This window comes from Engystomops pustulosus, chromosome 4, assembly GCF_040894005.1.
Source record: "Engystomops pustulosus chromosome 4, aEngPut4.maternal, whole genome shotgun sequence".
Lineage (NCBI taxonomy): Eukaryota > Metazoa > Chordata > Amphibia > Anura > Leptodactylidae > Engystomops > Engystomops pustulosus.
Genome location: NC_092414.1, coordinates 163,525,148 through 163,669,326, shown reverse-complemented (window position 1 = coordinate 163,669,326; position 144,179 = coordinate 163,525,148). Strand labels below are relative to the sequence as shown.

Genomic DNA, 144,179 nt, shown 5'->3' with positions numbered 1-144,179 from the left:
CTTCCCAAAACACCTGGACATCACATAAAGGGTCAACACAATAAAAACAGCAGAACATGTTATGTTGGACCAGCACATTTATGCATTACATGGAGTGGCCAATGCATGAGAAAGTAGTCTAGAAGTGGTTTTCCTGAGATAACAGCACAAGTAGTGGGGGTTTAATTGCCAGGCAGTATGTGAACTTGCTATTGTTTCAGTTACAGGTTGGAAATCACAGGAAATCTGAACCATTAGTGGTGGATGCCAATGCCAATGGTGATAGCATTCAAAAAGATGCAGGGTCTCTTGCTGCAAAAAAACAAAACAAAAAAAACCCTGATGTGCTCTAAGGGTGCATCCACACGTGCAGTTTTTCAGATGCAGTTTTTGGAGCCAAAAGCGTGTATGGATTATAATGGGTTGAGACATATAATTGAAAGGTGCTGCTCCTCCTCCTCCTACTTTTACTCCACTCCTGGTTTGGGCATTAAAAACTGCATATGAATGGTAAATTCTTGAACGGTTTTTAAAACAGACTTTATCAAGCATATTGTATGTTAACCACTCACTGAAAATTAAATAGAAAGTTACTGCCCCAGCCGCAAACTTGGGTAGGAATAGGACCTGCTATGTGCTTTACAGCTAAGGCCAGTAGACACACATTTGGGTATGAGGAAGGCTGTGTGTGAGCCCATAAAAATAAATGAGGATGTGTCGAAGCTGTTGAAACAACGACTATCACGTCTAAAAAAAAAAATATTCAAGTGCATGAACAACTTGAGGGACATTTATCATAAGTGTCTTGGAGCACACTGTTCTAGAGGCCCATGGCAACCAATCAGAGTTCAGTTTACATTTTCTTACAGCCCTTTATAAAATCAAAGCAGAGCTCCCATTGCATAGGCAACTAGCACAGGTTTACCGCAGACTCTTATGATAAATCTTAGAATCCAGACCTGAGGAAATCAGATGATCTCCAGGCAAATTTATGTGTAAAAGAGGACTTCCATAGAGAGGAAACCCAGTCCAAGTACAATACGCTACTAATAAATCTTGATATGTAGTACAAACAAGAAGTATTTACATGGGGCACATCCCCTGTGAGATCTGATTGTCAGATCTCAGGGGACACAGCAGGGGATACTTCTGAACTCAGGACTATCATGTACGAGTTTACACTGCACTTCATGAGTTGGATCTGAGTAAACAAAATCCAGATACAACCCGCCTCCCATACACAATAATTAACCAGAGATAAAACACGCAAACGTTTCTCCATTTTATAACGACAAAAACATTATTGCGAAACTGCAAACAAGTAGCATATTTTTCAGACTACAAGATGCAGTGAGAAATAAGAAACATCTAAAGTTAAAGAAATAATTGCCTGTAAATCTCTCCTCCACCTAAGTTTATCAGTGATATACAACAGTTTGGATGGAGATACATCATATATATGGATATATCCCCCTCCCCCACTCCTTAGGTCAGATATATATATTTTTGAATGCTCAGGCAATCTCTAAGATCACAGATAGATAGAATACATAAAAACCATCAGTACTAAATATTTTTGAACCCACAGGACATTAATGACTACTGCAGACATACTTTGCGGTTTGCCCAGTTATTGCAGAGATATCATGGGTTAAAGGAATCATCCTGTGTGTTCCTGGCTTTGCATGGGCCATTCTGGATACAAGTAGGTTGAATTTTGACACACTGGATTGTTTGATCTCTGAAACCTAAGCCACTATTGGGAAGAGAGGGAAGGCTAAGAGGGGTGGGGTAGTAGAGATAGCGATCACTCAATCAGCTAAACCCTAATTCCCCACATGAAGAGGTCAAACACCTAAGGCCTGGGCTACGCTGCAAATTGTTGCGGAACTGATTAATTCTAACTATTGAGTAACCACCACGGCTCACAAGATTTCACGCAACTAATCCATTTTACTTGCAGTTGCAATCACATTTTCAATAAAAAAAAAAAATTTGCTTAGTCCTTCTTGGGGAATATCAGACTTTGAGTGGAAAATTTCACCCTGTGCTTTGAAATTATTTGCAATAACTACCCCTTGAGAGAGAAGTCAACTGCGTGTGACTGGGTGAAGAGAATTCCTTTAACCCTTTGCTACCCATTGGCATTGTTCCATCTTCCTTTGAACACACAACCATCTCTGGACCCGTCTTCTCTACAGAACTATCGCCTTATCTTACAACTTCCATTTTCTTCAAGACTTGTGGAACAACACGTCCATATGGAACTATCCTCCAACTCACAACTTGACAAACTGCTATCTGGTTTCCGACCCATTCATTCCACTGAGTCTGACCAAAGTCTCAAATGAACTACTGTCTGCCAAGGAAGAACACAGTACGCCGCTCTCCTGCTTCTTGCTAGTAGTGTAGATTTGTACCATGTTGGCCATAGAAAGAAAAATAAGTGTTTTTTCCCCACAAAAGAAAATGCTAACATTTCAATCCCCTAGTGACGTAAACACAATAAAGATCATTTTAACCCCTAACTTTACAATCATACTTAGTTCTGTTGCTGTTTTGGCTTCTATCTCTCCCTAAACTGCTCAGTATAAAATTCCAGGGTGTGGGTGGGGACTAAGTAGAACATTATGATTCATCTAGTTCTGTGGGGTGACAATGTAGTTCCATTATCAAGGTACAGGTGTATATACACTTTCATCTGACTTCTGTACTAATACACTGACACAGAGGGAAAGAGATGAGACAGATCAGAGATGAGATGCATTATGCTTAATACACAGAGGCTGACAGACTTTTACACTATTACACTGTGAGCTCTGCTACATCTCACAAATATGTGCCTGCCTCCCCCTTCCCCCAAATCACTTATATCCTTGTAGTTTGCAGCTCCTTTCGTTCTCCTGGCAGGAAGTGATCAGTGAGTGCCTCTAAGCTCCATGCAGGGGGCGTGGCTACAGGCTCAGATCAGAGAGAGACAGAAATCTCTTCTGCACCATGTCACAAAGAAATCCAAGATGGCGGCCTGACCCCAAGTCAGAATTTACAGGGTCTAGAAGCAACTCAAAATTGTGTACACCAGGACTGATAGAGACAGGTTGGATTTATATCTGCAAAATGCTGTACTTTTGTTAATAACAGTGAATTCGAGAATGTGTTATTTTGTTATCCTGAGCACATATAAGAAACTTGTGTTCGTGGGAATACCCCTTTAAGAAATCAGGCAATACCTTTTTGAGGCCGAGTATATTTGATAGTAAGCTTTTAAGAATACTAGTTCTCGTCACCAGACATGGTGTGATGCATGAAACAGCATTTTATACACACTACGCTATAATCAAAAGATATAAAAAAAGATTAAAACAGATTGATATATATATAGAGACATCTTATTTACGACGGGATGGCCACAAACCGACTTAAAAAAAAAGGTGAGGCATGACAAGAGAGCCCTGGCTCTTATCTGCTTTCAGGTCAGAGATAGGGCTTATGAAGCTGGCTTGCAAATTGAGACCACTTAGTAAAGTGTTAAATCTCTGTATTAATTTATACTCCCATTATTTCCTTTCTGTGCCTTGAAACGCCCCATTAAAAAAATGATCTGCAAATCTTCTATAGTGTTGTCCCCTGGAGAAACGCGTGGGAGATCTTTCCTTTCCTATGTTGGATCAGTGCAAGCTCAAGTGCTGATGGAGTCTCTGGCATGTTTCCCCAACATAAAGGCCTGTAGTTGGACACTGTTCACACAATACTGTATACCATATTGGAAGACCTGCAGGATTGCTGTGATTGTGGAACAGGTCCCCCATGTGAATGTGCCAACATTAGCACCCAATTTGCAGGCAGGGCTAGGTGCCATTTTCCGGTGTGGGTCTCAGGGCACCCCAGACAACAAGTTTAGGTTTGGTGGTTGCAGGAATGAAAGGAGAGGAGGGACTTTTAGCCTTGTGTCTTTATGCAGAATCAATTGGAGTTCCCTGGCAATAAAACATAGGATCTTCAGTTGTGGGCTTAGGCAAGTACTGGGGGTACTAGGGGCTCCTGATGGGTCTCCTTATATGGATGTGTATACAGTGAATGTGTATAAAATGCAATGAATTTTCTGTTTCAGGCATAACAAAACAGACTGACAAAGAACTAGTATTCTCCAAAGCTCACCATCAAATATGCTCTGTTAGCTTAAAAACAAGATTCACCCGATTTCTTCACTCTTCTTCTAATCTAATTTTACCTATTCCTAAAATACTTCCTAAACTAAACTACACTTTTTCTAGCTAATATGCCAATTATCTGCAGAGACTGTTGGAGTGCAGAGTCGCCTTTGCTTGCCCTGCCGTTGAGGCTACTCCTTGCCCCAGTAGCCTTTGCAGATGTAATGTATGTGAATCTCTTATTGATTGAACAAAAAAACATGGAATTAATGGTGCAACTCACCGAAAAGAAATCAGCTCCCTCATTCCCCCCTTGTTCATACTGTAGGTGCAGCTGTGAAGGACACTTATGAATATGCCAGAGGAATATCAGATCGGACTCACATAGGGTGATACACGGTGAGATAAACTTATACATATTGTTCCCAAAGTTATGTGGAAGGGGAGATAAAATTTAGTGATGGTTCCACTGCTTTTTTTAACAGCAGTTTAAAAAAAATGTTTATTTAGGGGCCGGGGTACATTTTACTGACAGATTCTTTTTAAGTTTATACAAAAAATCCATGGGGTTTCATATACTGTCAAAGACAACAACGCCCCATTCTATTTTGTTATAGCTTGATGTAGTTATTTACTATCCCAGATACTACAGCTAGTATGTAATATAAAATCGTAGCAGAACTAGTAGTCAATACTCCTGTGTCCATGGATCACCACTATAAGGGCTTGTGCAAATAACAGCAGCTAGTTGACAATAGAATATACTGAGCCGCAAACATGGGCAACAATAGGATCTGCTTTACAGTTTGTGGCTGGGGCAGATGCTGAGGAAACTATGCTCATGTGTATAAGCCCATAGAAGTATATGGGGACTATGCTGTTAAAACAACAGGAAGGACACGTCCAAAATGTGTGCCCGCAGCCTGAGGCATATTCATACTTAGGGTCCCTGGTGATCCCCCAATGATGTGAGAAAGTACAATCAGATGGAACAGGGACTAATCTATATGGAATATGATGGTCACATGACACAATGCTGGTCACATGATGCATTGTCACATGATACAGAAGCCATAAGCTATATATATATCTGTATATACACAGTACACTGTCTATATATAGGGGCAGTAGAATGTACAATTCTGGATACAGAGTGACACATGCACATATGATGATAGCTGGACTCACCCCTTCCTGTCTGGAAACACTTCATCCGGGACGGCACCAACCCAAACAACAGGGTGAGGAGCAGCAGCCCGAACAGACAGCCCAGCTTCACCTGCAGCAAGTACTCCATGCTGCCGCCCTGTGTCCCTGACCACAGCAGCCCGGGGGTGTACACAGCGCTAGCGCGTAATATCCAGGCTCAGCAGCCCTGTACACAGCACTAGCAGCAGCCCGGTCGTGTACACAGCAACAGTGCTCTATGTGTAGACACATCCCACACAGGAGAGAGCCGCGGCCTTTCACTCCTCGGGAAGGGCTTCCCTAGACGTCCCCCCATGTGACTGACCGGCATCTCGTAGCCACGCCCCTGAGCCGTGGCCTGGGCATGTACAGGAATGTGTGGGCGTAGACTAGAAGGAATGAGGGACGGGGACACACGCTTAGGGGGAGGGGTTTATAACGCGCGGCGGTGCTAGCTCATTGTATGGAGACTATGGATAGCTGTGTCCTGGCGCCAAGTCATGAGAGCTTCCCGCGGCGCTATCAGGCACACAGATAACACTAACCCCTTTATTGTCTGGAAGCTTATGGAGGAGAGCAACTCACACACATGCTCACCCGGACAACCCCTTTAAAGCATACTTGACAACAATAGGAGGCGCCATACAGAATATTTTTGGTCAGGTCTCCCATGAGGTGTTCGTGGACTCATTGAGGATAACTAGAGATGAGCGAACATACTCGTCCGAGCTTGATGCTCGTTCGAGCATTAGCGTACTCGAAACTGCTTGTTGCTCGGACGAATACTTCGCCCGCTCGAGAAAATGGCATCTCCCGCCGTTTTGCTTTTTGGCGGCCAGAAACAGAGCCAATCACAAGCCAGGAGACTCTGCACTCCACCCAGCATGACGTGGTACCCTTACACGTCGATAGCAGTGGTTGGCTGGCCAGATCAGGTGACCTTGGAATAGACTAGCCCCTGCCTGCGCTGCTCGGATCATTCTGTGTCTGGATGCCGCTAGGGAGAGAGCTGCTGCTGGTCAGGGAAAGCGTTAGGCTGTTCTATTAGAATAGTGTTAGGCAGGAGTGATTCTACAAGAACCCAACAGCCCTTCTTAGGGCTACAATAACGTTATACATTTTTTTTTTAATTTGCTTGTGGCTGGGCTTGCTGGCATTAGTAGTGCAGCTAGTACCATATTGTGAGGAATTTGCTGGGAGACCTGCGACCGTTGTGTTTAGCTCTTAGTGACACGCATATCCACCTCAAACACCGAAGTGGGACAATTTATTAGGGGTTTGATTACAATTAGGCAGAGTCTGCTGATTTATTTTTTTTTACCTTTATTTCATTTTATAGCTCAAAGTCATCAGGCACAGCACAAAATCCAGTTGTGTGCTGTCAGTGTTGGTTAGAAACTAGCCATAGCAATAGGATAGCATCGTTTTGATAAAAAAAAATAAACACACACAAAAAAAAATAAAAGTTTACACTTTAATTTGGAAAATGTTTAACCCGAGGGCTAGGGGTAGAGGGCGTGGACGTGGGCGTCCAACTACTGCAGGGGTCAGAGGCCGTGGTCCTGGGCGGGTTGAGACACCACCTGCTGATGGGGGAGCAGGGGAACGCCGCAGAGCTGGGTTCATCATGTCTCAAGTTACTGGGACTCGTGGTAGAGCACTGTTGAGGCCAGAACAGTGTGAAGAGGTGATGTCGTGGATTGCGGACAATGCTTCTAGCCATTTGTCCACCGGTCAATCTTCCACGCAGTCCACCCATGTCACCGAAATCGGCACTCCTCCAGCTCCTCCACCTCAGCCTCCTTCCCCCCAGTCTGCCCCCTCCCACCAAAATTTGGCATTTGAACCGGCATACTCTGAGGAACTGTTTTCTGGACCCTTCCCACAGTCACAAACCACTTGTCCGGCTGCTGCTGAGCTATTTTCCGATGCCCAGGGTTTCCCCCGGTCTGTGGGTGATGAAGACATTATTGACGTAGTGGAAGAAGTGTGTAAAGAGGTGTCGGACGATGAGGAGACACGATTGTCAGACAGTGGTGAAGTTATTGTCAGGGCAGGAAGTTCGAGGGGGGAGCAGACTGAGGGATCGGAGGATGATGAGGTGACAGACCCAAGCTGGGTTGATAGGCCGGGTGAACACAGTGCTTCTGAGACGGAGGCGATTCCTATAGCAGAACAGGTTGGAAGAGGCAGTGGTGGGGCCAGACGGAGAGGCAGGGCCAGAGCTGGTGCATCAGCGCCAAATGTTGCCCGTAGTCAAGCTCCCGTGGCGAGGGCTAGATTTTCAGAAGTCTGGAGGTTCTTTAAAGAAACACCGGATGACCGACGGACTGTGGTGTGCAACCTGTACCAAACCAGGATCAGCAGGGGTTCCACCACTACTAGCTTAACTACCACCAGTATGCGCAGGCATATGAATGCTAAACACCCCACTCAATGGCACCAAGCCCGTTCACCTCCGGCCGGGCACACCACTGCTCCTTCCCCTGTGTCATCTGCTAGTCAGCCCCCTGCCCAGGACCCCGGCCCAAACACCTCCCGTGCGAAAACCCCATCTTCGCCTCCACGATCCTCCACAGCATCCACCAGCGTTCAGCTCTCCATACCCCAGACGCTGGAGCGCAAAAGGAGGTATAGTGCATACCCCAATCTGTCTGATTTGCTCACGAAGGTGCGCCGCATCTGTGCGCATTTCAGGAAGTCCAGCACAGATGCTGCCACTCTCAGGGCAGCGCAGCGCCGCCTCCAACTGCCCTTCACCGACTGTTGTGCGACATGCCCACGAGGTGGAATTCAACATTAACCATGTTATCCAGAGTTTACCAGCAGCGCAGAGCGATTGTAGACTGCCATATGTCAACTTCCACCAGAACTGGTAGTCAGGTCAGTCAGCTTCCTCAAGTCTACAATGAGGAGTGGACGTGGATGTCTGATATCTGTCAGGTGCTGAGTAACTTTGAGGAGTCAACACAGATGGTCAGTGGCGATGCCGCCATCATCAGCCTCACCATCCCGCTGCTTGGCCTGTTGAAAAACTCTCTGGTCAGCATGAAGTCGGAAGCTTTGCGCTCATCACAAGAGACGGGGGAAGAAGATTCCCTTGGTGATAACACTTTAATAAAAATTCTAAAGGTGGACTGGTGAGGGGGTGCTGTTAAAAAATGAAAGCTGTACTTATCTCCTCCGGCACTCCCTGTGTCCTGCGCCGCCACCCTTTGGTGCCATGACAGTCTGTTGTAAGTTGTCAGAATGGAGGGGCCATGTCCCTGTAAAATAACAGATATGGCTCCGACGGACCATGACGCAGGAGACCAGGAGCATTGGAGGCACTGCTGAGATTTCGCGATCAGGATGACCAGGACGCCCCCTCGTTCCAGCACCGTTTGCAGCCTCGGGGTTACCATTTCCCGACTGGGTCTGATCAGCCCACGATCACGGTAAGTTTCAGATAACATATGTTAACCTGTGACTTGCCTGTGACTCGGGGAGTGGTGATACCTGTGGCTGTAGACGGCTGGGATCGGAGGGTAAATATGCATAGCCACCTGGTGTCCTGCATCGGGGTCTGAATTGTTATACAGCACTGTATGAGAAGTGCCTTGGCTGCTGTGTGTATGCGCTTTGCTGAGCCAGAACAGAAAGGGAGGGGGGAGGACGTTCGAAGTTCATATAGAGAGGAGTGTAGCGAAGCCGCAGTGAAGATCAGACATATAGGCCGTTAGAATTAGGAGAAAAAGGACGGATGTCTGCCCGCCAAACATAGGCCGCCAGAATAGGAGAACGGGTAAAGAACGGGTGTCTGGGGATTTTGACAGGAATTAGGAGAAAAAGGGAGATCGTTAAGCGGGGACCTTCTGATAAACCTCTAACCGACACGCAGTGAGCTAAGTCTCTATAACTGGTGATCGGGGAGATTGAAGGTCAGACCTTCTGATAAACCTCTGTAACTGACACGCGGTGAGCTAAGTCTCTATAACTGGTGATCGGGGAGCTTGAAGGTCAGCCCTTAAGCCGTGAGCAGCTGCACGGTAAGGGTCTCGGACAAATTATGCTGCGGTTTCGGAATAGAAAGGACGTCCTCCCAAAGGGAACCACTGGTGCGCTAGTGATAGTTCAGTGCAGGGAAGGGAAAGATGTAGGTAGACAGAAGGTTGTTCAGTTAAGTAGGACTGATGGAAAAGTGCAAGTTGATATGATGGAACAGAAGGGCTGGTAGGTTTGCAGTGAAAAGAAAAGTAATAGTGAAAGTTTGAGAGTTTTGGGATGTGTTAGAGGATCTGATGATTGTACAAGTGGTAAAACTTGATTTGCAAACAGACACTGAGAACCTCTAACTTTGAATGACGGACCAGGACAGAGTGACAGGGATCCTTCAGAGTGCTGTTTAAGAAAGAGACAGGTGATAACGGACATTTCAAAGTTTTTGATGTGGAAAGAATTTGAGAAAAATAGATTCAATTATATTTTCCTTGGAGTGAAAAATGGCCCCTGTAATGCAGACTCCACCCCTGTATCTGGTGGTTAGAGAAGATGACACGCCCTACCATTCTTCAGTGGCGGCCATCTTAAGTCGGTTTATTTTTCAGTGGCGGCCATTTTAAGTTATATTCCTTTCAAGTCCCTGAAAGTTGAGGGGTTAACAAAAGGGTGGGGGCTGTTGGAGCTGCGTTTTGTTTTGTGAAGAACTGACATGTCTAAGGCTTTGCCTGAATGCTGTGTCTGTCTTATCTACGAGAGAGACAGTGACCTTGATGTTCACGGAAAACTGAATTTCTCCATATTGAGTTGCTTGGAATCTGTGTTCTGTTATCTCGTGGTTTACAGGCTAGTGAGAACATTTACATTTGGGAGGGGCAGATCGCTGCATTTAGAGTTCTCCCTGACAATCTAAAAAAGACTTGAAGGAATGTATTTGGTAGTGGAACAAGAATACAGTATGATGTGATGTCCTCCTGTGTACCCCATGAACAGACTAAGCAAGAATGAGCCCCCCAACTGTATTACAGAGCCTATGACTGACTTTTGTTCCTTTTTGATTAAAAACCAACACAAGTGTACCTGGATTTTATTGAGATGTTGGAGTCTGGCCAGAACTTTATAGGTAGCACAGAACACTGGGCTGGAGATGTGGTGGAGGGACTCTGACACATTGACGTTCAGAGGGAATAGAGGAGGTTTCACAGACCACACCAAAGTGACACTGACAACATTTTCAATAGTCTCAACCGACCGACCCAAGTGGGCGTGTTTTCGACTGTGGGGAGGAGACATTACTATAGTGAGTGGCAGAGACGCCCCCAACAGGGCAGGACAAGGGGTGGTGGTAATGGACAGGGATGTCAGCGAGAACAGCCCCCCTTCTTAACGGCCCCCCCAAACAGAGTTAGTGCTTTTCATTGTAGAACTGATGTGTGACTCTCCATTGCTAGCCCGATGATTTTAGCCCATTCCCGGTCAAGGAAAAGACCCAGAAAGAACAGCTGGATACATGTAAGATGGTCTATGACCTCCAAGCTGCCAATGAGTGTACTTAAGCCCAGTGGTCCCTAGCCCAAACTGGCAGCAGTCCCCAGGGTGATATATTATTCACTGTTATTGATTTGGCAAATGTTTTCCTCTCTGTGCCCCTACATGAGGATTGCTAGGACCTATTTGCCTTTACCAGTTCAGTATTCCAGTACCTGGTGTAGATTCCCACAAGGGGGGTAAAACTCACCCAGCCAATACCTCACGGCCCAACAGGGAGTAGACTGCCAGACTAGCCCCTTACTGGATGTTCTCCTTTTCAGTATGTGGATGACCTACTGTTTTTGTTTGCCAGGATGCATTTATTGACCTTATGTGTTTTCTGTTCCAGAAGGGATGCAAAGTTTCCAGATACAAACTCCGGTACTGCCAGGAGAAGGTGGTCTTCCTAGGCCACTGCTTCTCAGCCACATGCAGATACCTGGCAGAGGAAAGAAAGCTGGCAGTCCAGAATGTGCCCCTGCCCAGAGGCCCTAAGCCTCTTCACATGTTTCTAGGACTGGCCAGCTCCTGCAGGCCTGGGATAAGGTCTGCTGCCCCTTTCTGACTGCATTGCCTCTTCCCCATTTACCCTTAGTCAGGAGGCAATTGATGCATTCCAGAGCCTTAAGCTGGCAAATCCTGTCTGCCCCGGCCTTAGGCACATCCCACTGAACCAGACCTTTTATTTTATTTTGGAGACAGGTGTCTTAGCCCAGGAACGTGGTGGCCTCCCCAGTGGCCCACTATTATGCCCGGTTAGACTCAGTCGTGAGGGGAGCCCCTCATGTGTCAGTAGCTGCAGCCAGCAATCTGCTCAGCAAGGCCAGTGAGCTGATCCTAGACCCTAGATCACTCGGTTACAGTGCAATCCCCACATACCTTGCACAGTGTCCTCACCCAAGTACAGCCCAAGCATCTGAGCAAAGGCCAGACAGCTCAGACTCCAGTGTGCACTCCTGATGCCCCAGGATACACTGAGAAAGTGAACAGCTCTGAATCCTTCATTCTGTCGCCAGTCTTCCAGGATTCAGAGGGGGGGAGAAGGGTGATTAACCCAGATGTTGAGTTTTTTCTCATAGATGGCTCCTGGTCTGCAGGAGAAGACAGACGGTTCTATGCTGGATATACAGTGGTCAGTGGCGCACATGAGGTAGTACAAGCAGAACCACTCCCTCCACACAGGTCAGCGCAGGAGGTGCAGTGACGGCACTCAGGGAAGCGCTACAGCTGGTGAAAGGTAAAAGGGCGAACATCTATACTCAAGGTATAGTTCTGGGGTCTAAACACGACTATGAACCCATATGGAAGGCTAGAGATTTCCTCACCTCTGCAGGGACCCCCGTTAAGCATGGCACGCTGGTTAAAGAGCTCATGGATGCTCTCTTACTTCCACAAGAGGTGAGGATAGTAAAAGTTAAAGCACTCACAATTTGGTAACTCCACAAGCCAAGGGCAAGTATGTGGCTGACGGAATGGCGAAGGCAGCTGCACAGATGGAGCCCAGAGACTGTCCTGAAGTTTCAGCAGTGAGTTCTGAGCTAAAAGTTTGATCCACAGGTGTTCCAGTCCCTGGTGGCCCGAGAGTCATCAGAAGTGAAGGAAGTGTGGAGGAGAGCTGGAGCCCAGATGCCGATGGGACCTGGATGCTGGGAGATAGGGTGTGCCTGGCCAGAGCCCTGCACCCGACAGTAAGTCAAGTAGGCCACAGACACACACACACATCCAAAATGGCCATGCTAGTGCACATAAACCACCAGTGGTTTGCCCCGGGCATTACTTCCCCTGTCACTAGACTAGTGAAAGCCTTTATAGTCTGTGCCCGCCACAACCCGGGTAAGGTGGAAAAGACCCCACAGAAGGTGACACCCAAGCTGCTGTATCCCTTCCAGAGACTGCAGATGGATTTTATCCAGCTACCAAAAAGTGGTACGTAGGAGTACGTGCTTGTGTGCTTTGATCTCTTTCCAGGGTGGCCAGAAGCTTCTCCCATGACCAAGGCTACTGCCAGAGCTGCAGCCAAGAAGTTGGTGAGTGAGATTTTTCTGCAGGTTTACTTCCAGAGACCATAGAGTCCGGTCGCAGAACCCACTTCACTGGACAGGTAAAGACCTGAAACCTTGTCCCTCCTGGGTATAGAACAGACCCTGCACACCCCATACCCTTCCCAAGTTGGTGGTGCGTTTGAGATATTTTAAACGGCACTTTTAAGTTAGAGATCTGGGAGGCCATGGAAGAAAAAGGGAAACCATGGCGCGAGTGCTTTCCTGCTGCCCACCATTCAGTTAGGACCACCCCCAAAAGAAAGATGGGATTGTCAACCTTTGAAGTACTTTTTGGCTGTGCACCCAGACTAGGCCCCTACTTCCCACAGACCCTAGAGATGATGGCAGGAAACCAGGTGGAACATGCCGCACAGTTGAGCCAGGCCTTGAAAAAGGTCGGCAAAAGTGTTTCTGATTCCTTTTTCAGATGCAGACAGAGACCTCAGGACGCATAACCTGAAGCCTGGAGACTACGTGGTGGTAAAGAGACACCAGAGAGAGAGTCTGGAGCCTCGCTACGATTGTCCTTTCCAAGTCCTGCTGACCAGTGCCACGTCTGTGAAGCTAGAGGGAAGTCAGCACGCTTCCACGCTTTCTATTGCAAACTTACTTCTTGCTAGCTGGTCTCTTCTGACTGACTGTATGCTCAGGGACACCCCAACCATGACTATCACTGTAACTATAGGACCGACCAGGGTAGGAGACTTTACCTACGGTCGGTGCAACACGACAATGACCTTCTTTAACATTGACAGCACAGGTAACCCTGTATTAGCAGTGTCTGATGTGTACCGGATTTGTGGGGATAGGAGAGTCAGGTCAGGCCTAGAGGCTGGGAAGGTGAGTGTACTGTGATAAAACTTCTGCATTCCTTCCTCGTGATCCCCAGGGATAAGTTTCATCAGACACATAAAGAAAAGGTAGAGAATCCCAAAGGATTCTGAAGGTCTGGGAGAGAAGCACCTAGATGACAACGTTTATATGGATACAGTGGGAGCACCAAGGGGGGTCCCAGATGAGTACAAGGCCCACAATCAGATATGGGCAGGTCTAGAGTCCATTATTCCCCAGATAGTTATGAGCAAAGATGTTGGTTGGGTAACTGTTTTTATTGTAATCAACAGAGATTTATGAATTATATCAGAGATGCTTCCCAGAACTGCATGATTTTGGACATGACCCTTGCTGAGAAGGGAGGAGTCTGTAAGATGGTGGGAGTGGCTTGTTGCATGTACATCCCGGATGACATCGCCCCCTATGGATCGATTACCCATGCACTTGAAAAGATTGAAGGACTGTCCAGGGAACTCAAAAGAAACTCAGAAGTGGACGCTATATCCTTCACTTTGTGGTTGGGAGATTGGAAGGGTTTCCTTTAAGTGCGGATGATATTGGGGATTGTGATTTTGCTCTTGTCACTTATTGTGTGTTATGTGGTCCCCCCCATCAAGTCCACCTAGTATCATGGGTATCAGTAGTTAGACAAGCCAAAGACCCCTTACTCAAGTTACCTAAATTTGCATAATGAAGATCAACCACCCCTGAAACATATCAAGCAGCCCCTGGAGTAGGGAGAGGTAGAGTAGAGATTTGATTCCCATATGTGAAAGTCCACTAAATGGGAGCGCACCCAACAAGGGGTCTGCTGTCATCCAACTTGTGAAGAGGAGAACGAAGCACATATGGGCAGATCTATAGGTCCTTCTAGACTAAGAGTAGCGGAGAGAAATTCCAGGATTTAGGGGGGACTGTTAAGGTAAACCTGCTGATAGATCAAATCCTGTCATTTCTACTATTTTCCTAAAATCATTGTAACAGAGTCTTTATTATAAGATGGCGCCGGCATCGTGATCATAATGAAAACAATTAAGGCTAAAGAATGTCAACAAGACTCCAATCCTGACGTCAATAAGCAACAGCAAGGAAGTTCTCCAATCAAGAGACCACATGAGCTGGGAATTCTCCGCCCCTTCTGCTTCATCCATAATTTCTATATAGTTTTGTGAAACCAAATAAAGTTCTAGCAGTGCAGATTTGCCATGGCCATGATCGCATGAGTGAGATTTAAATCAGCAAATGTGTCTGAATTAATTTCTTATGATGTGCACACATGCTTATTGATTAGAACCACGGAGCCAACGCACACTAAAAGAGGATGTCTCGAATACTACCCTAACACACCCTTAGGTCTGTTTCTCAGCGCATATCGGAGGAGGTGGAGGAGGATGAGGAGGAAGAGGAGGAGAATGTTGGCGAGACAATAGAGGGGACCATTTTTCAGTCCTTCACTGTTCAGCGTGTATGGGCAGAAGAAGAGGAGTTGGAGGAGGAGGAAATGGGCAGTCAGGCCAGTGAGGGGAGTGAATTCTTGCGCGTTGGGACTCTGGCACATATGGCAGATTTCATGCTAGGCTGCCTATCCCGTGAGATTCTGAAGCATACAAGGTGTGTCACCCTGGTGTCATCACAAACAGGGGGTGGTCAGAGAATCTTAGAATCTAGTTAAATGAAAGTCTCTATCTAAAAATTGTCATTCTTTGGGAGTCCCAGGTGGACAGTCTGATCAGGCATTTCTGCCCCCCAGGCACCAGACTTAAAACATCACGTAATGTATAAAGTTCTGTTTTCTTTATCCCTCTTTATTTTACCAAACTGTCATTTTTCACATTGCATTCTGAGAACAGGCTGGTGAGGCATTTTTAAAAAAACAAACCGGTATTCACCAACTCAGTTGCTCCAGATGCCCCGCAATGACGTCTCGCAGTGCCATCTCGCAGTGCCGTGCCCCTGTTTGTTTACAGGGGCATAGAAGATCCTCTGAGTTCGGATTCCGGCCGGCCAAGGTGGCTGACCATGCGCACCCGTCAACATATTTCAGTGCCTGATAGAGCCCTGGAGGATGTGATTCATAAGCTGACAACTATGTTTGAGCTGTGGATTAATGGAATGTCTGTGACCACGTTTGAGGCCCAGAAGGACCTAATGGTAAAAGATCAGTTCTTGCATATTTGTCCTGTGGAAGTGCGACAATATGTCATGGGTCGGGAGCCCAAAGATGCAGCGCAAGTATGAATCTGTGTGGGACATTATGAGGAAAAAGCTAGAAATAAAACCAAGTTTATAGGCTGACCACAAACCAAGAAAGATTCTGAGGCATACAAGATTGGTTTACACCTTCTAGTGATAAAAGGCAATTATCCTATGCCAGGCCTCCTGGTGTTATCACAAGCAGGGGGTGGTCAGAGAATCTTAGGATCTATTTAGGTTCAAGTCTCCATCTAAAAATGGTCATTCTTTGGGGGTCCCAGGGAGACAGTCTGATCAGGCATTTCTGCTTACCCAGGCACCAGACTGTCACGTAATGTATCAAGACCTGTTTTCGTTATCCCTTTTTATTTTACTAAAACGTTATTTTTTGGTTTGTATGTTTATGTCTGCCCTTGTACATTTTTTGTCCATTGACACCCGGCAGGCTCCCTTCCTGAACCCAAGTCAGATCCGGTCAGTGAGCAACCCGGTTCCTTACACACATCAAAAGTGTTCTCAGGACATCACCGTGCTTCTGCTGTCTTCCCCTTTCCCTATAGTGCATCCTAGTGCCATTTCTTCCCCATGTAAGCAATACATACATAACGGGCTGTCTATTTAATTTCGCTGGCCTAAGGATTTGAGATATGTGAAATAAAATGTGATCATATAGTAAACCTCTTGTTTTGCACATGATGACTGATAATAAGGAAAAGTAGAATACAATTAGCAAACTATTTCCCCATTGAAGTAGTATATGCTCCAGCTCATGTGGAGTAGACTATAACTTCCATAAGTTTACATTTGTTTTCATAATAGTCATGGGTTCAGATTCTATCTTTAGACATTTGTTTGGCCAAATGGCATACAATAACAGCATCACTGCTGACTGATCTGGTATGTATGAAACAATGCAGTCTATACATACTGTATGTATCCCTTCCTTGTAGCTATACAGAGAACACATATGGCCTTAGTGACTTTTTGACCCTTTATTTTAGTTTTATATTCAAAGAAAATAACTGAAAATAATAGTTGTTCATTTATTTTAGTTCTGGACTTACTGTTGTGATCTTTAACTTTGTCAAGTTATAATAGACATTCCTGAACAATAAGCATTTCCTCACTAAAACGCATTTTATTCCATCTGGATTTCCAATTTCCAAGATTCTCTGGTCGGAAAGAACCAACATGGAACGCTATTCATCACCTGCCCAATACCAGATCTATAGTGAAGCATGGTTGTGGCAGAAGAATTCTTTGTAGGTAGTTTTCATTTGCTGCAACAGGGTGAAGGGTTAGGGTTAAGGGAAAGCTGAATGGAGAAAAGTATACACTTATTCTTTATAAAACCTGATCCAGAGACTTATGGATATCAGCCAATGATGAAGTCTCGCCTTTCAACACAAGAGCGGCTTAATGGGATGACCACTGTGGGGAATTGCTCAGGTAGATGCCTGGTAGTAGTGCAGGAAGCAGGGACACATGCAGGGTTAAAGTCCAAATAAAGTGTTTATTCACACTTCAAAAACAACATAAATTCAGCCTTGGTTTTGACACATATAAAGCAACACAAAAATAAACCCTGCCCGGCTAGGCACTGCCTAATACAATATCAGATCCTAGCTATACGGGTACCAGACTGCCTGGCACACGCTCTTGGCCAGCAGAATATCAGGAGACACTCAGTTACCTTAGCTCTGTGAACACGGTCCAGCCTTCAGCTCTCCAGGTAGTCCCTCACCTACTGCTTCTGGCCTGCAGATTAAATCAGGCTCTAAGGAAGTCTGTGACCCGCACCTGTGGGCTATACAGAAACCTAGGACTGAAGCCCGGATGGAGTAGGAGTCCCACTACCAGCCTACCCCTACTCCATAATAAGCAGGCCCAGTACTGACATTACAAAGGTGTCTATGCTAGCTAGGCCAACATGGACCAGACAGACTACTCCTGCTTACTATATGCCTGCATTAACCCTTGGGTTACTGCAGACAAATCCAGGGCTTTTACCACCTGCATTTTATCTGCCTGTAAGACAGATAGCGGTTTTCCCACACAACACCTCTTACTTTCATACAACCCCCATTCTAGCAACAGTGTCCATAAATGCGCTTTTGGGGCTCCCAGTCACCTGGATTCAGTGTTCTTTAAGGCTCGTTTTATGTTTATTTGAGCAATCATTCCAGCTGAGGTGGTCATATCCAATGACTCCTATGCTTCCTTTCTAAGGGACCATATGAATACATTTATGGGAAGTTATTGTCATACAGGTATATTTTTTAATAATCTTCAATTGAAGAAATGTATATGACCGATTCATTAAAGGGAATCTATCAGGCAAACTAACCTCATATTATATAAAGTTGGAAAAAGACTTAGGTCCATTGAAGCCATTATATAAGATAACTCAAATACTTTTTCCCATAACCAGTGATATTTTTGTTCTCAAGTATCTAAAGAAAAACAAATGGGGTAATAATGAAAGAAAACTAAACACATCCAATTGGAAACCATAAATTCAATAAAGAAGAGAGCGGATGTGATATGGAAAATATAAATCTTTATTAAGTATACAATCACAAGTTAAAACCAATTAAAACATCCCATTAAAGGGAGAGACAAACAAGAAAATCCCCCTTTACCCATGTAAACAGATGGAATGATGAATACAGGTTAAAGGTAAGGCTGTATAATAATGACCGCAACTCCCAGTGCAATATAAAGTGCAACGTGTTACAGATGGTAAATACTTACAAATAGACTGGCTATTATATATCAACAAAAAATATAATAACTACATTACCACTGGAAGTCGGACCCAGGGGAAGGGGGGATCACAGATGCCCCACGCGTATCGCCCGTCAAGCGGGCTTCCTCAGGGGATACCATGCGAGTCTAGCTCGCGCGCTTAAATGGTGTGTGTCTGCTCTGATGAGGCACGGACGCCGAACAAAAAATACGCCCACTTCTGGTCCGACGGCCGGAAGTGACGCCTGGATGTCACGTGGTGCGTTCCACATGTGTTTCAAATATACTCCAAGACGGAACTGACTTGCGGAGGAGGTGTGTATAAAAGAATTAAAGAAACGCCCCTAATGATGGACAACTGGCTCAGTTCTACAAAAGCCTGTGGAGTAAAGGTGAGTGATAAACAGTGAATAAAAAGAATCGTCAAAGAAATTCTAAAGAAGTAAACAAGCAGTGTAACATCAGAAAGTGGCAGAATATACAACACTGAGTGTGGACCAATATGATATGTGTACCCAAATAATAAATGTTGCCAATCGATTGTAAGCATGGTAAAGTTAAGAAATTAATAAATATAAAACACAAATGAGAAGAAGCAAAATATAATATAGGAGATGTGCCAAACGACGAACAAATAGGAAGGCATTTAGTTAACGGACCACAAAATGAGTATGTGGCCCACAGGCTAGGATGCCGATAAGATGTAGGAACATCCCAAAGGAGATAGTAAGTGACCCTAAAAAGTGAGACGAATAACACATGTGATGATGGAGTGCCACCAGGTCGAACTGGTGTAAGTTATATGATTAAGGCGCAGATAGAGTATTATGCAAGATAATATGCACAAAGACGGCGAGCCTAAGCAATACATATAGACAAACTGTATATCAAACGAACTGCCAGAGAGCCGAGGTGTTATGTAATAAACGAAAACGTTCCTGATAAAAAATGGAAAGACCACAAGATAATATGCACAAAGCCGGCGAGCCTAAGCAATAAATATAGACAAACTGTATATCATACGGACTGCCGGAGAGCCGAGGTATTATGTAATAGACGGAAACGCTCCTGAAAAAAATGGAAGAGCCACAGACGTGTAACGAGTAACGTATAAAAATGGATAGAATGATTTAATGACAAAGACCAAGTCATGTAGGTGTCGTACCTAAATAAATATTGTAGATAGTGTAAAATACACAATAATATACGCAAATTTTGGCTGGCGAGGGATGAACGGCGAAAAAAACGGGACCGTGCCCCGCCAGAGCAGACACACAATGTAAGTACAAGATAAGACGAAGTATAATTAATAAACATGTAGAATACATTTGTCCTATGGACCATATCGCGAAAATATTACAACTAAATAATAACAAAATATTTAGTATAAAACATGTGGAAAAGGCTATGGGACCAAAGAGCAAGGACCACATAAGATGAATGACGCACAAGAGTATAAATCACAAGGACTGTATGAGTCCCAGGGGAGGACGGCAGAGGGGAGGAGACTTGATGGATAGAAGATGATTCAAAGTCTTCAACTGGACAAATCACCCTTTATTTTCCAAAAGAAATAGGCATTATATGAAATAAGTTGACATGGAGCACCACCTTCCTAGTGAAAAAGAAAATGTACAACATTTGTTAGTCATTTGAAATCAAAAATGTAAATAAGGGAAATCCACTTTGTGCCTGGAGAGATGGATATGGGAGGTGTCAAAGTAAGTTGTGTTTTATGTAGTGAAGTGGGAAAAAAGGGGATAGAAGAAGGGAAACAGGGAAAGACCCCAGCAAACCAAAAACGTGAAAGGTGAAATGATGCCACTACATAACAAATTGTGTATGAGGAGGGCCCATGTGAAAACCTAATAGGGGGTCCAAGGTTGTGAAATCAAAAAGTGCGAAAGTGAGAGGAGGCTGAAATGACAAGAGGTGCCTAAAAGAAATTGAAGGGGGTGCAAGTAATTTAAGTTTTATAATGGCCTGTAAAAAGTAATTTTTCGTTTAAGCCCTTGGGGGCCATCGTGTCCAAGGTATAGATCCATATATATATACAAGCATTGGACTAGGTCCTTTAAAATTTAACTTTTACTCAATCACTCTAAAAACAACAACAAACACTAAATGCAATAAACAAATATTAAAAATCGAGCATTCTTACCAGGTGGAGTATGGGGCTGCAGGATGGGTATCCTTGAGAGACCTAAGGGGGGAATAGTTTCTCTCCCTATATACTTAGTTGTCCCTATTGCCCCAATTGCTCCCGTCCTGACAAGGACAGTACCCAAGTCGTCCCTAGACCGGTGTACTATTATGCCCTAAAGGTATAGCCAAACAAGTGTGCTCCCCGTCCCTCCCTACCCTACGCGTTTCATCACCGTTCGCGGTGAATCATCAGGGGGATTACTGAGGACTAACAAAAAAGTCCAGGAGGGGGAGAAGATAACAATCAAATCTGGGATTCCAGGAATTCCAGGAATCCTGGATATAGGTCACACACAGGCCTTCCTGGAAACTTCCCCAGAAGAGGGGTCGGGTCCACCTTCAATAAGTGGTATACCTTGGCTAGTGAGCCTAGATTTGGCTTTTTTGTGTCAAGGTATAGATCCACCTTCATTCGCTCCTGAGAAGCCGCGGAGTTAGGTTTCCACCACGAGAATTTTGTGTGATCTTCTCTAAGAGGATGATACGGAGGTCCTGTGTGCGGCTTCGATGGTGCTGAAGAAAATGAGAGGCCACCGAAGTAATTTTCTTGCCCTTTTGTAGGTCCGAAGCAGCTGTATTGATGGTTGAGAGGTGTTGTTGGCACCTTTTGCGAAGCTCTTGTGTGGTTTGGCCGACATATAATTTTGGGCAGGGGCAGATGAGGACATATATGGTTCCTTTTGTCTTACAATGGATGTACTCTCTGATCTTGAACTTGCCGTGCAAAGTAGGGTCGTCAAATTCCATTGTACGGATCATGTGTGGGCAAACTGAGCAGGTGCCACAGGGAAAAGAGCCACGTAAACGGATGCCTCGGTCCAGGGGAATTCCTGGACGTTGGAAGTGGCTTTTGGTCAGGATATCTTTTAGGTTTCTAGATCGTCGTGCGGTAAGTAGGGGTCTTTCAGTGAGGAACGGGGTGAGTCTCACATCGCTTCTTAGGATTCCCCAATGTCGGTTTAAAACATCATGCAATTCACTCCACTGGTTATTGAATACCGTTACGATCCTGGGTTTTGAATCCATCTGCCGAACTTTAGTTTGAAGGAGATCCCTACTATTCTTGGCACGCATGAAAGCCCCTGAAATGATCTTCTGCGGGTATCCACGATTCTTGAAGCGAGAGGTAAGGTCTCTAGCATGATGTTTGAAGTCCAGGTCGTTACTGCAGTTTCGTTTCAGTCTCAAAAACTGCCCGGTCGGTATTCCATTTTTCAGATGTTGCAGGTGAAAGCTAGAGAAATGTTGTTTTTCGGAATAGTGAGGTGGTCAAAATAGGGTGCACGTAAGAGATGGTAATATCCAGAAAATCAACTGATGAGTTTAATGTGCCAAGGGTTCATATTTAATGTTGAAAGAAATTCCTGACATTCCTCTTTCGACCCAGTCCATAAGAAGAGGATATCATTGATGTATCGATGCCAGCCGACCACTCTCTGTTTGAATGTATCCAAAAGGAAGACCACGTTCTCCTCCCACCATCCTAAAAACAGGTTTGCATATGTTGGTGCGCACTTGGCACCCATGGCTGTACCGGAAATCTGCTTGTAGTATGTACGATCAAATATAAAGTAATTTTGATGAAGGACCAGGTACAAGAGGTCCAGGAGGAAGGAATCATGCCTTCTATCAGTCGACCACTGTTTATCCAAAAAGTAGGTAGTAGCTGTTAAACCTACCTTGTGCTCAATGATAGTATATAAGGCCTCCACGTCTAATGTCACCAGAAGGATGGAAGTGGGTGCTTGAAAATTTTCCAGCTGTTGGATCAAATGTGTGGTGTCCCGGACATAGGAGTCTAACCTATAAACAAAAGGTTGAAGATAAAAATCAAGGTAGGTACATAAGTTTTCATTGAGTCCCCCTATGCCCGACACAATTGGACGTCCGGGAGGTTTTACAATGGATTTGTGAATTTTTGGTAGCATATAAAAAGTCGGAGTTGTAGGTTTGTCGGTGGTCAGGAATTTCGCTTCTCCTTTATTTATGATCCCCGCGTGTAACGCTGCTGACAATAAACAATCGATCTTCTCCTTAAAGATGGATGTTGGGTCTGATGGTAAGGTGGTGTAGAAATTTTAATTTCCCAGTTGTCTCTTGGCCTCTTCCAAATAAAGGGAGGTCGGCCAGATGACGATGTTGCCCCCTTTATCGGCTTCCTTGATTAGGAAATCCTTTTGTTTTTGAAGATTCGATAGCGCCACACGTTCTGCATGGGATAAATTCTCCCTTTTGTTCCTATCAGTTTTGAGGGCTCTGATGTCCCTAGTTGTTTGCTCGTAAAAGATTTGTTGAGCTGGAAAAAGTCTAAAACTAAGAGTACTTTGGAATGGAGTACGGGTTGTAAATTTTCTCCTACCTGAGGTGTCCGATGCTTCATTTAGTAAATCCAAGAGGTCTCGAAAGGTTTGCCTGTCCTCTTCCGGTAGGTTGTCCGCCAGGCCAGGTTGATGGTATAGGAGTTTGAACGCTAGTTGCCTGCAAAATAGATAGACATCCTTAGTTACCTCGAATTTATCGAGCCTGTTCATGGGTGAAAAAGACAAGCCTTTCTGCAGTACCGACAGCTCAAAATCAGAGAGTACATATGTTGATAGGTTAATGATCTGAAGGTTTGATTCATTACCTGATTGAGTGTTTTTTCTGCCACTTGCCTGTTGTTCCCTCTTATGGCTTGGTGACCAATCACAATGTTTGGGGCCTCGTTTTCTTGTGTTGTGATGATTGCCACTGGACTCATCCAGGGAGCTCTGGATGTTCTCAAGTATCTGCCAAAACAATCACATGCAGCAGAGAGTTCCATCGTCTCACTACCTTCTTCCATGGGAATAGTAGAACCTTCTCTCCTCTAGCCATAGAGGATGACTCCTGCCCATTCAGGTATTTGTACACTGTAATGAGGTCTCCCCATATTTTTTCTAAGCTGAATAAACCTGATTTTAGTAAACTATCATTGTATTCAAGTCCACAGATTCCCCCAGCTTGGATGCCCTCCTATGCACCATTTATGTCATCTAGAAATCTCTTCAATGAGTCACACAGCCAACATCTCCCTCATTCCATGAGAGAGGGGGGAAGGAGCTGGAGGCACAGCTGAGCAGGAAGGACATGAATATACCAGACTCAGCTCAGAGGAAAGATGATGATCAGACTCACACAGGATCATTTGCATAGAAGTGAAAGGGGTTTTCCCACGAACAAAAGTTAGGCCCTGAGACCCCCACAGATCATTAAAACAAGGGGTCCAATGCGGTCTCATGTACCTCCGTTGGACTCCTCGTCACTCCGTCATACTTATGGAGCAGACGGCTGTGCATTACCGTTCTGGTCCATTAATCTCTATAGAGCTGATGGAAATTACCAAGCGCTGCGCTCAGCAATCTCCGTCAGCTCCATAGAGACCCCCACTGAACAGCAAGTTAGGCCCTATCCCATGGAAAGGGCCTAACTTTTGTTTATGGAAAACCCCTTTAAGTCAACTATATGAACGGACTATGAAACTTTACAGGCATGGAAAGGATGCATACTGGGGCAGATTTACTTACCCGGTCCATTCGCGATCCAGCGGCGCGTTCTTTGCGCTGGATTCGGGTCCGGCAGGGATTCATTAAGGTAGCTCCTCCGCCGTCCACCAGGTGGCGCTGCTGAAAAGCGCACTGAAAAGCATCGGAACGCACTGGAGTTCACCGAGCCGGGCTGAGTGAAGGTAAGGTAAGCTCCGCGACAGAATATTTTTTTAAAATGCGGCGGTTTTTCCGAATCCGTCGGGTTTTCGTTCGGCCACACCCCCGATTTCCGTCGCGTGCATGCCGGCGCCAATGCGCCACAATCCGATCCTGTGCGCCAAAATCCCGGGGCAATTCAGGGGAAATCGGCGCAAATCGGAAATATTCGGGTAACACGTCAGGAAAAAGCGAATCCGGCCCTTAGTAAATGACCCCCACTGTGTTAATTGTACTGCTGTATAGTAACAGTTTTCAAAGATATGTTTAGTTAGTGTGGTTTAGTTTATCTGACAGGGTCCTTTTAAAGTAAATGTGAATCTGCAGTTGGTACCCACAAAGGATGTGGCTGAAAGATCTGAAAAAGACTGATGATCCCCTTCCAACCTGAAAGAGCCTCAGACTATTTGCAGAGAAGAATGGCAGAAAATCCCCATTTTTGTGTTTTTGCGCCTATTTTGCATTTTTTGGAATTCAACGCATGTTGTTGCAGCCTATTTGTCATTTCACTGTGCCTCTTTACAGATGTTTGCATTGGATCTATTATTCTATTGCGCCTATATGGGTGCAAATAATATCCCAATAACATGCTAGTCCTGACCATGTAACACATTGCGCCTTCTCTGAAAATTTGAGCCTAATAAGGCGGAAAAACAACCCTGCATTTGACAGAGCCAAAACGCCAGACAAATAAGGTGCAAAAAATAGACTCACAAAAAGAGCAGGGAAGGGGGAAATAAGATTAATGACCCCCCCATGTGTGCAAACCTTGTGGAATCCAAAAAAATAAAACTATCCTAATTTATCTTATGTTAATTTTAGTTTTTGCTTTTTAATTTTAAAAGATTTCTAACATTCTGCTCATACATTTTCTTATTTTAGATTTTTAGTACAAGGCTGCAACATAACAACATCTGCCAGTAAAAGGATCTGATAACTTTCCAAATACATGGTTAGTATAATTAACCCCTTAAGGACGGAGGGTTTTTCGCCTCATTTCTCGCTCTCCAACTTCAAAAATCCATAACTTTTTCATTTTTCCGTGTACAGACCTGTGTGAGGGCTTATTTTGTGCGTAACAAATTTTACTTTCCCGTAATGTTATTTATTTTAACATGCCGTGTACTGCGAAGCTGAAAAAAAATTCCAAATGTGGAAAAATTGAAAAAAAACCGCACGTGCGTCCCGTTCTTGTGGGCTCAGTTTTTACGACTTTCACTCTTCGCTCCAAATAACACGCCTACTTTATTCTTTGGTTCGGTGCGATCGCGGTGATACCAAATTTATACAGGTTTTATTGTGTTTTAATACATTTTCAAAAATTAAACGAATGTGTACAAAAAAGAAAAAAAATTTTTTGCCATCTTCTGACGCTAATAACTTTTTCATACTTTGGCGCACGGAGATGTGTGAGGGGTCATTTTTTGCGAAATGAGGCGACGTTTTCATTGCTATCATTTTGAGGTCTGTGCGACATTTTGATCATTTTTTATTTCATTTTTTATGTTATGTAAAAAGGTGTAAAAGTCACATTTCGGACATTTGGGCGCCATTTCCCGCCTCGGAGGTCACCGCCGGCCGTAACCGTTTTTATATTTTGATAGATCGGGCATTTTGGGACGCGGCGATACCTAATATGTCTGTGATTTTTACTGTTTGTTATGTTTTATATCCGTTCTAGGGAAAGGGGGTGATTTGAACTTTTAATATTTTATTAATTTTTTTTATTTTTTAAACTTTTTTTTTTCTTTTTTTTTTCACTATCTTTTAGACCATCTAGGGTACATTAACCCTAGATGGTCAGATCGCTCCTACCATATACTGCAATACTACAGTATTGCAATATATGGCATTTTTGCAGGTTATACATTACAATGAGCCACTGGCTCATTGTAACGAACCTGCATAAACCATGTAGCCTCGTGTCAAAAGAAGACCCGAGGCTACCATGGTAACCGATCGCCGCCCCCCGATGACGTTCGGGGGCGTGGCGATCGAAAAAAAGATGGCGGCGCCCGCGCGCCGCCGTCTTTTAAACGCCGCCGGCGACTTTGCCGGCGGCGTTTAGGGGGTTAATAGCCGCGATCGGTGCTAGCACCGACCGCGGTTATTAGCGGTGGGGGTTTTGTGCAAAATGCAAAAACCCCCACCTCTGTATGAAGAGGACTCAGCCCGTGAGCCCTCTTCATACATCCCTTATACCTCTGCGCCGTAGAGCTACGGCGCAGAGCGTTAAGGAGTTAAAGGGGTTGTCTACTTCCAGCATATAATTGATATTGTTTGTGTAATAAAACGTTTTACAGTTTTCGAATATACTTTCTATAACAATTCCTCACTATTTCTAGATCTCTGCTTGCTTTTATACTCCTACATATCACAGAGAGGAATTAGTGCTATGTGTTATAACAAGCCGTGCGCGACACATTACCATCTTCCAGTTTATTGAAGCTTCCTGTTGAATGTAAGTAAGCAGAGATCTAGAACACATTGAGGAATGGTTATAGAAAGTATATGGCTTGTGTGCCCTGAAAGCTTGCACCAAATATAATTTTTCTGGTTAGCCAATAAAGGTTTCATTCCTTAAGCACTTTTGTAGTTTTTACACAAAACTATTTACATCAGATTTTTTATGTAGACGGTACGTCTAAAATTTTCTCAACATACTAGAAAGTATATTTGAAAATTGTATAACTTTTCATTACACAAACTATGCCATTTATTATTTGAAAGTGGACAACCCCTTTAAGTAAATGTTATAACAGTCCATGTACCAGGAAACCAAATTATGTAAGTACCATTTTATAATGGTCAATGTAATTGTTCAAACCTTTCATATGAGAATTTGTATAAGAAGCAGTCTTTCCTGGTTGCAGGTTGGTAGTAAGTTCCATCCATGCACATCAGTTTTTATTTTACAGGGATGGTGAGTTCATTTTTTGGGGGCCATACAATGTGGTCCCCAGTACAAAACACAACTTGCGAAAAAATATATCTGACTGAAAAGCTGATAAGCAAGAGTGGAGAAACGCTGTAGATTTCCAGAAGGGGGCACTGTTTTACAAGATTTGTGACATTTATTGTACTGATGACTTTCACAGGAATTAATTCATGCTTTAAGAAATCTTATTAAAATATAGTTATTATACACAAAGCAGTTATAAAATAAATCCTTGAAAATGGCTAATGTGCATTATTACGTGGTACAGTCTCCATAGCAGCAGATCCCTAAACCCAGACAGCAATGTTTGTAACAATTTAAAAAAGTCCAATAGGTCTCACATGGTGCCTTGTTATTCAGAAAAGCAAATGGAGCCTAGACACTGAGCAGAACCTGCATCCTGGGTCATCAATAATTCACATCTTCTTTTGTATTCCAGGGATGAAGGACCCGGACACGGCTGCTCATGGCAGGAGGATGGAGGTGCAGAGTTTCAAGTTACCAGCCGAGACAAGGCTGTGACGGGGTTGTGGTGTCGGATGAACGGCTAAAATGATCCCGTTTAACATTAAAAAGGGACATTATTTGTGGTTACCTGAAACCCGTATTGTCATTGATCACATCCCACTTGTTAAGACTCTGTTCATGTATAGCATAGCTAATGAGATTCCTAGTTAGAGGTTTACCATAACTACCACTTACCTGTGCCAGCAGTTACATCATATGCCAACTGTCAGTATAAAGAAGAGCAAAACAAGAACAGTTCTGATGCTATAGCAAAATATTGATAAGGGTTTTCAGGTTAATCCACCGAATAGTTCTTCAGTGCCAGATTGATGTGGGTCTAACCAAGGAGAACCCACAGAACAGCTGTTTTAGCAGTTGCTTAACAGAGTCACTGAACCGAGCCATTGTTACTAAGTTCATCCTTCCGCTCTTCTATTCTTTTTTTTTTATCAGCTATTTAGGATTGCAGATCCTTGCAGATGGGTACTGTAATTTGGATCCTACAAATGTGATATTGAGGGTCTGTAATATGGATTTGTTTCTAAATACTTTTGGCCAGGAAACCTCTTTTTTTAAGGGAAAAAGACAGTTTTACTTTAAAAACTCTTTGGGGACATTGTTAAGGTAGATCCAGTGGCAGGTTTCTCTAATGTAAAGTAGTAAAGCCCTTTTTAGGGCTAATTCTTTCGTGGCCCAGAACTTTTATAAATTTTAATTCCCCAATATGCAAATTTCCTAAAGAGGCTACTGGGCTGTGGAGTAGCCGGAACTGAGGCTACACGGCGCGGCTACTCTACTCCCCAGTAGCCTCTTGCTTTCCGCCTACAAATCCATCTGCAGCGCGCAGCTAAGAGGAGCTGCGAGCACTCATCTGCGAAACTGGGTTCTGCGCAGCCGGCGGCCTGCATTCTGTGCATGTGCAGAACACGGCTTCACAGACGAGTGTGCACAGCTCCTTGTAGCTGCACGCTGAAGATGGATTGGTAGGCAAAACGCAAGAGGCTACTGGGGCGTGGAGAAATTAAAACAAAAATTATAAACAGACGTTTTTATGTAACTTAGTTCATCAACCGGGCCTCCAATGGGTCAGGAAAAATTACAACAGCCAGTAAACTGCAGAACAAGTGTATCACATGTACAATAGTGTTCGTTGTTACAGATAAAGAATACCAAGTGATCAGGCATTGTCTACCGTCACATATCATTACACAGGGTATTTAAGAACTTTGAATTTCTGCCAGTTAGAACAGACAATTGTCTAGTTTTATCAACACCAATCTGTCTGCTAATGCTCAGTGATATCAGAACTAGGAGGCCAATTACCATCCAGAGCACAAAGCCATCTATCAGCCACTCATCAGAACCGTCTCTATCAAGCGTGTAATATGAATGTTGGCTACAGCCTCTCCAAGCATTGAGAGTTTCCAAGATAAGAGATTTCATAGGTTTCAGTTTCTCCCACACATGAGGAATGACCATAAACACAGATTGCTAGTTACAGACACTGTAAAAATGAAAGACAAAGCGGTTGTGTGGTTCTGCTGTTTCTTATCTGATGGGAAACCCTTCTAGTATTTGATGGATTGTATATCCTATTATATTGTATTACTTAATTTGGTCCAAGAGTATGATGTTATCGAACAAGAGATTATTCACATCACATATCGGATCAAATGCCCAGCATTCATGGAAGCTAGATTTTTGGCATTGTATTCTTACGGTACTGAAGGTTCCATTCATATTAGAGCAGAGACCTTAGAAAACAATGACAGCACATGATGAACTTCAATACTTCATTCCCTGCTACCCATTGAGAGCATGTGCATCCTGTGTATGGGATTGTTAGCTGAACACATATTGGGGCACATATTGGGACACTAAGAACAGTGCAGTCTGTACTATGTGCAGTTAACATCCCTGCTAACACTCTTGTTTCTCCACCCGCCTCGCAGCTTATAGCACCAACTACTTCTCTAGGTCTTTCACAACTCTCGAATTCCCACACTCATAATGAGGGAAACATCCTAGACTTGGTTTTCTCCCAACTTTCTTCAATATCTAATTATTCCAACTATTCCTTTCCACTTTCAGACCATAACCTTCTTTCATTTACTTTCAATAATCCTTCACCTTCTTGGAATCCTTCCACCCATAGCTCATACTGGAACCCCATTGATACTCACCAACTCACAGAAACCTTACAGTCTGCACTGTCCCCATCTCCTCTTTCACCTGTCCAAACCTGACTACTATCCACTATAATCATACTGTCAGAAGCGCGCTAGATGAGATGGCACCACTCACTATACGAAATATTCAACACAGACGTAGGCAACCGTGGCACACAGAAAAAACTTGTTTCCTTTTGCAGTGCTCCAGAGGAAATTGTGCACATCTGACTTTCTTCACTTCAAATTTATGGTAAAAACCTGTAACTTTGCACTTCACCATCTAAACAGGTCTATTTTACTAATTTAATAACCTCTGTCTCTTACAACCCCAAAAGGCTCTTTGATACCCTTCACTCCTTACTAACACCAAAGGTGCAGCTACCTGTCACAGACCTTGAGGCTGAAGATCTGGCCACCTACTTTAAGGATAAAATTAATTGCATTTGTCAGGAAATAATTTCTCAATTCACTCACCCGATTAATCCTCTTCCCTCTGGTACCTAACCTTATTCGCTCTCTCCCTTTGAGCCGGTCACAGGGGAAGAAGTGTCCAGTCTCCTTTCCTTTCCTCTGCTAGCCCCACTACCTGTATCAGTGACCCCATCCACTCTCATCTGGTACAGTCTCTCTCCCCAGCTGTCACTTCTCATGTCACTAAAATATTCAACCTCTTTCTCTTTCATCTCCAAACTCCTGGAACACCTGGTCTATTCTCGACTAACCCGCTATCTCTCAGCAAATTGACCCCCTACAATCTGGTTTTCGTACTATGACCTCCACTGAAACTCCTCTTACTAAAGTCTCCAGTGATTTCCTCACTGCTAATTTCAAAGGTGACTATTCGTTCCTCATTCTTCTGGATCTTTCTCTTCTGATCTTCCTCTCAGTGTCAAGTCTCAGGTCCTCTTCTCTTTTTCCTCTATTCTGCCCCCATCAGACAAACCATCAGCAGATTTGGTTTACAGTATCATTTCTATGCTGATGATACCCAGCTCTATACTGCTGCAAATAACATCACCCCTGCCTTACTCCAGAACACTGGTGAATGTCACTCTGCTGTCTCTAATATCATGTCCTCTCTCTTGTTGAAACTTAAAGGGAACCTGTCACCAGGGACCTCATTTTCACTATAGACAGGTTGCAGAAGCTTATTACATCTGCAGTGCAAATCTGCCTTTCTGCCTTTTCTAAGCATTTGCATTATAATATAATTATGTGTTATTACTTTGCATCCTGATAAAATCCTGGTGTAGTCACAGGGGTTGGGCTTTGGTTTGGATGCATTTCAAAAAACAACATGTGACTTGTCTGTGTTACTCCTCAGAGCTTGGCCCCCACCTTTGTGCTTCTCTACAGCTCCTCCCTCTTGTTCCTTCTCAGAGGTCACAGCCTAGTGAGATGACATCAGTGGGGGAGTGACAGAGCTGTACAGGAGCACAAAGATGGTGGCAGCCTGCAGCTCAGACAAGTCACATGTTGTTTTTTTAAATGCATCCAAACCAAAGTCCAGCCCCTGGGACTACCCCAGGATTTTGTCATGGAGCAAGAGTGAGTTATAACACACTATTATATTGTAATGCAAATGCTTAGAAAAGGCAGAGAGGAATTTTTGTCTTTAGTGAAAATGAAGTCCCTGGTGACAGGTTCCCTTCAATTTTTCTAAGACTGAACTCCTTATATTTCCATCTTCTGTAAAGATGAGGTGAGTCTACATTAAAGAGCAAAAAAATAACTTTTTTTATCTTACCACTTGGCTGCAATGAAACAAAGAGTGAAAAATGTTAAGGCTTAATGTTAAGTACTTTCCATACCCACTGTAAATGTGAATGTCCATGTGTATATATCCTTTTAAGGAAAGTGACATAGCTAATACCAATGATTCTTGGCAAAAGATGGTTTGGACAGTATTCAGAGTTTGGAGAGTTACTGTATGAAGATGTTCCAGAAGATGATGATACGATTATATTTAAAGAAATGTAGATGTTTTTTTCTTCGAGAATAAATATGAATTTTTGTTCATGGAAAAAGACAAGATGCACCTGGCATAAACAAACATTATAGCTGCTTACTTTAGCTACTACCATATAAATAATGCAGTAATTACACTCAGAGGGGACAAGAGAAAACAGCACTCTCAGGACTGGTGCGTATATGGGTTACACAGACTGATGTCTGCCCCTCCCTGCCTGACATATTCTTGGACCAATCTCTATGACATGGTCAGTTTGGCTGAAGCTTATGCCATCAGGTGGAACTGAACATAGGTAACCTGAGCAGAAGGAGCTGAGACAGAGAGAGGGAAGTCAGTCAATTTAACATTGTGTTAGAAGAAAACATTCCATATTTCTGCAAGTAAAAATAAGGCTACAACTGGATCCCTGTAGGAATAGGTTTAAAACAGGGGAATCGCAACAGAGGTGAGTAAATAATTTCTCCATGCAAAATAAAAACTGTTCTTTTATCCTCCTTAATTTATCAATATCTGTTAATATCTGCTGTTTATCATTGTCCTTATCTTGTAAAGCGCTGCAGAATATAATGGTGCTATATACATAAAGATTATTATTATTATGTATTTGGTACCTGTCTACTTATCCATCTGTCCGTGTCATATCACTATTACTGTCATGCGTTATTTTGGTGACTTTATATAGAATTACATACACTACCTGAATTCTGTATTTCTGTATTTTTTATTAGTTGTAAATAATGACAAAACATAAAGATTGTTATAAAATTTCATCTTTATTTATAAAACAAATGAAATGCTTTTGAAACACATTATTGATAATTGAAGTAACATTAGAAATTAGATTATTGGATTTTTACAGATTGGATTTTTACAGAAACTGTGCCACTCTGTCTGGAATTGTCAACCATACAGGGGAATATTTACCTTAAATGCAGCCCATGCATTTGCTTGGGGCCCCACATATCAGGGGTGCCCCACAGATCAGTGGCAGAATGCCCTTAATTCTCTCAGACCTGGGGAGAATTAGGAAGGAGACTGGCATACTTTCTGTGTGTTTTAAGCTGTTACTGTTTATTGCTAGGGTAGAGCAATAGATTCCTTGCTCTTGCTATGTCAAGTAGCTGTGCATTAGTGACCTATTAACATCTAACGTTGCAGTGGGTTAGAACATCTTTGAGATCCATGCTTTGGGTCCACAATGAAACATACGTACTATTAGAGGGTACAGCTCTTCTAATTCTTCCATAGTTGAGGATAGTACACTACTTTGTCAGGTGAAATGACGGACACTGTGATGAAACCTGAGGAACCTATTATAAGTACCATTAATGTATCTGTTGGGCATTGATAGGGTGTGACACGATGACTCAGTCTTTTTGTTAGTCCCAGTTTTCTGCTCATATTTTTAACCCCCCCCAGGAAATAAATTCAGAAATGTGAGAAGAGATTCACAAACACAAATGTTTTAGGTTTATTGGGGTGTACAGGTTTTATCGTATGAAATGCATACTTGTCTTGCCTGGTGTTTAATATGTCTAGTTAGTGGAAAGTGTAACCTGAGGACTGAGTGTAAATAATGGTTGTAACTCCAGAAACTGCATAGGTTAGGAAAGTTACTTGTCTTTGATGCTCGGGTGACAGATCCTTCATGTCATGTTACAGATCCTGTTTCCAAATGTGCGTATTACACTGAAGATGCCCCTTGGTTTGTAATAAGCCAAAGCTTAGCGATATGAACCTCTATGTCACATAGGAATCTCTCTACCCTGACAACTGGTATTGAACACTGGATATGGCTAAACTCCTCTCTGTCTGGATGGTGTTGGTATTTTTACCACTTAAAAGCCAAGGTAAAATTCTCTGACCGGTATCATTCATTTTATCATACATTTTAATGAAGAACATGTGACACATTTCATGAATCTGTCACACACTGCACCCTCTGCAGGCACTATTTTTGATAAATGTGGACCAATGACTTTCGGGTGTATGTCATAATCATCAACATTAATAGAAATAAACACTTGACTCTGTAATTGTAATGGCTCTATATAATATGAGTTTCACCTTTTAAATTGAAGTACAAAAAAAAAAAACTTTTTTCTGATATTCTAATTTATTGAGAAGCACTTCTATATATAGTATATATCTGTTGTATATCCTTATAAAACATGGATAAAAGACCACATAGTTCATAAACCCGGAGTTCTGGTGATTTTTTCTGTTTTTGCTATTTTGGAAGGTCCTTCTGCCCTGTCCTATTTGAGAGCACCTCCACCTTTATTATTCTTCATTTTTGGGCTGCTTGGACTTTCTTTTTGTCTTTCTTTCTATGTATGTATCGCTGTATCTATTTATGTAATGTTTTTTAGGTGAAGGATGATCATTTTATAGTTATTTACCGGTAAAGTAATTTCAAATAAAGTTAGAAAATATTAGTTATATCCATTCTCCTAATTATCTGTGTTATAACTCACAACACACTTTTTTAGGTTGGTATAAAAAAACAAGACTATTTTGCTTTTGGTTATAATGGGGACAGGGCAGTAATAACATCCCTCTCTTAAATATGATAAATGTGTGGTACCACAGTAAATCTTGGGTTGAAAAAGAGTCCAGTTCGCTAAAGGCTTAGAATCTTCTAAAATATTAATTGAAAGTGAATAAAACTTATATCACGAATCATGTGTTGTACCAGTGCCATTTCTTTGGTGGCCTGCATGCCACAGATAACACACCTGAATTCACACCTTGGCTGTCTAAATGTTATAATTTTACATTACAGTAATATTCATTGTATACATTACAGTAATATATATATTAGTGAGATCTGTATATATTATTGTTATGAATATACAGTGTATGATATCACCTATATTTGTCTTCTTGACTCCTACAGAGAGCCAAGTATTTGAACCCAGTAACTTTGAAAAGATCCTTTCTATCTGGAAGTTGAAATTGAAGCATCCTCCTTACATTTTTTCCAATGTGCATACAAAACTAAATGCAGTGGATGTACAGACTTTACTGGATAAAATGGCTCTTAAGTTTGAATCATTGTGGACTACATCGGACCGAGTGCCACCCTTCTTTATTTCTCCAAAACACAAAGTAAAGCAAAATCGTCTGTCTGAATTTTTACATAACATTTCAATCTATTTGCAGAATCAGGAACCTCATGAACGAGAGGCTGGAAGATGGGACAATCTAGTCAACCAGTTTCTCCAGGTTCCAGCTGAGAGGTCTTCACCTCTACCGCTTATTAAGCTTCAGGATTTTCTTGTTTCTCTGCGAGGGAGTCAAAACTGGAGCGTTCTACTAAGTTTCATACAAAACATCTTTAAATCAATAAGCAGCAACCAGAATGCTGCTCAGCTTTTAGGGCAGAACTGGGAAATGCTCAGTGGGCTACTGGATACACTATTCCAAGCTTTCCTAAGCGGCACATTAACTCAGACAAGTACAACACTTCAAGCAGTTTTATGTTCCATTACAGGTCACCGTAACTGTGGTTTTCTCCCTCACCAATTTGTAAGGCTACTGATACCATTTGAGGCCAATAATTGGAAGCCTGTAGTGAATGTTCAGTCTGGGAACAATGCTGTGTCCCATGGGAACTATAGACCATTTAGCATGTTGGCTGAATCTTTAAAAGACAAAAACTCCAACTTCAGTGGACTAAGTGCTGGGTCAGCCCAAGAGGAAGTACAAAATGTCTTAGAAATATTATATCGTTCTAGGGAAAAGGAAAAAGAAACAAAAGTTTCAGACTCAGAGAGGAATCCAGAGGATGTTATATGGGAAGTATTAGAAGACCTGCGTTATAGTCTCATGAAGAAGATGGAGAGGTCTGTGTATGACAACTTGAATAGAAAAGTTTCCCGCATGGCAGGGACACTGATGCATAGGGTGTCTTCAGTCATTGGAATACCTCATGCAGATCAGAATGGAAGATGCTCAGTAGGTGAGTCTTCTACAGAAGAACATCTGACCCAGATAATGGCTTGCATTGATGTTTTTCAAAGCTCACATGCAAATTTTTCTTCATTTTGCAGGTAACCTGCAACAGTTGCTCTTGTGGTAAGTATAAAAGGCAACATTTCAGGAAAATAATTTCACTAGTATAGATTCTTCCATACTTACATATCAATTACCTACAGTATTTGTAGGACACTGAGCTTCAGTGTATAGAACTGTGTGCTTTGAGCTGTGTACACTGTGGTCCATGGCTCCTTTTGTCAGCTTGGTGCCGGCCCAGCATAGCATCTGTAATTAATAAGCTATCAACATGGGTGAACCTAAACTTTCTGCTGCCAGAGGCGAGCTATGGAATGGTGGCCCCTCTGGCCCATCCAGTAGCAATATATCAGGTTTTTTTTAGTAAGTGGGTTTGTCATGCAGAGTCTTATGATGCTGACATCAGGTATGCAGAAACACTATTTGGCAGGTCTTGCTTTGTAGCAGATAACTATAGCCCTGATGCTGCTCCCCATCTTGCTGCAGGTAGTGCTGCCTGAGGTAAGAGGCTCAACTCGCCACATGACTGGTGCACCCCTGGCTATCAATATCGAAATCCTGAAGAACTCCTTTATAAAACAAGGGAAATAATGTACTGTTTGTCTTCTTCACACAGGGGCATAAAGCACAATATTACTTGGAATACTAAATCTCTTGGATTTACAGCAACAAGTTTTCCATCAACTCCTCCAATTCTGAAATGCAGTAAAACTTCTGAGAAAATATTGGATGTAGCACATAACATAACAAAGATACAACAGAGGTCACAGATGGAATTTTGGGAGGAGCCGCAAATTTATACTGAAGTATTAGAGGCTGTATGCAATGACACAATCCCAGGACTACCAGGTGTCTCCAACTTTACAGTGTTTCTGTACTGTAATGTGTATAATGCCACTGGATACTCTATAGACACCACATATGATCTGCAGGCTGCCTGCTCAGATGCAGCCTGGTACCTAGCATCCATGGAGGAGGATTCTTTTTGGGTATGGGTGTGCAGGGAGTATTTCCCACTTGAATTCAATGTCACGGTTTGCAAAAACACAACATTTCCAATACACAAAGAGGAATCCACATTCATGGCTGACCTATGCACTAATGTTCACAATAGCTCTGAGGCGATTAAGGAACTGAGGAACAACATCCGATGTTCAGATATGTGGCAAGGAGTAGCCATGAACCCCAAAGCTTTGAAAACATGTTTATTTGAGAATAAAACAATCATGATGGAAAAACTTTGCAGCAACGACTCATTATCTGGCATGTCAGAAGACAGTAGAGCATGGGTGTCCAGACTTTGTAATAGACAACTGGTAAAAACAAATATAAGCAGCTCCTCATGCAATTACCAGACATGGGACAGTCAGATGTTCAGCAATGTTACTTTGGTGGAAGAATGTAAGAGAATTAATATTCAAGACTTCACAGATCTTGTGTGTAGGAACGCCTCTTTGTATTTTGCACTGAAACCGGTTCATCCATGGATTGTGGATCAGTGTTGGAAAAACATCTCATTAGATGGCAGATGTTTCCTTCAGAGACTTGCAGACGTTCTCCCATTGTCCTCAAGCTTTGACTCCTCACAACTATGTAAAAACCCTATCTCCTACATCATAGGCCTGGTTTCTCAGCTCTCGCAGTGTGACAGTGAGTCCTATGGCTGGGCATCAAATGTTCAGTATCTCCTTAAGGTGCTGGATTTTCTCTTCTCTCTCTCAGACTCGGATCAGATAGGTAAGGAAACAAGGGATAGACTTGGAGAAGCCATTCTTCTCTCTAGCCTTCTGGATAATAGCTCTTTCTGGACTTCTTTCAAGATGAACTCCTCAATGAGCATCCTGCAGACTGTCGAGTTGTATCTAGAAAAAGAAAGCAGTGAATCTGACAAGGAGGATCTTCTTAGTTGCTTTAGTGTAAGTTGTTGTTTTTTGATTTAAACATGATTGATTTCTTATTTTATCTTCTGTGATAAGTATAATATATAACATTGGGATGTCACATATTTTCCCACTTATAAAATAATGTTGTGTGACAGTGATGACTGAGGAACGTACGTATGAATCCTAAAAAAGCATATGTAGCCTACTGTATGATCTTCACTCATGCAATATGTCTACTAGAATGTACTGTTTGACCCACTTTCTACAAATGCATACTCATCTTAGCTAAGCATGCATGTGTTCTAAAATAGGAGAGGCATGTTAGGGCATTTTCACACTGCCATGGTCAGTCCATAACCCACAGACCATGTCCTGTTTCACGTACAGACCAGTAATACGGTATGCAAATTTGTTTTCCAGGATGGGAAAAGAAAAACCACACTTCTTTTGCTACCTTGCAAGGCAGCCCCCTTACCATTACGCATGACTCTCAGGAATCCTAATGTGGGATCAAAGCCAAATCAGTATACGTATTGCAGAAGGAACTGTAGACAGCACTGTTTCGATGTGGTTGTGTCTCTTCAGTACAGTGTAGGGACCAGGTTTATTTGAGTGAGAGGCTTTTGCCTAGGTCCAGGGTTGTTAGATTTCTCCTTATGGAGACTTTGCCAACTAAGGCCCCCTTATAGGCTTGTGGAGACTTATAGCCATTGATGCTGGGATTTTTGGAAATATGCAAATATGTTTTCCGGGATGGGGCAAGGAAAACCACGCCTCTTTTGCTACAATCATGATTACAGCAGCTGTTTACCAGGAAAGTAGGGACTCCTTGCATTGCAAATAAGCACATGCAGTGTGGTTGGTCCGTGAAAAACAGGACAATGCAGTTTGTGATTCGAGGACTGACTAAAGCAGTGTGAAACAGTTTGAAGGCAGCTACAAACTGATAACTTATTTAACTTCTGAACTAAAAGATCAGAGATGTTTAAATCCACCCTTGTTTCCCTTGCAGCTTACCAGCAGACTTAAAAAAAAACAATACATATTAGATAGACACACTAGATACTCATCCGGTCTCGCCAAAAATGTATCCAATTTATCCAATTATTCAATTTGTATGATCATACTTCTAGTAATGTTGATAACCATAAAAATATAGTTGATTTGCTATCTATAAAAAAAAGGCCTCGGACAATATATTTTAAGTAACGTGTACATCATAGAACTATTATTAATAGACTTTGGAAGGAAGTATTAAAGGGTACATTGTGTTAATGTATTTGTTTTTGCCTGACAGCCAGTGCTATGGGATCTCATCCAGAGAGAGGAAAATGCTACTGCCTTTGAAATTCTCCTGCAGGTATTGTGCCTATGTAAATTTTCAAATTTAAATTACCTTTTAACTTATTTATACAATGGTATACAATTATATTTTATACATCAGTATGGCCGTGTATTAATTTGAACAAGTGATCAAATGAAAATTGTAAAAAGTTTAATAAAAATAAAATATCATACACAATAAAAGTCCCCTAAATGCCCAATATAGTCTAACATTCCCAAACACAATAAAAAAGTGAAACTCGCCACACAAACAACACATATTGGGTATTGCCACATCCGTAACAACCCATACAATAAAATCAATTACAGAATAGAATTTTTTTGCACTCTCTCAAAAAAAAAGCTAATAATAGTGGTACTGCATTCTTGAGGGGTCTAGTTTTTAAAATGGGTCCACTCTTTGGAGGTTTTTTCTGCCCTTCTTTCTTAGGGGTTTAGCCATAGCACCTGAAATCTGTTCCAGCAAAGTCATAGACCTTTCATTCCAATCCGCATTGTGCTCCCCTACAGCAGATTGTGATCACGTGTGGGATATTACTGCATTCTAGAGAAACTCTGTAACAAACAATGGGGTGCATTAACTTCTTTAATTACTTCTAAAAATAAAAATTTAGGGGCAAAGCAAGTTTTTTTGGGAAAAAATAAAAATAATTTAGATAAAACTAAATAATCGTTTTATTTTCAAAATTTCAAAATTCAAAAAAAAAATTAAATAAAAAAAAAAAATTCTTAATGGGTTAAAGGGGTTATCCGGGACTATAAAAATTCACCAGATGTTCCCAGTAGTCATCAATCATCACCCTAATGACCATGCCTTACCTTTATTCAAACTTTGAATCCTCCCTGCATATAGGGTTACACATCAGCCTGCAAATGTTTACAATCTCAGCTTCCTGTATGGACGTTTTTGTGCTGCAGAAACTACACTCCCCACAGTGCATTGTACTGTAAACACAGCAGGGAGTGTATCCACCCATTCCAGCCTACACGGTGCTGGCAACCCCGCCCACTACACCTTCCAGGCTCTGCTGCATCCCGCCCACTACACCTTCCTGTTTCCTACACAGTGCACAGAGAATATTCTATCCTGTCCAGCTACTGCATCTTTCCTCAGAAAAGTGTCAGTCAGAATTTCAAGGCAAAGGCAATAGATCACTCACACAATAAAATAATGGTAATGATAGCAAAGTGTTATGAATGACACTGTAATACTATACTATAAATTAGTATCTGTAACTGCAGGGCTTTATCTCTTAGTTCTATGCTATATGATATGCATCCTACTACACATCTATGTAACTATCTCGACTCCTATATATTTATATCTAGGTATTGTATATCAATCTGCTGTTTTTATCAAATTATCTATGTGTGTATATATATATATATATAATATATATATGTAGATATCCTATATATCAAAGGAAAGAACGTGAAAAGTTCAGTGTAAAGTGCTAGATGCACTAACGGGGACATAATTCAATATCTGATGCAGTTGTAGCAGAGCCGACACTCTAATCATTCTAGTGCTGCCTCTGCAACATTTTGTGAAGCAGAAATCATCTTCCATGATATGATGCATTCTGTCCCTGGCACCGCAATAGTCTTTTGATCATGCCAAGTCCGTCTTCTAGGATAATTGCAGCTGGTCTCATATAAATTCCTGCCCCTTCCTGTGACCCTTGCCGGATCTTCAAGCCTTCTCCTGAAGAGAAAGCTCCCCTATTTATCCTGCGTGCCAGTCCGTTCCTGTGTATCCTGCGTTCCTGTGTGCCAGTCCGTTCCTGTGTATCCTGCATTCCTGCGTGCCAGTCCGTTTCTGTGTATCCTGCGTTCCTGTGTGCCAGTCCGTTCCTGTGTATCCTGCGTTCCTGTGTGCCAGCACGTTCCTGTGTATCCTGCGTTCCTGTGTGCCAGGCCGTTCCTGTGTATCCTGCGTTCCTGTGTGCCAGGCCGTTCCTGTGTATCCTGCGTTCCTGTGTGCCAGGCCGTTCCTGTGTATCCTGCGTTCCTGTGTGCCAGTCCGTTTCTCTATACCTCCGTTCCTGTGTGCCAGTCCGTTCCTCTGTACCTGCGTTCCTGTGTGCCAGTCCGTTCCTCTGTACCTGCGTTCCCGTGTGCCAGTCCGTTCCTCTGTACCTGCGTTCCCGTGTGCCAGTCCGTTCCAGTGTTCCTGATCCATGTTCCAGCTCCTGCGATTCCTAGTGTCCTAGTTTGCCTTCCTGTGCTATTCTCCTGCCATCACCCCGGGTACAGATTGTCTCCTGCATTACTACCTTGGCAGCCACCACGGGCTAGTCGCACCTGCGGAACGACCTGGTGGTACTCTGCCGCAGCAAGTCCATGTGCCAGGCCAGATGCTGGGGCCCATGACACAGCTGACCCCATAGCAGCTCCTATGGCTACTACTACTGTACTGTACTTATTTTTATTATAAACTTTTTTATTTTTCCATGTACAGAGCTCTGTGATGGCTTGTTTTCTGCATAACAAATTGCACTTCATGGTGATGGTATTTACTATTCTATGCCGTGCACTGGGAAGCGGGAAAAAAAATTCTAAATGCAGTGAAAATTGTGAAAAAGACATTTGAGTCCTTTTCTTGTGGGCTTGGATTTTACAGGCTTTCACTGTGTATCCCAAATGACGTCTACTTTATTCTTTTGGTCGGTACGATCAAGGGGACACCAAATGTGTTTTATAATGTTTTCATACATTTACAAAAATTAAAACCTGTACAAAAAAATTTCTGTCAATAATAACTTTTTCATAATTCTGTGTATGGAACTGTGGGTGGTGTCATTTTGTGCGACTTTTGATGGCGTTTTCAATGCTACCATGTTTAGGACTGTACAACCTTTTGATCAATTTTTATAGAATTTTTTATATTTTTCAAAATGGCAAAAAAATTCCGACTTTGGGTGCTATTTTCCGTTACCCCCAAAGATCCCACGTACCTCCGACGGACCCCTCGTTGTGCCATGAAAGTAATGGAGCAGACGGCTGTGCATGACCGTTTTGCTCCATTCATCTCTATGGAGCTGACAGAGATTGCTGGGCGCTGCGCTCAGCAATCTCCGTCAGCTCCATAGAGATAAATGGAGCAGAACTGTCATGCCCGGACGTCTCCTCCATTACTCTGATGAGCAGTGTGCAACTAATTGCAATCATTTCAGTGCTTGTATACCAGACACTGGCATACAAGCACTTTATAAATTCCAGCACACATTGTGGCAGATTTACTTACCCGGTCCATTCGCGATCCAGCGGCGCGTTCTCTGCGCTGGATTCGGGTCCAGCCGGGATTTAATAAGGTAGTTCCTCCGCCGTCCACCAGGTGGCGCTGCTGCGCTGAAAAGCATCTGAACGCGCTGGAGTTCACCGGCTCGGGCTGAGTGAAGGTAAGCGCGTCCCGAGCGACACATTTTCTGTTCTTAAATGCGGCGGTTTTTCTGAATACGTCGGGTTTTCGTTTGGCCACGCCCCCCGATTTCCGTCGTGCGCATGCCGGCACCGATGCGCCAAAACCCCGGGGCAATTCAGGTACAATCGGCGCAAATAGGAAATATTCGGGTAACACGTCGGGAAAACGCGAATCGGGCCCTAAGTAAATGACCCCCATTGTGTACCTATAGGGGGGTGGTCATATATGTTATGCCTCGTATGTGACCACTACGTGACATCTATGACAATACAACATGGACCATGCCATAGGGGGGTTATGACATTTTGTTTTGGGATGTGCGTGGTCACATATGTAATGGAGAGGATTGTCACATATGAGGTCCATGTCATCTGTAACAAAAGAAAAATATTAAATGGACCGCATATCTGTCAATGACCTCCATTACACGGGCCACCCACAGCCCAAGACAAAATGACATAAGGGATTGTGCATATATTTTGGTGTGTTCACATATGTCATGGTGGTGGTCACATATGAGTTTTGGGAAGCTCATATTTGATCACCTCCCCATGACATATATGAACATATGGTCCAATTAGGTATATATACATACCTTAAGAAAATGCAGGTGTTTTACAACTGTAATTTTTAGAATCATTCTCGTCCAATTCTCAAGCACAGCAAGCCACTCTGCGCCTAAGCAAGCAAGCTGTGCTGTGATTGGACGAGAATATGCGGCAGCGGACGAACGCGATGATGTGCCCTGCGCACCCCAGCATGGCAAAGTACTAGATATTCCGGGCATGCGCAGCGGCCGCATCGAAGCGCTTCCTCTACTGCGCATGCGCCGGAAAGATGCTGACTACCCGACCCCATTGCAGTGACGACGAGAGAAGACTCCGCCTATCCGTCCCGCAGGTGGCAACCTGTGGAAGAGACCTGTGGACGTGACGTCAGCGGAAGTGAAGAGAGAAGAAGACGCGAAGTCACGTGACCGGCTCCGGACTGAGGGGAACCAGCCACTTCAGGAACGGTAAGTATATTAGAAAGTTAGTCAAGTCACACATAGATTTAGATTAGTCAGGGGAACCTAGGTCCCGGACAACCCCTTTAACAAGCTTTATTTGTGGGGAGTTTCTAATAAATAGAACTTTGAAAATTTATGAGGTCTTCTAAAAAAATTGAATCTGAAATTAACTTACAAATTTGAAAAATCTCTGTTCAAACTGTAAGAATGCTAACGTCCTAATAAAATGGTATAAATGACAAATGACATAAAAATGATGTCAACATAACGCAGACATATGATTAATTTAGAAATCAGAAAATCTGTAATTTTTCAAAAATTTTCACTGATTTTGATAAATAAAAGTGCAAAAATTTTCAACTGAAACATACCATTAGTTTGAAGTACAACATGGCATGAAAAAACAGTCATATCGTGACACAGGCAGATTCGATAAATCGGGCTGTGTCCTAAAAGGGAAAATGAGCTGGGTTCTTAAGGTGTTAAACGGGCTCCCTGTTTCACCCTCTGGATATTATTGTATGTCCCATTTTCCTGGCAGGAATATCTGCAGATGCCTAGGGAAGGTTTTCAGAAGGTGCTGTTATCCGCAGAAAATGAAGCTGTTGAACGTTTTGTCTCATTGATGCATCGATCATGGCCAAGAATTCAGGTGGGTGACAACATGCTGAGTATATTTGTATGTAGCATTGCAGGGCTACTTGGATGCTAAAGGATTCTGGGATTTGGAGAATATTTTTGCCAATAGTTGCATTATAAACATTTTAATTACTAGTCAGACACAGAAGGAAAAGAGAAAAGTTGACAGATCAGTACCAGAAGTCATATTAAAACAATTAAGTGTTGGAAGATCTTAACTAAATACAGGCAGTCCCTGGGTTACGTACAAGATAGGGTCCATAGGTTTGTTCCTAAGTTGAATTTGTATGTAAGTTGAAACTTTATAATTGTACTTCTAGACAATTTTTTTTTTGCCCCAGTGACAATTGGAGTTTAAAATTTTTTTGCTGTAATTGGACCCAGGATTAACAATAAAGCTTCATTACAGACACTTTACAGCTGATCATTGCAGCCTGGGACTAAAGCAAAGCATCCGGAGAGGTCACCAGAGGTCACAGTGGGCAGAGGTTTCTGTCTGTAACTAGAGGGCATCTGTAAGTCGGGTGTCCTTAAGTAGGGGACTGCCTGTACTTGAGAAAATGCTAGTTTGACATGTATGGTTCATTAATATACTAAGGTTTTAGAAGTTTAACTATATTTTAGGACAAAATTCCTCAAATAAAATATGATAAGAAATACTTTTAAAATATTATTTGTTCCCATCTGTCTAGATGACCCATCCTGATGAAAGGGGTTTGGAGACCTTAACTTCAATGGTCATTCAGAAGTTTCCACTCTTAACACCTCAAATATTTGTGGACCTTTCCCAGTTCATTCCTTTCATGTCCATACCTGACATTGTAAGCTTCCCGATATCTCTTTTGGCCAACCAAAGTGTGTAAGTAGGAGACCAAAGTGATTTTTATTATTATTTTATCATACACTGATGTTAATGAGCTTTATGACATACCTAACAATGACACATTGATGAGAATTGCTGCTGTGTTATTTATACCTCCATACAATTTCTCATTTGACTACGATGACTTTTTCAGTGCCTGTGACTAATAGGCCTCGAAATGCTCAATTGTTGTTGATATTCATATATCATCCAGTCAGTCGGAAAAGTGATAAATATAAGAGTGGTGGGGATGCAATTTCAGTTGATTTCAGCGCTGCTGGTCTTACTGAGCAAAGCCAAAGTGAGTCAGCCCTTTGCATTGTGTAGTAGCAGTCCAGGTTTACAGTAGACTCTGCTCTTATTAAAGTGCATGGATGCCAAGCCTGCAGTTACTGCTTAAGTTCTACACATTGGATGGAGCTATTTCCATCCATGTCCATATAGTGTACAATCACATTGCCAGTGCCTCTCTTATCAGCTGATTGGTGGTCTGCTCGCTGTCACACCCTCCACCGATCTCACGTTGATGACCTATCCCTAAGGTAGGCCGTTAAAATGTTGGGACTGAAATCTCCTTTAAGCTGAAAATTCTCTGTTATCATTATTAATGATTATTATTAATAAATCACTATTATTATGTCTACATATTTTATTACAATAACTCTAATGTTTATGGCTGAAAATGAATCATTTCTTCTAGTCTAGATGCAATAAAAGTTCACAGTCAAGAAATGAAGGTCCCTCAGAAGCGTGCGTTTGCTAAACATTTCCTGCATGCTGATATGTTTGGTGATGTCCCATCATGGCCACCACATTTTCTGAGGTCTATTCAGCCACTTCTGCCATATCTGCCATATTGCCACTTTTTACAGCTCAGCTCTGATCAGGTTTGTATATATTTTATACACAGTACAGGCAGTCCTTGGATTACAGACAAGACAGGTTCTCTAGGTTTGTTCTTACGTTGAATTTTTATGTAAGTCGGAACTGTATATTTTATAATTGTAACCCCAGCCAATTTTTTTTGGTCTCTTTGACAATTGGATTTTAAAAATGTTGTATTGTCATAAGAACCAGAATTAGCAATAAAGCTTCATTACAGACCCCTGTGATAACTGCTACAGCTGATCATTGTCGCCTAAGCGTAAAGTACAGTAAATTACCAACATCCAGAGGTCCATTTGTAACTAGGGGTCGTCTGTAAGTTAGGTGTTCTTAAGTAGGGTCCACCTGTATATACTACACATCTGTATTATGGAATAAGATCACAGGCTGTGGGGTGTAACAATACATTTGTCACATGCATTAGTTGATCACGTGCTTTAGTTATAGTTCAGTAGTTTTTTACACATAATAAGTTGAATAAAAAGGCTGTATAAACAGTCAAAATCTAATATTTATAGCAATGTGCAACATAGTGAGTTTGGAGTTAATGTGACTGTGATTATAAAGTGGCACAAGTCATGAGAGCACATTTCAGTAATGTATTATACATAGGATTATTGTGTTGGGGAAGTGTACAAATTCTGAATAAAAGAGACGCTAGATAGGTACTGACAGTTGTACTAATCATTTCTATTGTGCCGCTCAGATTAAATTGCTGGCAGATGGCTGGAAAGAAGTGAACCTGGGGATGGTACAAGGCCGTCATGTGGCACAAAGCCTAATGAACACAAGCAAAGAAATTGACAAAGTAGAGAGGTATTCTTTCTTTATCTATAGAAATATTCTTCTCTGGAAAATTTGGAGAATTCTGAATTCTGCTGGCAGGCTGAAGCAATTTTTACTAGGAAATAAAAAAGTTTTAATTCTCGGATAAATGTAGGGACAGTCAGGAAGCCTACATACACAAGAGGTGGTAGACCTTTCCTGTCGAAATCGGGAAGTTCATTAGCTACACATCTAACATCTAGTAAAAAAAACAACCATCACACAATAGATAATAATTTATAATGTTCATTTTGATATGATTTTAAAATTTAAAAAGTACTTTACGTTAAAGGCTTTTTTTTTTTACATTTTGTAAATTTAACCCCAAATCTAAAAATGTAAAAAAAAAGTTTTCAAGGTTGCACACAAAGTTATGACTCTTAAACCACTATGTCATCACATTTACGCTTCTGTGGTGTTTACGTTTATGTCTTATTTACACTTACGTTACGTTACATGGCGTTTGCATTTGTCATGCTTGCATTGCGTTTATGCACAGATTTATGTGGCATTTGTGTTTGTCTCATATGCATCGTGTTTACATGTATGTGGAGTTTGCTTCGCATTTACATGATATTTGCATTTACGTGGCATTTGTTCCATGTTCACGTTTGCATTTATGTGGCATTGCATTTGCATTTATGTGGTGCTTGCATCGCATTTGTGTTTGCATGCCATTTACATTACATTTGAGTTTACACTTACATGTCATTTACATTGCATGTATGTTACAATTACAATGCATTTGCATTTCCACAGCACTCATATTTAGAACATGTTTGTATCTTGGTCACATTGCAATTTGTACCATTTTTGTAAACACTGTGTAAACGAAATGTTAACCGGAAATTAGCAGAATCTGAATACATATGTATGAACACAGCATCTAACTAAGCAGAGAGAGATCATATATTGTCTGCCACTGAGAGAAGCTTAGCATAACACACGCACTAAGAGAAGATTATACACCCACCGGCCACTTTATTAGGTACACCATGCTAGTAACGGGTTGGACCCCCTTTTGCCTTCAGAACTGCCTCAATTCTTCGTGGCATAGATTCAACAAGGTGCTGGAAGCATTCCTCAGAGATTTTGGTCCATATTGACATGATGGCATCACACAGTTGCCGCAGATTTGTCGGCTGCACATCCATGATGCGAATCTCCCGTTCCACCACATCCCAAAGATGCTCTATTGGATTGAGATCTGGTGACTGTGGAGGCCATTTGAGTACAGTGAACTCATTGTCATGTTCAAGAAACCAGTCTGAGATGATTCCAGCTTTATTACATGGCGCATTATCCTGCTGAAAGTAGCCATCAGATGTTGGGTACATTGTGGTCATAAAGGGATTGACATGGTCAGCAATAATACTCAGGTAGGCTGTGGCATTGCAACGATGCTCAATTGGTACCAAGGGGCCCAAAGAGTGCCAAGAAAATATTCCCCACACCATGACACCACCACCACCAGCCTGAACCGTTGATACAAGGCAGGATGGATCCATGCTTTCATGTTGTTGACGCCAAATTCTGACCCTACCATCCGAATGTCGCAGCAGAAATCGAGACTCATCAGACCAGGCAACGTTTTTCCAATCTTTTACTGTCCAATTTCGATGAGCTTGTGCAAATTGTAGCCTCAGTTTCCTGTTCTTAGCTGAAAGGAGTGGCACTTGGTGTGGTCTTCTGCTGCTGTAGCCCATCTGCCTCAAAGTTCGACGTACTGTGCGTTCAGAGATGCTCTTCTGCCTACCTTGGTTGTAACGGGTGGCGATTTGAGTCACTGTTGCCTTTCTATCAGCTCAAACCAGTCTGCCCATTCTCCTCTGACCTCTGGCATCAACAAGGCATTTTCGCCCACAGAACTGCCGCTCACTGGATGTTTTTTCTTTTTCGGGCCATTCTCTGTAAACCCTAGAGATGGTTGTGTGCGTGAAAATCCCAGTAGATCAGCAGTTTCTGAAATGGCCCCAACAACCATGACACGTTCAAAGGCACTCAAATCACCTTTCTTCCCCATACTGATGCTCGGTTTGAACTGCAGGAGATTGTCTTGACCATGTCTACATGCCTAAATGCACTGAGTTGCCGACATGTGATTGGCTGATTAGAAATGAAGTGTTAACGAGCAATTGGACAGGTGTACCTAATAAAGTGGCCAGTGAGTGTACATTACACACACACTGTCACACAATGTCTTCCACATGAGAGAAGATTAGCATAACACACGCCTCCAGCTCCAGCTTTTCCTCTCTGAGCAAACACAGATTCCAATGGTCAGATACTGGGACTGATATCTCCACAACCGTGGGGGCTACAAAGAAGATTCAAAGAGCCCCTACAGGGCGGTATGTTCATCTCCATATAAGTAAGGAAGTGAAAGGTCCTCTTTAACAGAGGAAAGGGATGCTAGTGTGAATTTAGCCTAATACTTAAGGGGTATTCCCATCTGGGCATTTACACTTAATTTAATTAATTTGCCATATGTAAACATTTCTTTAATTGGATGTTATTAAAAAAATGTTCCTGTGTGAAGATAATTTCTCATAAATGTAGTTATGAAGTCCCTTGAAATGAGATAGCTTCCTCGGATACGACCACATCACATTTTGGCAGCAGTAGCCAGACATGTGCTATTGAGTTCTGCCTGACCACATGGTTGCAGCAATCATTACCACAGGATGGCTGTGGGACATGCAGTAACTCCCGGACATTTCATATACAAAAACTTTTCGTTTCTTTGTGCAATCCCTCCAGCAGAGGTGGTCGTATCCAAGGACACAGTCTTGTTTCTAAGGGACCATATGACTACCATAAGAAATTATCTTCACACAGGTATGTTTTTTTAATAACATCTAATTGAAGAAATGTATATATATATGGCAGAGTAATAAAATTGAATATGAATGCCAAGACGAGAATACCTCTTTAAGGCAAAGGTTGAGAAAAGGCTATACTTGTCAGTATTTGGAATCTTATTATCTTGCATTTGGTCAAATTGTATAAGCAAATATTTTTTGCCAGAAGTTGCATTTTCTCTCTTGCATCAGCATAGAACTGAAGTTACGGTAACTTTCTTTTCCTCTCTGGATTAGCACACTCTGCAAACCCAGAGCCATGTACATTGATGTGCTAGTTGTATAATATTAAATGTTTTACTGTTGCAGGCTCGGTCATCTCATTTGTTACTTGACATATGAAGACCTGCACCAATTTCAGCCCTTCCATTACCCACTAGGAGTAGTAGAGAGGAAGCTGCTTGAATGTGTTTCACAAAGGACATTATCCAAACATGGACGAGTAAGTGGTCACAATATGCCAATTAGTTTTATTAACTACTACATCTATTTATATCAGTTAAATTACTTTTTAATAACTATCTGATTAAGTAATTATATATTAGATCTGGGATCCAACAAAGCCTAAAAATTAAGGGGGTGAACCAATGGTGAAGCACGGTATCCACTCTTTCAACACATCTGGTGCAGTATAAGACTGTCTAGTCTAACTGTGTGCTGTCTAAGGCTACATTCACATCTGGTTGTTGTGATACACTCACCAGGATAGCTCTATATATATTGAGCATGTACCTTGACATATGCTGGCAGATGGAGGCATCCTTTAGCCTCTGTCTGCACAGTATATATCGTAAATGGGGAAAACACAGGTTTGGAAAGATGCAGCAAGCTTCGTCTTTCCATCCTGATTTATGGGGGACGAATGCAATGTACTGTATTCCTTCCCTGGCCTGCGCTCAGGGAGATTCCCTGTGATTAAATTGTTCATATAAGGACAGTGGCATCACTGGGGGAAACACCTTAAACATCTACAGCAGCCAATCACTGGCTGCTGCTAAAGCTCCCTCCTCTTCTGGATTTTGGGGAGGCGGGGCAGGATGACCTATCCCACTTTATGTGCATACAGAGGAATATATAGGAGCCCTTTGTTGTAAGGAGGCATCGGGAGTCCTACCGGCATATCCTTACAATAAAGGCAATAAACGTGATGTAAATGCAGCCTTATTTTTCAACATCTGCCCCGATTGAATGTGTTCAGTTCCATTCTACCATTTTGTGGGCACATTGGATAGTGAAGAAGGGTCATAGTTTAGTCATTGTCTTCTTAAAATATTATATTATGTTTCGTTCGACTAAAAATTGGTCTAGATAATTAATAGAAAATGCTTTGTGCTAAATAATAGTTTGAGGCTGACATTTTGCCTTCTTATGCCATTGCTTTTCAGCTGGCGTACTCCTTGGCAAATCTACTTAAAAGTGCTAATTTACAGACACTGGACTTTAATGAGTTGACAGGATGGAGAAGTCTTCTTCCAGAAATGGGGGTCACATTCTTCCGGTCACTTCCACAAAATTATCTTACCTCTTTACTTCTTCAACTACAAGCATCTGATCTTTCTTCTGCGCAGGTATGTTATCCACTAAACACATTGCACAGGACAATATGATGTAAAGTCTCCCTGTGCCGTTACAGTCCTTGCATCATGTTTCCATTAACATGTTTTTGTGCAGACGGCCTAACCCTCAATTATTCAGTGTATTCAAACTACCTAGGTTACTCTCCTTATCTTTAGTGATCATTTTTCAATGACAACATTACTCTTTAGATTTACACTGGTTCTAACTGGGAAAATAGGGGGGGTTCACTGGAAAAATTTAATAAGGTACACTAAAGTGATGACTTTGTTTGCCCACGTGAGCTGAACAGAGAAAATGTATAGATGTGAATGTAGTGATGTGTATATAAATGTATAAGATCTCACTTGGCACTGTTATTGGTCTTTCTCATTTATTTTAGGCATTGTCAATACTCACTAACATCACTGTAAAACTAAATGTAAGTATTAAAAGCAGGTATAAGCTTTATGTATGAAAGTATACATGCCCTGTGGAGGATTTCTATTTCATCCCTTGTTCCTATGGGTAACCACATGTAACTGCCACTGACCAGTATTTGTGCATGTACATATTTTAATGTGAAGAATTGCAGGTGTAGTGTCTGCCTGTAGTCAATTCAGCAAGCCTCCATCTGTCTGCAGAAGTGTTGTTGTATCATAATACTGTCCAATATACACATGCTTGATGGAGAATCACTGGAGAGTTCTGCTCATTTTAAGTGTTAAAGAAATAAACATAAATGTATTTTATTGAACTTTTCTTGTTGTGATAATGCAACACAAAGTATGAAGTACCTATTTGTGAAGTGTAATTAAAATGATACTTGCTTTTTCAAACTTTTGCAATTTAAAAAAAACTGAACAGTGTGGTGTGCATCTGGATTCAAAAAATGTATTTGGCATCTAGGCCCACAAAGTTAGATTTTGGTTTTCTCTGAGCACCAGAGAACCTTCTACAATATTCTGGATTCTAAATAAATCATTGCAAACTGAGACTTGTTAAGGTTATCATTTAAAAGGGGCATTCATCTTGCCACTTTTGCACAATAGGCAGATATGAGTATACTATAAATGTTTGTATTGTGGAGAGATTCTCCCAACTAAGCCTTGGGACTTCTTGGCTGTGTCTCCTATTAGTGCTCTCCTTGACTGATTTTAATTTCATGGTCATGTCTTGGTAGGTTAGCAATCATGCAATACTTTTTCCATTCATGGATGGTAGATTGAACAGTGCCCAGTAAGATCTTCAGAGTTTGGGCAATTTTTTAAAGAACTTAACCTTATGATACACCTACAACTTTGTCCCTGAACTGTCTAATGCGTTCCTTGGTTCTCATGATACTGTTTGTTCATTAATGTTCTGTAACAAATCTCTGAGGCGTTCAAGAAACAGATAGAGTTATGCAGAGAATAAATTAGATACACATATAATCTGTTTAGTAATAAATTACAGCGAACTAAGTATGCTTAAAAACACTTAAAACTTTTTGAAAAGCATGTATTATTTTCTTTACACTTAAAAAATACTTTATACTATGTGTTGATTGATCTGATAAAATATTGATAAAATGTGTTTAAAGGAAACCTACCATGAGGAATCTACCATCAGAAGTATATCTGACGGTAGATTCCTCCTCCCTGTCTCTGCCCTAATCTGTAATTTAATAATCCTGGAACCTATCCTAACTTGTCAAAAACTTTGTTTTAGTAATAAGTAAATTAACTGCAGAGGCTACTGGGGTGTGTTCTAGCCTGGTCAGGCACTGGGAGCTAATACAGCTAGTACAGTAGCTTCTTCAGTTAATTTACATATTACTAAAATTAAGTTTTTAACAAGTAAGGTTAGTTTCCAGGATTATTAAATGACAGATTAGGGCAGATGCGGGCACAAAGAATCTACTATCAGATCTACTTCTGGTAGGTTTCCTTTAACCCCTTACCGACGCGCCATACTAGTACGGCGCGCTTCGGTTCTCTGTGCATAGAGAGGGCTCGCGGACTGAGCCCTCTCCATAGCAGGTAAGTCTTTGCTGCATATTGCAGCAAAGACTTACTGGTAACACTGGTGTTCTCCTGCCGATCGCCGCCGGCAATGGTGCCGGAGGCTTCAAAAAGCTAAGGATGGTTGCTTCCCGTGACAACATCGGGGATCAGCAATCAATCGCCATGGCAGCCTTGGGTCTTTCCAAGTCCTGAAGCTTTCTTGTTTTAACCCTTTCATTACAATGTGCTATCAGCACGTTGTAATGAATGAGGAGGAAAATCCCCATATACTGCCATACTGTAGTATGGCAGTATATGATAGGATCGATCAGACAACCTAGGGTTAAAGTACCCTAGGGAGTCTGAAAAATAGTAAAATTAATAAAAAAAAGTTAAAAATAAAATTATAATTAAAAAAAAACTAAAAATTCAAATCACCCCTCTTTCCCTAGAACTGATATAAATATTAATAAACAATAAAAATCGAAACACATTAGGTATCACTGCATCCGAAAATGCCCAATCTTTCAAAATATAATAACTGTTTTTCATTGCGTTTAACCCCTAAACTGAAAATATTCGAAAATAGCACTTTTTTGCCATTTTGAAAAATATAAAAAAATCTATAAAAAGGGATCAAAAGGTCGCACAGTTCTAAACATGATAGCAATGAAAACGTCATCAAAAGTTGCAAAAAATGACACCCCCCACAGCTCCTTAAATCAAAGTATGAAAAAGTTATTGGCACCAGAAGATGGCAAAATAAAAAAAATATATTTTTGTACAGTAGGTTTTAATTTTTATAAATCTATGAAAACATTATAAAACCTATACAAATTTGGTATCCCCGTAATTGTGCCGACTCAAAGAATAAAGTAGACCTGTCATTTGCGGCGCACAGTGAAAGCTGTAAAATCCAAGCCCACAAGAAAACGCCACAGATGTGTTATATTTGTCAATTGTTACTGCATTTGGAATTTTTTCCGCTTCCCAGTACACAGTATGGCATATTAAATACTGCCACTATGAAGACCAATTTGTTACGCGGAAAATAAACCGCCACACAGATCTTTACGTGGAAAAATAAAAAAGTTATAGATTTTTGAATGTAGGGAGTGAAAAATAGAAATGAAAAAACAAAAAAAGGCCAGGTCGTTAAGGGGTTAAGGTAATGGCTTTAACATTTTAAATGAAAAGTTCAAGAGGAATGAATACTATTGCAATCCACCATTTATCAATAAAAATACATAATCTAAATGCCTGTATTTTTCTTTCCTTTGTTGTTAATGCAGCATTTGCACTTATCTAAAAAATAATTGAAATAACATAATGTGAAAATTTGATCTTTATTATTTTGTAGGTTGCAGAGCAGGTGATTTGTGACCTGCACCCTTTGCTTCCAGTTCTTAGCCCTGAACACTTGCGCTCTCTCCCCACCTCACTGTTGGGCAAAGCTTGTCAGTGTCTTCGACCTTCTCTGCCTCTATTAACGGCTGCTCAGAAAGCGGCATTAATGCAGTCATTACGGGTATGATGCTTACCATCTACTATTAATGTGTATTATATTCACAGTAAGTAACATCATTTTTAATGATAGCGGTCCAACTAAAGGCATGACATGGCCATATACATTTCCATATAACTGTGGATATATTTTATTGCACTTATAACATTTGTGTACAGCTGAGGATGGTTTGCTTTTTGGTTACATTCTGTACATAGTAGTTTGAACACTCCTTTATATAAATCCACCACATGAGTCTCCTGTTGATTTTAGTCAGGGTTGGTAACAGTTAAGTTAGCTGAGATGGACAGCTCACACTCCTCCACTCTTATCTTGTGCTGGCCTGCTTTATATGCATGTCATTGAACTGTGTTAAAAGACTTCTGGTTCCAGTTCTTGCTATAAGCCTTATTTGGAATTTGCTGGTGTTTATCTTCTCTTCTGTATTTAGGATCCCTTGACCCTTTACTTGTTTTATGACCGTTCATTTTGCTTATCAATTATTTACTGCATTGTCCTGTTGGTGCTGACCAATATGTTTCGACTACCCTTATGTATGTATTGTCCAGTCTTTGTCTTCCTGTTTGCACTTTGGAGCAGGAAGGGAAAGTCCACCAGGTATCACCTACCACTTAGGGTAGGATGGGCAAATAGGTAGGTACAGTTGGAAGGGGGTTTAGTCTTAGGGCTTAATGTCTTTGTCTGTCCCTCTAAGCCACCCACATATCACCCACGTGTAAGCTATTGTTCCATAAAACAATATAACTCAAAGCAGTTACTGCTTCAGTGCCACCATTTGAGTGCCAATCATCTAATCATTTCTTCATAACTAACACTTATCCCTTGGCACACTTAGCCCCTTGGCAATTTTCCAGTGACACCTTCAATTTTACCGTTGTAATGTTTAATATAATCTATAAGATTTTTACAGTGAAAATATCTCTGCATGTGTAGTATGCTGTTTTAAAGTTCTAAAGTACCAACAGTGAAAAATCTACTCTGTGACAGCGTCTGAGACTTTACATTCCATTGTTTACTATATTTACAAAATAATAGCATATATTTTACTTGATTGGGTTAGGATATTGAATAAATAATTGGTTCTGTTACATTATTTAGAAGTTTTTAATCTTATTCATCTAGAGACATATCCAAGACGTTGAAATCTGGCCTGAGCAGTACTCCTGTCTTCTGCCTTTTGCACCATTGAAATTATTGCATTTGGACACACAGATACTACTCCGTAACATGAGCCTGTATGGAGAAGTTGCCTGGATGCCACAGCAGGTAACATCGGACTACACCAGATACTATTGTACTTTATAGCTGCGCACAGGGTTTACTGCCTATAAATGGAAAGAGTGGTAGTCTGATGTGTATCCATAGTCATGTATAGGGATTTTTTCATAGATCTGACTACAAAAGCAGAGCACAATGAGATTTTTACACACTTTAAAAATAAATAGTATGCATGAACGAAATTGCATGGCTGACAAAACCCATTGGGGCACATTTACTTGCCGCTCCCCCAATCAGTCGGATTGTCCAAAAATTCTCATATGAAAGGGGCTGAAATCTTCTGACTTTTTGCTAATTGCAAAAGTGAGAAAAAAGTGAAAAGGGTTTTAAGGGCAGGAAGAGTTAAATTTTTACAATGATCCCAAAAATATACCAGGTCACAGCTTAGATTTGCTTGTTTTACTTTTCAGCTGCGGGGACAACTACAAGATGCGCCAAAGTTAGTAAGAGGCATGTGCCTCTTTTTTTACTTTGACTGAACTTACCTTGGATGTAGATAATGGCATCATATGCTTTTTTCAAAAGCTTATTAGTTGTACACATTTTCACATAGTGACAGGTTCCCATAGACTTTTTAATACTTATTCCCAATCTGATTAAAGGAAACCTACCACCACAAATCTACCTATAAAGGTAGATCGGGTGGTAGGTGAATCAATGGGACGTGAGGATAGCCCTTTTAAGGGCTAATCCTCACGTCCCCGCACTGTTTTATAAACTTTTATTACATTAATATGTTAATTTACTTATGCGGCTACTGGGGCGTGGAGTAGCCGCATCTGAGGTTACACGAGGCGGCTACTCCACGCCCCGGTAGCCACATTACCCCTCCTACTCACCATGTTCGGCGCGCAGCTGCTCGTAGCTGCGCGCCCTCGTCCGCCGATCCTGCCGTCTGCGCATGCGCAGAACAGCAGGCCCGCGCCTGCGCAGCCCCGGCTTCAGAGCAGTGACCGCGCAGGCGCGGGCCTGCTGTTCTGCGCATGCGCAGACGTCAGGATCGGCGGACGAGGGCGCGCAGCTACGAGCAGCTGCGCGCCGAACATGGTGAGTAGGAGGGGTAATGTGGCTACCGGGGCGTGGAGTAGCCGCCTCGTGTAACCTCAGATGCGGCTACTCCACGCCCCAGTAGCCGCATAAGTAAATTAACATATTAATGTAATAAAAGTTTATAAAACAGTGCGGGGACGTGAGGATTAGCCCTTAAAAGGGCTATCCTCACGTCCCATTGATTCACCTACCACCCGATCTACCTTTATAGGTAGATTTGTGGTGGTAGGTGCCCTTTAATAATTAACATTAATAGCTCCACTCACATTAAAAAAAACATATAAAAGTATACCTGGCTTCCTGCCAGCAAAGAGGAAGAGTCATAGGTGTGTCTGAGCAAGACTGTGAGTTCCTGTGTGATTATTGTCACCATCTCATATTTGCTTTGCTAGCTTCAGCTGAGCTTACAGAGATTTTCTTGGAGCACATGTCTGTTAATGGCTGCTGGTGGTAGAGGGAGGAAGAAGTACCAAAGCAGAGAGAAGATAATGATGATGATGATAACACAGAGATTGCAGCCATGCACAGACGCTCCCGTGACTCAATCAGTTTTATAGCCAGATGAACTTTATATATTTTCAGAAGTACATGGAACAAGTAATGTTAATAATAAAAACCTTTCATTAGGTGTAAATTTGTGATCCTGATGACCTATGTAAAACCTGCAAACTTGCACCAGACTACAGTGAATCCTGGTGCAGGCTATAGTAAATTAGCTGGCTCTGGACGTCCCTGCACCTTTATGTCCGCTGGAATGGCATGGAGGTGTTGAAAGGGTGATAAGTCGTTATTTCCTGTCTGTGTGCTAAGAATTTTGACTTTTTTATGCATTGTTCGACAGATGTACAATACATGATACATCCTAATGAGTGATCTATGAATAACTGTTCTGTCTAGGCCAGTGGATGCTCTACATTTTAGTTTTTCATAAGTTTATTGGGTAACAAAGCCTGAAAAGGCTCCAACCACTCAAACAGTAGGTATGTACAGTAGCTAAAGTAAAGTACACTGAATCATCACAAAAAATAAAAATAAATGTCACATAGTCTGACAAAGTGCAATGATAGTTCGCAGGGTCCCTTAAAAGAACAGCTACATACATTTAGTACATACTAAATGTAGTGCATTTAGTATTGCATTTGTTGTCTGAGATTCACAATTAATGGTCTCTCCATGGGATTGGTGGGGGTACAGCACCTTAAGCAGACATACACACTGCAGTGCCTATAAAGCGCTCCTACAAGTAAAGAGCTTTCCACTTGAATCTCAAGTTTAATGTTATAACTGGTTGCATATGTAATATTGTTGTAATCTACACTTACGGTACTTAGCATATTAGCCATTTCCGTTACCAAGTTCAATGACATCATCCCATAAAAAGCATACGTTGACAAAAAATAACACCAGTTTTTAAAATACTGTTTCTGGTGATTTGATTCAGATGACATAAAGTTACTTTTTTTAAAGACCCCAACATTTTTTAATGGTTTACGGTTGTCCTTGCTCTCTCGATATTGCACAGGTCTGTATATGTTGTATGTAGCAACATACATACTCATAAGGAAGAGAAAAGTCACTTAACATTATTGTGAAGTTAGTAAGTTGGCTAATTGTTCTTTGCTTTTTTGGAACAGACTCAATTCCTTTGGAGGAAGATTCAGGCTGGTGCAAATCTGACCAAGAATACAATCCTGTAAGTCTGTTTGCAATGTGATAAGGTCACCTCCCGGTGGGGCATTAAGTTACACTGACAACACACGATGCATGTTTTGTGTAATGTGCAGATTATCTGTCGGCTAAAGTTGCAATCAAAATGTAACATCTTTTCTTTGTTAATAGCAGCCTTGGAACCCTGGCTAATGGGATTGAATGTGACAATCTACAGCAACTAAACACCTTGTCGGAAATCAGAGACGTGGTTAAATATCTCCAAGGGATCCCTAGTGGTCTACGAAAAAGTCTTGTAAGAAATGAAGTTTGATTTTAAAAACTAAACTACCTTTTCAGATTCTTTCGTTAAGATTTCTCTGATTATCTTTCATAGAGGAAGTGCATCTTGGAAGAAATTCAAAAGCGGCCTGAGCTTTCCTGGGAAGATACAGGCTGGATGGGACCAGAATTTATCACTGATCTCCCGTAAGTGCACATGAGCAATACTGAGGCAAAGAGAAATCATAACTTGATGGCAGATAACTGATGAATAAACAAGGAAAAAAAGGATATGTTCTTAAACTCCTGTTAGGACGGACATGAGTCACTTCAGGCAGTTTCTAGGGCAGATCAACTGAGTGTTATCAGCTGAGTAGTGGGATGTTCCAAAATACTTCTATGGATCAGGAAATGAAGAAAGCTGCAGCACTCCTTTTTAATCCAGTGAAAAAACTAGGTGTTCTTTATTCAAAGAATAATGAAACGTTTCAACATAATGGGGGAGATTTATTAATGTGTCGGTCTTTATACCAGTACAGAGTAGAACTAGACAGATCTCTGGTGCAGTATAAGACTGGTAAGCTGTACTTTGCATCTCCTATTAGTTGGACTAGTTTAAAATTTAGAATTTGCAGGTGCACAGGTAATTACTGGCGGAGACACACCCCCTTTTACTGACGACACGCCCATTTTCCCTAGGAACCAGAAAACTTAAATTGGTCTAAAACGTTTAGTAAATGTGGTGCACTGCCTTTCAAGTGCAAATTACTCTAGTTTTCTGGAATAGACACATTGATAAATCTCCTCCATTGTCTTTCTCAAGCATGCTTGATAATGCTTTCCTGCATGCTTTCTCCGTTTCCCGATCCGTGGTGAGTACTGGCAACAGGGACCAGCAGTGGCCACCCAGAGCTTACTTATAGACCACATTGGGTATGACAAGGAGTTCTATTTCACTGTTTATGATTAGACCAATATACTTCTATTTATCTAATCAGTGCTGACAGTATCAGAACTTGCAGAATTGCAACTAACTGGTTACTCCTACTTTACCCACTATTGTTTTTATAGGAGGAATGAGACTACACACACAACATAAAAATGGATTCAGAGGGTAGATCAAAGTAGCTTCTTCTAAACAAATGCCACAACATGTTTTAGGGGTCAGAAGAACCACTCTTTCCATTGGATATGACTTGACCCAGTAGAAGATCTACTGAGAAAGAAGGTTACACCTTCGCAATGTGTCTAGCTTTATACAATGGAATATATGACACATTCATATAGTACGTGCTAAAAAAGTTATTCTATGTGCTGGAGGCATATGAGGACGCTGTGAACGCCAAGCACTACAAACTAACAAAGCGCACAAGGACGCAGAGAATGCCTAGCGCCACATTTTACCATAGGAATATTGAGGGCCATAAAACAGAACATAAGGGCCATACAGCGGTAAAGAATAAGCCAATCTACGTGTGGAAAAGCATAAGTTCCGGCATGTGCACCATAATTGGAGAAACACAGGCCATCCCATTTTATAAAACGGCATTGTACAATATTAGAGCGTATTAACTACAGCAACAAAAAGGAGTTATCGATATAAGTACAGAAAACTTCAAGTGCACTAAAAAATTTTCTTTAGATCGAGTGATAAATAGAGAACAACTACAGTATTGATGTATATTTATTCAGAAATATTCATATATATACACCTCGTAATATTGAAAATAACCGCTCTTGAGTAAGGTCTTACTATAAGAGGTTGTGTGTCCTCCCAGATCATGGAGTGTATTTCATATTTTATGCTTTTTACTTTGTGAATTTTAGGTTATAAGATTTGTCATATATAATATATAATAAACAAGATATTATTTTACAATCATCAGTAGTTGAAAAGCCTTGGCAGTAGTGCCAACTTATTAACTATAACTAAACCCTTGGCTGGTCTTGTATACTGCTGGATGAAACTAGGAGGAATAACAAATAAACTGCACAAGATACAGAAAATATACTGATACCGACATGTCAGGAAAGCTGACAGCTCCTTTTTACTTGAACAATTGTTGTTGTACATCCTGGTGCCTGGCATATTATTGCACCAAGACCTATAATTACAGCAGCCAGAAAGGTCAAGTTTCATTATTATCTTATTTTTTTCAGAGTGAAACTGATTGATAGACTTTCTAATCAATCAGTTAAGTTATTCCTGGAACATGCCCATAAGTACCCAAAAAGTTTCATGGAGCTCCCATCTCATAAGAAGTCAATACTGGCTCAGAGAGCTCTTCATATCTTGGTAAGGGAGAATTATATGTATTTGGCTTGTATGTGTGTATAGAGTGTAAATAACATAGAATTCATTATTTTCTATAAAGCAAAGTTTATTAGATATACAGGCAGTTACATACAAGATAGGGTCTGTAGGTTTGTTCTTAAGTTGAATTTGTATGTAAGTCGGAACTGTATATTTAATCATTGTAATCTCAGCCAGAACTTTTTTGGACTCTGTGACAACTGGATTTTAAAAATGTTGGGTTGTCATAAGAACCAGGTTTAACAATAAAGCTTCATTACAGACACCTGTGATAACTGTTACAGCTGTTTATTGTAGCCTAGGACTAAAGTACAATAAATTACCAATTACCAGAGGTCCGTTTGTAACTAGGGGTCGTATGTAAGTCGAGTGTTCTTAAGTAGGTGACCGCCTGTATCTGTATATTAAATATTAATGCATGCCTGTCACCAAAATTGTCATTTTAGCTGGTGACAGGTTCCAATAGTGTATTCTATGCTGATTTTTAAATGCCTTTGTCAGCATTCTGAATCATTTCAGTACTTTTTATAAGTTCATTTCATATTACTTAGCTCCCTGCCAGCTCTATGTGGTATGTCCCTGGGGTGGGGACAGCGGCAGCACGTGTGTGCCTGTACCAGTCTTCTTTCTTCCACACTCATCCAGCTCCCTCCCCACTTTTTTTTAACTTTATTAAACAATTTGTAAAAATAATACAAAGCAGATGTAAAACACAGCTGAAATATGAGGAAAGAAAGAAGAGGCAGGAGGGGTGGTGGAGAAGGAAGGAGAGTAGGAGGGTGTATATTCATTCTTAGGCTGCCCGCAAACAGGGCCGGCGCTATGGGTAGGCAAAGTGGGCAATTGCCCATGGCCCCCTGAAAGGGGAGAATCTCTTCTTTCAAATAAATCTTGAATTTTGTTTCTAGGTGCTATGGATCCAGAGATATTCAGGTTTAAAGTGAGAATATCAGGTGCCATTTTATATTTAAAAAACACTCCCGATAGCAGTTTAACAGTTAATGGGGGTCATTTACTAAGGGCCCGATTCGCGTTTTCCCGACGTGTTACCCGAATATTTCCGATTTGCGCCGCTTGTACATGAATTGCCCCGGGTTTTTGGCGCACGCGATCGGATTGTGGCGCATCGGGGCCGGCATGCGCGCGACAGAAATCGGGGGGCGTGGCCGAACGAAAACCCGACGTATTCGGAAAAACCGCCGCATTTAAAAACCGAAAATGTGTCGCTTGGGGAGCGCTCACCTTCACCTTCTATGGGATGGTGCATTCCGGGGCGTTAAGATTATTTTCGGCGCTGCAGCGCCACCTGGTGGACGGCGGAGGAACTACCATCTTAAATCCCAGCCGGACCCGAATCCTGTGCAGAGAACGCGCCGCTGGATCGCGAATGGGCCGGGTAAGTAAATGTGCCCCAATATCTTCATTTTCCTGACACGTAGAAAAACAAATTTAGATTTAGAAAAGAGGAGACTCTCTTCTTTCATACGAAAAAAGAAGTGAGGTTTTATGTGTCACAGGGCTAAACATAAAGCCCTCTGAAATGCACCCCCTCCAGATTCTTAGCCATCAGGCTACAGGGAGAATTTGCTGCATACAGGAGCTGCTGCACCTCACAGAAAATGGAAATATTCACTTTATATATTACTACATTTTGAGAAGGGATAATAACTAATATAATCTATGCAGAACTATCTAAGAACACACTTTCTCTCTTATTGCCTTTTACTTCATGATAATTTTTTTTTTTTTTTGCGAAAATTGACTGATACGTTGAACATTCGATTCTCTTTGCCTAATGCCGCTACATATTAACAGCGCAACCCAGAACATGTCCATAAAGTTATATGTAACACCAAAAACACACACGTTCTGGAATAAAGTTTTTAATTCACCCCATCCTCCATTATTTACTATGTTATGACGTTCTCACTCAAATTCTTATGATGCGCGGAGGGTTCTGTTATTGTGCGGCTAATACAATGGCGCACATCTAAACATGACTTTTATTATCTCATCAGCTTGGTTTATGGATATATAGTTATTTATTTGGGTTACCATTGTGTAAGGGAGCAAACAATGATAGATCTGTGTGATGCGCAGGGCAATTTTCTGCAAAAATTGTCTGGTGTCCCCTGTGGATGTAACGTTCCCTTTGGTGCATATTTTGGTGACTATACACATGTGGGGTCTGTATGATCTCCTCACATCTTGCTGTTTTATGAAAGTAGATTTTCTTTATATAAGTATCTGGATTTGTACATATTTTAGAGGAAACTTTAAATGTTAATTGCCAAATGCATCGCCTGGTTGTCTGCTTTCAAAATTATATAGGTTTTATGGCGCCTTTACTTTTTATTCTGTTTTATTGATATATTTTGCAGGTTGTGACTGTCTTAAAATTTCTAGCTGAAAAGCAGATATCTAGTTATTACAGTTTTAGTGATATTATGTGGATTTATTTATGTGAACATATCAATATGGGACTTTTGTGAACTCTACACATGTCCATCTATTACATTTAGGAGATGTGACGGTAAATATTTTCTGTTTGGAGCACATTTTTTGCCATCAAAGTCAAATTTGATGGCAACCGGAGGACCCGAAGGAAACCCACGCAAACACATAGAGAACATGCAAACTCTTTGCAGATGTTGACCAGCGCTGTAAGGCTGTAGTGCTAACCACTGAGCCACTGCGCTGTCCATCAATCTCCCTATCATCTATCTATCTCCTATAAAATTCTCCCATATTACAGTTTGTTTTACCATACTAAAGGGAGACTCTTACTGACTTTGACTGCTCATAAAATAGTTTTATTTTGGGGCCCAACTTTTAGTTTTGCCCAGGGTCCCACTTTTAGTTTTGCCCAGGGCCCCACTTTGTCTAGAACCGGCCCTGCCCGCAAATGTCTATGACATTGAAGAATTGATTTTGGGAAAGTGCAGAAATGTTTTTAGGAGCACTTTACTGATATGCTTTAGTTAATTTGATTTAAGAAAAATCAGTGCGTGTCTGTATCAAAGCTCTGTCGGTGCATTGCAAGGGAACATCTTGGCTTCTCAGCCTTCCTCTTGTCTCTACCTATAACTTCACAATTATGCTCAGGTTATTCCTTACTGTTAACAGCACCGGTCCACACTTCCTTCCTAGCACTGAGTAAGCTGATGTGTGTAGTGAAAGCAGATGGGAATGTGCAAATGTGAATAAAGTATATTAGTACAGTACTTCTGATCACATACCCTACACATTGTCACTCAAAAATGGGAAACTTTAGTTTGAATATAAGGAAAGGATGCTGATATAGAATAGAGTGCGTATTGATTGAAATCTATATTGGCACGCCTAACAGCAGATGTTTACCTTTTATTTGACTGGGAATTTCAGCAGGAATATCCAGGTTAAGTACAGCATAAACTGTCCCTCACAGAGGTATTAGCTTGTTATATATATCCACAGAATACGTTATAAATACTGGAAAGGTGTGAATTGTACCTTAATCGTTCTAACAGCCAAAATGGAGAGGTGGTCCGCGCTCCATTCTCACCAGCACTGAGACAAGCTACAGATGTTATTGTGTGTTTGTTAGCTACTAATATATGTTACATGGCTCCCAATGTTCTGAAGATACCATGCAGCCGCTTCACAGGCAAACGAAGAATGAAATAACACAATAATGGAAGATCTGCATTGTACTCTTGGTAACTGATGAAGAAATTACTTTGTTTTTAGCAAATCCCGTTATATGGAGAGATAACTGCACAAGACCTGGATCTCTTGGGACCTTTAGTCGGTTTTATTACTGAAGATGAAATTTCCCGCATCAATAGGGAACATTTGCTTTTCCACTTGGAAGAGTTGAAGTCATACTGCCTGTCTGAGGAATTCAGCAGACACCTTGGACTGATATTAATTGAAGACGATCTGTTGGGGTATTTAACATTTTCCTCTTTTTCTATGGGAGTTGCAGGGGGATGGGACGGCACTCTGACCAGAGTATTTGGCTACAGCAGCAATGTACCAATGTGTGGGCAGCTGCTTTTGTTTCAACTATGCTGAGTCTTATACAGGGTTAAAACATACATAAAGTAGTCTAAAATTAGACACTAGAGAAGTAATTCTTTGAGTTATTGACTATGCTAGAAATTAAAACTTTACAAGGATGTCTGGGCAGAGAAACAGTGCAAAATTTACCAAAATATATTCCTGGCATATATATACATACAGGCAGTTCCCGACTGGCCAAACATGTTGTTTTTGTCTGAACTTCCAAAATATACTTGTTCTAACTTAGATACAATTTCAACTTAAAGGAAACCTACCATGAGGAATCTCCAATCAGAATTCAATCTGATTATAGATTCCTCCTGCCTACCTTTGCCCTATTCTGTAAATTAGTAATTTAATAGTCCTGGAACCTAACTTGTTAAAAAGTTTATTTTAGTAAAAAGTCAATTAACCGCAGCGGCTACTGGGCCATGCAGTAGCCTCTGCACTTCATTTGTACATTCCTAAAATAAAGTTTTTAACAACTTAGGTTCCAGGATTAGTACATTACAGATTAGGGTAAAGGCAGGAGGAGGAATCTACCATTAGATCTACTTAGATTCCTCATAGTAGGTTTCATTTAAGGACAAACCTACTGAACATAATTGGTTTGTATATATATACATGCAGTCCCCAGGTTACCTACAAGATAGGTTCTGCAGGTTTGTCCTTATGTTGAATTTTTATATACCGTATATACTCGAGTATAAGCTGACCCGAGTATAAGCCGAGACCCCCATTTTACCACCAAAAACTGGGAAAACCTATTGACTCGAGTATAAGCCGAGGGTGGGAAATGCATTGGTCACAGACCCCCCCAGTATATAGCCAGCCAGCCCCCTATAGTATACAGATACAGCCTGCCCCCAGTAGTATACAGCCTGCCCCCAGTAGTATACAGCCACCCCAGCCTGCCCCCAGTAGTATACAGCCACCCCAGCCTACCCCCAGTAGTATACAGCCTGCCCCCAGGAGTATAAAGCCACCCCAGCCTGCCCCCAGTAGTATACAGCCACCCCAGCCTGCCCCCAGTAGTATACAGCCAGCCCAGCCTGCCCCCAGTAGTATACAGCCACCCCAGCCTGCCCCCAGTAGTATACAGCCACCCCAGCCTGCCCGCAGTAGTATACAGCCTGCCCCCAGTAGTATAAAGCCACCCCAGCCTGTCCCCAGTAGTATGCAGCCACCTCAGCCTGCCCCCAGTAGTATACAGCCAGCCCAGCATTAAAAAAAACAAAACTTATATACTCACCCTCCGGTGGCCCTGATGCGCACGGCTCCTCTTCTGGCTTCCGCGCCTATCTTCTTTCTTCTGTAACATCCTGCAGGGCGCCCGGGAGAAAAACATGGCGGCGCCCAGCACGATGTACAGAAGACAGACGCGGAAGCCAGAAGAGGAGCTGCGCTGACATCGGGGGAGCAGCGCTGCGCATCGGGGCCACCGAAGGTGAGTATATAAGTTTATTATTTTTTAGTGCATTGAAATTTGTATTGAATCGTGTATAAGCCGAGGTGAGGATTTTCAGCACATTTTTTGTATATACGGTAAGTCAGAACTGTATATTGTATAATTGTGACCCCAGTCAAAAATTTTTTGTCTCTGTGTCAATTGGATTTTAAAAATGTTGAGTTGTCATAAGAACCAGGGGTCTTCTGTAAGTCGGGTGTTCTGAAGTATGGAACCGCCTGTTTATATATATAATCTTTAAATGAGATGTGAAGGTATTGGTCCTACATGCATCTAATAATTTGTTTTGGTGTATCATAATAACCTACGGTATAAAATGTGGCTATGATTATCCTTCAGGCATCCAGCTCGTTGGACACATATACATATACAGCAAATGGGAAGACTGATCTTCTATTTCACACCAGAAAACATAAAATTTATACCCAAGGTAAAAGCAATTTAGCAGTGGCTCTATGTCTTTACCACTGTCTCTTATAATTATGTATTTGAAAGCTTGCTGTGCCCCTTCTTCTCCACTGTCCAGCGACTTCACTTTTTTTTTTTAGCTTGGAATGACATTTTAATGCATTAAACAACATCTACAGAGGTTTTATAATTATTTATATTTTATATTTTTTATAAAAGTTATGAAAAATACCCTGGGGCACTCAGGCTACTTAACCCAAGAAACACTAAATACTGTCTAAAATGCCTTGCACCACAGTTATCATGGCTTTTAGACTATTTTGACAGCTTTCCGACTTGTCGGGAAAATGGTTGTGGTAAAATTCTGACGCACAGTTTATGCCAACTAAAAGTAGGTCTAAAGTAGGAACTCACAGGGGCAGATTTATCAAGTTTCTGAAAGTCAGAATATTTCTAGTTGCCCATGGCAACCAATCACAGCTCAGCTTTCATTTTACCAGTGCTCATGAATATTTTAAAGGGGAGCTGTGATTGGTTGCCATGGGCAACTAGAAATATTCTGACTTTCAGACACTTGATACATCTGCCCCAAAGTCTTATGCTGCACCAGAATTCATAATCACAGTGATAAATGTGACGCAGCAAAAGACAAGTGTTTTCCAGCTAGAAACTGTTGGAACCTGAGACACATTGTTAAGTCCCCCCCATAGAGTTATAATAAAAGAAGTTCTTATTAGGACATATCTACCATCACTAAATTGATGGTAGATGTCCTTTAAAACAAAAATGATCTAACTCTATTAATCTTTTAACCATGCTCAAGCTATGCACCTTATACTGTAAAAGCACCTTAAATACTTTTACCCTTTCATATGTTACTGTGTTAATAGGATGTTTTAGGACGAGATACTCTGGAATGGTTGCTGGACAGTCAGAAAGAATGGGAAGATAGTGAGATTGGAAAGATCTGCAGCAGTCAAAGCTCACTTGTTCAAGAGAGAACACGGAGCAACAAGTTGTTTCTGGCCTCCTCTTTGACTAAAAGTGGTTTTAGAGGCATTCGAGGTGAGAGATTTTGGAAAGTGTCCCCTTTTTCAAAGATTCTGGAAGTGTCTATATCGCCAATGATAGGAATCACTTTCTCATAGATCCAGATCAATAAAAAACGATGAAGCAGCACTACTCAAGCAATTGATCATATAATGAATATATAAAATACACTTTTTGTTGCGGATTTTGTGTCTTTATAGCTGTATTTGTAAATGATGTCACTTCCTACACATGTGTTGTTAATTAGCAACATTGCTATAAATACACTCTGTAACCTTCACTACAATGCTTGATGACGCCTTTATTAAAAAGATGAAACGTTGCCTGTCCGAAAACTGATGGAATAAAAAAAAACATTGCTTCAGGAGTGCTGCTTCATCGTATTTTATTGATATGGATGGCAAGACGGTTTGGTCATCCCTTCAGAAGTTCTGCTCCAAATTATTCATATTTTTTGTGTTACTCTTAAATACAGGCACTGTGACAGTAGTAATCTTCCTATATTTGTTATCCATGCCAACCTTCCTTTAAAAATCAACTTTTAAAACCATGCTAATGAGACAGAAGTGCTCTGAGGGGGTGTTACCAGAGCTGCAGCTTCACAGGCTGTTACAATGTACAGGAACATGTCTCCCCCTTTGCTGCCTCAGCACTTCCCCTCCCTCTGCCTGATCTAATCTCATGGCAGCACAGGAAGTTTCAGCAGGGGGATGAATAAAAGCCTGTAAAGCTATAGCACAGAGGGCCTCTGGTTACAACACCAGCATAATTTTGAAAGTTAATTTTAGAAGATATGAGGCCACAGATACCAAATATAAGAAGATTACCACAGTCACGGTGGCTGGATCTATGAGTAAGTGCCCCTGGTTTATCATGATGGATTTTGATGATAGATATCCTTTAAATAAAATCTATTTAGTTAAAGGAAATCTATTAGTGTAATATTAACATATATGTCCTGCTGTATAAGTGAAACCAAAAATCTACTTCAATATTATAGTTAATAATTTGTGTTCATGTGAATACCATGGGAAGATTAAATAAATACAATATTTTAAAATATAAATGGGATTTTAGTAAGTTGCAGAAGGATTATTGTGTATATATTCATGCTTGTTTCTATCTTTTAGAACCTATACCCAAATGTTCGGACGTAAGGGTTACATTCCCATCAGCATGGAGCCCCTCTCAGATTAGTGACATGCCTTTGTCAGAATTTGAAGGTTGTTTGAGGATTATCACTCAGGAGTTGAGTTTTTCAATTGATCAAGCAAAAGCCGCTCTAGCAAAAGCAAAGCAGGTAAAATGCTATCATTGCATGAGCAGATCTAGAGTCTTATTTAAAAGATATTGGGCATATCTTATAGATCTACAGTATAAGGCCTTGTGCACACGAATGTGTATATTTTGTGGGCCACAAGCAGGGGAATGTGATCTCTATCTGTTCCCCATCAGACATATCCATAAGAAGTAACTGTGGGCACTGCAAACACGAGTGGGAATAGGAGCTGCCCTTTCTTTTGTGTAATGATTAGTCAGCACGTTCACAGCATTACACAGCATTACGTGTACAGCGTTGTACACGTGCCCAGTGTAAAGCAATGGGGCCATGAGTTAGTCGCCATTTGTGCGGCTAGCTCATGGCCAAAGAACACATTCGGATGCATGAGGCCTAAGTACAGCAAGTGGGCAGCACATTAGGATCAGAAATGCTGTAGACAAAGTTTTTAAAGGGAATCTGTCATCGGCAATTGACCTAATAAACCACTGCCAGAATATTGTTAAGCAGTGTAACACCTTCTAGTTTTTGTTTCTGTCATGACCCAGTGTGATGACATCATCCAGAAAATTCAACTTTGAAGTGAGATGTAAATTGGTTGTAAAAAGTCAAGGAGGCGGAAAATTTAACACTGAAGTGAAGGTGGGGACCTCTGAACGCCTCCTCCCCTGCGATCGACATCAAGCATTGGACTTCAAGAAATCTGGTTAATGATGTCTCTGGATGTAGGACCCTCAATTACAGTGAAGGGGACTTTTTGAGGAAGAGAGAGCTTGACTTCAGTATTAAAATCTCCGCCTCCTTGACAACCAATTTACATCCCACTTCAAAGTTGATTTTCTGGATGACGCCATCACACTGGGTCATGAAAGAAACACGATCTGGAAGTTGTTCAGCTGCTTGACAACATACTGGCAGTGGTTTATTTGGTCAATTTCTGCTGACAGGTTCCCTTTAATCTCTTTGCCCCTTTTTTATATGAAAAGAGAATTCTGTCGACAACATAGGAGGAGGTCGTTTAGAAAATCCATTGCCAACATATCTTCCGACTATAAAATATGTATGAAAATTATTGATGGTACATATAAACAGCTCTCATAGGGCATAAACTCATAGAAACGTTGTGTTACGTGAACTGTGTAAAACTTTAGTTTTCTTGTGGATTAATTCTATTTGTATCACAGGTGCTTGGACCAGTAAGGACTATGAGCTCAGCACAGGTTCTTCAGCTTGGTCACCTTGTTACATACATGACTGAGAAAGACCTAAATGACATAAATATATCGGATTGGGGAGTTGTTTCTCTTCTGGGTAGGATGGAAAAATGGACTTGGAAACAGGTATGACAGCAGAAGCTGGTTCATAGAAAGATTATATATAGCTTTAGATTTCTTTCATATATAGATACTTTGATTACCTGTGTATACAATTTCCCTGTATTGCTACATAATATGTTGATGGACATAAATGCAGTTAATGTTCTTGATGAATATTCTACCATTTTCTGCTTTTGTTCTGCAGATGAAAACATTGGCATTTAGTGTTCTTCGTCAGAACAAAAAAGGCTCTTCAGAACTGGATCTTATGGAGCTGACAGCTCTTGGACATCTTATTTGTGGTCTTGGAGTAGAGGAGTTAAAGAAAATAAATCCACTAGAGTTCAGGTCAGTTATTAGAAAGATTTTAGTGTCATTTAGAAAGAAATACAATGACATGTGAGGTGCAATGAAACTGGACATATTGATACAAGGATAGATACTAGACTAGAAGACTGGACTAGTACTACATACTAGAAATAATTGTACTACCAATAAAAGCATTTTGTTTCTCGTATCACAAAAAGATCACTAACTTTTTAACAATCTTTCAATAAATGAATATGACAAGTGAACATAAGACACTTTGCATTATGTCTTATCACTTAAGCAACAGAGGCAGATACTGCTGGAGCTAAATACAAAGGAGCAAGAGTAAGAGTAAGAATGTGCTTAGTTGCCCATGACAACCAATTACAGCTCAGCTTTCTCATGAATATTTTAAAAGGGAGCTGTCATGGTTGCCATGGACAACTAAGCACATTCTTACTCTTATGCAGTTTGATAAATCTGCCCCATAGTTTCTATGTTACCCCAAGTGCTTATTCACTTTAGTGTTGCTTAGTACTTCTCTATAACAACCTACAGTGTATGACACTGCTGTTGCAGAGAGAGGTTAGGACACATCTTTTCTGATGCTTATTCCATAGGAAAATGATTAGAAATGGAAATGCTAGAATTATGTGGCAGCTATAGGGGAAAATATTGGGCTGCCCCTTATGGCCAGCATTTGAATAATGTATACATTTTAGAAACAATAAAATCATCATCAGAAAAACCAAACACTGCAAGATAATCCGTGTTTATTGTGTGCTTCATTGCTTGCATGACTCGTGACCCTAATGCCAAATATTGATATGATTTACTCATTGCCGAATATTCCAGTCTAGTAGTTGACTTGTCTTGGAAGCAGATTTAGCATGGTCTTGGAACATATTTTAAAACATTTACATACTATCTAAAGTAATCCTCCATACTAAAGCAATTATTTCTTTTTTTGCAGCCAGGCAGCCGTGTTTGTAGGCACCCTAAAATTAAAATGTAGTGAGGCTCAAATGGAGACTTTGGCAGCATTGTTAACATATAGTACTGCATTTGGCTTGGTGAGCAGATGGGGCCCTGAGATATTTACTGAAATTGGAACTCTTGCAGGTGGGTTTAAATAGGTATCTTGGAATAGCTATCTAATCTACAATGTGCCCCCACTCTCAAGTTCAATCACAGGGAACACTTACACCAGGGAGTCCTCACAGTTTAACCTATATAAAGCCCTGCCTATCTACACAAGATGGCATCTTTACGCTCGATTCTCCTCCCAGTACCCGAGTCTGTCAGGGACACTGCACAATACGTATGCACAGCCCAGGGGGCGCACAACCACACTATGTACCCTCCTACCACTTATCTGCCTATGGAATGTTACTACATAGAGTCACTCTACTCCCCGATCCAGTCACACACTTATTCCATACACTTCCTTGCTACCACCACTCGCAATTACGGCTTCCAAGATACCTTCACCAGAAATGCACACAAACACCCAGATACACACTCTTCTAGGTTCTGTACAGACACAAACTGGATACACACTGCTTTTAGCTAACTATTAGCACACAGACACTCACAAGGTAACACAGCTTAGCGGTATTCCACCTCTCCAGAGTGCAGGGAACGTATAGAGCACAACGAAAAACATATTACATGGCAATTTAATATGCAAAAAGGCACAATGCCTATAGGTTAAAAAAAGGGTGAAATAAACCAACATATATAAAAGCAAAACAGTAAAATAAAAAGGGATATAATGAGAAAAAACAGTCCTCTTACTAATTAGATTGGCAAACAGATCCCCAGAGGAGAGCCGATGAAAAACAAGGATAGCTCTGCAAAAATTATTGTGTCTCCTTGAAACTGACAATGAATGGATGCTGGCGTGCTCTTTTGAATAACCACCTAGTCCCCCCACTTTGTCTTTTGAGAGGGGCTTGGTTACACCTGAATCAAGGTAGAATTTTGGGGACATATTTTCTAATTATGTCACATCAGGGTCCCCTGAGAAGAAGATATACCCAGCATGAATTAACAAATCCAACAATACTAAACATAATTATGAAATTGTCTGATATCAATTTTCTAGGATCCCCAACTCCGAAATCCTTGAAGCTCAACACCCAAGAAATATCAGAGGATGCTGATACAGATTAGTAGACCAGAAATTGAAATTACCAGTTATGGCCAGGTTGTCTTTGAAGTATAGTTATGCCATACTCTTAGGCAGCCATTTGAAGAGACACGGCAAGCACATATGGGCTGGAGTCGCAGAGTCTGTATTCATTAACATTTCTATTCATGGGACAGAGGAAAGTGTTGAATATAATAAAGATTAGTTATGAATGGGCTTAGAGTGGTGCACTTAGTGAACACATACAAAACTAAGAGAAAATGTAGAAACCCGGCAGCAGTAAAATGTGAAAATCCAGCTTTAAAAAAACCCACTATTTTGATGCAGTTCAGGGAAAAACTATGTACAAGGTGCTTAGGAAAAGTAATTCATTAGTCTTGCGTAACTTTGGATGCTAAAAGAAGTTTCCGGATCACCAATTCTAAAGAGATACAGTGACAACCCACATATTTTTAGGTATAAACTTTACAACTGTCCCCATGTCTGTCGTGTGTAGCAATTGCAGAATAGGACAATATTTTTTGTTGTTAGATTTTGGCTTTCCATTTAAATATTGAATTTTGTATGTACAAGTCACTGCTGTAGACCCTTTATTATAAGCTAAACATTATCAATAACATCAGGTAGTTTTTCCATTGACTGTTATTTTTTTCATGTGGAAACTTACTAGCCGGCCTCCCAGACATCGTCCTGTCATCTTTGATAAGAGATCAGATTCAAGGATTAACACCAGATGCAATATCTCTTATTGCAGCACCAAAGTTTGCTGTAAGTATATGTAACATATAGCTGTCATCATGCCTAACCCTTAGAGTAAATGGACAATAATTGTGTTTTTGTCATGTTTTTGATGTAAAAATTGACCCACATATGCTTGCTGCAGTGTGAGAAAAAAACATCACCACGTAACGGTATCCTGTAATAGCGGTACCTGTATAATAAATGGTTGTTTTTCCCAGGTGGTGTTCAGTCCAGCCCAGCTCTCCTGCTTCACCAGTGACCAGGCCATCGCAGTCACACCGGAACAGTATGATCATCTAAACTATCAACAACGTCAGGCCATCGCTAGTGCTCAGTATGATGGGGACATTCATCAGGATCCACGAGGTACAATGCTCTAATTGAGAATATTTCTCTCTACATTGTCATGTCAGTGTTTTCTTGATGAAATCCTTCTCAGATTCAATGGTTAAAGAGATTGTCCGAGGGTATAAAAAAAACTCTTGGGTGGCTGGGATGGGGTGGGTTGAAAAAAATAAACATGTACTTACCTCTCAGCATCCATTGCTGCTATCTCTATGTAAACAAACAGGGTCACCGAAGCCACACTGCTCTCAGCTTCTGGCCAAAAACTGGATGCAGCGCGGCTTCTGTGGCCCTGTTTGTGGACCACGTTGGTAAGTTCATATTTATTTTTTTCAACCGCCCTATCCTGGCCACCCAAGGGTTTTTTATACCCTGTGGTAATCCTTTTAAAGCAGCAGCTCCCAAAGCTACTAATGTCCGTTCACAATAAAACAGAAATATGCGAAATAAATCCATTCCTTGAATGAATAAATAGATACTTTTTACAGATGGAGTAGAATCAGTTTATTCTAGTGTGGACACTCCGTAGGTTATTAGCGCCCCACGATAGCTCAGTTCCTTTTTACAATTTTTTTAAACTTCAATGTGTATAGGGAGCAGGAACTGCTGGTGGTACAGCTTTAAAAGTTTTTCTGGAAAACATTTGACTAAATTGCGCCTTGAACTCTCCAATTGTCACACACTCTTCACTGCTATGTTACTGATGGCAGACTGTCCTCTTATGCATGCTCTAGGGCAGTGGTGGCGAACTTATAGCACGGCTGCTATAGGTGGCATGTAGAGCCCCCTACGTGGCATTCAGGTCATCACTCCAGCACAGAGTTCACCATAGAGGACTCATAGAATCTTCCTGCAGTCCCAGGCAACTGAAGATATGCTTCTCTCAGCGCTATTTTAAAGTGACACATTCTTGACTGCTTGGTACAACAGGAAAAGTAAGAACATGTGAAAAGGGACAGATTATCTTTGGAGCTCCTGCTGGCCCTATGTTTCTACCTGTACCGGGAAATTATGTGCTTTGTGCTCATGTGCAGCTCCTCCCTCCTGCTCCTTCACAGAGCTCACAGTATGGTGACCTGACATCAGTGGGGGAGGGAGGAGCTGTACAGGAGCATAAAGATGGGGGCTGAGAGCTGAGGTATGAGCAGCACAGACAAATCACATGTTGTTTTTTGAAATGCATCCAAACCAAAGCCCAACCCCTGTGACTAAACAGAGGATTTTGTCAGGAAGCCAGGTGAGTTAAAACACACAATTTTATTATAATGCTAAGAGAAGGCAGAAAGACATATTTGCAATGCAGAGGGCTTTTGCAACCTGTATTTAGTGAAAATGGGGTTCTTGGTGACAGGAACTCTTTACATTTTCATAATATCCCTTACATGTAGTATAAAAATCTTTTCTCAAAACGTAGAGCAGATCTTATTCCTGCTCATGTTTGTGTCATAAACAGTCTTTTCGGCTGTCATCCCCAATGATACATGGTCCTGCAGACAATAGATCACAGGTCTTAGAATGACATCATTATATATTATATATATGCTATAAATAATATATATTTTCCTTTTATTTCTCTGTTTGCAGGAGAGAACAGTGTGAGGCCACTTGCTGCCTGGCATCCAGCTCTTTATATCATGGTGCTGCTTTTATTGCTACACTGAGCTTCAACTGTCCCAACCTAAATGGTTGGCACCTTTAAAATTGTTTTTGTAAAACATTGCTTATACATCACACGTCTTTTTAATAAAGTTTTACTAATGATGTAAATTGTTAGAAAGTGTGTTTATTAAGTCCTGCTGAGAGACGTAAATTATATTATCATATATAATTGTATATAAGACGAGATTTTCAGCACGAAAAATGTGCTGAAAAACCTCAACTGTGGGGGCGTGGACTGGATGAGTAGTCACATGGTGCAGAGCAGACACTTCCTGCTTCCTTTGTCTGCAGTGCTCGTGCACGTGAACTTTCTGCTCGTGCTGCTTTGTGCTTGTCCTAGATTACATGGTACAGGGTTTAACTACACTTTTATTTGGTTTTATACTTCAACTAATAATATCTAACATATAGAAAAATAGATATGATATGGATATAATATCACTAATGAGACAGATATGTGTTATATAGCTAAAAGCAATTAGACATATAACCTAGCAAATTGCACACACTCACCCCTGCTATGTCACATAACCAACAATCACACACATCACTGCTATTTAACATCAGACAGAACGCTGCTATGTCACATATAACCATACACACCCTCTACCAAAAGACTTCTCAATTCCTTCCCCATCAATCAAACCCATGGCTCGCAAAAGCTCCATCTCGTTCTCCCCTCTGACCAAACCCATAGCATACACATACCCCTGGTACCAGTACAGCCAACCTCACCCCCTTCTTTGTCTTTGTGACCTAGAATCACAAGATTCATTGAATGACCAGGAACTACAAATCACTAAAGAAATTCCTTCTATACGGACAACTTTAGAATATTATATGTACCGTATATACTCAAGGATAAGTCAAGTTTTTCAGCGCAAAATTTGTGCCCTCGGTCAGTGCCACGGAGAGGGGCACAAGTGTGCCCGGATCGAGACATGGATCGCGGGGGCACCCGTGACCGTCTAGTTGAGGTCCTAAGATTGACTTTCTCGGGGCAATACTGCTTGACTATTTCCCACATGATGAATAAGACAAGGTGGTTTGTGAGAAGAAATAAATCCCAGTGCATGAGACTCACAAATAGCCACTCCAGTAATTGTTCAATATTTTCTACATTTCTATAGGATAATGGATCCGCATGGTATGCTGTAGTAAATCGCTTTCTAACATCCACATATATATGTACAGCACTTGTTGTAGCTTTAAAGACGGCATCTGCTCAGAAGCTGCATAGGTGCAAAATCCACAGGGTCACCAAAGTGTCAAATACTTGTTTTCCCAGGGGGATTAGTGCCCACAGTGCCACACTTGGATGTTCTTTACCTAGGTAATATACAGACTAGTTTCATCTTTATTAGAGATGAGCGAACATGCTCGTCCGAGCTTGATGCTCGGTCGAGCATTAGCGTACTCGAAACTGCTCGTTGCTCGGACGAATACTTCGCCCGCTCGAGAAAATGGCAGCTCCCGCCGTTTTGCTTTTTGGCGGCCAGAAACAGAGCCAATCACAAGCCAGGAGACTCTGCACTCCACCCAGCATGACGTGGTACCCTTACACGTCGATAGCAGTGGTTGGCTGGCCAGATCAGGTGACCCTGGGATAGACTAGCCGCTGCCCGCGCTGCTCGGATCATTCTGTGTCTGGATGCCGCTAGGGAGAGAGCTGCTGCTGGTCAGGGAAAGCGTTAGGGTGTTCTATTAGCTTACTGTTAGGCAGGAGTGATTCTCCAAGAACCCAACAGCCCTTCTTAGGGCTACAATAACGTTCTACTTTTTTTTTTTTATTTGCAGCTAGTACCATATTGTGAGGAATTTGCAGGGGGACTTGCTACCGTTGTGTTTAGCTCTTAGTGACACACATATCCACCTCAAACACCAAAGTGGGAAAATTTATTAGGGGTTTGATTTCAATTAGGCACAGTCTGCCATTTACTTTTTATTTTACGTTTATTTTTTTAATAACTCAGTGTCATCTCATCTGGCATAGTAGTGTGCTTTCATACTTGGCTAGAAAATAGCCATAGGAGAATCCAAACAGCTTACTTACGCCTACAGTAGCGTTATATATATTTGATTTCTGGTTGATCTGCTGGTGGCTGTACTTGCTGCAGTGCATCTACTAGCCAATTGTGAGCAATTTGTAGTGAGACTTGCGACCGCTGTGTTTTGCGCTTAGTGACGCACATATCCATTGCAAAGACCGAAGTGGGAAAATTTAGTAGGGGTTGGATTTCAATTAGGCACAGTCTGCCATTTTTCCTTTTTTATTTTACGTTTATTTTGTTTCATAACTCTGCGTCATCTCATCTGGCATAGTAGTGTGCTTTCATACTTGGCTAGAAAATAGCCATAGGAGAATCTAAACGGCTTACTTACGCCTACAGTAGCGTTATATATATTTGATTTCTGGTTGATCTGCTGGTGGCTGTACTTGCTGCAGTGCATCTACTAGCAAATTGTGAGCAATTTGTAGTGAGACTTGCGACCGCTGTGTTTTGCGCTTAGTGACGCACATATCCATTGCAAAGACCGAAGTGGGAAAATTTAGTAGGGGTTGGATTTCAATTAGGCACAGTCTGCCATTTTTCCTTTTTTATTTTACGTTTATTTTGTTTCATAACTCTGCGTCATCTCATCTGGCATAGTAGTGTGCTTTCATACTTGGCTAGAAAATAGCCATAGGAGAATCTAAACGGCTTACTTACGCCTACAGTAGCGTTATATATATTTGATTTCTGGTTGATCTGCTGGTGGCTGTACTTGCTGCAGTGCATCTACTAGCAAATTGTGAGCAATTTGTAGTGAGACTTGCGACCGCTGTGTTTTGCGCTTAGTGACGCACATATCCATTGCAAAGACCGAAGTGGGAAAATTTAGTAGGGGTTGGATTTCAATTAGGCACAGTCTGCCATTTTTCCTTTTTTATTTTACGTTTATTTTGTTTAATAACTGTGCGTCATCTCATCTGGCATAGTAGTGTGCTTTCATACTTGGCTAGAAAATAGCCATAGGAGAATCTAAACGGCTTACTTACGCCTACAGTAGCGTTATATATATTTGATTTCTGGTTGATCTGCTGGTGGCTGTACTTGCTGCAGTGCATCTACTAGCAAATTGTGAGCAATTTGTAGTGAGACTTGCGACCGCTGTGTTTTGCGCTTAGTGACGCACATATCCATTGCAAAGACCGAAGTGGGAAAATTTAGTAGGGGTTGGATTTCAATTAGGCACAGTCTGCCATTTTTCCTTTTTTATTTTACGTTTATTTTGTTTCATAACTCTGCGTCATCTCATCTGGCATAGTAGTGTGCTTTCATACTTGGCTAGAAAATAGCCATAGGAGAATCTAAACGGCTTACTTACGCCTACAGTAGCGTTATATATATTTGATTTCTGGTTGATCTGCTGGTGGCTGTACTTGCTGCAGTGCATCTACTAGCAAATTGTGAGCAATTTGTAGTGAGACTTGCGACCGCTGTGTTTTGCGCTTAGTGACGCACATATCCATTGCAAAGACCGAAGTGGGAAAATTTAGTAGGGGTTGGATTTCAATTAGGCACAGTCTGCCATTTTTCCTTTTTTATTTTACGTTTATTTTGTTTAATAACTGTGCGTCATCTCATCTGGCATAGTAGTGTGCTTTCATACTTGGCTAGAAAATAGCCATAGGAGAATCTAAACGGCTTACTTACGCCTACAGTAGCGTTATATATATTTGATTTCTGGTTGATCTGCTGGTGGCTGTACTTGCTGCAGTGCATCTACTAGCCAATTGTGAGCAATTTGTAGTGAGACTTGCGACCGGTGTGTTTTGCGCTTAGTGACGCACATATCCATTGCAAAGACCGAAGTGGGAAAATTTAGTAGGGGTTGGATTTCAATTAGGCACAGTCTGCCATTTTTCCTTTTTTATTTTACGTTTATTTTGTTTCATAACTCTGCGTCATCTCATCTGGCATAGTAGTGTGCTTTCATACTTGGCTAGAAAATAGCCATAGCAATAGGATAGCATCGTTTGGTTTTAAAAACTCAAAAACACAAAAAAAAACAAAAAACACAAAAAAAAGTTAAAAAAAAATTAAAGTTATAACTCTCATTTTAAAAATGTTTAACCCGAGGGCTAGGGGTAGAGGACGAGGGCGGGGACGTGGGCGTCCAACTACTGCAGGGGTCAGAGGCCGTGGTCCTGGCCGGGTGAGACACCACCTGCTTATGAGGGAGCAGGGGAACGCCGCAGAGCTACACTCCCTAGGTTCATGTCTGAAGTTACTGGGACTCGTGGTAGAGCACTGTTGAGGCCAGAACAGTGCGAACAGGTGATGTCGTGGATTGCCGACAATGCTTCGAGCAATTTGTCCACCAGTCAGTCTTCCACGCAGTCCACCCATGTCACCGAAATCGCCACTCCTCCAGCTCCTGCACCTCAGCCTCCTCCCCCCCAGTCTGCCCCCTCCCAGGAAAATTTGGCATTTGAACCGGCATACTCTGAGGAACTGTTTTCTGGACCCTTCCCACAGTCACAAACCACTTGTCCGGTTGCTGCTGAGCAATTTTCCGATGCCCAGGTTTTCCACCAGTCACAGTCTGTGGGTGATGATGACCTTCTTGACGTAGTGGAAGTGTGTAAAGAGGTGTCCGACGATGAGGAGACACGGTTGTCAGACAGTGGTGAAGTTGTTGTCAGGGCAGGAAGTCCGAGGGGGGAGCAGACTGAGGGATCGGAGGATGATGAGGTGACAGACCCAAGCTGGGTTGATAGGCCGGGTGAACACAGTGCTTCTGAGACGGAGGAGAGTCCTCGACCAGAACAGGTTGGAAGAGGCAGTGGTGGGGCCAGACGGAGAGGCAGGGCCAGAGCTGGTGCATCAGCGCCAAATGTGTCAACTAGTGAAGCTCCCGTGGCGAGGGCTCTTGCGGCGAGGGCTAGATTTTCAGAAGTCTGGAGGTTCTTTAAGGAAACACCGGATGACCGACGGACTGTGGTGTGCAACATTTGCCAAACCAGGATCAGCAGGGGTTCCACCACTACTAGCTTAACTACCACCAGTATGCGCAGGCATATGAATGCTAAACACCCCACTCAGTGGCAACAAGCCCGTTCACCTCCGGCCGTGCACACCACTGCTCCTTCCCCTGTGTCAGCTGATAGTCAGCCCCCTGCCCAGGACCCTGCCACAAAAACCCCATCGTCGCCTCCACGATCCTCCACAGCATCCACCAGCGTTCAGCTCTCCATACCCCAGACGCTGGAGCGGAAACGCAAATATAGTGCAACCCACCCGCACGCCCAAGCCCTTAATGTCCACATCTCCAGATTGCTTAGCCTGGAGATGCTGCCCTATAGGCTAGTAGAGACCGAGGCCTTTCGCAACCTCATGGCGGCGGCCGCCCCTCGGTATTCGGTCCCCAGCCGCCACTACTTTTCCCGGTGTGCCGTCCCAGCCCTGCACCAGTACGTGTCAGACAACATCACCCGTGCCCTGACCAACGCCGTTTCTGACAAGGTCCACCTGACCACAGACACGTGGACGAGTGCTGCCGGGCAGGGCCACTATATATCGCTGACGGCACATTGGGTTAACTTGGTGGAGGCTGGGACCGAGTCTGACCCTGGGGCTGGTCATATACTGCCGACGCCGAGGATTGCGGGGCCTACCTCGGTCCAGGTGTTTCAGGCCTACTATGCCTCCTCCTCCTCCCACCCCTCCTCCACCTCCTCCTCCGAACTACCATCCGTGGGCACGGCGCCATCAGTCGGTAGCTCTAGGCACAGCAGCAGTGCCGTTGCTAAGCGACAGCAGGCGGTGCTCAAACAGTTTGACTCCTCAAACTTTGAGGAGTCAACACAGATGGTCAGTGGCGATGCCGCCATCATCAGCCTCACCATCCCGCTGCTTGGCCTGTTGAAAAACTCTCTGATCAGCATGAAGTCGGAAGCTTTGCGCTCGTCACAAGAGACGGGGGAAGAAGATTCCCTTGTTGATAGCCAAAGCACCCTTAGGTCTGTTTCTCAGCGCATATCGGAGGAGGTGGAGGTGGAGGAGGATGAGGAGGAAGAGGAGGAGAATGTTGGCGAGACACAAGAGGGGACCATTGTTGAGTCCTTTACTGTTCAGCGTGTATGGGCAGAAGAAGAGGAGTTGGAGGAGGAGGAAATGGACAGTCAGGCCAGTGAGGGGAGTGAATTCTTGGTACTCTGGCGCATATGGCAGATATGGCATATGGCAGATTTCATGCTAGGCTGCCTATCCCGTGACCCTCGCGTTCAAAGAATTTATTCCAGCACCGATTACTGGGTGTTCACTCTCCTGGACCCACGGTACAAGCAAAATCTTTCCACTCTCATCCCTGCAGAGGAAAGGAGTGTGAGAATGCATGAATACCAGCAGGCCCTGGTGCACAAGCTGAAACAGTATTTCCCTTCTGACAGCGCTAGCGGCAGAGTGCGTAGTTCTGCGGGACAAGTAGCGAGGGAGAGTAGGCGAGCAGGCAGCTTGTCCAGCACTGGCAAGGGTACGCTTTACAAGGCTTTTGCCAGCTTTATGTCACCCCAGCAAGACACTGTCACCTGTCCCCAGTCTCGGCAGAGTAGGGCTGATCTTTACAGAAAGATGGTGAGGGAGTACGTAGCTGACCATACCATCGTCCTAAATTATCACACAGCTCCCTACAACTACTGGGTTTCAAAGCTGGACATGTGGCACGAACTGGCGCTGTACGCCTTGGAGGTTCTTGCCTGCCCTGCCGCTAGCGTCTTGTCCGAGCGGGTTTTCAGTGCAGCTGGTGGCATCATCACCGATAAGCGTACACGCCTGTCGACTGACAGCGCTGACAGGCTGACGCTTATTAAGATGAATAAAGCCTGGATTTCTCATAATTTCCAATCTCCACCAGGTGAAGGAAGCTCAACCTGAATAATTGATCCACTCCTCCTCCTCCTCATTTTCCTCCTTCTCCTCCTCTTTGTACAGTAAAGCAGAGGAAACTGGCTATTTTTTGACAGGGCCCACTGGCTCTTGCTATAGTACTTTATGCATTTAATTTTTCTGGAGGGCCACCGACCCGGTCCTCTGTTTTAAACAATTTTTGGGAGTGCCACATACAGGCACTCAATCTATTCAATTTTTCTGGAGGGCCACCGACCCGTTCCTCTGTTTTAAACAATTTTTGGGAGTGCCACATACAGGCACTCAATCTATTCTATTTTTCTGGAGGGCCACCTACCTGCTCCTCTGGTTTGAAAACTTTTTGGGACTGCCACATACAGGCACTCAATCTATTCTATTTTTCTGGAGGGCCACCTACCTGCTCCTCTGGTTTGAAAACTTTTTGGGACTGCCACATACAGGCACTCAATCGATTCCATTTTTCTGGAGGGCCACCTACCTGCTCCTCTGGTTTGAAAACTTTTTGGGACTGCCACATACAGGCACTCAATCTATTCTATTTTTCTGGAGGGCCACCTACCTGCTCCTCTGGTTTGAAAACTTTTTGGGACTGCCACATACAGGCACTCAATCTATTCAATTTTTCTGGAGGGCCACCTACCTGCTCCTCTGGTTTGAAAACTTTTTGGGACTGCCACATACAGGCACTCAATCTATTCAATTTTTCTGGAGGGCCACCTACCTGCTCCTCTGGTTTGAAAACTTTTTGGGACTGCCACATACAGGCACTCAATCTATTCTATTTTTCTGGAGGGCCACCTACCTGCTCCTCTGGTTTGAAAACTTTTTGGGACTGCCACATACAGGCACTCAATATATTCTATTTTTCTGGAGGGCCACCTACCTGCTCCTCTGGTTTGAAAAATTTTTGGGACTGCCACATACAGGCACTATCCAAATTAAATTGTCTCCATAGCAGCCTCCACACGTTGTCTCCATTGCTACCTCCAAAAGTCGTCCATATAGCTGCCTCCATACATCGTCCCTTTATCAAACGAGGTGTGTCAGGCAGAAATTTGGGTTGTTTTCATGGATTCCACATCAAAGTTGTTAACTTTGTCGCCACCCAGCTGTGTTATCCACAAAATATACTAATAAACTTTTATCATTTACCAATATTATTTCAGCGCTTCTTGCGCATCTGTTTACATTCCCCTCACTCGCCATATCCCAAACTTATAAGAACGCTACTACACTTGATCTTATACAAAAGGTTCTTAGAAGTGCTGTTTGGGGAGTAGCCTAGAGACAGGGGCTTGGATTGGCGAAAGCTCGCCTGGCTGCGGAGCGCCAGCTCCATCCCAAGATCCAACTAACATAGTTTTAACTGCAGCACCTTTAATCTACTACTAGTTCACTGCCTCCATAATAATAATAATAATCTTTATTTATATAGCGCCATCATATTCCGTAGCGCTTTACAAATCATAGGAAACAAATACAAATGTAATGTAACAGAGCACAACATTTGTATGGAACAACAGGAGTGAGGTCCCTGCTCGCCAGAGCTTACGGTTTATGAAGATGATGGGGTAACACGAGGTAAAAGAATATTTAATGGTCAAGCCATTCTTCTTAGGGAATAGAACAAAATATAATAAATGGAATTGCTGTCGCTTGAACCACTCAGCCGTCATCTTATATACCAGGTCCAGGGTGAATGGGACTGTAGAGAAGTCTGGTGCCTGTTGGTTGCTGGATAACAGATGGGAGGACGACACAGGACGGGTTAGTAGAAGAGTTAAAACTTCATGCAGTTAATGAGTGTTATAGGCTTGCCTAAAGAAATGGGTTTTAAGAGCACGTTTGAAACTTTGGAGGTTAGGTATTAGTCTGATAGTCCAGGGCAGAGCATTCCATAGAATTGGTGCAGCTCTAGAGAAGTCTTGGAGACGCGAGTGGGAGGTCCGCACTAGGGTAGAGGTTAATCTAAGATCACTGGCGGATCTAAGAGCACGGGTTGGGCGATAGACTGAGATAAGAGAGGAGAGGTAGGGGGGTGCAGCATTATACAGAGCTTTATGGATGAGGGTTATTATTTTAAACTATTCGAATGGAGACTGGCAGCCAGTGCAGCGACTGGCATGAACTGTAAGCATACATGGTCCCCTTATCAAACGAGCTGTGTCAGGCAGAATTTTGGGTTGTTTTCATGGCTTCCACAACAAACTTGTTAACTTTGTCGCCACCCTGCTGTGTAATCCACAAAAAATACTGGCAAACTTTTATCATTTACCGATATTATTTCAGCGCTTCTTGCGCATCTGTTTACATTCCCCTCACCCGCCATATCCTAAACTTATAAGAACGCTACTACACTTGATCTTATACAAAAGGTTCTTAGAAGTGCTGTTTGGGGAGTAGCCTAGAGACAGGGGCTTGGATTGGCGAAAGCTCGCCTGGCAGCGGAGCGCCAGCTCCATGCCAAGATCCAACTAACATAGTTTTAACTGCAGCACCTTTAATCTACTACTAGTTCACTGCCTCCATACATGGTCCCCTTATCAAACGAGCTGTGTCAGGCAGAATTTTGGGTTGTTTTCATGGCTTCCATGTTAACTTTGTCGCCACCCTGCTGTGTAATCCACAAAATATACTGGCAAACTTTTATCATGTACCGATATTATTTGAGCGCTTCTTGCTCACCTCCTTTGGTTCCTCTCTGCCACCCATTGGTTTGAAGCCTGAGTCCATTTAGGGTATGTCGCCATGCCACTCTCTAGCCTGCTGCCGCTGCCTCTGCATGCCGTCCCCTATAGTGTCAGGGTCAATTATTGGATGTTTTAGATGCTATCTAGCTTCATTCTGTCACTCTGTCATGGCCATGCTGTTGCCCATAATTTTGGCATAATGGTGCGATTAAGCAGCCTCAGAGGCATCCATGCATGCTGCCCCTGCTGTTTCCTGTCCATTTCCGTGGTGTTTCCATCCTTTTCTGAGGTTCCCAGGTGTTTGGCCAAGCTTCCCTGTGCAGAGCCTTGGTCCCCTTGAAAAATGCTCGAGTCTCCCATTGACTTCAATGGGGCTCGTTATTCGAGACGAGCGCTCGAGCATCGGGAAAAGTTCGTCTCGAATAACGAGTACCCGAGCATTTTAGTGCTCGCTCATCTCTAATCTTTATATATTTTTTTCAGATGTTTTATTGATTATATTACTAACTTACTTTGTCTTTCTAAGATATAGCCTGTATATACCCTCTTTACATTATAGACCACTGTGCGCTGGGGACAAGGGTACTTTGTACAGCACCTTAGGTGATTTTTAATTGTTTTTATTCTTTCTTTGTGTATCTATGTAATTTAATAAAATTGTTATATTTATCTATCCATGGGCATCCGCTTTTTCCTCTATTACTCTATGGGGGTCATTTACTAAGGGCCCGAATCGCGTTTTCCCGACGTGTTACCCGAATATTTCCGATTTGCGCCGATTGTACCTGAATTGCCCCGGGATTGTGTCGCACGCGATCGGATTGTGGCGCATCGGCGCCGGCATGCGCGCGACGGAAATCGGGGGGCGTGGCCGAACGAAAACCCGACGTATTCGGAAAAACCGCCGCATTTAGAAACCGAAAAAGTGTCGCTTGGGGACCGCTTACCTTCACCTGGTCCGAGGTGGTGCATTCCGGCGCGTGGAGATGATTTTCAGCGCAGCAGCGCCACCTGGTGGACGGCGGAGGAACTGCCTTCATGAATCCCGGCCGGACCCGAATCCAGAGCAGAGAACGCGCCGCTGGATCGCGAATGGGCCGGGTAAGTAAATTTGCCCCTATATGTCTCTTTTGGATGTTCTCTTTTATTTTTGACCCATAATTGTTGGGTAAAATAGAAACGAAATCCAGCACATAGAGGATATAGAGGATATAGAGGATAAAACTTCTTTTTTATTTGACATCCATTAAAATGTGGCTGTTACAGCAAATGACAAGGTGCATATCACAGATCAACGCATTTCGACTTCAGAATCAAGATTTACCATGATGATGAATATATGTGAGGGAGGGAGTATGAAGGAAAAAACACTCCGGATGTATTAAACATTAAAATTTACATTGAATATAAAACAATTACACCTAACAAACACCTTGTAACACTACTCTTTCTTTTCTCTTTCTTAATGTAGAAAATGTAAGGCAAAAACGCATATGAGAAAACAGCAAGTTCATTCCAAATGTTTATAGCACATAAAGTCGCTCATATTTTAATATATCATATATACTCGAGTATGAGCACAAAATGTGCTGAAGAAACCTAACTCAGCTTATACTTGAGTCTATAAAAATATTATTTTTAGGCTTGGCAAACTCGGGGTAGGAGCTGCTGACTATATACTAGTCGGCATGGGCTGGCTATATGCTGGGAGCATGGACAGCTGGGTTTATACTGGGGACATGGGGTGCTGCTATGTACTGGGGGAGGGGCTGGTGGCTATATACTAGTGGGCATGGGCTGGCTATATACTCGTGTGCATGGGCTGGCAGGGTACATACTAAGAGGCATTGGATAGCTGGCTATATACTGGAGGCATGGGCTAGCAGACTATATACAAAAGAGCATTGGCTGGCTGGCTGTATACTGGGGGTTATGGGCTAGCAGGCTATATACAAAGGCACATTGGCTGGCAGGCTATATACTAGCGGGCATGGGCTGGCTGGCTATATACTTGAAGGCATGGGCTGGCAAGCTACATACTGGGGGGTATGGGCTGGTTAGCTATATACTAGAGGGCATGGGCTGGCTGGCTATATACTAGGAGGCATGGGGTTGGCTAGCTATATTCAAGGGGGGTGAGGGGACTGGCTAGCTATATACTGGCTGGAGTCTGTGACCAATTTCCCACCCTCGGCTTATACTTGAGGCAATAGGTTTTCCCAGATTTTTGTGTTAAAATTAGGTTCCTTAGCTTATGCTCGGGTCGGCATATACTCAAGTATATACAGTAAATTTAGTAGCAGTGTATTAAGTCTTGCCTTAAGTTTAGTTCATCCGGCTGTCTAGTTTCTAAACTAAATATCCAGTAGGACTTATGACTAAACAGTTTTGTTAGGGTCAGAGGTAGTGGACCCACTGAACCACCGCAAGCGATGACGTAAGCCAACACCTGGGAGTCTAAGTGGCACCCGGTTTTCAGCAGGTTGGCCTTGCTGCGGCAGGATACCACCAAGTCGCTCCACAGGTGTGACTTTGCTCGCAGTGGTGGCCAAGGTAAGGTACAGAATCGGCAGACAGAGACAGAGTCTCAGGCACAGGATCAGAGTCAGGGACAGGGCAGAAGGTCAGGACAGGCGGCAGAGAATCGAAGTCAGAAACAGGAATCGAGGTCACAATAGAAAATCACTATTAGCACAGGAATAACAACAGGAAAGCTTTCTCAGAGGCACAAGGCACAAGGATCCAGCAGGGGACACAAGAAGGGGCATGGGGACCGCCGCAGGAACAAGGGAAGGTGAGTGAGGCCGCAGCCGGGCTCCAGCAGCACACAGAGACACACGGGAGCGTCTGCGACCCGGTACATGGGTTGCAGGTGCACCCATGACAAGTTTTTTGGTATGGTTACCACCTTTAAAAGGCATCAGACAAATGCCTTTTGATGCATGTTTTTAAAGAGCCCGCAGTACACCCTACACCCTAGTGCAGGTTACTGGGTGTCAGGTTACCGTGTCATTGCCCATAGAACATAGCCCATAGGAGATTGTAGCTGTCCTCATCTCTTATTCTATTCTATGATATGAACATGGGAAAGACAGGAGTGTCTTAAGCTCTCTTTGCACTGTTTAAGGTATCTTTACTAGCAAATAGATCAGCGCAGTATCGTGTACAGTCACTACTGTCTCAAAATGTTACCTCCTGCTTTTATTACTTTATCTGGTCATTGTAACAACATATTTGGTCTGTTCCTTAACTCCCTCTAGCTGCCAGCAGTGGGTTAAATAATTATTATTTCTCAAAATATAACATGCCTTCATATTCTAAAATGAATCTACATTAATTTATATATATATATATATATATATATATATATATATATATATATATATATATATATATAGGCGGTCCCCTAATTAAGAACACTCGACTTACATACGACCCCTTGTTACAAACGGACCACTGGATATTGGTAATTTGTTGTACTTTAGTCCAAGGCTACAAGAAACAGCTATAACAGTTATCACAGGTGTCTGTAATGAAGCTTTAGTGTTAGTCCTTGTTCTTATGACAACCCAACATTTTTAAAATCCAATTGTCACAGAGACCAAAAAAGTTCTGGCTGGGATTACAATATATATATATATATATATATATATATATATATATATATATACAATATATATATCCTTCATATATCCTTTATATATATATAAAGATTGGCACTCCAAAATCGAAAAAATATAAAGTCATTTTTATTTCTAAGTGTCAATGCAACATTTCAGCTCCTACACACTTTAGCTTTTCTCAAGCCTTTTCTTGAAGAGCTTAATTAACTCTGCAGTATATAACCTTCAAAGACCTAGAGGAGATGAAGTGACACTGGTGAAATTCACAGTTCTCTCCACTATAACAAGTAGGAAGACCGTGAGGCATATGGGCAATAATTCCATATGCCAGTTATGGATTCATGGTCCATGCCAGCCAGAGGCTAAATACATATCTTGGATACGGGCAGCGTGGTGAACACGTACCTGGGTCTCAGTCTGTGCTGGCGGTCTTGTAAGAGGAGATACATTGAACTCTCAATGGGAGCATAGTTAGTGAGTCATGTTTGGTCTCAAAAGACATTGAAGATTCAGATGGGTCTGATGGGACTAGGACCATAATGTTATGATGTCCCATTGTGAAGTAAGAACTCATCCAAGGTCGAGGGTTTGATCCAGGTGGATGGTTTTCTAGAGCCCACCTAGGGGTGTGAAGGGGTGGGCTCATTCCCCATGGCCATTGGTGACACTCTACTGTACTGATAAGGCTCTGTTTCACTGAGGCGTAGGAAAGGAAACTTTCAGCCATTCAGGGTTGTGGACAAGTGTTGTGGCATACTGGAGGTGTGGACAACTCTAACTCACTTCCTGCATGTGCATTGCAAAATCATGAAGGGGAACATTGCTCAGTCTCCACAAGAAGCCAGTCACCAGCAGTCAGTCCCACAGTGGACTGCCCACCATCTGTCTACTCCATGGTCTGATGAACTCGGTGGCCATCTTGCAAGCTGCATTGACCAGTTTACAGCTGGGGATCCATGCTGCATACAAGACCCTCATGGCTGCAGTAGAAAAGCATGAGCTAGCAGAGGCTGCAGAATGGTGGGAACAAGTAGAGGCTGCAGAGCATTCTGAACAAGCAGAGGCTGCATAATAGAAACTGGTGCGTAAACCTACCAGAAGATGCTGACAGCTTGACTGACCACATAAGGACCCTCCTAAGAGCAGTGGATCAGTGGATCTCAGGACTGATACTAACCACCTTCCAGCAGTTGAGGAGAGCAAATCGCCATAGAGCAGTTCTTGTAGAATTGCCCAGAGGAATTACAGAAGCACCTCCATGACCAGAAGCAAATAACCACATTAGCTGATGATTGCACCAACAACTGCACTTTGGAGGCCAAGAAACCTGTCGGCTAAAGAGGGGATACGACAAACACCATATCCATGCCCCTGAGCCCAAGGAGGCACCAGCAGGTGCTATTCCCTTCATGTTGGTGGGTAAACCCTGCTTATGTCATCTGTGTAAACAGCCAAAACACTTTCAAGCCATGTGACCAAATCACCAGAAGGGCCCAGTACCATCCCTGAAACCGTCCCCTAAATTGTGTGTGGGTGGGACTGGTGGCGGTCTTGTGACAACTTGCAGACCATTACCATAGAACAGGCTGTGGCCAAGGGATTGTGAGACACTGGGGCCGGGTATGGCTTGAACTGGTTTCCCCACAGAATTTTGTACCTAGGAAAACCCTCACTGTTTTCGAAATTTGAGGAACTGAACCGGTGCTGCCCTTTGCCATGGTCTATTTAGATTGGGGTGCTAGGAGGGGAGTGAGGGAGGTGGGGGTATCATCCAACATTCCTGTGAGTGTCTTATCTTGAATATCTTAATTAACTCTGGAAGGTATAAGCTTCAAAGTTCTAGAGTACATGAAATGGCGCCGATGGTACAAATACATACCATCAGGGCAATGGGGAAAATGCGTACCTGGGTTCAGATGGCCTTGAAGAGTAGATACACAGAGCTCTCAACGAAAGCATAGTAAGTGGTCTGTTTGGTCTCAAAAGACAATGGAGATCTGGATGGATCTGATGGGACTGGAACCATAATCCAATGACCTCCCATTGAGAAGTTAGATCTAGGTAGGTTTCCTAGAGCCCACCTAGGGGTGTTAAGGGGTGTAAACAGGTCATTTCCCATGGCCATTGTTCTTACCCTGGGGGATTACCATCACAAGATCACAAAAGGAAGAAAGAATTATTAAGAGTGGACTTTCCTTTCCCCATTAGTCCAGCACAATGTAACTGACTCACTAAATTTATTAGATTTGTAGCACTCCACTTGTAATCTACACTCTGTTAACTGTTTATGTAATCAATTGTGTTTTGTTTTGTCTAGTATGCTCTTGAGGTTATTAAAAGTATAAATTTAACCTGCAATTATCTTGATCTATGAATACCCATGCCCGTGTCTTAGTTATAAATACGTTACCTGGGTTGACTCCTGGCCCATTATAATCCTGTAAGGCTCTGTTGTACTGAGGTTAGTGAAAGGGGACTTTCAGCTGTTCAGGGTTTTGGGAAAGTGTTGTGCCATACCGAAGGTTGTGTGGACAACTCACTTCTGTGCATTCAGGTAGTATCAATGAAAACTAATAAATTGACCCTTCAGGGGTCCGGAACATCACAGGGATTAAAAACAGCATCAGAATATACACATTTTAGTAAGCTATCTTTTTTAAGGAGTGAAATACATTTAGCTCAAATCTATCATCTAGAAAAAAAAATGTAAAAAATATGAATATCCACATTTTTAATTATTTTTATATGTATTTTTTAAAATCTTTTCAAAAGGGAAAAAATGTAAGAGTCATCAAACATCCATTTTTAAAATCACCCTTAATGATAACATTGAAAAATCGAGTTTGCAAGAATTTTGATAATGTTCATTAATTTATTGTTGTAGGCATATTTTTCAGTTTCTAACTTTGCATAGCATAAAATTGCCCAATATTAGAAAATTTAAGATATGTGGCTCTGGGGTATGTAAAATAATAATACGGTAAGAGTTTTCTAAAATGGTAAGCAAATAAGGAAACCAGGAGTCTTAGAACAGCAATGATTTTTATTTAGCTGGTGACAGTATGGTGTTCATAAGCATCAACATTCACAACATGATAGAGCTGCTGTACATGTAGCCTGCATGTTATACTGCAGCAGCATGGTGGGATCACAATGTATGAATGCAAGGCACCATTTATTAATGGTGCATACAGATACTGTAGGCCACATCGCTTGCTGTATAAGTTAGCTTTGGATTAGTGTTTGAACTGAGCCACGGGTGCAGGAATACGGATATCTTGTCCTCTTTCTAGTCTCTTCTCACAGTCAATGAGGTAGTTCACTCCATCAATAACCAGCTGCACCAGTTCCACCTGCAGGGATCACATTAGGATTAGATAATAGCTCCAAACATTAAGAAGGTTGGAGAGATACTTTTGGCTCACAAATCAGCTTTCTGAACAAAGCTTATTGTGACCTGAAGGTGACCATGGTAATATGTGCACGATTAAGGTGCTGTCAGGCCTTATGTGTAAGAGTTTGTGAGGTAAAGATCATTCAACTGATTTAGTAGGTTTTATAGTAACATACATCATGTTGATATATGTATTCTAAAAATGTCAACGCTTGCTAAATACCATACCTCAGATTTTCCCAAACGGTCAAGGTTTGAGATGTCGAATGTGCTGCCCACAGCTGCTGTATCCACTCCTCCTGTTCCTCTTTTTTGTAGACGGAGATTCTCTAGGATCTTAGAGAAGCGTGAATCCTGGAGATATACAAACATAGTTTCTTAGAATTGCCCACAATTGGTGATCTGTTCATTCAATATTTATATTAACATGGGGTAGGATTGTTGGTAACTTTTTTCACTTTAGCACCAATATTAATATATGGGCCAATGTTTCCTTTTGTCAAATATAACCTGGGGGACCAAACTGAAGAGCCTCCACCAATATGTGATCAGAAAATACTTTCAATACAAACATTTATTCATACATCAGTTTTTTTTACTCTTTCTGGTTTCAGTGTTTTTCACTGATGCCTTAATGAAACATTTTTTCTATGTGATTTTCACCAATCCATGGAAACAATTTTAGAACCTTTCCTATTATTCCCACCCCTCCAACACTGTCCCTTGGCGTGGAGGTGGCATGAAGGGGAAATATTCTAAATAGCTGGTGGTTTGATAGCAATTGGGATTATTTCAGGGATTCTACACAAGTTTTCTGTTAAATGTCCCCCTATAGGTCATCAAAAAAAAACTTATGATATTTGTGTCTACAGTTAGTATTTTTCCCACTGATGATTCTGGGTAACTAGGTGTTATGCCTTCTAACCAATGCTTAATCTTCAGGTTTTTTTGCGAATGTCAAAAAACGAATCAGTTGTTAACAGACACACTTGTGTGAATCTGTCCTAAGAAGTTTGAAACCAACTTACCTTGCTCAGTAGAGGTAGTTTAATGTGTACTCCAGCACGCAGACCGGTGCCCAAGTTGGATGGACAAGTAAGGATGTATCCCAACCTTTCATTCCACATAAATTCCCAGCCTTTCTCCTGAATTAATCTCTCAACCTACAAAGAGATAATTGACTACATCTTAGTATAACCACCATGTAAAGTACTTACAGTCAATTTTATGGAATCGAAAAATAAATGCTCTTTCTGTTTTTCTTTACTTTCCTTGTAAAGAAAGTCACAGTGTAATTTGGGGATGAAAATAGCAAAGTGGCAAAAATAGTGAATTAAAAATATTATTTTACAGCTTAAACAGAACAAACCTTTTTAACAAAGTTCTCTTACCCCCAGATGAAATTGTATTTGCCCCGTTTATGAGTATAAATATAGACTAATACTTAAATTCTTAACCATACCTTTATTAGGTGAACATTTTTTTCCTACCTCTTTAAGACCCCTACAGAAACGTTCAAACACCCTTTTCATGTTCCCTCCTTTCTCCATAGAGATGACTCTTGTGTGGTCTTCTTCATTTATCCAAATAAGGAAAGTCTTCTCGTTGTTATGCCTATAAATAGGGAAAGAAATGGACTGGCTCAGCATAACTGTAGATGGTCCATAAGTTGCACTTGATGTAGCCGATTTCTGCATACATGTTAGTACAATGGCTCCATAGAACCACTAGTTATACTGACCGGATCCTACTCTAGAGGCTGCAACTTTGTGGGTTTCCTACTGAGTCCAGATTACCGGTCAGGGGTTAAATGCTGAGAACTAATGGTCCATTATGACAATGTCATAAGTAAGCACCTAGTCAAATCCATTCCATGACACAATGGGACAGATTTATCAAGCTGTCTGAAAGTCAGAATATTTCTAGTTGCCCATGGCAACCAATCACAGCTCAGCTTTCATTTTACCAGTGCTCATGAATATTTTAATGGGGAGCTGTGATTGGTTGCCATATGCTACTAGAAATATTCTGACTTTCAGACAGCTTGATAAATCTGTCCCAATAGGTTCACACTAAAGGACTAAACCTGGTGTATAAAGTTAATACTGCCAAATGGACTCTGAAGTGTGAATTTAGACATATGTCATTTCTGCCAATGCCTCAGAGAGTTAAAGAAGGCCTACAAAAAGTCATTGCCTCAAAAATATTCATCATTCTGATGAAAGAAACTGATTTTCAGTCGCAGTGTTTTCTGCAACAAATTTGCTTCATGTAAATGATATGTAAATATATATATATATATATATATACTAACTGGAATCTATTTGCAGAACATAAGTCAGGTCAGAAGGCTGCAGCTTTTACTACCTGCAATCACGCCGACAGGGGGGGGGGGAGGGGTGGCCTGGGATTTTACTTTAAATTTGAAGGGAAAAAGAAGGGGAACTCCGTTGGACCTGAATGAATCGCGGCAGAGTTCATTATCGTCGGACATTCCGGATCAGCGATCGCACCAGGGACAGGTAAGTAAATGTACCCCAGTGTGTCTTTATTATGCACCTGGAGGGAAGGTTTTTTTTCAACATTGAAAACAAATGAGGTTCTGTTATAAACGTAGGAGGGCCTAGTACATTTAACTGTGACAACAACAACATCTCACCAGATTCCACGGGCATCGGGCCAGTCACGTGCCATTCCTGCAGCTGTAAGTAGGGGTGATACAGGCTTGTCAAAGAGGAAGTGATCCTAGGCAATAAAACAGAGTGTATAAAGCATCTTTGATACATATATAATACCCCTTGTATGTTATACTTTTTGTGCTATGTCTGTTCTCCATTTTAATAAATTTTTAATAAGTTTAGTTTCAATAAAGTTTTATGTATGTTTGGTAAATTTTGGGTAACTACTTCTTGTTTTTGGTGTAGCATTTATACAGTCGAGGGGCAATGGGACATTTGCAGCAGTTTCTCCCCTGATTTATTATATGTAGCTGCTTATCTGATCAAACTCTGCAATGCTCTTGTGAAAGTTGCCTTAGATTTCACACATCTTCTTTAACACATTATTATTCAGCTAAAAATAATGTTGTGCATCCTGAAATGAGAGCCCGCTGTAATAAAGAGTGTAATGGCGTCTCTTTGCAGCTTGGTTCTCTCTATAATAGACATTCTCCATATAAAGTCCAGATCTCAAAAATAAACATCTTACATCTATCAACTGCTGCTGTTCTTGGTCTGTCATGTCACTCAATCTGTAGTAACGTCCAGTCAGGTCTCCACTAAGACCATTAAGGGCATCGGCTGCCACTCGCTCAACTTCCCTCCTCTCTGCTCGGGTACATGCTGGGGGAAGGCTGAGACCTCTGATACTTCTTCCAGTCCGAACCCGAGATGATAGTACATAACGTTCATCAAAATGGCCAGCTTTAATCTGCCAAAAATAAAAACAAACAGAGGTTATAACTAGAGATGAGCGAGCACTAAAATGCTCGAGTGCTTGTTATTCGAGACAAACTTTTCCTGATGCTCGAGTGCTCGTCTTGAATAATGAGCCCCATTGAAGTCAATGGGAGACTCGAGCATTTTTCAAAGGGACCATGGTTCGGGAATAAAATGTGTTATTTAATTGAAAAAGAATGTCTTCTGATAAGTTAGCAGATGTATGCAAACATCTGCAATCTATTCTTCACTGTTCAAGGCGTATAGAATCTCCCGACAAGTTAGCAGATGTGAAGAACAGTGAAGAATAGAATAAAAACAGTGAACACAGGATCATTTAAGTGAAAAACACAGTAAAAAACACAGTGAAGAATAGATTGCAGATGTTCGGCACATCTGCTTACTTGTCGGGAGATACGCGCGGAACGGTGCAAACAAAATAGCATGTGAAGAACACTATATATATGTGTGTGTGAAGAACACATTGCAGATGTTTCCATACCTCACCCTCTATGCCCTTTCCCCCTCTCCTGGTGAACCCCTCTTATAACTTGTCCTGTCATCTCTTATCTGCAACTTTCTCTCTGAGCTTTCAGCAAGTGTCTGAGACCTCGGGATCTTCTCCTGTCAGACTCCCATTCACACACAGCGGATTTACCTGATTGCAGGGTCTGGAGTCTCCCCGATGTCTCTGTTCTTGGTGCTGATCTCCTGGATGCGCTGTCCCGGGATCCGCTCCTCTTCTTCCACTGAAGTCTCCCCGATCTCTCTGCCCTTCCCTATGTCTCTGTTCTGTTCCCCGATCTCTCTGTGTTGCTCTCCAATGTCTCTGCCCTCCCCGATGTCTCTGTCCTGTTCCCTGATTTCTCTGTCTTCCTCCCCGATGTCTATGTTCTGTTTCCCGATGCCTCTGCCCTCCCTTATGTCTCTGTGCTGCTCCGCAATGTCTCTGTGCTGTCCCCTAATGTCTTTGTGCTGTCCCCCAATGTCTCTGTCCTGCTCCCCGATGTCTCCATCCCGCTCCCCGATGTCTCTGTGCTGCTCCCCGATGTCTCTGTCATGCTCCCGGATGTCACTGTGCTGCTCCCCAATGTCTCTGTGCTGCTCCCCGATGTCTCTGTGCTGCTCACCGATGCCTCTGTGCTGCTCCCGATGTCTCTGTCCTGCTCCCCGAGGTCTCTGTCCTGCTCCCCAATGTCTCTGTCCTGCTCCCCGAAGTCTCTGTCCTGCTCTGCGATGTCTCTGTGCTGTCCCCTCAATGTCTCTGTGCTGTCCCCCAATGTCTCTGTCCTGCTCCCTGATGTCTCCATCCCGCTCCCCGATGTCTCTGTGCTGCTCCCCGATGTCTCTGTCTTGCTCCCCCGATGTCTCTGTCCTGCTCCCCGATGTCTCTGTCCTGCTCACTGATTTGTCTGTGCTGCTCCCGGATGTCTCTGTGCTGCTCCCCGATGTCTCTGTGCTGCTCACCGATGTCTCTGTGCTGCTCCCGATGTCTCTGTGCTGCTCCCCGATGTCTCTGTGCTGCTCCCCTATGTCTCTGTGCTGCTCCCTGATGTCTCTGTGCTGCTCCCCGATGTCTCTGTCCTGCTCCCCGATGTCTCTGTCCTGTTCCCCGTTTCTGTCCTGCTCCCCGATGTCTCTGTGCTGCTCCCTGATGTCTCTGTGCTGCTCCCCGATGTCTCTGTGCTGCTCCCCGATGTCTCTGTGCTGCTCCCCGGTGTCTCTGTGCTGCTCCCCGATGTCTATGTGCTGCTCCCCGATGTCTCTGTCCTGCTCACCGTGTTCTTCAATGCGTTCTTCACACAAATATATTGTTCTTCACATACTATTTTGTTTGCACCATTCCGCACGTATCTCCAGACATGTAAGCAGATGTGTCGAATATCTGTAATCTATTCTTCACTGTGTTTTTCACTGTGTTTTTCACTTAAATGATCCTGTGTTCAATGTGTTCACTGTTTTTATTCTATTCTTCACTGTTCTTCACTGTGTTTTTTTTAATTAAATGCTCGATCTCAAGCAGGGGAAATACTCGTCCGAGCAACGAGCCTTTTCAAGTACCCTAATACTCGAATCAAGCTCGGACGAGTATACTCGCTCATCTCTAGTTATCACTCAACTTTCACCAAAATTAATTCCTTCTAAGACCCCTTGCATACATACATGTTCTCATCTGGGACGTACGTGGGAATAGCATAAGTTGCGGTTGGCAATATGGCCATTCAAATGGATGACCATATTGCCCACTGAAGTGAATGTGGCCATGTGCTACCCTTAAAGCAATATAGTACGGTCGTAAAAATACTTTGTCTGAAAGGGGCCTAAATCTTAATTTTCTACACCCACATATCATTAATTAATCCATTGTGATAACATAAGATTTATTTCTCTACTGGTACCTTGCTGGCATCTAAGTCTGTGGGGTGTTTCATGCTTCTTGGATCATATCCATTGTGTCTCTCCTTTATAACAGGGTCAAATATATCTCCAAATACCTGAAATAAAAAGGAAATTTTAGACATTCATACAAAGGAAACCTACCTCCTTGTAGCTTAAACATCTGACCCTCTGTGTACCCTAGCGGGCCTCACACATTGATGACAGTAGAAAAGAAATCCCGAGCTGCAAATGCAGGAGGTTGGGGGAATAAGACCTGCTCTAAAATTTTTACACAAGTGCTATGCATTCTGCACATGGACCAAAACTACAATTGTGTGTATTCTTTTGCAGCACTTGTATTTTACTGGTTAGGGTTCTCAAAGGTGACACCCTCCAAAGTCAATGCTCACTATAAAATAATTCAAATTTCATTGGAGGAATACACTAAGCAAAAAGAGTCCCAAAGCTAAAACTGCAGTGGAGAACTGTTTTGTTGCCACCACATATCCATTTAGAGATAGAAGGGTCCAATGCTAATGTCTTTCCCATTGGGTAAGAGAGAGATCTATGATTTGCACCCCTTGTTTCAAAGGGAACATCCTCATACATACATTTCTGAGAGTAACTTGTGTCTGTGCCTTACTGTATGGCAATATGAAAAGTACTTCAAATTTCTATTTAAAACCCCTTGTGACTAAATAGCATTTAGATCACTGAATCTCATATTAGTGATGGCTCGAAGGCTTTGTATTTTCATTAGCATCATTGAATAGACTAAAAGTGCTGCTAATGTCATCTATGAAGTAAAGTACATGAATTACTTCTCATAATTGACTAGACTTCTACAGTAGATTGAGCAAGAGAAAATACTGATAATTATATTATGTTACCTGTCCCTTAAAAAGCTAAATGGCTTTTGATAAAGTCATGTATATTTCCAGAAGAAAAAAATGGAGCCTTGGGTACAATATTACTTATGCTGGAAAAATACATGCAGATATTTTTTCTGGTACAAGCTTTAAAAGGGAACCTGTCAGCAGAACTGACCTAAAGAAACACTACTTGTATATTGTCTTGCAGATTAACACTTTCAAGAGCATTTTTCTTTCATGGCCCAGCATGTTAGAATCATCCAGAAAATAAACTTTGAAGCTTGATGTAAACTGGTTGCTTAAAGTCAAGTAGACACAAAAGTCAATCTCGTACTGCCGTACAGTAACCCCTCTGCCGTGATTGACATCATGCACTAGGCTTCAGGAGACCCTATTTGTGATGAACCTGGACAAAGGGGCACCAAATACAGCAAAGGTAGCTTTCTGAGGTATAGAGAGCGTGACTTCAATGCTAAACTTTCCAGTTCTGTGACTTTATGCAACTATATTACACCTCAATTCAAAGTTAAGTTTCTGGATGATGCCTCCACACTGGGCCATGAAAGAAACATGACCTGAAAGGTGTAAGCAACTTGACAACATGCTGGCAACAGTTTATTAGGTCAATTTATTCTGACAGGTTCAGTTTAAGCAAAAAACAACAATTGATACTTAAGAAATTAGAAATATTAAATGGGGAAAGGGAGTAAGAAAAAATGGGAACACATACTTACACACTCCGGCTCCCTCCAGTACTTCCGTCTTTCATTTTCTAAGGGACTTTACTTCTTGTCCCCTGATGCGAAACTGAAAGTACCAGAGCGAGTTGGGAGCTGGAGTGGGGTAAGTATGTGTGATTTTTTTTTATATATATTCAATGAAAACCCCTTTAAGGGACTTTGGTACACATTTTTGATACTTATTATTCCTATAGATAAGTCCTCCTGGCCTTTCCTTTAAACAGCTAATGTGAAGGCACTCATATCCTACACCAAACTTATTTTGTAAGATTTTAGTTAATTAATGTCCTTTCACACATCCATCCTGCTTTCTTACCTCATAGCATTCTTCATCTCCTGCTACCATGCCAACAGTTTTAATAAAGGGATGTCCAGGGTTATCTACGCCGGTCTGAATACATTCATCAAGGGTATAGCCATTAGGAGTGGACTTGTTACAGAGTTTGGCGTAGATGGCAGGAGTTAGGCTACTTGCCATACAATTATTGTGTTTTCGGAGGTCTGGATACTCTGCACTATAGGAAAAAAGACAAGAAAAGCATGATGCCATCGAGAAGCGACAGTTATAAGTAAGCATCTTTATAAGACCATAGGACTTGTAATTTCTGAAGAAGCCAGGGGTATATTGTAACACACCTTGTGAAAAAAAGTATAGCAGTTTATGGTGGGATCAATCAGACTACCTAGGGTTAAAGTACCCAAGGGGGTCTAAATAGTAAAAACACCCCCTTTCCTTAGAACTAATATAAAAATATATATACAATAAAAAAACATGTTAACCCCTTAGTGACCAAGCTCATTTGCGCCTCGAACACTTTAACTTACCCAAGTGTTTTTGAGTTTGTTTTTTCTGTTACATTTTGTACTTCAAAATAGTGTGAAACTTTGGTTGATATATTTAACATTTACCATATATACTAGAGTATAAGCCTAGTTTTTCAGCACAAAAAAATGTGCTGAAACCCAAGCTTATACTCAAGTAAAAAAAATATAGGTTTTACCAGGTTTTTGTGGTAAAATTAGGGGCCTCGGCTTATACTTGGGTCAACTTATACTTGAGTATATACGGTATCTTTGAAAAAAGGTGAATTTGGTAAATATTTTGAAAAAATTTGCTATTTTCAAAATCAAAAATGTTCTGTTTTTCAAAATGATAGTCTGACTACCCAAATTAATTACTAGCATTTACAATATCTCAGCTTTGTGTTGGCGTCATTTTATAAGTATACTTTTGTTTTATTACGACACTAGAAAGATCACAAATTGCACAGAATTCTCTCAAATTTTCTAGAAAATGTTAGAATCAATTATTTTAGGGACCATTGCATTTCCATAGAGGTTATGGAAGTTCTGTTAATAGAAACCCACCACATCAGCCTGTTCTATTAACTTCACCCCTTAAACTATTCAAAACAGCAGGTAGGAGGCTTGTTAACTCTTTATGTATTTTCCAGAAATTCTAACAAAATGAAGGTTTAATTTGGAACTCACTAATATTTATCATTAATACATTCATTTAGCTGCAAAATTTACCCACATTAACTGAATAAAAGCAGAAAATGCATCTAGGAATATACTGTGCAGTTTCTTGCCATTGAGCTTTTGTAGGGCAGGATAGTTTTCAGGTGCCATGACGTGTTTGTGGAGCCCCTGAGGCCGCGTTTAGAAGTGGCATTTTGGTTGCGGCTTGAAACTAAATCCAAAGGCTCCACCTGCAAACGCACGTTGAGGTAAGATTGCATTTACTTTGCGTATAGTTAATGTGTTGGAAACACGTTACCAAAATTTGTTATTACGAGTGGAGGCTTTGAATTGCTTTTCCAAATGCAACCAAAATGCCACGTGTGAACGCAGCTTCAGGTCCCAGAGAATTTGTAAACTTTTTATTATGTGGTATTGGGGGCATATTAACCCCTTGCTACTGATGGTCTTTTTCCATTTTACTTTCTGTTTATTACTACTTTCAAAAATCAATAACTTTTTTATTTTTCCATGTACAGAGCTGTTTGAAGGCTTATTTTCTGCATAACAAATTGTACTTCCTAGTGATCGTATTTTATATTCCATCCTATGTACTTGGAAGCAGAAATACAATTCAAAATGCGGTAAAATTGAATAGAAACCATATTAGCGCCATTTTATTGGGGGCTCTGTTTTTACGTCTTTTACTGTACATTCCAAATGGCATCTCTCATACATTCTTTGGTTTGGTACGATCACAGGGATACAAAATGTATATAGGTTTTATTAGGTGTTAATAGATTTTACCAAAAATTGTAAACTTCCCTGAGGACACCTTGTATGGCGAAATATGTCATTGGGGCTGATTGAGTGCGTGTTATTTTAAATAGTGGTGTCAAGGGGTAGTTTAGCCTTATAGATTCAGAGTCGAAGTACAGCGACAATCAGAACTGCTAACTGAGAATAGGTAGGAATAGCATCTGTGGGGCATCTGTCGGTGCGCAGAGGCCCTGAAATAATCGCAAATGCTAGCTTATTGCTAGCTTTTGCGATTATTTTCCCCAATCCGCCACCTTCACGCCAGTGGGGCGTGAAGGGGCGTGAAGGGGGGGGGGGGCGCGGCCGGCCGAGCGGGGGGCGTGGCCGGACGAGAGTGAGCCTGCGCACTCGCTGCTGCCGGCGACTTTTCATACGCTGTGCTGCTGGCAGAAGCCTCTTGATGTATCGGGTTGCGAATTTGCAGCGGCGGGGCGATCATACGCTGGCACACGAGCGCCAGCGTATGATAAATATCCCCCTGTGTGTGTATGTCTGAATCCCAGCATAGGACAACAAGTTATCAAAGTACATCTGTTAAGTACAGCACTGAATCAGCCTAACAGAGTGTGTATCGTAATAGCACACAACTGAAATAATATGTGTGTGATTGTATATAGGAACCCTATCTAAAAGGCAAAAAATATATCAACGCGCCTTGTGCAGCACAGTACCTTCAGTGTATATTGTACACCAATAAAACACACAAACATTAAAACACAGGGGCAGATTTATCAAGCTGTCTAAATGTCAGAATATTCTTAGTTGCCCATGGCAAACAATCAGAGCTCTCCTTTAAAATATTCATGAGCGCTGGTAAAATGAAAGCTGAGCTGTAATTGGTTGCCATGGGCAACTAAGAACATTCTGACTTTTAGACAGCTTGATAAGTTTGTCCCACATTCTCTCCTGACGAACCATCCCTCCGCTCAGTGTACTCCCACCACCAGTTTTTTACTTGGTTTCTTACACATGAGTTCACACTAGTTAATAATAGATCTTCTTTGTTGCACCTTTTCATAGGTCACGCCCCTTTGTGAAAGTAGTCGTCGGAGAGCCAGAAAACTGTCTAAAACCCTTAGGCTACATTCACACGACCGCAAGAAAAAGGCCGTATCCGTACCGTTTTTTTACGGATTACATACGGCCACATTCATTTCAATGGACAATACGCCTGACCATTTATATTGCCGTTGTTAACTCCGTTCCGTACCGTACCGTATACTGGCCGTATAAAAATACAGAGCATGTCCTATTTTCTCCCGTATTTCAGTTCCATATGCCCTAGAAGTCTATGGGGACGTATAAAATACGGGTTACATACGTGGTGCATACGGATGAAAAACGTCACGTATATACGGTCCGTAAATACGGGACTGGAGAAGTCATACGGTCGTGTGAATGTAGCCTTAATATATGTGTAGCAGAAAGCTTGTAGTGCAAATTACAATAAAGTTTACATGTGGACAGATTAATAAATTCTCCACAATGTTGCATCTGAAGCTACACCCATTTGCCAGTTAACAGTAACCCTTTTCCATTTTACTATGTCTCCTTTATAAGTAATATCTAAAATGATTAATAAACAGGATGCAAGGTGTGTACATCATTTTCTTTGGTGTAAATTGAACCCAAACGTCTGTGCATATTTTTAATTTGTCTCCTATGATTTTTTCTTTATACCCCCTAGGGATGTTCTTGTTTGCCATTTCTAAAAACCAGGAACTGGTCTAGACATAAGGCCAGAATATTGCATTATGGAGAAACAGAATCCTCCTCTCTTAATCTGCTTATTATGACCATGTGCACAATGACCTAATTCCTGCAATAGGAGGTTATAGGCTAGAAACAGTTACAATCATGAAAGGACAATAAAATAACATTTTTCTTAAATAAATAATAGGAAGACATATTTAAATTTCACTGATTTATCATCTTGTGGCCTGTGATATTGTGATAACCCATCAAGCCCTACTGCACTGTATACCAGGATATGAGAAGGATGCTGGGATTTATAGTCACTAAAAGTGGTAAATATTGATCAGCCGGAAATATACACCTCCCATCACACAGCATTATGGAGGAGCCACTGTAAATAGGAGGTGGAGTATTGTGGGATATTATACATACAGTGCTAATACATTATCCAGCTCAGCAGTTCAGCAAATGCTTTAGCAGCCTGCATTGCTTATATTTATTACTAGATCTGTAGTGTTGGATCACCCTTCTTTTACTGATAATAAATGTTGCAAACTCTCACATGAGAGATATTGTTCAGGAAACAGGAGTGCCAAAGGTGTCCCATTGTCTTTTATCTGACTGCATTTGAAACTGTTGGGCAACAGGTCATAAAGCAAGGCCCTAGTCAAGTAGGAGCCACTAAAGATAATCTGGCTACTATATAATGTATTTTACGTGGACTGTATGTGGAAGTATTATCTTATAATGTATAGATGGTATTTAAATTACAGAATGGAAGTATTTGTGTTGGCTGATGATGTCAAATGGAAGTGAAACAAGCTACTTTACTTGTTATCTCGGGACCCATTCATTTTAATAAATCATCCCCGCCCATGGATATTACTACCCTGCATCCAATCAGTATGATTCTTAGATGTTTTGTTTTGCTTTCAAAAGCAATCTTACATTATCAGAAACTATCATTTTGATTGGCTATAATCGCATGATCAGCTGTGATCTCAGGCTGTGCAGAGTTGTCATGGGCTGACCACACTGCAGGAATGGGACTGCTTCCATCATATATAAACAGCAGTACAGTATATTGTAATGATTACACTGCTGCTGTTTAGAGGGGAAGCAGGGATTCCTTGAATCATAGATCTATATGACGCAGGTTATCTCGTCACCAAAATTGTGTGAAACATCCCTTAGCATTTGGACCCAAGAGCTTTATGTTAGATATTTACTAATATTACATTAGATAAATGTTTGTGAAATCTAATCTAAATCTGTATTGGAGCATCTTGACTGTAATAATGATCAGACATACTAGATTAAAGCATGCCTAATCCCCCTTAGAGATAAATTCTGCCATTGATAATCTTTGCTTCTCCCTAGGACTATAAATATGTAGAGTTAGATGATCCTTACATTTGTTTTGGATTAGCATTTGGGTATTTGATTTAATGAAGTGCTCCTTGTCAAAGTATTAGCTTTTCACCAGACATCAATTTGGAATAATGGGTAAATCTATTCTGAGTGCTGCCTGATGCCTTCTGCAGCTCACAAGTTAATACAACATATGCATGTTCTCTTAGGAGGGCCTCATAGCATCACCATGTGGCAGAAAATAGGCTAAGGTGGTGAACTCTTTAAGAAGCTTGCTGGCTCAGCGATATTAAGCTTTGCATGCTTAAAGCTTTATATGAATACAGCCCGGGGTTACAATGAATATTTCAGGTGGCTTATTATAAGCAACATATAATAAACATATTGATACATAATTTAATGAGCAATGCTTGTTCATAACGACAGCTTCACATAGCTATTACCCTGATATTAGCAGTATACAATGTGGATGTTAGCAGTATATATGCTTTGCAAGTGCAAGTTGGAGAATATTCTGTGAACCTATGAGAAACATTGACCATATTTCTCTGAATTCTGCAACTTCTTAAAAAATAATTGTGTAAATACTCATCAATGTGGCTAGGCAGTCCCCGCTTACTTAGAAAATAGGTTCTGTAGGTTTGTTCTTAAGTCGGAACTGTATATTTTATAATTGTAACGCCAGGCAAATTTTTTGGGGTCTCTGTGACAATTGGATTTTAAAAATGTTGGGCTGCCATCAGAACCAGGATTAACAATTAAGCTTCATTACAGACACCTTTAATAACTGTTACAGCTGTTTCTTGTAGCCTAGAGCTAAAGTACAGTAAATACAGTAACTAGGGGTCGTCTGTAAGTCTGGTGTTCTTAAGTAGGGGACCGCCTGTAAAATGTTTCTGTTTCCTATAATGTCCTTGAGGAAAAACATAGTACATCCCTCATCGCTGTGTACTGGGAAGAAGGCATTGATTTCCTTTGGTGCACCCCTGGGATGCAGCATTGTACATAGCACAAGAGATGGATAGCTCTTATCTGCAGAGGTAGCATACTGTATGCACATAATGAAGTAAGCGTTTCCCTAGAGCGATTATCAGCAATAACACATTATCTTATGGCATCTTTCACTAAAGGAATGCATTGAAGGTGAAAAGAAATATATTTTTAAAATTCTTTGCATAATATGTTCAAGACCTGTTATCATACGTGTTAAATATTGTAATCATGTGGTCATTACAATATCTTAGGCTAACATTTTGGTGGGATTCATGTTTTTTTGTAGGGTTGTTTTTTAATGAATTCTTCAGATCTTAGAATATCCTTCCCCTCCTCCCAGCGTGTATCAATAAAACCCCCCATCCCCCTCCATTCTGGCTTGCTAGAGCTTTCAGTGGGGCTCCTATGGAAGTGACAGCTAATTAAACTGAATGTACCTAGTATATGTACAAACTGAATGAACCTTGTCTATGTGCATGAAGCTATGATATAAAAAAATGATATACATAAAATCTTTATATCACATGCATTTCTATGTCTTTCAATAGCTGTATAGTAAAGTATATATATATATATATATATATATATATATATATATATATATATAAATCACAAATATGTAAATCACAATTTTTATTTTTATAAATAAATATATATATATATATATATATATATATATATATATATATATATAATGCAAAATACGCACACACAAAAAAAAATAAATAAATAAAGGTCTTGCAGTTACCTTGGTGGGTAGAGTCTCCTAGTTTTTTGTGTATCAGCACTGATGACATCTCTGCTAATAAGGTACCCAGCAGCCAGTGACCCAGCACCAGCCATTGCCAGAAGTCCAGCTGATTTCTTTGAAAATAGAGCTCTTGAGAAGGTACTGGCCATTTTTGCAGTCTTGTAGCTCTAGGAGAGTGATGGAAGAACCGACCCAGATGATCTGCAGAAACACCAAGGACAAGAGATGGAGAGTATGTGAGAGATGCGAGATGCGAGAGCAGTGACTGTGGGGGTGGACGTGATATGAATAGAAACTACTGAACAAAACAGAAGAGATTACAGCAGGACGCGGAGAGAGCTGAACTGCCTTAGACTCTTAGCAGCCCACTATAAATCTGGCCTGCCTCTTAGCTCTCACACAGTAACAAGGAGATTCCACAATGTGGTGGGACATTTGAAACATGTAACAGCATCATACAAATAGTAAAAGTATAACTATACTCCAATGTAATGTAATACTCTATCATCAATGGAAAAAGTGTTGAAAAGCTTTAATTTGATTTGAACAGAGAATCTGTCAGATATTTTTTTCCGCCTCAAACTGGCCCCAGCATGTGGAAAATCATAAAACAACCTTGCATTTGGTGCCCCCCACTAAGCTTTGCTATAGCTTAAAACTCAAGTCATAAGCTTCTTTTAATAAGTATATTCCATGTGTGGTGTAGGCATTTGCCTTGATGTATGCAAATATATCTTAACTAGTCATGAAGCAGGGGAAAAGCTTCCTATAGTCATGGAGTCATCGTTCTAAATCTTTCCCTTTGAGGCCTGATTGACCAATGCCTGTAATCTGCTGATGCCCTCCAAACTACCAACCAAATCTTGCACCCCTGGCTAATCATAGCCCTTGGTAGTTGCTAGGGGTAATAATGTCATGTTCAGCAGCAAATCCGGCAATATGTCAGGGTCGTGCAGGGCACACCCAAATGAAAACGTTAGGTTCACTCTTCTCTAATTACTAGTTAAAGTAAGTTTGCCCATACACAACTAAAATGTTAAAAGTTAAAGGGAGTCCACCTTCTAAATCACCCATCATTCTGCGCTGCACTTTATAAGCTTTCTAGACATACATTTCATGTTTCTCAGTAATCACGTTATTTTTAGAGAAAACTTTATTTTAATGTAATTTCATGTTTATTCTATGTAAATTAGCGACTCATGCCAGAAAGGTCAAGGTCATGCCTGCTGGTGCCCTTGTTTTCTCCATTTTTTGCTGCCCAGCACTAACCATCACCTCCTCTTTGTACAATGATTAACAATGCCTGTTGAAAAAAAGTGTAGAAAGAAGGTGTAAACCTGTCCAACAGTAGACATGGCGCTAACCAAGTGCACAGGAAAGCTCATTTGCATAAAGATAAAGGTGTAATTTTCTCTAAAATGACAGATTGCAGGTAAACAGGCAAGACATTTCTGGAGGACTTATACAGTACAATACTTCTTTTACTTGTGGGTGAATTGGGAGGTTGCAACAACAGAAAGCTTAGTGAGGGGCACCATGGGAAAGGTAATTACTTGATGGTGAACATGCTAGGTCCGGATTATGATGGTTTCTTTTACCTCTTTGGCTGTTAGCACAATGTCATTTGATCAAAAAAGCTTCCAAATACAGAATTTAGCTGGTTTTACTGAACTCCAATTTAAAACTATAGATCTACATTTTGACAATGTTTACACCACTAAATGGGTTTTCCAAACTAAAAATATTGATAAACTTTCAAAAAGATACCTATCTTTAAGCAAGTACATTAACATTTTTAACTTGGAAACCCCATTTAATGCAGAAAACATCATGAATCAGTTTCACCATCGATATCAGATTGGTGAGGGCTAACCATCCAGCAACCCCAGAGATCTGCTATTCTCACCAGGAACAGGAAGCAGACAGCTCCATTCTATGTCATATGAAAATAAACTCTTGTGGAACTCTTTGGCTCTTGTTTGATTCCCAGTGTGTCAAGTGCTGAGAACAGCTGTTCTGTGGGGTTGCCAGGTGTTTTACCCAGATTGATCTGAAATTGTGGACCTATTCTGTCAATTCTGTATAGTATGAACTGTGCTTAACAGCTCATCTGATTATGTCACTACTGAAATCAACAGGAAATCTTGTCTAATTAAACATGTATGGCTTTATACTTTTATACTTCTTTTACTTTTCTAACATATCTTATACCGAACCTGTCACTGGGAATGTGATTTTTAGCTGGTGACAGGTTCCAATAACTTAAGCTATGCTGATTTTAGAAATGCCTTTGTGATTTCTGAATCATTTCAGTACTTTATATAGGTTTAATTCACATTATCTGGCTCCCTGCCAGCAGCTTGTGGTGAGTCCCATAAGAGAGGAAGCCGTAGCCTGTTTGTGCCTATGTCTCCCCATGCATCCTTCCTCTCCTCCTCACTATCCATCTCACTACCTTGCATGATCAATGCACATGACAGGAAGTGGGGAGGGGGTTTCATGAGTATGGAGGAGAGAAGATGGTCATGGACACACACAGGCTGCAGCTGTATCTCCCTCTGGGACTCACCACATGCTGCTGGCAGGGAGCCAGGTAATGTGAATTAAAAGTATTAAAAATATTTAGAATGCTGACATAGGCTTTTTAAAAATCATAGTAGCAAAGGCTATTGTAACCAGTCACAAGCTAAAAATCACATTCCTGTTGACAGGTTTGCTTTAATATAACATTAATTTTGACAGAGGTAAATAATAGTTTTCACTCTGTGAGTGTTACTTGCAGTTATTCTCGTATTGTACACTCACATGCTTGTGAAAAAATTGTGAACCTTGGTGTTACATGATATCTTACAGAGATTGTCCAGATATTTATTTAATTATTTGGCTGGGGTTTTAAAAATAATAAAGATCACATGCTGACCTCTCTCCCCCTACTGTTCAGCTGCAGCACAGCTGCCAACGCCTGGTTACTGTTTGCTTAGCCGTGTCCATGCAGAGAGAAGATACAGGGGCGGCTCTGCTGCCTCTATGCCTACTGGCAGTCATGTGTGTGTTCTTTTAGACCCAGCACAGCTGAAATAGAGACAAATATCTGTTTCTGTGACCCCTTTCATCAGTAACTGGAGGAGAACAGGAACCCTAGTTACTGTGGAAAAAATTATTGGAAAAAAGATCCAAATTTATGTGAATTCAAACGCCAGCATGTTCAGCAAAAAATTACACCTTACATTGGTCCATACACTGAAGTATGAAAAGTTGGCCAATTTTTTTTTGTACAAAAGATAAATTTTTAAAAAAATTTACTAAATAAATTTGGTATTCCTGTGATCGTAGCGGCCCAAAGAATAAAGGGGAGGTGTCATATGGAGCACAAATAAAAGCCATAAAAACTGAGCTCACAAGAAAATGCTGAAAATGAATTTTTTTGTCCATTTCACTGCACTTTCCAATAAAAAGTACAATTTGTCCTGCAGATTACAAGACCCCACACATTTTTTTTGCTTGCTGTCATTCAATAGGATGCTTTATTTTTATTTACCTCCAATGGATAGAAATCTGTACATGGCTTGTTCGAATATAATAAATTGAATACTATAACAAGCCCTGCAACTGTGTGTCCATCACATAGATTTTTATTCATTAACACTAACTAATGAAACTTCCAATTGAATGTCAGTAAGCAGAGATCTAGAAAACCACACGGAATTAATGCAGAAAGCATATTGGAAAATTGTGTCGCTTTTCATTATACAAATAAAAAACATTTACTTGAAGTAACTGGACAAGTCGAGATTAATATATGATTATTTATGTTACTTTGTCTTTTGGTGTATGGAAAAAGCAGGAGTCATGTAAATGTCAAACTTCCATACAGAACCAAGGCTGCAGCGGGTCCAGCCGAATCGCACCAGTAGAAGACTTTATCCTAATGTGACAATGGAGCAGATCACTGCTGTTGCAATTTAATGTAGCTTTTTGGGATTACTTTAGTAAGCTATACATTCTGCTGAAATAATATTTCTTCTTAAACATTTTTTTGAATTTTATTTAAAAAAAATAAAACAAGTGACCTTTAAAATTGTAAGTGTCTGTTATAGTCCCAGAGTATTGTAGCATAGTATTGTAGCATAGTCCCATTAACAATGTACTGACAGTTTACAGCAGCTGCCTGCCAAAGTTGTTGTAGTCCCTGATTCTCAGACAGCAGGAGGGTGGGTACGTGTGAATGGACATATAAAAGGGGTCAGCTGGGATGTCAACCCTAAAATTTTTCTTTTGTCTTTTTTAAAGACAGTTTTATTTCAAGCGAAATGCACTTTTTGTATTATTTCTTTACCTCATTTTTGTACGTGTGTGCTTTGTGGAAATACAAAATACCAAGGGCTTTATTAGATTAAAGAAACATATTAAAGTTACTGACATTAGATATATTGCAACCTTATGGACTCATTTATTGTGAATAAGCTAACTTCTAGGTTGTTACTAGAGATGAGCGAACACTAAAATGCTCGGGTACTCGTTATTCAAGACGAACTTTTCCCGATGCTCGAGTGCTCGTCTCGAATAACGAACCCCATTGAAGTCAATGGGAGACTCGAGCATTTTTCAAGGGGACCAAGGCTCTGCACAGGGAAGCTTGGCCAAACACCTGGGAACCTCAGAAAAGGATGGAAACACCACGGAAATGGACAGGAAACAGCAGGGGCAGCATGCATGGATGCCTCTGAGGCTGCCTAATCGCACCATTATGCCAAAATTATGGGCAACAGCATGGCCATGACAGAGTGACAGAATGAAGCTAGATAGCATCTAAAACATCCAATAATTGACCCTGACACTATAGGGGACGGCATGCAGAGGCAGCGGCAGCAGGCTAGAGAGTGGCATGGCGACATACCCTAATTGGACTCAGGCTTCAAACCAATGGGTGTCAGAGAGGAACCAAAGGAGGTGAGCAAGAAGCGCTCAAATAATATCGGTACATGATAAAAGTTTGCCAGTATATTTTGTGGATTACACAGCAGGGTGGCGACAAAGTTAACATGGAAGCCATGAAAACAACCCAAAATTCTGCCTGACACAGCTCGTTTGATAAGGGGACCATGTATGCTTACAGTTCATGCCAGTCGCTGCACTGGCTGCCAGTCTCCTTTCGAATACAGTTTAAAATAATAATAACCCTCATCCATAAAGCTCTGTATAATGCTGCACCCCCCTACCTCTCCTCTCTTATCTCAGTCTATCGCCCAACCCGTGCTCTTAGATCCGCCAGTGATCTTAGATTAACCTCTACCCTAGTGCGGACCTCCCACTCGCGTCTCCAAGACTTCTCTAGAGCTGCACCAATTCTATGGAATGCTCTGCCCCGGACTATCAGACTAATACCTAACCTCCAAAGTTTCAAACGTGCTCTTAAAACCCATTTCTTTAGGCAAGCCTATAACACTCATTAACTGCATGAAGTTTTAACTCTTCTACTAACCCGTCCTGTGTCGTCCTCCCATCTGTTATCCAGCAACCAACAGGCACCAGACTTCTCTGCAGTCCCATTCACCCTGGACCTGGTATATAAGATGACGGCTGAGTGGTTCAAGCGACAGCAATTCCATTTATTATATTTTTTTCTATTCCCTAAGAAGAATGGCTTGACCATTAAATATTCTTTTACCTCGTGTTACCCAGGGCCGATTCTAGCCTTTTTGCTGCCTGAGGCGAAACGTGAAAATGCTGCCCCCCCCCCCTCCAGCCTGCCCCAGAAATAAACCTCAGTTTATGTTCCCACGCAGCCCTATAGCAGATTAATACAGATTTGTAAAATCACACTCATTTATATACATTTACATGAAGTTCTATACTCATACATTAATACACTCTCACACAAATGTATAAACTCATACGCACACATTTATGTAGTCATATATATATTTATACACTCATATATACATTATATATAAACTCAAAGTATATACACACAAAATATGTACACATACATTTATACACACGTACAATATATACACATTATTTACACACACTCTATAGCACATATACATTATAAACACATATAGCGTATAAACATAATATACTTGGACACACTATAATATAGATATATATATGTATACACACACACTTTACAGTATATACACACACAGTATAAACACAATATATACACACATACTGCACATACATACAGTATATAGACATCATACATACATTATATACATACCATACATCATATACACAGTTTATATACATCATGCACACATACATATAGTATGCACACACCATATATCATACACACTCACATCATATACTCTCATACAGCATATACACACACATACACACCATAAACACACATACACACCATAAACACACACATATATATATAGACACATTATATACATACATCAGTGGCTGTGCGGCTAGGGCTGCTGCTGTTCCAGATGGTGCAGAAGGACCCGATGCGGGCTGTTGCTGTGGGAGGATCCGAAGGGGCCGGTACCCTGAGCAGGAGGAGCAGCAGCTGTGGGAGTTCGGGGCTGACTTACGCGGATCGCCATCACCATCCACGGCCCCGGGCAGCTGCTGTGCTACCCGGTGCATGATCTGAGCCTCCTCCGCCGCTCTGCGTGTCTGGAGGGGATCGTTATCTGAGGCTGCCGGGGGAAGCGCGAAGACTGCACGCAGCCATTTCCTCTGCTTCCCCCAAACGATCGGTGGCAGGACGCAGGCGGCGTGACATCATCACACGCCGCCTGGGTCCTCCAGAGCATCAGAGCGGCGCAGCCAAACAGGCCTGCGCCGCTCTATATATTAATCGCGTCTGTGTTCTTAAAGAAACAGACGCAATTAATTTCATGATGGGTGATTCGGGCGGCAATGGGCGCCCGAATCACCCTCATTATATTCACCCAAGATGCCGCTCTCATGAGGGCTCGGACATCTGCCGCCTGAGGCGAGATTTTCATCTCGCCTCATGGCAGGTGCGGCCCTGGTGTTACCCCATCATCTTCATAAACCGTAAGCTCTGGCGAGCAGGGACCTCACTCCTGTTGTTCCATACAAATGTTGTGCTCTGTTACATTACATTTGTATTTGTTTCCTATGATTTGTAAAGCGCTACAGAATATGATGACGCTATATAAATAAAGATTATTATTATTATTATTATGGAGGCAGTGAACTAGTAGTAGATTAAAGGTGCTGCAACTATGTTAGTTGGATCTTGGGATGGAGCTGGCGCTCTGCAGCCAGGCGAGCTTTCGCCAATCCAAGCCCCTATCTCTAGGCTACTCCCCAAACAGCACTTCTAAGAACCTTTTGTATAAGATCAAGTGTAGTAGCGTTCTTATAAGTTTAGGATATGGCGGGTGAGGGGAATGTAAACAGATGCGCAAGAAGCGCTGAAATAATATCCCTAAATGGTAAAAGTTTGCAAGTATATTTTGTGGATTACACAGCAGGGTGGCGACAAAGTTAACAACTTTGATGTGGAATGCCCTGTAATAGCTCTTGGGCGGTGTGCCTTTTATCGCCTAGGCTCAGCAGTTTAAGCACCGCCTGCTGTCGCTTAGCGACGGCACTGCTGCTGTGCCTAGAGCTACCGACTGATGGCGCCGTGCCCACGGATGGTAGTTCGGAGGAGGAGGTGGAGGAGGGGTGGGAGGAGCAGGAGGCATAGTAGGCCTGAAACACCTGGACCGAGGTAGGCCCCGCAATCCTCGGCGTCGGCAGTATATGAGCAGCCCCAGGGTCAGACTCGGTCCCAGCCTCCACCAAGTTAACCCAATGTGCCGTCAGCGATATATAGTGGCCCTGCCCGGCAGCACTCGTCCACGTGTCCGTGGTCAGGTGGACCTTGTCAGAAACGGCGTTGGTCAGGGCACGGATGATGTTGTCTGACACGTGCTGGTGCAGGGCTGGGACGGCACATCGGGAAAAGTAGTGGCGGCTGGGGACCGAATACCGAGGGGCGGCCGCCGCCATGAGGTTGCGAAAGGCCTCGGTCTCTACTAGCCTATAGGGCAGCATCTCCAGGCTAAGCAATCTGGAGATGTGCACATTAAGGGCTTGGGCGTGCGGGTGGGTTGCACTATATTTGCGTTTCCGCTCCAGCGTCTGGGGTATGGAGAGCTGAACGCTGGTGGATGCTGTGGAGGATCGTGGAGGCGACGATGGGGTTTTTGTGGCAGGGTCCTGGGCAGGGGGCTGACTAGCAGCTGACACAGGGGAAGGAGCAGTGGTGTGCACGGCCGGAGGTGAACGGGCTTGTTGCCACTGAGTGGGGTTTTTAGCATTCATATGCCTGCGCATACTGGTGGTAGTTAAGCTAGTAGTGGTGGAACCCCTGCTGAGCCTGGTTTGGCAAATGTTGCACACCACAGTCCGTCGGTCATCCGGTGTTTCCTTAAAGAACCTCCAGACTTCTGAAGATCTAGCCCTCGCCGCAAGAGCCCTCGCCACGGGAGCTTCACTAGTTGACACATTTGGCGCTGATGCACCAGCTCTGGCCCTGCCTCTCCGTCTGGCCCCACCACTGCCTCTTCCAACCTGTTCTGGTCGAGGACTCTCCTCCGTCTCAGAAGCACTGTGTTCACCCGGCCTCTCAACCCAGCTTGGGTCTGTCACCTCATCATCCTCCGATCCCTCAGTCTGCTCCCCCCTCGGACTTCCTGCCCTGACAACAACTTCCCCACTGTCTGACAACCGTGTCTCCTCATCGTCGGACACCTCTTTACACACTTCCACTACGTCAAGAAGGTCATCATCACCCACAGACTGTGACTGGTGGAAAACCTGGGCATCGGAAAATTGCTCAGCAGCAACCGGACAAGTGGTTTGTGACTGTGGGAAGGGTCCAGAAAACAGTTCCTCAGAGTATGCCGGTTCAAATGCCAAATTTTCCTGGGAGGGGGCAGACTGGGGGGGAGGAGGCTGAGGTGCAGGAGCTGGAGGAGTGGCGATTTCGGTGACATGGGTGGACTGCGTGGAAGACTGACTGGTGGTGGACAAATTGCTCGAAGCATTGTCAGCAATCCACGACATCACCTGTTCGCACTGTTCTGGCCTCAACAGTGCTCTACCACGAGTCCCAGTAACTTCAGACATGAACCTAGGGAGTGTAGCTCTGCGGCGTTCCCCTGCTCCCTCATCAGCAGGTGGTGTCTCACCCCGCCCAGGACCACGGCCTCTGACCCCTGCAGTAGTTGGACGCCCACGTCCCCGCCCTCGTCCTCTACCCCTAGCCCTCGGGTTAAACATTTTTAAAATGAGAGTTATAACTTTATTTTTTTCTTAACTTTTTTTTGTTTTTTTTTTTGTGTTTTTTGTTTTTTTTTGTGTTTTTTGTTTTTTTTTGAGTTTTTAAAACCAAACAATGCTATCCTATTGCTATGGCTATTTTCTAGCCAAGTATCAAAGCACACTACTATGCCAGATGAGATGACACTGAGTTAGTGCCTAATTGAAATCCAACCCCTACTAAATTTTCCCACTTCGGTCTTTGCTATGGATATGTGCGTCACTAAGCGCAGAACACAGCGGTCGCAAGTCTCACTACAAATTGCTCAGAATTGGCTAGTACATGCACTGCAGAAAGTACAGCCACCAGCAGATCAACCAGAAATCAAATATATAGAACGCTACTGTAGGCGTAAGTAAGCTCTTTGTATTCTCCTATGGCTATTTTCTAGCCAAGTATCAAAGCACACTACTATGCCAGATGAGATGACACTGAGTTAGTGCCTAATTGAAATCCAACCCCTACTAAATTTTCCCACTTCGGTCTTTGCTATGGATATGTGCGTCACTAAGCGCAGAACACAGCGGTCGCAAGTCTCACTACAAATTGCTCAGAATTGGCTAGTACATGCACTGCAGAAAGTACAGCCACCAGCAGATCAACCAGAAATCAAATATATAGAACGCTACTGTAGGCGTAAGTAAGCTCTTTGTATTCTCCTATGGCTATTTTCTAGCCAAGTATCAAAGCACACTACTATGCCAGATGAGATGACACTGAGTTAGTGCCTAATTGAAATCCAACCCCTACTAAATTTTCCCACTTCGGTCTTTGCTATGGATATGTGCGTCACTAAGCGCAGAACACAGCGGTCGCAAGTCTCACTACAAATTGCTCAGAATTGGCTAGTACATGCACTGCAGAAAGTACAGCCACCAGCAGATCAACCAGAAATCAAATATATAGAACGCTACTGTAGGCGTAAGTAAGCTCTTTGTATTCTCCTATGGCTATTTTCTAGCCAAGTATCAAAGCACACTACTATGCCAGATGAGATGACACTGAGTTAGTGCCTAATTGAAATCCAACCCCTACTAAATTTTCCCACTTCGGTCTTTGCTATGGATATGTGCGTCACTAAGCGCAGAACACAGCGGTCGCAAGTCTCACTACAAATTGCTCAGAATTGGCTAGTACATGCACTGCAGAAAGTACAGCCACCAGCAGATCAACCAGAAATCAAATATATAGAACGCTACTGTAGGCGTAAGTAAGCTCTTTGTATTCTCCTATGGCTATTTTCTAGCCAAGTATCAAAGCACACTACTATGCCAGATGAGATGACACTGAGTTAGTGCCTAATTGAAATCCAACCCCTACTAAATTTTCCCACTTCGGTCTTTGCTATGGATATGTGCGTCACTAAGCGCAGAACACAGCGGTCGCAAGTCTCACTACAAATTGCTCAGAATTGGCTAGTACATGCACTGCAGAAAGTACAGCCACCAGCAGATCAACCAGAAATCAAATATATAGAACGCTACTGTAGGCGTAAGTAAGCTCTTTGTATTCTCCTATGGCTATTTTCTAGCCAAGTATCAAAGCACACTACTATGCCAGATGAGATGACACTGAGTTAGTGCCTAATTGAAATCCAACCCCTACTAAATTTTCCCACTTCGGTCTTTGCTATGGATATGTGCGTCACTAAGCGCAGAACACAGCGGTCGCAAGTCTCACTACAAATTGCTCAGAATTGGCTAGTACATGCACTGCAGAAAGTACAGCCACCAGCAGATCAACCAGAAATCAAATATATAGAACGCTACTGTAGGCGTAAGTAAGCTCTTTGTATTCTCCTATGGCTATTTTCTAGCCAAGTATCAAAGCATACTACTATGCCAGATGAGATGACACTGAGTTAGTGCCTAATTGAAATCCAACCCCTACTAAATTTTCCCACTTCGGTCTTTGCTATGGATATGTGTGCCACTAAGAGCTAAACACAACGGTAGCAAGTCCCCCTGCTAATTCCTCACAAAATGGTACTAGATGCAAATTAAAAAAAAAAAAGTATAACGTTATTGTAGCCCTAAGAAGGGCTGTTGGGTTCTTTGAGAATCACTCCTGCCTAACAGTAAGCTAATAGAACACCCTAACGCTTTCCCTGACCAGCAGCAGCTCTCTCCCTAGCGGCATCCAGACACAGAATGATCCGAGCAGCGCGGGCAGCGGCTAGTCTATCCCAGGGTCACCTGATCTGGCCAGCCAACCACTGCTATCGACGTGTAAGGGTACCACGTCATGCTGGGTGGAGTGCAGAGTCTCCTGGCTTGTGATTGGCTCTGTTTCTGGCCGCCAAAAAGCAAAACGTCGGGAGCTGCCATTTTCTCGAGCGGGCGAAGTATTCGTCCGAGCAACGAGCAGTTTCGAGTACCCTAATGCTCGACCGAGCATCAAGCTCGGACGAGCATGTTCGCTCATCTCTAGTTGTTACATTTTGTTAACGTTACAGACACAGTTTCAAGGGATTGTGCGACATAAACAAATTGCTACTTAAACAGGTTTGCCACCTTACCTAATGTGTGTGTAAGATTGAGTGCAGGATATTAGGTAATTTACCAATTTATATCTATTACATCTTCTTTTGTCTAAATGTAAAGTGAAGCCTCTTGTCTTGTGTATCAGCCAGACATTCCTGACCATAAAATGACAGCAGATGGATGGAAGATCATGTGATCTCTATCAATCCATGAACAATCGCCCTTATGGTAGTATTCATGAATATAAGATCAACATCCTGGCAGGGCGATTGTTCATGGATAGATAGAGATCACATGACCCTCCATTTGCAGCCATTTTATGGTCAGGGATGTCTGGCTTCACATATCAAAAAAGAAAACCCATTACAAAACACGTGTAAACCTGGAATGAGAAGATAAGTAAGGTAACTAAGGTTGTTTTTTTATTTACTCAAAGCAGCAATATGTTTGAGGCAGACAAACCCTTTAACAATAGCACTAGTGAAAAGGGCACATTTAGCTCCTAAGTCTTTTTGAAAGTATGAACAATTCCTGAACAATTGAGTAAGTCAATACTCAACCTACACAACAAACACTGGGCACAGATCCCTGTAATCTCAGCTTGTTGACCTATTTGGAAATAGCAGAATATTTTGGTTGGCTCTGTGTAGATCTATAACTGCAGCCTGTTATGTTTCCATCTTAAAAGAACTCTCCACAACTGTCCCTCAATAAAGTTGAGAGCTGGAGGAACAGAACTCCACCAATGGGGAAATTCATTGAGACATACCCTGGACATCCGATTAGGGAAGTAACTCCAGGGGATGTACCCTGAGAGTTTATAGAACTTTCTATGATACACATCGCACACCAGTGTAGCCCTGATGAAGCCGGTTTTACTGGTGAAACATGTTGATGGTTTAATATTTGTTTTTAGTTAGCAGATCTCTGCCAGGACATTTCTGTAGATTTGCTAGTCAGCTATTTATAATGATCTTAGACATTGCTAGGCACCTCATACTTTGGGGTTCTAGTCAGATATACTCAGACTATAATAGAGATAGAAAGGTAGTCTAGACAGAAAGATATTCCTGGCATTCAGTCTGACAGGTGGACAATATTAAATAGATTTATAGTCTAGCTATCGATTTATACCACTACACCGAAACCAAAGAGAGAAGACCAGTCCAATCACAATTTATATGAAAGTTATAATCTTTATTAGAAATACATGATTAAAAAAAATCATAAAATAGTATATACCAGATGAGACAATAGTTAGAGCCAGAATATACATTTTTTAATCATGTATTTCTAATAAAGATTACCATATATACAGGCAGTCCCCGAGTTACATACAAGATAGGGTCTGGAGGTTTGTTCTTAAGTTGAATTTGTATGTAAGTCGAAACTGTATATTTTATAATGGAAGTTCTAGACAATTTTTTTTCTTTTGCCCCAGTGACAATTGGAGTTTCAAAATTTTTGGTGTAATTGGACCAAGAATTATCAATAAAGCTTCATTACAGACATCTTACAGCTGATCATTGCAGTCTGGGACTATAGTAAAGCATCCAGAGAGCTTCACCAGAGGTCACAGTGGGCAAAGGGGTCCGTCTGTAACTATGGGTTGTCTGTAAGTCGGGTGTCCTTAAGTAGGGGACCGCCTGTACTTGTGTATAAGATGAGGTTTTCAGCACAAAAAATGTGCTGAAAAATCTCACCTCGACTTATACACGATTTAGTAAAAGAAATAAACTTACATACTCACCCTCCGGCGCCCCGATGCTCGTCGTGGCTTCCCGATGTTCGTCATGGCTTCTTTCCAGTCTAACAGCCGGCAGAGACGTGGCCGCTGGTGACGTCATAGTATGCGCCGCCCCACAGATTACATGGATGCGTTTCTGCCAGCTGTTACAGCGGAAAGAAGAGAAAAGGGGAGCAGTGACGAGCATCGGGAAGCCACAATAAGCATCATGGACGCCGGAAGGTGAGTATGCAAGTTTATTTTTCTATGCGGGCTTACTATATTCGAAAGGGGGCTGGCAGGCTGGCTGTATACTAAAGGGGACTGGCTGGCTATAGAGTAAAGGGGGCTGGCTGGCTACAGAGTAAAGGGGGCTGGCTGGATGTATACTTAATGGGCTGGCTGGCTGTATACTACAGGGGTCTGGCTGGCTGTATACTTAAGGGGGCTGGCTGTATACTACTCAGGGCTGGCTGGCTATATACTACAGGGGCTGGCTATATACTACAGGGGACTTGCTGGGGGGTTGTGACCAATTTCCCACCCTCGGCTAATACTCGAGTCAATAGGTTTTCCCAGTTTTTGGTGGTAAAATTAGGGACCTCGGCTAATACTCAGGTCAGCTTACACTGGAGTATATACAGTATTTCTTTTATATAAATTGTGATTAGACTGGTCTTCTCTTATTGGTTTATGGTACATTTTTGGGGAGAGTCTTGAGCTAGTTATTGTGATTGAATCTGCAGCTTTGCTAACTTTGGTCATGCTATTATGTTGGTGATAATTTGATAGACTATCTGGGGGGCATTTATTAATTTGTGGCGTGGGGTGGTGCTGGAAGTGTGCTATACCTTTCAGTGTGATTTAAGTTTGTGGCACAAGGGATTAATGATTTGGCGCACAAACCAAATTATTAAGAACTGTCTCCATATTCATGAATGTGAAATAGAAAAATTGGGCCACAAAACCAGTCGGAAAAATAAAAGCTGCAGAAAAGTGTTGGAGACACAATTTTGCACCCAAAAACAGAACAATTCATGAGTGTTGGAAAACCACCAAAATTGAGGCGCTGACACATCATACATAAGGCAAAAGAGTTGCAGCAAGGGGAAAAAAATTATCCCAGTTACATTGTGCAAAGTAAGTGGCAGAGTAATATGGTATGCACTGTGGGTTTAGGATCTGCAACACCTTAATTGTTGGAGTGGACTTTTAATGTAGAAGTCCTTCATATCTTATGAACGAACATAAGATTACATCACATGCCAGCTGCAGGGGTATGGAGAGGGCTCACGGGCTGACCTTCTCCATTCAAGGTGGGCGTTTGCTGCATATTGCTGGCACCGATCGCGGGTGTTAACCCTGTAAATGTCTGCAGCAAAGCTTTGGTGGGCAGCAATCAGTTGACATGACAGCCTTGGGTCTTTGTCATACCTAAGGCTGTCTGGTTTCTGCAGATTCGTTACTGTGCAAAAATACTGTGCAAAAATGCCGTATACTACTGCAACACAGTAGTATTGCAATATATGGCAGGAACACTGAGACCATCTAGAATTAATGTACCCTAGAGGGTCTAAGAATTTGCAAAACATTTTAAAAAGTTAAAAACAAATAAAATTAAAAAAACCCTAAAAATTCATATCACCCCACTTTCCCTAGAACTGATATAAATATAAATAAACAATACAAATCATAAACATGTTACATATTGCCACATCCCAAAATGTTTTATCTTTCAAAATATAATAACAGTTTTTCTCTGCGTTTAACCCTGTAATGGAAAATAGCACCCAAAGTAAAAAAATGCCACTTTTTTGCCATTTTGAAAAATATAAAAAATTCTATAAAAAGTGATTAAAAGGCTGTACAGTCCTACAAATCATAGCATTGAAAATATCATCAAAAGTTGCTAAAATTTATACCATACGCAGCTCCATATACCGAAGTATGAAAAAGTTATTAGCGTCAGAAAATGGCAAAATGAAAAATGTCTTTTTTGTACAGAAGGTTTTAATATATGTAAATGTATGAACATATTATAAAACCTATACAAGTTTGGTATTGCACCGACCCAGAGAATGAAGTAGACATGTCATTTGGCATGCACAGTGACAACAAGCTCTTTACATGGAAAAATAAAAAAGTTATGAATTTTTGAAGGTGGGGAGTGAATAATGAAAACGCAAAAACGAAAAAGGACCTCGGCGAGAAGGGGCTAAAATTTCTGCCTGTGTTCCTACTGTCTGACTATTTTATCTCCTCAATATCTCTGTCCAATTTTGCTTTGCAAGTCCAAATCCAAACCCAGATCCACAAAAGGAAAGAAGAATAAAGAATGAAGAGATGGTTTGCAGTCCAGGGCTATTGCAAGTGGTTTTGCATTCTGCATTTCTCCTTATTGCAGACAAAAGAGAGAAGAGAAGAAAAGACAAAAGAAGAGAAGAGAAGAAAATACCCCCGGTCTGATCCCAGTAGACAATAATATTCTACCACTGCTTTTAGGAAGACATGCAGGCATATTTGGGCGTCACTGAATGGGGCGCTGACTATTCACCTGTATTCAAGAATTGTGTCCTGTAAGTCCTAAATCATTAACATGACACACCCATGTGTAACGTTCTCCAAGCAGTTCTCATATTTAACTATTTCTTACCCCACCAGCCATGTACAAAATAAAAAAAAGAATTCATTTTTTTGTAGTTTATCTAAGAATAATTGTAACATATTGTAATATATTGTAATATATTGATATGCTGCGAATCATTTACTATTTAATGAATTCTGTGTCAAAATCTGCACAATTGTTTATTAATCTACTGGTTCTATGGTTATTGTCCAGGAAAGGGAGCTGGACTGCTGGGTCTACACACATTATCACATTTGATGCTTTTCCTAGAGATGCCATTTTGGTGAGTTTTTAACTTTTTAATTAATTTTAATCACATTGTGTGCAGTCTTTTTGTGTTATTAGAATTGAATAAAGAGAGTATCCATTAATACATGACATGTCTTGTTGTTTATTATTGCATGTGGTTTTTTCTGGCATGTCATAGGATAAAGAGAGTATCCATTAATACATGACATGTCTCGATGTTTATTATTGTAAGTGGCTTTTTCTGGCATGTCGTAGGATTTCTCTTTTAGTGCTGGTCCTAAATTACTTTATTCTCTAATTGTAACATGTTGGACCTTTTGTGAACAGTTTTTCTCTCATCGCTGGCCAGTGACACTATAGAATGTACATGCTGCAACTGACTGTTGAGCGTAGCAACATGTTTCTAGTGCCAGTGCCACACCTGCCAAGTTACCAGCACTACCGCCACTGCAGCTCTGCCAACATACAGATCCCTTGTGTATTGTTCATAATTCCTTTACCCCACTGTTATGTGTAAATGAAAGTTCATGCTTTAATATTGTTCATAAAGTAATACATAAAGTAACAAACTCCTCCAAGGAGCCGGTCAGGGACAACAAACAAGTATCTTAAAAAGTGTCTGTTTGAACATAATAGTCAAATAGTCTTCCCTTAAAACTAACCATGTGTGTTATTTATTTGATATATGTATTTGTATATAGCCTGTGTGAAAAATTAGGAATTAGATAGCATTAGATAAGCATGGTATGTGTTGAGCCAATGACAGACATCATATTACCGAAATTTTGCACCCAAATAATAGCAAGCCCCCAATCTAAAAAAAAATGCAAGGATACAGTAAGGTTCGGCTTTAGGTTTCAGTATGCCCCTGGGTGACAGAGCCTCAGTGGGCCCCTTTGCAGTAAACTCATGTGGTGGCATTAAAAATTCAGAAACTATACCAGTGTCCTGTTCACTAAAATATTCACTAATTTATCATACCAAACAGCCCCTCATGATTATTTTATATAAGCCCCCTCCACCCCCATGGATTCCTTATGTATAGTCTAATGTGGGCTCTGGGCCCCGTCACATGCCCAGGTATGCCCAGTGCTGGTGCTGGCCTCGTATACTGTGCTTGGAACATTGATAAATTGCAAGATCTGTGAGTCGACCAAACACAATGTTATCTAGACTTCAATGTATGAATGAATTCTTTATTGTTGCACAATGCTTATTTCTTGCCAACTTCTTAAGGTTAGGAGAAAGTCACCACAAGCAAAATATACTCCTCAAAGTGGAAAGAAAAAGTTTGCAAAAGTAACAAAGTAATGTAGATACATTGAGAATTTATCAGCATTACAAATCAAACTCCAGGTAACAGAAAGTGGTTTTTCAGCCCTGTGTTTCTTACCTGGTGCCTTCACAGTGGTTGTGGATGGTGACGTTCCTCTGCTTGCAGTACAGAATGGCACAATCTCTATACTAGGAAGTACCTTTTAAACCTGGAGACCTTCCTCATGAGCTACACAAGCATTGTAACACCTCCCATGACACACAGTCACATCTTATCACATATACTGCCGGGTGAGTTATGACCCTTGGACCTTCTAATATTAAAACACGGAATGATTAGTTTCCTTGGAGTATATTATCTTACTGTACTTGAGTCATTTGTCCTATTTGTCCGTATGAATTTTTTTCATTAATGCAATTTGCACACTGTCTTCTATTACATCAGTGGGGCAGTGGGCACATCGCTGTCCTACGAATTTAATCGGTAGAATAGGGAGTATGTTTATTTGTAAGTGTTCCATGAATATTAGGATGGTTAATGGGGAAGCACCGACCGCACCAACTGTGATGCAGCAAAGCCCATCTCTGTATGCAGCCCGTGAGCCCTCTTCATACACCCTTCATAGCTCTGCGGCAGATATATCAATTGCAGAGCATGAAGGGGTTAAATATCATCCTATCTTCATAGACAGGGATGTATTTGCCTTTATGGGGCTGAAAGCCCTGCAGGAGGCGTAATTGCGTCACTTCTTAGCACCTACTAGGGGACATAATCATTGACCATTATGTGTGTAGAGAGACTGGAGGTATTATTTAGTGTGGGGAACACACTCAGGGGCCAGAATTAGTTGGGATCAGGATGTGTCACCTGCAGCCACTGGATGTAATAGGGATTTCTCCTGTGTTTTCTGTAGCTGCATATGATTAATACTGTTGTTTTTGACGCATGTTGAGTGCATGTTGGAGCTGTATGTAGAGGAATGGCTGCTATTTAGAATTAAGTACATATTTGCGGTCTGGTGTCAGTTTCATAGCCAAAAACCTATGTTTGCATGCCCCACCATAACTCCCTGTGTGCCTAGCTTATATTGTCTCATTTCCTGAAGAAGCCTTCCTCCACTTATATTGTTTCCTTTCCTGTAGCATGCTCCCCTCCAAAGTGCCCTTTCCTGCAGCATCCCCCCTCCCGTGTCTCCTCTCCTGTATCATGCCTTCCTCCCATGTTCCCTTTAGCTCACCCCACCCTCTGCTTCCAATTACCTTTCCCAGCCAAACTCTGTAAAATTCTGCGTTCCTGCTGCCACGCTCCTATGTGTTCTAGTCCATTCCTGTGTTCCCGTTCCCATCTGCCTCGACCTCCCGTTGCTGCCATCAAATTGGACTTGACCTTGCAAGACTGTCTCCTGCAAAGGTACCTCGACCTTGGCTGCCACTGCGGGCTAGTCGCACCTGTGGAACGACCTGGTGGCATCCTGCCGCAGCAAGACCATCCCGCTTTGCGGCGGGCTCTGGTGTCAGATAGTACCACCTCCTGCGTTGGTCCAAAGGATCCACAGATCACGCATCCTGACAAATAGTCTTTCGGAGAGAGGTGTTATAAAGGATATAACGACTGATGAATATTCTTTGTTAACACTGGACCTTGAGACATTGTAAGGCTACATTTACACAACCGTATGGTGGACCAACTTGCGGATGTACATACATCCCCCATAGAAAGCAATGGCTATACGGAGCAATATGTGCCGCACATACCGCTACTTACACGGGAAAAAGGTAGAACATGTAGGAAGGTAGGAAGAGTGTAAGTCCAGATAATAGAGGGACTGGGATAGCCCCTCAGGATCATTAGCATTCATTTAAACCATGATTTTTTTTTTTATTTTAAAAAAAGATTTATTAAATTCAAATAGTCAGTTTAGAATTTATACCATATATATACAATACTAGTCAGTGCCCTACGTGCACATTACCATCGACTCCAATTTTATATACCACAGAAAAAACAAACCAAATTATATCTATATTATTTACTTATTACTAGAGATGAGCGAACATGCTCGTCCGAGCTTGATGCTCGGTCGAGCATTAGGGTACTCGAAACTGCTCGTTGCTCGGACGAATACTTCGCCCGCTCGAGAAAATGGCAGCTCCCGCCGTTTTGCTTTTTGGCGGCCAGAAACAGAGCCAATCACAAGCCAGGAGACTCTGCACTCCACCCAGCATGACGTGGTACCCTTACACGTCGATAGCAGTGGTTGGCTGGCCAGATCAGGTGACCCTGGGATAGACTAGCCGCTGCCCGCGCTGCTCGGATCATTCTGTGTCTGGATGCCGCTAGGGAGAGAGCTGCTGCTGGTCAGGGAAAGCGTTAGGGTGTTCTATTAGCTTACTGTTAGGCAGGAGTGATTCTCAAAGAACCCAACAGCCCTTCTTAGGGCTACAATAACGTTCTACTTTTTTTATTTTAATTTGCATCTAGTACCATTTTGTGAGGAATTAGCAGGGGGACTTGCTACCGTTGTGTTTAGCTCTTAGTGGCACACATATCCATAGCAAAGACCGAAGTGGGAAAATTTAGTAGGGGTTGGATTTCAATTAGGCACTAACTCAGTGTCATCTCATCTGGCATAGTAGTGTGCTTTGATACTTGGCTAGAAAATAGCCATAGGAGAATACAAAGAGCTTACTTACGCATACAGTAGCGTTCTATATATTTGATTTCTGGTTGATCTGCTGGTGGCTGTACTTTCTGCAGTGCATGTACTAGCCAATTCTGAGCAATTTGTAGTGAGACTTGCGACCGCTGTGTTCTGCGCTTAGTGACGCACATATCCATAGCAAAGACCGAAGTGGGAAAATTTAGTAGGGGTTGGATTTCAATTAGGCACTAACTCAGTGTCATCTCATCTGGCATAGTAGTGTGCTTTGATACTTGGCTAGAAAATAGCCATAGGAGAATACAAAGAGCTTACTTACGCATACAGTAGCGTTCTATATATTTGATTTCTGGTTGATCTGCTGGTGGCTGTACTTTCTGCAGTGCATGTACTAGCCAATTCTGAGCAATTTGTAGTGAGACTTGCGACCGCTGTGTTCTGCGCTTAGTGACGCACATATCCATAGCAAAGACCGAAGTGGGAAAATTTAGTAGGGGTTGGATTTCAATTAGGCACTAACTCAGTGTCATCTCATCTGGCATAGTAGTGTGCTTTGATACTTGGCTAGAAAATAGCCATAGGAGAATACAAAGAGCTTACTTACGCATACAGTAGCGTTCTATATATTTGATTTCTGGTTGATCTGCTGGTGGCTGTACTTTCTGCAGTGCATGTACTAGCCAATTCTGAGCAATTTGTAGTGAGACTTGCGACCGCTGTGTTCTGCGCTTAGTGACGCACATATCCATAGCAAAGACCGAAGTGGGAAAATTTAGTAGGGGTTGGATTTCAATTAGGCACTAACTCAGTGTCATCTCATCTGGCATAGTAGTGTGCTTTGATACTTGGCTAGAAAATAGCCATAGCAATAGGATAGCATTGTTTGGTTTTAAAAACTCAAAAAAAAAAACAAAAAACACAAAAAAAAACAAAAAACACAAAAAAAAACAAAAAAAAGTTAAAAAAAAAATAAAGTTATAACTCTCATTTTAAAAATGTTTAACCCGAGGGCTAGGGGTAGAGGACGAGGGCGGGGACGTGGGCGTCCAACTACTGCAGGGGTCAGAGGCCGTGGTCCTGGGCGGGGTGAGACACCACCCGCTGATGAGGGAGCAGGGGAACGCCGCAGAGCTACACTCCCTAGGTTCATGTCTGAAGTTACTGGGACTCGTGGTAGAGCACTGTTGAGGCCAGAACAGTGCGAACAGGTGATGTCGTGGATTGCTGACAATGCTTCGAGCAATTTGTCCACCGCCAGTCAGTCTTCCACGCAGTCCACCCATGTCACCGAAATCGCCACTCCTCCAGCTCCTGCACCTCAGCCTCCTCCCCCCCAGTCTGCCCCCTCCCAGGAAAATTTGGCATACTCTGAGGAACTGTTTTCTGGACCCTTCCCACAGTCACAAACCACTTGTCCGGTTGCTGCTGAGCTATTTTCCGATGCCCAGGTTTTCCACCAGTCACAGTCTGTGGGTGATGATGACCTTCTTGACGTAGTGGAAGTGTGTAAAGAGGTGTCCGACGATGAGGAGACACGGTTGTCAGACAGTGGGGAAGTTGTTGTCAGGGCAGGAAGTCCGAGGGGGGAGCAGACTGAGGGATCGGAGGATGATGAGGTGACAGACCCAAGCTGGGTTGAGAGGCCGGGTGAACACAGTGCTTCTGAGACGGAGGAGAGTCCTCGACCAGAACAGGTTGGAAGAGGCAGTGGTGGGGCCAGATGGAGAGGCAGGGCCAGAGCTGGTGCATCAGCGCCAAATGTGTCAACTAGTGAAGCTCCCGTGGCGAGGGCTCTTGCGGCGAGGGCTAGATCTTCAGAAGTCTGGAGGTTCTTTAAGGAAACACCGGATGACCGACGGACTGTGGTGTGCAACATTTGCCAAACCAGGCTCAGCAGGGGTTCCACCACTACTAGCTTAACTACCACCAGTATGCGCAGGCATATGAATGCTAAACACCCCACTCAGTGGCAACAAGCCCGTTCACCTCCGGCCGTGCACACCACTGCTCCTTCCCCTGTGTCAGCTGCTAGTCAGCCCCCTGCCCAGGACCCTGCCACAAAAACCCCATCGTCGCCTCCACGATCCTCCACAGCATCCACCAGCGTTCAGCTCTCCATACCCCAGACGCTGGAGCGGAAACGCAAATATAGTGCAACCCACCCGCACGCCCAAGCCCTTAATGTGCACATTTCCAGATTGCTAAGCCTGGAGATGCTGCCCTATAGGCTAGTAGAGACCGAGGCCTTTCGCAGCCTCATGGCGGCGGCCGCCCCTCGGTATTCGGTCCCCAGCCGCCACTACTTTTCCCGATGTGCCGTCCCAGCCCTGCATCAGCACGTGTCAGACAACATAATCCGTGCCCTGACTAACGCCGTTTCTGACAAGGTCCACCTGACCACGGACACGTGGACGAGTGCTGCCGGGCAGGGCCACTATATATCTCTGACGGCACATTGGGTTAACTTGGTGGAGGCTGGGACCGAGTCTGACCCTGGGGCTGCTCATATACTGCCGACGCCGAGGATTGCGGGGCCTACCTCGGTCCAGGTGTTTCAGGCCTACTATGCCTCCTCCTCCTCCCACCCCTCCTCCACCTCCTCCTCCGAACTACCATCCGTGGGCACGGCGCCATCAGTCGGTAGCTCTAGGCACAGCAGCAGTGCCGTCGCTAAGCGACAGCAGGCGGTGCTCAAACTGCTGAGCCTAGGCGACAAAAGGCACACCGCCCAAGAGCTATTACAGGGCATCACGGCGCAGACTGATCTGTGGCTGGCACCGCTGAACCTCAAGCCGGGAATGGTTGTGTGTGACAACGGCCGTAACCTGGTGGCGGCTCTGCAACTCGGCAGACTGACACATGTGCCATGCCTGGCCCATGTGTTAAATCTGATAGTTCAGCGTTTCCTCAAGACATACCCCAATCTGTCTGATTTGCTCACGAAGGTGCGCCGCATCTGTGCGCATTTCAGGAAGTCCAGCCCAGATGCTGCCACTCTCAGGGCAGCGCAGCGCCGCCTCCAACTGCCCGCTCACCGACTGTTGTGCGACGTGCCCACGAGGTGGAATTCAACACTGACCATGTTATCCAGAGTTTACCAGCAGCGCAGAGCGATTGTAGACTGCCAGATGTCAACTTCCACCAGAACTGGTAGTCAGGTCAGTCAGCTTCCTCAAGTCTACAATGAGGAGTGGACGTGGATGTCTGATATCTGTCAGGTGCTGAGTAACTTTGAGGAGTCAACACAGATGGTCAGTGGCGATGCCGCCATCATCAGCCTCACCATCCCGCTGCTTGGCCTGTTGAAAAACTCTCTGGTCAGCATGAAGTCGGAAGCTTTGCGCTCGTCACAAGAGACAGGGGAAGAATATTCCCTTGTTTATAGCCAAAGCACCCTCAGGTCTGTTTCTCAGCGCATATCGGAGGCGGTGGAGGTGGAGGAGGATGAGGAGGAAGAGGAGGAGAATGTTGGCGAGACACAAGAGGGGACCATTGTTGAGTCCTTTACTGTTCAGCGTGTATGGGCAGAAGAAGAGGAGTTGGAGGAGTTGGAGGAGGAGGAAATGGACAGTCAGGCCAGTGAGGGGAGTGAATTCTTACGCGTTGGTACTCTGGCGCATATGGCAGATTTCATGCTAGGCTGCCTATCCCGTGACCCTCGCGTTCAAAGAATTTATTCCAGCACCGATTACTGGGTGTTCACTCTCCTGGACCCACGGTACAAGCAAAATCTTTCCACTCTCATCCCTGCAGAGGAAAGGAGTGTGAGAATGCATGAATACCAGCAGGCCCTGGTGCACAAGCTGAAACAGTATTTCCCTTCTGACAGCGCTAGCGGCAGAGTGCGTAGTTCTGCGGGACAAGTAGCGAGGGAGAGTAGGCGAGCAGGCAGCTTGTCCAGCACTGGCAAGGGTACGCTTTACAAGGCTTTTGCCAGCTTTATGTCACCCCAGCAAGACACTGTCACCTGTCCCCAGTCTCGGCAGAGTAGGGCTGATCTTTACAGAAAGATGGTGAGGGAGTACGTAGCTGACCATACCATCGTCCTAAATGATCACACAGCTCCCTACAACTACTGGGTTTCAAAGCTGGACATGTGGCACGAACTGGCGCTGTACGCCTTGGAGGTTCTTGCCTGCCCTGCCGCTAGCGTCTTGTCCGAGCGGGTTTTCAGTGCAGCTGGTGGCATCATCACCGATAAGCGTACACGCCTGTCGACTGACAGCGCTGACAGGCTGGCGCTTATTAAAATGAATAAAGGCTGGATTTCTCAGAATTTCCAATCTCCACCAGGTGAAGGAAGCTCAACCTGAATAATTGATCCACTCCTCCTCCTCCTCATTTTCCTCCTTCTCCTCCTCTTTGTACAGTAAAGCAGAGGAAACTGGCTATTTTTTTACAGGGCCCACTGGCTCTTGCTATAGTACTTCATGCATTTAATTTTTCTGGAGGGCCACCTACCCGGTCCTCTGTTTGAAACAATTTTTGTGAGTGCCACATACAGGCACTCAATCTATTCCATTTTACTGCAGGGCCACCTACCTGCTCCTCTGGTTTGAAACATTTTTGGGACTGCCACATACAGGCACTCAATCTATTCCATTTTACTGGAGGGCCACCTACCTGCTCCTCTGGTTTGAAAAATGTTTGGGACTGCCACATACAGGCACTCAATCTATTCCATTTTACTGCAGGGCCACCTACCTGCTCCTCTGGTTTGAAACATTTTTGGGACTGCCACATACAGGCACTCAATCTATTCCATTTTACTGGAGGGCCACCTACCTGCTCCTCTGGTTTGAAAAATGTTTGGGACTGCCACATACAGGCACTCAATCTATTCCATTTTACTGCAGGGCCACCTACCTGCTCCTCTGGTTTGAAACATTTTTGGGACTGCCACATACAGGCACTCAATCTATTCCATTTTACTGGAGGGCCACCTACCTGCTCCTCTGGTTTGAAAAATTTTTGGGACTGCCACATACAGGCACTCAATCTATTCCATTTTACTGCAGGGCCACCTACCTGCTCCTCTGGTTTGAAACATTTTTGGGACTGCCACATACAGGCACTCAATCTATTCCATTTTACTGGAGGGCCACCTACCTGCTCCTCTGGTTTGAAACATTTTTGGAACTGCCACATACAGGCACTCAATCTATTCCATTTTACTGCAGGGCCACCTACCTGCTCCTCTGGTTTGAAACATTTTTGGGACTGCCACATACAGGCACTCAATCTATTCCATTTTACTGGAGGGCCACCTACCTGCTCCTCTGGTTTGAAACATTTTTGGGACTGCCACATACAGGCACTCAATCTATTCCATTTTACTGCAGGGCCACCTACCTGCTCCTCTGGTTTGAAAAATGTTTGGGACTGCCACATACAGGCACTATCCAAATTAAATTGTCTCCATAGCAGCCTCCACACGTTGTCTCCATTGCTACCTCCAAAAGTCGTCCATATAGCTGCCTCCATACATCGTCCCTTTATCAAACGAGGTGTGTCAGGCAGAAATTTGGGTTGTTTTCATGGATTCCACATCAAAGTTGTTAACTTTGTCGCCACCCTGCTGTGTTATCCACAAAATATACTGGCAAACTTTTACCATTTAGGGATATTATTTCAGCGCTTCTTGCGCATCTGTTTACATTCCCCTCACCCGGCATATCCTAAACTTATAAGAACGCTACTACACTTGATCTTATACAAAAGGTTCTTAGAAGTGCTGTTTGGGGAGTAGCCTAGAGACAGGGGCTTGAATTGTCGGAAGCTAGCCTGGCAGCGGAGCGCCAGCTCCATGCGCATCATGCGCTTCTTGCGCATCTGTTTACATTCCCCTCACCCGCCATATCCCAAACTTATAAGAACGCTACTACACTTAACTTGGTGCAGGCTGGGACCGAGTCTGACCCTGGGGCTGGTCATATACTGCCGACGCAGAGAATTGCGGGGCCTACCTCGGTCCAGGTCTCAAAGGCCTACTATACCTCCTCCCACCCCTCCTCCACCTCCTCCTCCTCCGAATTACCATCCGTGGGCATGGCGCCATCAGTCGGTAGCTCTAGGCACAGCAGCAGTGCCGTCGCTAAGCGACAGCAGGCGGTGCTGAAACTGCTGAGCCTAGGCGATAAAAGGCACACCGCCCAAGAGCTATTACAGGGCATTCCACATCAAAGTTGTTAACTTTGTCGCCACCCTGCTGTGTAATCCACAAAATATACTTGCAAACTTTTACCATTTAGGGATATTATTTCAGCGCTTCTTGCGCATCTGTTTACATTCCCCTCACCCGCCATATCCTAAACTTATAAGAACGCTACTACACTTGATCTTATACAAAAGGTTCTTAGAAGTGCTGTTTGGGGAGTAGCCTAGAGACAGGGGCTTGGATTGGCAAAAGCTCGCCTGGCTGCAGAGCGCCAGCTCCATCCCAAGATCCAACTAACATAGTTGCAGCACCTTTAATCTACTACTAGTTCACTGCCTCCATAATAATAATAATAATAATCTTTATTTATATAGCGTCATCATATTCTGTAGCGCTTTACAAATCATAGGAAACAAATACAAATGTAATGTAACAGAGCACAACATTTGTATGGAACAACAGGAGTGAGGTCCCTGCTCGCCAGAGCTTACGGTTTATGAAGATGATGGGGTAACACGAGGTAAAAGAATATTTAATGGTCAAGCCATTCTTCTTAGGGAATAGAAAAAAATATAATAAATGGAATTGCTGTCGCTTGAACCACTCAGCCGTCATCTTATATACCGGGTCCAGGGTGAATGGGACTGCAGAGAAGTCTGGTGCCTGTTGGTTGCTGGATAACAGATGGGAGGACGACACAGGACGGGTTAGTAGAAGAGTTAAAACTTCATGCAGTTAATGAGTGTTATAGGCTTGCCTAAAGAAATGGGTTTTAAGAGCACGTTTGAAACTTTGGAGGTTAGGTATTAGTCTGATAGTCCGGAGCAGAGCATTCCATAGAATTGGTGCAGCTCTAGAGAAGTCTTGGAGACGCGAGTGGGAGGTCCGCACTAGGGTAGAGGTTAATCTAAGATCACTGGCGGATCTAAGAGCACGGGTTGGGCGATAGACTGAGATAAGAGAGGAGAGGTAGGGGGGTGCAGCATTATACAGAGCTTTATGGATGAGGGTTATTATTATTTTAAACTGTATTCGAAAGGAGACTGGCAGCCAGTGCAGCGACTGGCATGAACTGTAAGCATACATGGTCCCCTTATCAAACGAGCTGTGTCAGGCAGAATTTTGGGTTGTTTTCATGGCTTCCATGTTAACTTTGTCGCCACCCTGCTGTGTAATCCACAAAATATACTGGCAAACTTTTATCATGTACCGATATTATTTGAGCGCTTCTTGCTCACCTCCTTTGGTTCCTCTCTGACACCCATTGGTTTGAAGCCTGAGTCCAATTAGGGTATGTCGCCATGCCACTCTCTAGCCTGCTGCCGCTGCCGCTGCCTCTGCATGCCGTCCCCTATAGTGTCAGGGTCAATTATTGGATGTTTTACATGCTATCTAGCTTCATTCTGTCACTCTGTCATGGCCATGCTGTTGCCCATAATTTTGGCATAATGGTGCGATTAAGCAGCCTCAGAGGCATCCATGCATGCTGCCCCTGCTGTTTCCTGTCCATTTCCGTGGTGTTTACATCCTTTTCTGAGGTTCCCAGGTGTTTGGCCAAGCTTCCCTGTGCAGAGCCTTGGTCCCCTTGAAAAATGCTCGAGTCTCCCATTGACTTCAATGGGGTTCGTTATTCGAGACGAGCACTCGAGCATCGGGAAAAGTTCGTCTCGAATAACGAGTACCCGAGCATTTTAGTGTTCGCTCATCTCTACTTATTACTTATCTGTATTTTGTTTTAGCTCTACATTCCTCATGTCTGGCCGCTGTTTTCCCCAATAGCAATCTTCTTTAACTAACTACCTCTCTTAACTATATATTGTAAATATATGACCCATCCCTATAATCAACTAAACCCCCCCCCCCCCCAAAAGAAAAAAAACCAAAAAAAAACCTACAACCTGCTCCTTGCTCCCTTCTTACCCCTGGACATCTTACATTAATTCACATCTCACATTGCTACAATTTTAACAGACTTTATCAACCCTCAATCGAATATTTCCTTTTGTGGGGAATATTTAGTATTCCAAGAACTCCATATACAGTCAAATCTTTGCTTCCTTTTTGCACTTCTTTTGTACATCATAAACCTTTCCATCTGTACTGTTTTATTTGTCATGCTTATCCACATTTCTTTTGTAGGTGGGTCTTTATTTATCCAGTTCTTAACTATACAAAATCTAGCATTAAATAGCAATTTCTTTACTGCTATATTCATGTTATTTAAACCATGATTTTAAAAGCCATGGATAACAAATATAGGAAGTTTACTGCAGTCATGGTACCTGGACATATTTTGATGGTACATTTCCTTTAAGTGTTTAAAATAAATCTCGTAGCATGGTTCTAGATGCCATGGAGGCAGACATAAGTGTACTGAAGTGACCCTTCAGCCTGTCACAACTGAGAGACTTTTAAGACGATTGATGACTCTTTAAGTTCATTTTGATATGACTTTAGAATCCATTTTTTTGTTGGTATGTAGGTAAAGATTTTTAACCCAAAGAAATGTGAAACGCTCAATGTGTAACTGCGCATTTTTTTTAATAACCTCTAGGATTTGTTCTCTTGCTAACAATGGAAGCTTGACCGCACATAGACAGATCCGCTCTGATTGTTCACCTATATTATGTTGTCAATTGTTTTAATGATCAACTTCAAAGGGGGATTTCAAGGTTCTGCAAACAGAATTTTGTTTGTGTACCAAAAGAATTTGTGTGTATTTCTTATCAATCATGAGGTTACCCTTCTAGGCTTATCAATTTGAGAATTGATAAGGAATTTGAATGGGTGGTAAGGATGCAACCTTGTCCTAAGTGTCTGTTAGCCCCATCACTATTATTGGGTACATATAATATGTATAGTGTTGATATTAGATTTGATATCAGTGTTGATATAGAGGTTTAGCCAAAAAACATAATTGATGTGAGACCAGGCATCTGACATTAAAAAGTATGGTATAAATGCCATATGCCAGCTTCAAAAAATTTTGATATAAAGGGAGAGAAGCTAAATTCAGAGGAAACAGCTTTTTCCCATCATTATTTATATGTCATGTGTGCTAATGTAAGTAAGGCGTGCATGTATATGGGGGTTCAGATTATCTACTTATATGGACTGTGCTATATGATGATGGACCATCAGTGGCCAGCCATGTGAATTAAGCACTCATCAGAGCGCAACAATTTGGTGCTGCCAAAGTAAGATAAACCGGACATGTAGCTCCAATGGTTGTTTCCGTCTCTCCAAACATTTTCCATGCCGATGATCTGTTCTCAGTATGAGTCATCAGTGTATGATCCAAGTGCAGATTTGCGCCTGAAAACTCACAAAAATTAGCAAAACAAGTGTTACATAAAAAAAGATGCACAGAAAATCTGGAAAATAAAGATACATTAGGCACACAAGGTGTGCTTTAAAAATGACAGCAAAAGTCACAGTGAAAAGTCACAAAAAAGACAAAAATTTAAGAAAAAAATCTAATAAATAGAAATATAGAAATAAAGATACATGTCCCCCTATTGGTACAGCTGGCCTGTGTGTCTGCTCCATTTCCACAAAAGCCTTTTAACTATGTGTGAGCGCCAAAACTCAGTGTTCTCTACAAAGAAAAGAGATAAAACCGTATGTGTGAATGGCCACTTTCAACCTGACATGATAAACAATATTAAATTCACCTGCAAATGAAGATAAGATAAACATTAGGTGCACTGTCCCTTTATCTAGTAAATTCACTTTTACAGTTGGTGACTAGCCGGATAAGAAGTAGTAGTAGTTCAAAGTCTACACAAGTGTAATTCAGTTCGTCTTTATTTTATAATCTTATATCACACAACTGAAGAAACATAAATATGTGATCATATTTTACATTCTAACAATGGAAGTATTTTCTTTTCTTCTAGTCATTAGAAAATGATTTTTGGTGCTGGCCGGCTGTCAATTCTGATAAATTCTCAGCCCCTTCCTGTCTTCCCTCCCGGATCTTTGTTCCTCACAGCCTTAGAAAAAAGCTTGTCCCCATGTCCTTTGTGCTTATAGTGATTTCCTGTTGTGACCTTGATTACGTTCCTGTCTACCCTCCTCTGCTGCCTGCCTTGAGCTGTTGCTATGTCCCCGAATATGATTCCGTGCTGCCTGTCCTAACCTCCTGCCAGTTCCCGACCATGAACCTGCCTTCTGTTTCTGTACATTGCCTTGGCTGCCACCACGGAAAAAGTTGCACCTGTGGAACAACCTGCCGGTACCACACCGCAGCAAGTCCAACCTGCTTTACGGCGGGCTCAGGTGAAAACCGGGAGCCACTTAGACTCCAGTCCCAGGTGTCGGCTTACGTCATCGTCCATGTTGGTCCAGTGGGTCCACTACCCCTGGAGCCCGATAATGAGTATAATATTGGTGTTTTCCAACACTCTCAACTTGTTCTTTTTTGGGTGAAGCCACCGGTTTTCTAGTACTTCTATTTTTCCTATACCTTTTTTGGCGCAAGTCGGGGCACAAAAATAGCTCAGCTAAAACTTGACCTAGGAAGTTCTGAACCTCAATGGGGATTACTTACTAGGGGTCCACACTTTCGTCAGACTTTCCGATAGTTTCAGGATTTAGGCGGCTTTGACAGGTATTTAACCAGGGTTTGTGCCGGGATTGTGGCAAAGATGCACTGGCTTTCGTGTGGGGGGGTGGGCCATTGGATGATCCGACTGATTCGGACTGAGCCTGGGATTTAACTTTCAAATTGTGTTGCAAGACCAAACACTTACATGCACCTTACATGGGGGAAGTGACACATGCAAGATATCGGGCGCACGATCTTAGTGAATCTGGGAAGAGTGCATTATCATCAGACAATGCACTTTAGGTGAACTCAGTCGGAAGGGGTAAGTAAATCTCCCCCAATATGTATAAAAATGAGTATATTTATATATAGACGCTGTACTGTGCAGTGGGGGTGAAAGCGCACATAGCTTTATATTGCATTTGCAAACAACTCAGGCATCCGTGGCTCGACCTGAATGGATATGGATTTTCAATAAATACAAACAATGCAAAACACCAGGTACGGGTTACAGATTGCATGCATTTCAATGGAAAAGCATATGTGATCGGGTTGAGTCCCACCTCTGGGCGTTTGTAAACCTGTTTAAATAAGACGCCTGAACCTTTTAGTAAATCTAGTGATATGGATCGGCAGGTGGAACACTGGTATACAGTAAATCAGCCACATTGGGGCTCATTTACTAAGGGTTGTGCTGCTCACTTTCGTTGGACTGTACGCCTTTTTTGGGGATTGCACAGCTTGTACAAGTATTCAACAAATGTCTGCGCTGGGATTCTGGTGCACGTGATCCCTCTTAGGCGCCGCTGCGCTGGCTTCCATGCGATACAGTTTAGGGGGCATGACGTCAGACGACCCGACTGATTCGGACTGAGCGCGGAATTTAACTTTCAAATTGTGTCACAAGCCCAAGCACTTACATGCACCAGGGAGAAGAAGATGGTGAACTCTGTCGGACCTAAGCGGGGAAGCAACACATTCATTATATCGGGCGTACAATTTAAATCACGGCAGAGTGCATTATCGTCGAACAATGCACTTTCAGTGAACTCCAGCGGCACTGTAAGTAAATGTGCCCCATTCTGTTAGTTTTAATAGAACATAAATAAACCCATTGGGGCACATTTACTAAGGGTCCGAATGCCGCATTTTCGTCGGGTTTGCCGACTTTTTTTTCCGTTTTGCGCTGAATTGACGCAAGATCAGCACTTACATGCATTGGGAAGAAGAAGGTAAACTCCGGCGGACCTCAGCGGGGAAGCAACAGATGCAGAAAATTGGAAGCACGATCTTAGTGAATCGCGGCAGACCCGAATCCTCGTCGGACAACGCACGGCGGGGATCGCGGTGGGACGGGTAAGTAAATGTGCCCCTGTGTATCAAATGGTTTAATTTTTTTTAAATTTTACCATTTATATATTGCACCTAACTCAAATACACTATACAACAGATAAAAATTAATTGACTGTGTCTTGCTTAGGAAAAATTAAGTTACTGCTACTATAAAAAGCAAGAGAAATGCACGCGTATTTGATCCTACAATAAATCTTAGTAGCAGCACATCTTGTCACCATAGTAACAATCACATATCTTAATTTACCTTTGCCTTAATCAGTATCAAAGGTCAGCACTTTAGCCTTGCTACGTGAAGAATCGCACCTACAATATTCAGCTCTCAGCAGATCTACTTCTAAGGAACTCGGTTTATGTACTTTGTGTGTTAGGTAAACATTAGCGCTAAAGCACAGCAAGCATGGAAATTATTACTTACTTGAGTATTATTTTTCTGAAAATAAAATCATGTAGACTACAACATATCTCAATATAAGTGGTTTCCCTTAATGGGGTTATTAGACAATGAGGATTTAAAGGACATCTACCACCAGGATGAAAGACTGTTGGCAAATGAGGAGCTCCAGGCTCCATCAGAACATATTGTCCTTCATCCTGGTGGTGGATGTGCTTTAAAGGGAACCTGTCACCAGGAGACCCATTTTTAGCACTCCCCCAGTCCCCACAAAGCATAGTACATACGCTGCCAAAGTGTTTTTGTATTAAAAATTGGTTTTAGAGAAAAAAAGATATGTTATATTGTACCTTTCATTAGCATGTGCTGTGTGACTAGGCAGTTGCCTAATGGGAGGGGCTGGAAAGGAGCAGCCCCCCCACCCTTGGGGAACAGCTACTCCATGTGACCTTTTCAAATATATGAAAACACCCATCACTTGGCTTAGCGACGCCCCCTGCTCCTCTACAGCCAATCCCGAGTGCGGGGAGTTATTCATATATTTGAAAAGGACACATGTTTCCCAAGGGTGGGGGGGAACTGCTCCTTTCCAGACCCTCCCATTAGGCAACTGCCTAGTCACACAGCAGATGCTAATGAAAGGTACAATATAACATATCTTTTTTTCTGTAAAACCAATTTTTTATACAAAAACACTTTGGCAGTGTATGTACTATGCTCTGTGGGGACTGGGGGAGTGCTAAAAATGGGTCTCCTGGTGACAGGTTCCCTTTAAGGTTGCAAATTATGTAGAAAGGGCAATGTAGTGCTGACCATAAAGAGTGGAAGTTCAGCATCTGAGCAGACATTCATGGGGTGAGGGAAAGGGAAATTTCTCTTTGTGGTCACTTTGGTGGGCATTTATTATGGGCTTTTAAATGGAAAACTAGAGGTGGTTTTTTCCCCTCTCTGCGCCTCTTGCACCTGAATTTATGAAGTGTTGTCGCCATAATATTGGTTTATTACAACACTCTTAACTTGTTATTTTTTTTTAGGTGCAAAATTTTGGCGCCTTTTGAGAAGCCACCTGTTTTCTAGCACTTCTATTTTCCTACACCTTTTTTGCTGCTAGTTTTAGCGCAAAAATAGCCCAGCTAAAAGCTAATCTAGGAAGTTCTAAACCTTTCAGTACGCATGCCAATTCATTAAATCCTTGCGCTACAAACTTACATCCCACTGAAAAATATAGCGCCTGCAGCAAAATGAATAAATACCCCTTTTGGCTTTTGTGGTCACCCTGGCTTTTGTGGTCTTCCTCCAAAATCTTTGGTGGCTATGCCATTTCTCCAGGAAAGGGATTTTCATCGAGGCTGATCTGGTTGGTCTTCTGGTGAGTCAAGTTGACATGTTTCCCTTAGAGGTTAGATATACTCCTACTTGTTGAGCTGCACAGTCTCTTAAGGCACATTCGGATGGGTGTTTTTGACATCAGTGTGCTATCCGTTTTTTTTGCAGATAGTATACTGACCCAGTGATTTCTATGGGTCTGTTCACATGCCAGCTTTTTTCACTGATTATTTATTATTATTATTATTATTTATAGAGCACCATTAATTCCATGCTGCCCTACAATCAGAAATGGGTTTACATTAGAGATGAGCGAACACTAAAATGCTCGGGTACTCGTTATTCGAGACGAACTTTTCCCGATGCTCGAGTGCTCGTCTCGAATAACGAACCCCATTGAAGTCAATGGGAGACTCGAGCATTTTTCAAGGGGACCAAGGCTCTGCACAGGGAAGCTTGGCCAAACACCTGGGAACCTCAGAAAAGGATGGAAACACCACGGAAATGGACAGGAAACAGCAGGGGCAGCATGCATGGATGCCTCTGAGGCTGCTTAAACGCACCATTATGCCAAAATTATGGGCAACAGCATGGCCATGACAGAGTGACAGAATGAAGCTAGATAGTATCTAAAACATGCAATAATTGACCCTGACACTATAGGGGACGGCATGCAGAGGCAGCGGCAGCAGGCTAGAGAGTGTCATGGCGACATACCCTAAATGGACTCAGGCTTCAAACCAATGGGTGGCAGAGAGGAACCAAAGGAGGTGAGCAAGAAGTGCTCAAATAATATCGGTACATGATAAAAGTTTGCCAGTATATTTTGTGGATTACACAGCAGGGTGGCGACAAAGTTAACATGGAAGCCATGAAAACAACCCAAAATTCTGCCTGACACAGCTCGTTTGATAAGGGGACCATGTATGGAGGCAGTGAACTAGTAGTAGATTAAAGGTGCTGCAGTTAAAACTATGTTAGTTGGATCTTGGCATGGAGCTGGCGCTCCGCTGCCAGACGAGCTTTCGCCAATCCAAGCCCCTGTCTCTAGGCTACTCCCCAAACAGCACTTTTGTATAAGATCAAGTGTAGTAGCGTTCTTATAAGTTTAGGATATGCCGGGTGAGGGGAATGTAAACAGATGCGCAAGAAGCGCATGATGCGCATGGAGCTGGCGCTCCGCTGCCAGGCGAGCTTTCGCAAATCCAAGCCCCTGTCTCTAGGCTACTCCCCAAACAGCACTTTTGTATAAGATCAAGTGTAGTAGCGTTCTTATAAGTTTAGGATATGGCGGGTGAGGGGAATGTAAACAGATGCGCAAGAAGCGCTGAAATAATATCCCTAAATGGTAAAAGTTTGCAAGTATATTTTGTGGATTACACAGCAGGGTGGCGACAAAGTTAACAACTTTGATGTGGAATGCCCTGTAATAGCTCTTGGGCGGTGTGCCTTTTATCGCCTAGGCTCAGCAGTTTCAGCACCGCCTGCTGTCGCTTAGCGACGGCACTGCTGCTGTGCCTAGAGCTACCGACTGATGGCGCCATGCCCACGGATGGTAATTCGGAGGAGGAGGAGGTGGAGGAGGGGTGGGAGGAGGTATAGTAGGCCTTTGAGACCTGGACCGAGGTAGGCCCCGCAATTCTCTGCGTCGGCAGTATATGACCAGCCCCAGGGTCAGACTCGGTCCCAGCCTGCACCAAGTTAAGTGTAGTAGCGTTCTTATAAGTTTGGGATATGGCGGGTTAGGGGAATGTAAACAGATGCGCAAGAAGCGCATGATGCGCATGGAGCTGGCGTTCCGCTGCCAGGCGAGCTTTCGCCAATCCAAGCCCCTGTGTCTAGGCTACTCCCCAAACAGCACTTCTAAGAACCTTTTGTATAAGATCAAGTGTAGTAGCGTTCTTATAAGTTTAGGATATGCCGGGTGAGGGGAATGTAAACAGATGCGCAAGAAGCGCTGAAATAATATCCCTAAATGGTAAAAGTTTGCCAGTATATTTTGTGGATAACACAGCAGGGTGGCGACAAAGTTAACAACTTTGATGTGGAATCCATGAAAACAACCCAAATTTCTGCCTGACACACCTCGTTTGATAAAGGGACGATGTATGGAGGCAGCTATATGGACGACTTTTGGAGGTAGCAATGGAGACAACGTGTGGAGGCTGCTATGGAGACAATTTAATTTGGATAGTGCCTGTATGTGGCAGTCCCAAACATTTTTCAAACCAGAGGAGCAGGTAGGTGGCCCTCCAGTAAAATGGAATAGATTGAGTGCCTGTATGTGGCAGTCCCAAAAATTCTTCAAACCAGAGGAGCAGGTAGGTGGCCCTCCAGTAAAATGGAATAGATTGAGTGCCTGTATGTGGCAGTCCCAAAAATTGTTCAAACCAGAGGAGCAGGTAGGTGGCCCTCCAGTAAAATGGAATAGATTGAGTGCCTGTATGTGGCAGTCCCAAAAATTCTTCAAACCAGAGGAGCAGGTAGGTGGCCCTCCAGTAAAATGGAATAGATTGAGTGCCTGTATGTGGCAGTCCCAAAAATTGTTCAAACCAGAGGACCGGGTAGGTGGCCCTCCAGAAAAATGGAATAGATTGAGTGCCTGTATGTGGCACTCACAAAAATTGTTTC

The 144,179-nt window shown here is 42.3% G+C and overlaps 3 protein-coding genes across 3 annotated transcripts in view; 1 reads left to right on the top strand and 2 right to left on the bottom strand.

The window, feature by feature from the left end:
• SLC39A1 (solute carrier family 39 member 1) overlaps window positions 1-5,734 on the bottom strand; it is a 9,674-nt gene extending 3,940 nt beyond the window's left edge. The window contains exon 1 of the mRNA XM_072148395.1: window positions 5,319-5,734. Coding sequence (XP_072004496.1) covers window positions 5,319-5,427 — 109 coding nt within the window. The 5' untranslated portion in view covers window positions 5,428-5,734. The remainder of the gene's footprint in view (window positions 1-5,318) is intronic.
• A 26,706-nt stretch (window positions 5,735-32,440) lies between these two features.
• Window positions 32,441-76,381, top strand: STRC (stereocilin). Its single transcript, XM_072148394.1, has 29 exons — window positions 32,441-32,603; window positions 33,821-34,008; window positions 35,058-36,122; window positions 36,214-36,238; window positions 36,792-38,091; window positions 39,356-39,418; window positions 44,377-44,487; window positions 45,167-45,333; window positions 46,037-46,223; window positions 46,928-47,037; window positions 50,217-50,349; window positions 51,293-51,475; window positions 51,865-51,903; window positions 54,807-54,974; window positions 56,094-56,237; window positions 58,934-58,992; window positions 59,139-59,262; window positions 59,344-59,435; window positions 61,389-61,524; window positions 65,272-65,471; window positions 67,394-67,484; window positions 68,353-68,527; window positions 69,643-69,812; window positions 70,976-71,131; window positions 71,313-71,455; window positions 72,390-72,538; window positions 74,239-74,336; window positions 74,528-74,675; window positions 76,239-76,381. The coding sequence occupies exons 2-29, from the start codon at window positions 33,951-33,953 to the stop codon at window positions 76,313-76,315; spliced, it is 5,571 nt and encodes a 1,856-aa protein (XP_072004495.1). The 5' UTR covers window positions 32,441-32,603; window positions 33,821-33,950; the 3' UTR covers window positions 76,316-76,381.
• A 16,182-nt stretch (window positions 76,382-92,563) lies between these two features.
• On the bottom strand, window positions 92,564-125,384 carry LOC140127555 (creatine kinase U-type, mitochondrial). Its single transcript, XM_072148392.1, has 10 exons — window positions 125,228-125,384; window positions 107,450-107,653; window positions 100,679-100,877; window positions 98,771-98,866; window positions 96,142-96,363; window positions 95,594-95,679; window positions 94,425-94,548; window positions 93,963-94,097; window positions 93,163-93,288; window positions 92,564-92,893 (listed from the first exon to the last, which is right to left on the bottom strand). The coding sequence occupies exons 2-10, from the start codon at window positions 107,599-107,601 to the stop codon at window positions 92,777-92,779; spliced, it is 1,257 nt and encodes a 418-aa protein (XP_072004493.1). The 5' UTR covers window positions 107,602-107,653; window positions 125,228-125,384; the 3' UTR covers window positions 92,564-92,776.
• Window positions 125,385-144,179: the final 18,795 nt, after the last annotated feature.

What these genes read in the sequence shown, in the direction of transcription:
- STRC (XM_072148394.1), top strand. Translation starts at nt 33,951, where the DNA reads ATGGCTAAACTCCTCTCTGTCTGGATGGTGTTGGTATTTTTACCACTT. An exon ending in GTGGTCTACGAAAAAGTCTT is followed by an intron (nt 59,263 to 59,343) that starts GTAAGAAATGAA and finishes TATCTTTCATAG; the next exon opens with AGGAAGTGCATCTTGGAAGA. An exon ending in TGAAATTGGAACTCTTGCAG is followed by an intron (nt 72,539 to 74,238) that starts GTGGGTTTAAAT and finishes GAAACTTACTAG; the next exon opens with CCGGCCTCCCAGACATCGTC.
- LOC140127555 (XM_072148392.1), bottom strand. Translation starts at nt 107,601, where the DNA reads ATGGCCAGTACCTTCTCAAGAGCTCTATTTTCAAAGAAATCAGCTGGA. An exon ending in CAGACTTAGATGCCAGCAAG is followed by an intron (nt 96,364 to 98,770) that starts GTACCAGTAGAG and finishes TATTTTTGGCAG; the next exon opens with ATTAAAGCTGGCCATTTTGA. An exon ending in CCCGATGCCCGTGGAATCTG is followed by an intron (nt 94,549 to 95,593) that starts GTGAGATGTTGT and finishes CCCTATTTATAG; the next exon opens with GCATAACAACGAGAAGACTT.